Source organism: Nematostella vectensis, chromosome 7 (assembly GCF_932526225.1).
Source record: "Nematostella vectensis chromosome 7, jaNemVect1.1, whole genome shotgun sequence".
Classification (NCBI taxonomy): Eukaryota; Metazoa; Cnidaria; class Anthozoa; order Actiniaria; family Edwardsiidae; genus Nematostella; species Nematostella vectensis.
The window spans coordinates 14002144-14114136 of NC_064040.1; the positions used below are offsets into that span (position 1 = coordinate 14002144).

The window sequence follows — 111993 nt, forward strand, 5'->3', positions numbered from 1 at the left end:
ATAACGACAGGTTAGACGGCTTATACTGATCATGTGGTTCTTGGTAGGTTAAATAGATCATACAATACTTCATGTTGAACAGGATTTGTCGCGTCAGGAAAGTCAAGCAGACGAAGAAAAATGGACAGTACCTCCCGTCCCTAGGATATTTATTTTCTCCAAACAAAGTGACATTTCAATTTTACTCACCCCACCCCCCACCCCGCCCTTGGAGGCTGGGAGATGTCCACGGCAAGTTAAAGTAGTTCGAGGCTGAAAGTTGTTATGCAAAAGTATTCTAATAGAAATCTTAATAAAAAAATGGAGGCGTTTCATTTTTTAAAATGAAATTCTTATAATTGAGTCTCTATTCAAAAGAACCTGCTAATCTAGATTTTACGGGAATGAATACAAAATGACTCGTCACATATATATGCTTTCACAAAACTCAAGTATCTTTAAGATGGCAAGACTACAATTTGCCCTGCGGTCTATTTCCGACAGGTTTTTATTTTCTAAGTAACAGTAAGTTCCTTCAACTCTCCGCTCCTTCACTATGCCCACCGGGAAAAAAGGCAATTCCACTGAAAAAGTCAAAACATTCTGCCATCATGTTTTAGCGGAGATCCTAAAAATGGTAATTTTAGAAACATTCTGTCGCAATCGGATGTAATTTCTGTCGTTGATTTGAAAGCTTTGTCACTATACCCGCTTGAAAGAAATTGGATTGCAGCAAATATTGAGACAAGAATGACAAAAATACACTAGGTTGCAATCGAAACTGAATTCAACGTTTGACGAGTGTTACTCAATAAGCCAGTGAACATAACGGAATAAATAAAAAGAAATACGTCAAATTTAGAGAATCATCATTTCTTTTTTACGATACAAAAATGGACCTTAAATCGCCATTTTGACAGTTTCCATAACCGACTTTCGCTAACGACGCACTCTTCTCAGCTGTTAATTGCTCTGTAGTGTGTCTGACGCGAACCTAAGAGCACTTATGCCAACATCGTAAAAAAAATGTTCGCGACGTCTGAGTGCGCATGACCACTATGTAGTACCGCTGGCGGGTACCTGTGACGGTAGAAATACGCCAATTTTAGAAAATCATCATTTCATTTTTTACGATATGAAAATAGACCTTCAATCGCCATTTTGACAGTTTCCATCACTGACTTTCGCTAACGACGCACTCTTCTCAGCTGTTAATTGCTCTGTAGTGTGTCTGACGCGAAACCCGAGAACACTTTTGCCAATATCGTAAAAAAATGTTCGCGACGGCCGAGTGCGCATGACCACTATGTGGTACCGCTGGCGGGTACCTATGACGGCGGCGTTTATAAATAACCTTGCTTCGACTCTCCGCGTTTTAGTGTTCAGTGCATTCATTTATGGTGCGGGAGTTTAACCGGTATGCTTGGTCTTCATGGGTAGCAACGCCATCACGTCAGATAGACGCGTCATTCTCATCGTCGGCGTATTCTTTGGGGTTTTAACACTTCTAATAGTCTTTCTTCTTATTTGTTGTCTTTTCTGGCGAAAAAAATTAAGAGAAGACTACAATGATAACCGATATGGGGGATTCAGTGACAACACCAGGGACCAGTCAATGGCTGCTACAGTGACGAGTAGAGATTTTAATTCATGAGACACAAAACCGAGCGAAGTATTTACGTAGAAGCTGAATATGCCAATAGTTCGCAAAATACGTTTAATTTTAATATTTGCACAAGCCCGTACTGTTAACAACATTGGATTTGAGAGAACTGTAAATAATTAACCCCAGAGGAAATGGAAATACGATCGAGTGCCTAATGGTAAAGGGTTTGTGAAACAATGGTGAGAGACAATGGAAATTCGACGCGCCTCTTAATGTAGATGGGCGAAAAAGAGTTCCATTCACAAAATCACCGAAGGAGCAATTTCAGAAAGAATTAAAAAAAACTTCGAGTTCTGTTAATATCAAAGTGATTTTCACTAAAGAACGGAAGGAAAGAGATTTGTTTGATCGAGTCCGAGAAGATAAGAAATTGATAAACGGTGTTTTCTAGAATTTATAAACGTCAAAGGGAACCGTCACCACGGAGCTCTCATTGAAAAAAAATATATATTTCTGCCTTTTATTACATCTGGAATTGTTCTGAGTAAATCAAATCCAAACATGAAACGATTAGTGCATCTAATGAAATAAAATGGACCCGTTTCTTAATTTTGATAACTGCACCGAGAGCGATAGCTTAAAAAAAGAATTCTAAACGAGCCCACATGGAACAGAATCCTTCGACAGTAATGAAACAATGTGCTATGTTGTTGATTTCTACCAAAACATCAAGAAACCAAACTCAATTGCCAGGTTCATCGGCGAGCTTTTGAGACATCATGATATACTGTAATACAGAAACCACAAACTGTAGCCAATGAGAACCTCCAATGAGAACCTCTAAGGCTCACACGACTTTGGTAAACTCAGGGCTGGAGACCAGATTATGTTACATGGGATGTGAATGACATCGGTGGGATTGAATTGTGAATAAATATTTGATCGAAAAGGATAATTTCGGCGAATGGTATTCTTGGGTGAGTAATGTTTGAACAGCAATGTGACAAAATTGAATATCCGAGTTGGAGCGAATCTGTATGATCCGACAAAGCAGTTTACCTGGCAACTGCGCTGAAACCTCCCCACCTGAGTATGAATACACGCTAAATTGAATGTTAAACAACCGCTACACAAACTAAGTAAAAAATAATGATGCGATTCAATTTAATTCACAGGAACATATTGTTTTTCCAAAAAATAATTTACCTCCCATTCTTATAAAAATCCACCTGGAAGTGCGTTAACGTAAAGAACTTCCTACGCATAATCGAAATAACAAACACACAGCTGAAAAAAGGCAATCAAGTTAAGAAAGAGGTATTTCTTGTTTTCAGTTTTCATGAAATAGTTGTTTCAAAAATTTACATTACAAAAAATAAAGAAATCCAGAGGAATGTCTCATTACTTCATTTACAAAGCTTATGCCTGTTAATCATATTTCACAAAAAAGAATATTTCCTTTTTTACTTGATAAAATGCAATTAGCATGAGAAGGACTTCTTCTCTGGAACACTTAACGGTCCAATCAGGAGAAAAGGTAAGGCCTAAAGCAGCTTTGTCATAATATCTGGCATAGGGGAACATATTAGCTCACTAAATACACAAGCCTTTGTCAGACGTATATTGAGAAAAGCTCTTGAGCCGGGGCAAGCGCGATTCAGTCAACAAATAACACTATTAAGGAGTAGATCGCTGTACTCAAAGGGATTCCATCTTGAATAGATAACCTGGTTTTATTGCCTCCAGGGAGTCTCTTAACCCCACCATCGAATAGATAGATAGATAGATAGATAGATAGATAGATAGATAGATAGATAGATAGATAGATAGATAGATAGATAGATAGATAGATAGATAGATAGATAGATAGATAGATAGATAGATAGATAGATAGATAGATAGATAGATAGATAGATAGATAGATAGATAGATAGATAGATAGATAGATAGATAGATAGATAGATAGATAGATAGATAGATAGATAGATAGATAGATAGATAGATAGATAGATAGATAGATAGATAGATAGATAGATAGATAGATAGATAGATAGATAGATAGATAGATAGATAGATAGATAGATAGATAGATAGATAGATAGATAGATAGATAGATAGATAGATAGATAGATAGATAGATAGATAGATAGATAGATAGATAGATAGATAGATAGATAGATAGATAGATAGATAGATAGATAGGGGTTTTATTCAATTGCCATGGCAGTATTACAGACTGAATTAAGGCAAAGGGCCAGCACATATAGCGTTATACTATTACAGAAATCGATAAGTAACAAAGTCACCAAAGCGTTTAGTTGCAGAAATATGTTTGTAGGTATTCATACTGCCGGATCTTAGTGAGTATCCATGCACATTATTAATTACGCCTCCAGTAATTACAGATCGAAGGGGTTCTAGCTCTTTAGCGGAGGTCATGAGACTGATACAAAGCTCGCGCCTGCGGTCAGCAAGACTTTGGAGCCCGCTGGTTTCCAAGGCCTCCTTGTATCGTAGATGGGGTAAAACGATACGGAGGGCCCTCTTTTGGATGCCCTCAACAATGTCGACAAGGAACCCTGTTATGTTAGCCCATACTGGACCTGCGTACTCCCCAACAGATCTAATGAGTACACAATAGATGGCAATAAGATCCTGGACCGGTACTCCAGATTTCTTAAGGAGCCGGAGAGCGTAGAGCCTTTTGTTTGCCTTCTTAACTACATAGTCTACGTGCTTATTCCACGATAGATCTGAGCTAATGTGGACGCCGAGGATTTTGTAGCTTTCAACCCTTTTAATCACGGAGCCATCGAAATTTTACTAATGGAAATAGAAAAACAAAGCACCGAAAAAAACTTGTAACTATAGGGGGTATTACCCTGAAGCAAAAATATAAATAATTTGATGCAGCTAGGAGGAAAAATGGAGAGATTAACATGCAAACTATCGATGGAAGACGAGATGGATTCCAGTTTAAGTAAAAAGGATTATAGGGGATTACGCTAAACCGAGACAGACGAAGATCTCAATTTATGAGATTTTCGACATAGACGATTTATATCACACTGTACTGTCATTAAAGGACCGCAAAAATATTTTGAAATAGCCCTAACCATCATACGTATACATTTTTGTTATCTCTTTTTCGGTTCATTATTCGCGAAATATGCAGTAAATCTTGTCCTTGTGGGATATCTTATATTGATAATATTTTACTACCACAAAATGTGATATTTCAAAACTTGCGTTAAATTGTTTTATCACAATCTTGGCAATATTTAATTAATTTAACACCGACATCATTTTAACATTGTTAAGTGAGGCTATATACGAAGATGCTTAAACCGCAGATGCAGATAATAATTTCTGTAAGGACCGTACTGTGTACAAAACCTGGATAATGCACCGATAAAGGCTCGTTCTGGTCAAATGTTCTCCTTGAGTCAACATGAGTCAATATTTTTAGGGAAGATTATATAACAATATGTTTTTTATATTTTTAGTAGTTTGCATAACAACAAAAATGCCCACTTTTCAGCGAGGTATGATAGCACGACAGGGGGCGATTGTCAAATTGTTACTATTTGGCGCCGTACAAGAGCTGTAATGTCAAGCCCCGGTCATTAAACTTACTGCAGGAATATCCAAATCACATTCCCTGGCAATCAATATCGAACGAGGCTAATATTGTGTTAAATCCAAATTTTTTATATGAAAAAAAGGCAAGAAAACTGATGCAGCTTGCCAGAGTAACAATTGAAGGCAAGGGAGCACAGCAGAATGTGTTATAAACCACTTTGTTATGCAACACCTCATGTGTGTTTGTTTTGTAAGGGGGGTCATCAGTTGCGCTGTTGGGGCTGTGGGGCCCGCATTATGAAGTGGATGTTTGTCAACAGGGTTTTTGTTCGTTTCATCGGTTACAGACCGCCCGAAGATATCGGAAACGCATAGTGTCGGCACGAGTGCCGACGAAAGATGCTCGAAGTGCATCGCGAAAGGATTCGGGCATTATACGAACAAAGACCCTGTTGACAAACATAATCCACTTTATAATCCGAGCCCTACAGAGATTTATAAATAAGTGATTTGCTCTGCACTCACGTTTTCGATGCAAAATTTTAAATTTTGCGCTATCCATAATCTAACACATCTGCATAAATTATTTTCGCGCTGTGAGGAAAATGCTCGTATTTTAGAGCGCACACAGCTTGGTATAGCATTATTTTACTATAAATAGAAACATTTTAGGTGGACAAGTCTAGAAGTTACCTTTTTAAAAAATAAGATTTAGAATATAAAATTTGAATGTAGCGCTCAGAGCAATTGTCCTGACATGTTGACTCATTGACGGTTGATTGATAACTGATTGTTCTTGATGGGGATGGGAGGAGCTTTCCCTTTTATAGCGGAACCTCGTGTTTAAAATTTATTGTATTTATTTTTTTCCAGGGGGGTGGAAATTCCAGAGGGGTGGGGGGGTCATACCTCCGACCCCTCTCAATGGGGGGGGGGGAGGTATGGATATTTTCTGGAACTACACTTTCCAAAACGTCGTTTTCTTATAGAATTGATCAAAATATCTAACGACATTCGCTGTCAAAAAAATTCTTAGTAAAAACACCGAAATCTCCTAAACATCTCCAAAATGTGTACAGTATTCTATAGAAAAAAAGTAACAGGATAAAGTCATCTTTATAGGCGGAACTTGCCAAGTCGAAGAAGTAAATAATATCAAGATTCGGAACGGCAATAGCGCGACGTATGAACAGGGCCTGAGACAGATCAGCAAAAATTGCATCACAAGAAAATAAATATACTTTTATGTAATTTCTTAGACGCCTGTGTGGCGTCTGCACTTTCCTCCACCCTCACGCCACTCACTCTTTAATTGATTTTAATGGTATATTCTAACTGCATATTGAGGAAAACCGTAAACAACCCCTACCTGTCACCAGACCCCATTACACGATTACTGCATATAGCAGCTCTCGGATTGACACTTGATTCCGGACATTAAAGGATAAGCTCTGCTTGTAAACCTCATCACAAAAATGTCAAATGTAAGGATTTTCTTTTTTACGAGTCTAGAGGCACCGAAGTGGCGTCGATATTTGACACTAAATCGACAACTTTCAGGCACAATGTCAATGAATACATGCGCACTGTATACACCTATTTAAATAAACGTTGTAAGTGCAAATAGCGAATGGCAATTGGCAAATGGCAGTTCTAAGACCAATCACTGCTTATGGGTATAATTATTTGTAAGAATAAAGATTATGAGTAGTATAATCGCAGAAATTATTCACATGTTCCTACAGTCAGTAGAAATTTGACAAGCCCCATGGCATTTTTTTATAGAAAAACTGCCATTTGACAGTCGCCATTTGCCGTTTGCACTGAAAACGTTATTTGAAATAGGTGTATGCATTACACTCACTTTAGCGTAAACACAACGGTCACACCTTTTTCATACAACTTTGCCAGTGCAAATGGTGAGTGGGAAATACTGAATGCCAGTTTTAAGACTGACTGCTTCTTAGTATTGTTTTAATACTAATTTGCAAGAATAAAGTTGTTAAATAAACATTTTCAGTTTAATTGACCACCAAAAAGAATAAAAGAAATCGGAGATACAATCCTTGATAGAATAAAATTAAAATCAAATACATTTAAAAACCGAGAAAAATTGTAAAAAAGAATACCATAAATAACAAAAAGTGAAATTTGGAAATTAAAATTGAAACAAAAATTAATAAATAAAATAAAATTATGTCCTGGCCACAAAAGCCCGAGTAATTCACGTATTTTCAGCGAGTATGATTCTTACCGATGTTGCATTTAATGAAGAAAAGGCAAAAAAAGTAAGATTTCATTTTATTTGGTATTGTTTTGTTCTTATTATAATTATTATTATAAAGAAACTTTGTACAACCACATGTCAGTCCGTCAGTCCATACCTCGCGGTGAGCAAAAGAGCATGTCTTCATCAGACCACGATATCGGTGGATTTGATACCTTAATATTAATTTCTTATTCATTTGCGTTTGATTTTTTGCAAGTTCGGCGCTGAAACCTTGACCTTGCCTGGGATGTACCGGGATAACTCCACATCCTACAAATAGAAGGACAGAATATGACATTATCATAACCTTTCTCCTATTTTCGAGAATTTGGAGCTCTAACAAGATCAGAACATTAAACAATACAAAACATAACAAATAATAAAGCAAAATCAAATAAATGAGACAATAGCGAGCCCACAGGTCTGAAGTACCCCCTTATGATAGCCCCCTGATAAACCTGCTCGCGGGCGTTAGGAAAGCTTTCAATCGATCACGTACATCACGCGGTCTTTAATAACAGAGGATCTGCCTAGACCCAACCTTAAAAGATTATAGACCAGAACGGCTTCTATGTTCCCAAGTTTTGCAAGGAAATTCTTAATTCATTTGAAGAATTTTCTAGAGAAAATCTCGCATTTCTAGTGCGCGGGCATAGAAAACTGCCAAATGACCACTTAATCTTCAGAGATCCCCAGATAAATCCTCTTCCAAAGCCCGAAAGTTACAGGGCAACGCGCATGCCATGGGCCTTTGGAAAAACCTCTTTCATCTGAGGAATTTTCCAGAAAACCCCGAAGCCTACAGAAAACATTGAAGTGACCACTTGATATTAAGAGTTTCTAGAATAAATCTTCTTCCAAACCCAAAAGCCAAGTGACACGTCATTCAGGAAGAACATTACATAATGATTTTATTTATCAAAAGCATTCCGCTCACTACGCAGATATATGCATCAATCACTGATGGTAGCACGTAATGGTACGGGTAAAAAAAACCCCCTGCTTTCAGCCTACTTCTCAAGAGACCCCCAGAGATCTCCGCTCGTACGTCAGCCAAGTGTGCTGAACATGATATATAACACTCGAGGGTGGCAATGCGCATGTGCTGATATTATCTTCGTGACCGGAGCCCCACCGGGTTACTTTAAAGCCGCATTGTCACCAGTTTACTTCCGGTCGATTACGTAACAATCTCCGATGATTTTTAACGGAAAACGCGAAAAATATTTCAAAATATTGAAGGCAGTGTGTTTATTGGAAGTTTCTTTGAGGATGTGATTGATAATTTAGAGCGGATGGCCTGTTTAATATCTCGGATTCTTATAGATTCTTTTGTCTTTTAACGGTTGAGGTTTCCGTCGGCCCTCCGGAAGTAAACTGGTGACAATTCGGCTTTAATTGCATGTATCTGGCATGGCAATCAAAGTTATGTTGGTCGAACTATAAACTATGTAATCATCCATGTAAAATCTAGGAAGTCCCGTTGTCCTTTGGCAAAAAGCTTTATCGTAGCTTTCCCAAATAGGATCTTTTTTGTGCTTAAGATGTAGGCAGAACATTTAGAAAATTGTAAAATTTTGAAGAAATTGCGTTAAACATGTCCTTCCCTATATGTCTTATTACTGATTTTTTAATGGTGAAACAAACAGAAAAATAAAAATAAAAACAATAGATGTTAGTTGTCTTAGATAAGGTTCCTAACATAAACTTCACTTGAAAAGCTGTACTGTGTAAAACAATTGACCCTATAACCAAATTCTTCAAAAAGCATGAGTCATGTTGTGTCAAGTGCATGCTTAGCTAACATTTTCGTCTTGGCCAATCAAATTTCTGCAATTGACAAAGACATTTTGACATGCCAGCGTAGGTTGCCATAAGGTTGCCTAGTTCTTACACGGAGCATATCTTATACAAGAACAAGAATCATGAATCATGGATCTCTTTACTTAGTCGGATACTGTTACTTTCCTTTACGAATGTCTTCTATGCTACCATGAAAAAAAAGCTGCCTTAAAAGAAGGCATTTTAATCACACAGAAAACATATTTAAATCAAAAGGCTCTGTGGGCCATCTCGTGAATGCAAATGTATTTTCCTAGTTATTTTCTTGTGTGCATAAAAGATTTACAGGATACTGAACAAAGCATGAACACATTCAAGATGCTGAGAGTACATGAAAATGTCCTTATAGCTTTTTTCTTTTCGATGTCCTAACACACCAAGAACAGTATAATTAATTATCATTATAAAAAGTAAAATAAATAAAACAGAAAAAAAAATGCGTTCTCATTGGGAATCGAACTTGGGTCGCTGCGGTCGCAGACACGTCCGCACCGCTGGACTAACTTGGCATTACTGAGCAAACTAGACAACTAGTAACTAAAAATAATTTTAATACTATTGGTATGGTACTGATCGAAAATCATTTTCAATTACGTTTCTGTCATACAATGTGTTTTGTGCATGTTAACATTCTAGAAAGGCGCAAAATCGTTATTCGATGAATAAGCGGGGGCCATGTGTTTGTACGAGTTTCAGGGTTGGATCCAGGGTAGTTTACGTGAGTTCCGGAACACACTCAAAGTTTTTCAGACCAAGTTATTTTGAACTTAAATGGCTTTTTTAAAAATACTCCGATCTCCCTAGAAACTATTGGCTTGTCTGTGGAAATCATTCAATCTCCTGTATTTTTGCTTTTTAATTAAATTAAACACGTAAAAAGATGCCTTATCGTCGTTATTATTCTTATGCGACTTCACGGAGCGCCCTGGATCACGAGCTTTGGATTTGAGCTTCGATCACTTTTCGGGAACCTTCGGAAACCCGTCGGATAAGATCGGAAAATATTGTCACCAAATTGCAGGCAAAGGGGGTGGGTGAGGTGTTATTATAGTTAGCACTGGAACACACTCAAAACCTCGCGCGATTGGCTGGAAATTTTTTCATTGTGTTGGAACTCACTCAAAACCATTTTTGATTGGCTAACTCACTTGGAAACCACCGCGGAAACTATCGACAAAAGTATAAAAGGGTCTGTACCTCCCCTAACGGTCTCCTTTCGTTTGCTCTCACTAGAGTCTCAGTACTTGCATCGGAGTTTACGAAGGAATTAGTTAACAAATTGCACTAGTTTTTACTCTTTATGGCTCGTACTCCTGTCTGTCGGAAGGAGGATTGTTCTCCCTACGACATTGGCTTAGTCTTCGACAAGATCGCCAGATATTCGCCTCAGGAAAAGTTGAAATTCATCGAAAATGTATGGAAACCAGGTGAGCTTTTCGATTTCCCAGTGCCAATAGAGAATGGAAAATCTCGCAAGTTTGTTTTTTAAAAACTGGCTAAAGAAATATCCACGGCTATCCTACTCTAAATATTACAATGGAGTGTTTTGCTTAGCTTGTGTTTGTTTCGGAGTTCAGTGTGTTCGAAACGCTAATAAGTTAGACAAATTATTGAAGTCTCCTCTTAAAAATTGGACTTCGGCCGCTTCGCGCTTTACAAAACACGCGCAAGGAAATTGTGAAATTCACAAATTTTTTTATGATTGCTATAGAAGAATTTAAGAAAATGATGCGAACAGAAGCTGTCCCGATAAATCTGCAGTTAAATAACATCGTTCAACAGCAAATTGCTAGAAACTGTGAGATCCTTAGGTCCCTTTAAAAAAAAAAATATTTTCTGTGGGAAAAACAATATCCCACTCAGGGGCTTGAGGGATAGTGACCCCACTAATGCTGCCCTAGCTGGTAATTTCCAGGCACTGCTTGAATTCCGGGTAGATAGTGGTGACCAAATACTAGAGCAGCACCTAGAAAATGCACCAAGAAATGCCACATACATTTCAAAGACCATCCAGAATCAAATGATATCAACTGTTGGTGCTCATATTTTAAATAATTTATCTCAGGAAATGAGAGATAGTAAATATTTTTCTGTAATGGCAGATGAAGCGGCTGATATAGCAAACAAAGAAAATCTTTCTGTTGTGATTAGATTTCTCGACTCAACCAAAAACATCAGAGAAGAATTTATTGGATTTTATATTTGTAAGGACGGAACAACAGGAGAGGCCATCAAAGACCTTATAACTGCAGCTGTAGTAGACTTAGGATTGATGATGGAAGACTGTCGTGGCCAATGTTATGATGGCGCTGGCAATATGGCTGGACGACTTAATGGAGCCTCCTCGTTAATGTTTTAGAATTTTGTAACTATTACAGACAGGACATGCCAAATTATATAGGTTTACAGGCAGAGCTTTTATTATGGGGAGGATTATGGAAGGGGAGGGATAACAGAGGAGAAGTGATTCCAGACACTCTTAAGGCTACACTGGAGGATATTGACAAAGATGCATATGTCAATATTTATTTCATGTTAAAGATCCTGATCACACTTCCAATTTCATCTGCTTCTTGTGAGAGATCCATTTCATCCCTTCGAAATCTCAAAACCTATTTGAGAAGCACAATGACTGAGGACAGATTGAATGAATGGCACTAATGTATACCCACAAAGACATGGATTTAGACCTGGACAGAATAATAGATTTATTTGCTCAATTGCACCCTAGACGAATGAGAATGGCAAACATATTAACTTAAATTTTTGCACCATCTGTTTCTAGAGGGCTTGTGAGTTATGTTCCATCTGGGTCTTACCCTTAAACTGATGGAGAACAGCTACAGAAACTCAAACTGGTGCCTGTATAACTTTCTTAAAAAGTCATTTCTAGATGATTTTTTTATTTAGTGATGATTTCAATTTTTCTATTGACACTGGGATTTCATGTTAAGCTCAAATGGTTTACAAACATTTGAGCTTAACAAATGGGCTCCAGAAGCTGCAGTTTCAAAGGATAAAAAAGGGGAGTATTTTTCAAATTATATATATATTTTATAATCATTTAGTACTTCTCATTTTTATAACTTGATATTAATGTTGGATTTTTCTCAAGAGCTCCAGTTACTGCGGTCCCCAAGGATGAAAAAGGGGAGGTTTTATTCAAATTATATTGTCTATAATTTGTACATATCTTTTGTATATGACATATGATATTAATATTGGATTTTTTTATTATTATCTTGAAAACTCCTGGACCAAGGACCAACCACACGCTTGCCATCTATAAGTACCATTTATCCTTCTCCTGCTCAAAGACAGTTAGTAGGCAGCTATATTGGACATAGACCAGTGGCACCGGTTTGAATACCAGATATTTTTTTGTAGAGCAAGGTGTTCCATGTACCACCTTCAACAAAATAACACTTTTTTTGCCTTTATGATAGCATGTTTTTTTGTTCTTTTTGGGGTAATTAACTTTTCTGAAAATGCAGAAAATGGCATTTATAGAGCTTGAAATTTCAAATTTTCTTGGGGGAGCATGCCCCCAAACACCCCTATTGTTGGTGTTTCGGTGGAAACTACTCACTCAAAAACCTGGATCCACCCCTGGAGTTTTGCTTGATATTTGGTTTAGTTGATTCTATCCTCTTCTATTCTATCCTCTTCTATTTTGTCCTTCGAACAGAGAAGGAACCGTTACCTCATGTTTCTCGGACTTAAAAGTCGCAGTTTTGGCTAGTCGCTCTTTCAGCACAAATTCAAACAAACAACGCGAGAACCCGGAGACGCGAAATCGACAAGTACTAAGACAAAGATGAATGGAAATGTTTGCTAGCATTTTACTTGTTGTGTCTGCAAACTTACAGAATTGTATGAAACCGTAAAAGATCAATTGACTTCAGTGACCAATGTAAGGCACATCACCCCACATGGAAGACTCTGAAAAATCTAGCTTAAAAACACTTTACGGCTATGTTGGAAAACAGCCGTATTGGTCACAGGTCGAGTACATAACCCTTTTTTTAGTACTAAGCTTTCACCGAAGTTGAACACTGAAAGTTTACATATAATCTGAGGATTGCTGTATTGCTAAAGCACAGAAAGACCAAAAAAAGTTTACGGATGATCGATCCGACCATCCGACGGTCGAGTGACAAGAAATACAAGAAATTATTAATGATGCTTGACTCATAATGTGAGAGAATTTAGTATGTTTTTAGTGTGCCATATGCTCTCGTGCATAGTGTCCGGGTTGTGTAGGTTTCTTTTACGCCCTTTGTGTTCTCTGTTCTCACTTATATGATATATTTGTCATAGTCCCCGTTTGTACGTTACTAGTACGCCCGCCTGTGTTCTCTTATAGGAGAGATTATTCAGATTGCCCGGATTTTGCAGGTTTTACCTTGACACTCTTGAGGAGGTCTTTCTCTCGCGGCGAGGTCTCCTTTGATTGGATAAACATGTTGAGGGCCGACATGGCAGCTAAAAAAACATCCAAAAATCAATCAATCTTATCAGAACAACTGATGAGCACACTGGTTTTGAAATGGTTGTAGTATCTTTCGCTTTTGAAAAAAATAGATATATATTATAACCATATAAAAAGACAGAAAAAAAGGAAGAAATATCAAGCAAAAAAAAAACAACAGGAAAATGAAAAAAAAAAAAGAAACAGGTATAAAACAAATAAGAAATGAAGAAGAATATATTTGATTCAGTCAGGGTCAGATAGCTAGTGAGTCCGTGTTTAGCAACAATTCAGTTATTATAATAATAACTTTATAGTCGCAAAAATATGCAAAAGCGACTGTTAAACGAATTTTCTCCAAATTTTAATGGTACTAATAACTTTGGTAGTGTCTAACTCAAAACCTTAAAATGAAGTTGTCTTTACCAATCTTTTCTTATCTGTCAACAGGTATATTAAGTAAAGCTGAATTAATTCCTTAAAATAGTGCAAAAATAAAATGATTCGGATGCAGGGAGATTAACTTATCGTATGAGATCTTTTCCCCCTCTCCTGTGACGGCTCTGATAATTCAGATAAGAGAAATTGAGAAATCGTTCTGAATGATATAGATTATTAAGTCAATTGGTGACATGATTTTGTCAAGACTTCGGAAACACAGCTGGTCCTGTCGCAGATAAAGTCAATATAATCCACAAGAGTTGAATAAATGAATTTGATAATAACGTTCGCGCCTATCCCATTAAAATCATATTCAGATCTATTTATGTAATAGCCACAATAAAAACATAAGCGCAGAAAAAATGAAATAGTGCATATTTTACAGAAAATATCATACTTTGAAATTCTCACACTTTGGACCCGACATTTTTTCGTCAATATTTCTTAAACGACAACTTTTATATAAATTTGGGTTAAAAAGTTGTTTGCTAAAAGCAACGCACACAAACACAAGCACTTGTAATAGCGAAAAAAAAAATAACAAGAACATATGGAACATTCGTATTTTTTTGGGGTAAAAATATAGTTTCACCGCTTCGCTAAGAGCTTCGCGAGGAGAAAAGGGTGGGTGGGGACAGGATATGGCAGTGAAGGGGAACGGAGGAGGGGGGGGGGGGTGGGGAGAGGGATGTTAAGATGAGCTGGTAGCTCCTCAAGAACTTTATACAAACCTTTGCCCTTTTTCGTGGATCCTGGAGTCAGCTTCACTTTATACCTAATAAACGAAAAAAAAAAAAGGTATTCAACAGCCAATATTTTGTGAGCTTCTAGCTGTTTTGGCTATATTGCAGATCCTTAGTTCTGGGGACGGCGCTGTTGGTCGTTATAATCAGGCTAATATACAGTATCAGCACATAGATCGAGACTGGCTTGGTACGTGTAAAGAGGTACATACTTGTAGTTCTGCACGGCTGTGTACGGGGCGCACACGGGGATGGCAAACAACAACATATCGTCCGCCACAGGGATCCCAGTCAGCGCATCGAGAAGAGAGATGTTTTCCTGGAATAATATATATAGATATCGATTAATGATAATCAATATAATAGTTCCAAATGTTTAATGAGATGATTTTTCATTCAATCATTCTATCCAATAAACTGGGTTGATATGGAAACATTAAGGAGAATAGTCAATTTGAACTGCTGGGTAAGTGATGTGTGAGAGTGGACAACGCGGCGAAAAACCACCACAGCTCCGGAACCCTTCTTATACGAGGCAACTGGAAACACAGGACACAGAACAAAGATTTTCAACGACAAAATGATGCACGAATTTGCAATTTACCAGCTAGACGTAGCCAGACAACGCCATTTTAAAAATCACTTAGAAGAACCTGGGAACGGGGTTGACGCATGCGCATAAGGTACCTTAGAGTCCCGGTTCTCCTCGCCGTCTTCGTCATCATCTTCCTCATCATCCAGAACCTTATCCTGGTTAAGAAAAATTTAATATGAGAAGTAGGTCTTAGAAAACAGCGGCATGATGGGAGATGACACGCTGTTTCAGCCAACACGACGAAACGGTTTTAATATCATTGTACGAAAACAGTGAGCTGTTAAAATTTAATCAATAGCCAAGACTTGCTTAGTAGCTAAACAAACAATTGCTGTCTAGCACTGTCCAGACTTGCTTGGTAGCTAAACAAACAATAGCTGTCAAGCACTGTCCAGACTTGCTTGGTAGCGAAACAAACAATAGCTGTCCAGCACTGTCCATACTTGCTTGGTAGCTAAACAAACAATAGCTGTCCAGCACGGTCCAGACTTGCTTGGTAGCTAAACAAACAATAGCTGTCAAGCACTGTCCAGACTTGCTTGGTAGGGAAACAAACAATAGCTGCCCAGCACTGTCCAGACTTGCTTGGTAGCTAAACAAACAATAGCTGTCCAGCACTGTCCAGACTTGCTTGGTAGCTAAACAAACAATAGCTGTCTAGCACGGTCCAGACTTGCTTGGTAGCTAAACAAACAATAGCTGTCCAGCACTGTCCAGACTTGCTTGGTAGGGAAACAAACAATAGTTGTCTAGCACTGTCCAGACTTGCTTGGTAGCGAAACAAACAATAGCTGTCCAGCACTGTCCAAACTTGCTTGGCAGCGAAACAAACAATAGTTGTCTAGCACTGTCCAGACTTGCTTGGTAGCTAAACAAACAATAGTTGTCTAGCACTGTCCAGACTTGCTTGGTAGCGAAACAAACAATAGCTGTCCAGCACTGTCCAAACTTGCTTGGCAGCGAAACAAACAATAGTTGTCTAGCACTGTCCAGACTTGCTTGGTAGCTAAACAAACAATAGCTGTCCAGCACTTTGGAAGGGGAATTAGGCGCTTGAACCAGCGTTGTTGTGAGTGTTTTTAATATTATTGGACCAACGTTGCAAAAGGTTCGGATTTTACATAGCAAACAAATATCGATAAGAAAATAACAGATTGATTACCTTTTGTCTTGGCACTGCTGAGGATCCGTCTAAAACGTAGAAAGACAAATAGAACAAACATTGAGATAACAATAAATAATGCCTGTTTTGTTTCACGCATTTCAGTGTACACAAAATAATTTTAGAGTAAAAACAAGCCTGTTAAACATGGGAGTACAGGCAAATACGGTATATCTCCTTTACCTTTCTGGTCTGGTTGATCATTTGCTCTCTCCTCGGGTCTCCCGCAGTCCCTAGTCCAGGCCTCTCTCGATTGAGCTGTCCTCAGGGGCCCCGGCTCCTCTTGCTCGAGGCCTTCTGGCGGCGCACCTGCACCATCAATCACATCAGCGGCATTCCCAGCCTCTTTCCCATTTGTTGTTTCACCAATTGTTCTGATAGGCTCAGAGTTTGTCACGCGACCAGTGTTATTGTTTGAAGGCTCGTTCTCCTTGTCAAGCTGAGGCGGTGCTTCCTCAGACGCCGTGGCCTGCTCCCATGGTAACGGTGCCACATGTTGTTGCTTAAATGTTTGTTTGGCTTTGCCCTGTATGGCTCCTTTATTTACCTTTTTAGCTTTGCGCTTGTCTGCTTTGCTTTCCTTGGCGGGACCGGCAGACTAATGGAGAGAAAGCCATGACAGGTCACTCTTAAGCAAGAAAGCTTAAAGTCGAAATTAAAGTTAAAATCAAGTTATGTCCAAGAGACTGCCTGTAAGGTGAATGCCAAAATAGGTCGTAACTAAGCATCGACCTTTTGACCTAGACTTTCTCAAAGCCCGTTGGTTGTTTTTTTTTTAATTTGCTTTTGCTCTCGGCGCGCCCATTTTTGTTTGCTTCAAAAATACCAATTATTCTGCGCGCTCTTATTAGGGAAAATCAAAGAGGCGGCTTGAGGCAAGTCTACTTTGGACCACTGACTTCCCATCGACATTAACCACGCAAGAGAAATCGAAAAGCCACATCCCATGGATGCAGCAAGGTCGAAATAGCAGCTGTCGATATAGGGCACCCCCTGGCTTGTTGACCTGGTTGAAGCCCCCTCTGGCTTGTTGAACTGGTTCAGCCCCCCCTGGCATGTTGACCTGGAGCCGGTTCCTGAAAAGCCAATTAGCGCTAGCCCAGGTTTAAATTTGCCCTAACCCACGATTAAATTTCTTAGTTAGTTCTGTTCCCGAAACGCTGGTTAGCGCTAACTCTGGGTTACTTTGGAGGTAAACACAGTAACGCAGGCCTTCCAAATGAAGTTGGCGACAAAAAAAGCCGTTACACAAAAACGATGTAGATATCAAATGTCCTAATATTTTGCTTTGTTATGCGACCTTCCTTGCGATGCTGACTCGAAAATTGTGTTGGGACAGACAGAAAGTTACATGAAATTTATACTTGAAATTAATCTGTCTCGCTAGTGTCACGCACCAACTCTCCTGCAAATGGAGTTTTTGTCAAAGAAATGGAGGTAAATACAGGCGATTTAGAGGTGTTTTGGGGCTTCTCTGCGAAAAATAATACCACCAAAAGTAAATTTCAGTTGCTCTCTATTGATCTACTGGGTATCTTTTGTGAATTTTCCTCGTCAAACCACTTTTTCACTCGCTTACAGCCAAATTCGTTGTTGCGCGACCTCGGCGAATCCAAAATCCTTGTCTCGTTTGGGAATAGCGCGTAGTCAGACACAAGCTTTGGGGGCGGTTTGTCTGGTTTTGATAGTCGATCTTTGATCGACTACACGCTATCCCCAAACGAAAAAAGGAATTTTGGATTCTGTCAGGTCGCGCAACAACGAATTTGGCTATAATCGAGGGTTAGTAAATCAGGGAATAACTTGGCTTTCGGGAACTGTGAGTTACCCGTAGGTTAGCTTACCTACGATTGGCGAATTTTGACCAGGGATTAGGCGCTTAACGGCCTTTCAGGAACCGGCTCCTGGAGATAAATGACTACTTACCGCTAGAATTTCCATCCTGAGCCGCCTCTCTTCCTCATCCTGGTCAGCGTATTTCTCCTTCATCTTCTTTAGCTTAGCCTATCGGACATTTTGAGGTAGATGTTAAACAACAACGTTAAAGGATGACGATCAGCCACGCATTTCGTATTGTTTACATTTGAAATTATAAGGGCTTTTTGCAAGAAAAAATAAAATTAGTCATCCTCAAATGAAGCTCGATTAAAAATATCAGAGCTACTCGCTTGAAAAAGCCGATAGTAATAGATGTATTGTGTGATCTAAAGCGGGAGTGTAAAAGGGCGGCGTGATTGGCCTTCTTCAAGTATCAAACATGATATAAATAAAATCTGTCGAACACCTTTCCCGTAAGCAGGCAATCATCCAATTCTTGGTATCTGCTTATGGAAAACATAATCACCAGGGGACAATTCTACTGACAACACCTTCTATCATCCCCAACGGTGCGATGTGCTTACAAGAGAGTTGAAAACCGGTCACCTTTTTTCCTTTCTTTATCTGTTGCTGTTGTTGCTGCTGCTGCTGCTGGCTTGTTTGCAAATTCCCCTTTTTCTGAGAATGTTAAGACACACAATGTTAAACAAAAACACAAAAAGCCCTTCAGTTGGTGTGGTCCTTACCCCTTGATCGCTTCCGTGATCTTTCCTTGTTTCCCTCTTGTCCGCATCCCGATTTTTCAGCATCTCTCCCTCATCTTTCTCACTCCTGACAAGTTGAGCAAAGTGTCAGCACTCTAAAAGATATATTTGAGGTGGAACTTTATCGAGTAACTATGAGATTCGAATGATGCTGATGACGATATTAATAATTTTAAGCCATATATCGAAGACATTCGAAAAATGAGCTCGTAAACCTCCAGGGCCGGGTTCCTAGAAAGCAGGTTAATGCTAACCCAGGGATGAATTCCTTTTTTATCCAATCAAATTTCAAGATAGCCGTATTTATCCCTTGGTCAGCTCTAACCTGCTTTCTAGGAACCTGGTTTCAATTTTAAGGTTTGTGACTCGCCTTTTCTGTTTCGCCTTCCGTTGCTTCGCCAATTGCTCCGCCTACAGACCAAACAAAACGACAGATTTTGTTTTCAGAATTACACAAATGCACGATTGGGATCTTTCTCTCAGCAATAGAGCAATTGCTGTTTCTATAATAATCAGAATTGCCTTTTTCTTGAATTCTGTCCGAGCTCTTCCCAGGGCCTATGTGTTCTTTTCTTTGTATTATTCCCCTCCCCCTTTCATGCTGATTTAGACAGCACAATTTAGTCGTATGCGACCTGCCTACGACATGTCTTGCCCTGAAATACATAATACGACTTTCGTAGTCGAGCATCGTAGCGGAGTCGTAGAGGTGTCGCATACAACTAAATCGTGATGACTAAATCAGCCTTTAGCTGATGTGCCATTCACTGTAAAAGGTTTATGCTTTGTTCTGCCAGTTTATGCGACCACCTCGATAAATAGCTAGGGCTTCGCCTTTGCTTTTTTGTAGGGGAGAATATTTTGTCCCCATTATATAGGGAGGGGCGAGAGGTGCCGGCGAATGATGACCTTTTCCTTGTTCTCCCTGAGATCGACCACGTGATCACCCCCTAGGAAGATCTTGCTGTCGTCATTATCCGTATGGCTGCTCCTGCGCATGCGCCGCTGAAGCTCAACTCTGTAGAAATACAAACAGACTTTGACAAACTTCCCCTCTCTTTATAGATTATTGCAGCGTTGACGACATCAATATTTGGCAATAGGGACTTTAGGATGCGACAACGGCGACGGCTAAATTCAATTTAGTTTCTATGAATTATCTAGACGTTATACTTAGGAACGAACAGTAATTAACCGAAAAATTCATTTCTACAATAGCGAACAGGGAAAGGTGAGTTTATACCCTAGCTGCTCCCGTATTCTGTAGACCGTAAAACTTTGAGTTTCACGTCGTGGTTTTGAGGAGAATGGCTTGAGATCTATCAGACAGAACGTGCAGCTCTTGGATTCCCAAACCAATTAAATTGTTTTCTACTACGCCGTTTTCGTTGCCGTATTCGTATATTGATGTCGCTAATGGTAAGGACGCAGAGATCGAGTCTTTACCAGACTTTAGAGCTTAAAACAATCTAAAAAAAACCCTGAAACCTCATAGCTTAGACACAGATGGCCTGATTCACAGAAAAACAGTGAAACAAGGGCTTGCACTTGTCGTGGTAGAAATGTATAGGGTGCATTTTCACAATTATGTAATGGATACAATTGATTTCTTTTCTCCTCACTGTACTCATTGCCTCTGCTTTAGCCCCGTGCTAACAACGCCAACATCAACCAGCACTGCTGGCACCGCTACACTCGGTTGAGCATTAAGAATAATGGAGATTTTCGTGTTCCTCCCAACAGCGCCAGTATTTACTTGCCGCTGACCACCTCACTCGCCGCTGACCACACTTACTTGCCGCTGACCACACTTACTTGCCGCTGACCACACTCACTTGCCGCTGACCACACTCACTTGTCGCTGACCACACTTACTTGCCGCTGACCACACTCACTTGCAGCTGACCACACTTACTTGCCGCTGACCACCTTAAGGTCAATACTGGTGTCCGGAAACAGACTTCCGGCATCATCCTCCACCACTCCACCATTGACTTCATTCACTGCATCTGTGACGTCATCCTTTGAGCTACTGACGTCACTTGTCCCGTCCTCGACATCGCTACCGTCGTCAGCAAGAGCGAGATCGTCGTCAACTTCGGTATCCTGGGTACAATATGTCAGATGTTAACGCGAATTCGCAGAAGGTCTAACCGGGGGATTTCATGATATAGATGGATAGATAGCGGCAGTTTGGTGATTTATATATGTGCAGAAAAGCGATATGTGAGAGAGTCTGCTCGGTCTTTAGAGCTTTCTTCAGCTTTATTTCGTGCAAGAATTCTGGTTCCGCATCTTTTGAAGAATCCAAATCTAAGGGCAAAAGAACAAAGTAACTACTTGATTTAGCGTGTTTAGCCTGACTCTATACAACCGTATTCCAAGTCAATGGGTCAAGGCTGCTTCTGCTACATAATTTGGAAAAATTACTATCCCCTTAACATTCTATGCTTTAGATATATAACTGAGTCGTCTTTTTGTTACAGTTTTGTTACAATGTTTTTTTGATAAATTCCACAGTTATTGAAGAAGATTTTGTCTGCTCCTGAAATCTGTACTCTCGTTTCGTCTTGCCCTGTTCACTCACCGCGATAGAGTCAGCCATAGACTCCGTGTCCTTCATCCCCTGTACTCTTCTCTCGTGTAGCCCTATCTAATGTAACTCACCGCGGTAGAATCAGCCATGGACTCCGTGTCCTCCATCTCCCATACTCTCCTCTCGTCTCGCCCTATCTAATGTTCACTCACCGCTGTAGATTCAGCCACATAATCTGTGTCCTCCATCTCCCATACTCTCCCCTCGTCTTGCCCTATTTAATGTTCACTCGCCGCTGTAGATTCGGCCACATAATCTGTGTCCTCCATCTCCCATACTCTCCTCTCGTCTCGCCCTATCTAATGTTAACTCACCACAGCAGAGTCAGCCATAGACTCCGTGTCCTCCATCCCCTGTACTCTTCTCTCGTGTAGCCCTATCTAATGTAACTCACCGCGGTAGAATCAGCCATTGACCTCAGTGTCCTCCATCTCCCATACTCTCCCCTCGTCTTGCCCTATTTAATGTTCACTCACCGCGGTAGAATCAGTCATGGACTCCGTGTCCTTCATCCCCTATACTCTCCTCTCGTCTCGCCCTATCTAATATTCATTCACCGCGGTAAAATCAGCCATAGACTCCGTGTCCTTCATCCCCTATACTCTCCTCTCGTCTCGCCCTATCTAATATTCATTCACCGCGGTAAAATCAGCCATAGACTCCGTGTCCTCTATCTCCCATACTCTCCTCTCGTCTTGCCCTATCTAATGTTCACTCACCGCTTTAGATTCAGCCACATAATCTGTGTCCTCCATCTCCCATACTCTCCTCTCGTCTCGCCCTATTTAATGTTCACTCACCGCGGTAGAATCAGTCACGGACTCCGTGTCCTCCATCCCCTATACTCTCCTCTCGTCTCGCCCTATCTAATGTTCACTCACCGCGGTAGAATCAGTCATGGACTCCGTGTCCTCCATCCCCTATACTCTCCTCTCGTCTCGCCCTATCTAATGTTCACTCACCGCGGTAGAATCAGTCATGGACTCCGTGTCCTCCATTCCCTACACTCTCGTCTAGCCCTATCTAATGTTAACTCACCGCGGTAGAGTCAGCCATGGACTCCGTGTCCTCCATCCCCCGTACTCTCCTCTCGTCCCGGTGCTTTTCCACACACGAGTCGTCCACTCGGAACAGGAAGCTAAAGCCCATGATGAGATGACAAGGTGGCAAAAAATTCTTCTTCCCCCTTATCATGAAGCTCCCTGTGGTGAGGTACTCTCCCGTGGGCGCAGTTTTTGATACCTAGTGGGTGAGGAGATAAAGATTCAAATGCGATTGTAAAAAAAGCTTGAGACTGATGACTGCAATTGATAACTGTGATTGATAACTGTGATTGATAGCTGTGGTTGATAGCTGTGGTTGATAACTGTGATTGATAACTGCAGCTGTCAATAACTGCGGTTGATAGCTGTGATTGATAACTGCAGCTTCCAATAACTGCGATTGATAACTGTGATTGATAGCTGTAGCTTCAGACAACTGTGATTGATAACTAAGACTACTACTTTCAAAAATCTGTAAATCTCCCCGACAATTTCCAATACCTCAAATTTTTTTTTCTGGCTTCCGTTATAGAAAATCCTTAAATCATTTTCATAGGTCAGCACTGGAACGGTTTACAATATCGCCTCTTCCTCGCAATGCGATGACCAATCAAAAGCACCAATTGCAATTCCGTTGGTTTAATGACGTAAGTCAGAAATTGGCTGGAGGGGTGGGAAATTTTTGTCGAGTGTTTACACAATATTTAAAATCGCAGTAATTAGATACGTTTGCCTTTATGAAGCTCAATTTGTGCCAAGGGAATGAACCTTGGTGATATATCATACTTATTTTTTGACGTCCTAAAAGCGTGCCAAGTCACTCAAATATGTGACCTTGTAATCGTACCTGATTATGGTAGACCCACCACGCGGACGTGACGATCTTGCTGTCCCACGCTGCGCTGTTACACACCGCCATAGTACCTGCCTCCAGCAGGGTCTTGGGGGGAATGGGGAGACCTTCAGGCTTGTTCTTCACTATGACACTACTGGCACCATGGAGATCAGCGTGGACATAAACATCACCTACAAGAATACCACCAATAACATCAGAAACATCACCCAAAACATCCCCCACACATCACCAAAACAGAATCAACAACATTTACTTCATTACCTACAACAGCAACAACAACACTTACAATACACTTACATCAACAAAATAAAAAATATCAGGAAAACAACATCGCCGACACCACCAAAAACATCATCAACATTCACAACATCGTCTACAACCGAATCATCAACATCTACAGCCACATCAAAACATCATCAATATAAAAAAACCTACATCATCAATATCAAAACCTTTGTCAATAACAAAATCGCTTTACCTTTACCTAATAAACTCGTTACATGTTGCGCTACTTGGTTAAAAGTGATGTAACACTTTGATTTGCCCGGGTGAAAATGGCATAATAGGTTACCTGGCGTTACAAATTGCGTTACCTAGCCGAGAATAGCGTTATATGTTGTGTTATCTGGATGAGAATGAGGTAATACGTTGTTTTTCCTGGCTGAAGATAGCGTTGCATGTCGCGTTACCTGGTCGAAGATGGCGTTACATTAGCGTTACCTGGCTGAAGATGTTGTTACATTAGCGTACTTGGCTGAAGATGTTGTTACATTAGCGTTACCTGGCTGGAGATGGCGTTACATTAGCGTTGCCAGCTGAAGATGGTGTTACATGTAGCGTTACCTGGCTAAAGATGGCGTTACATTAGCGTTGCCTGGCTGAAGATGGTGTTACATGTAGCGTTACCTGGCTGAAGATGGCGTTTTACGACTAGTTCGTTCTGCTGTTGATCCCGACCACCGATCACTACGTAGTTCTCAGAGCTGATAAACCACAGGAACTTCTCGAACCTAAAGAAGCAATGACCGTCAAACCATGCAGACAAAAGCAGGGTGATCATAGCACAATGCACGACTTTATCTACAATTTCGGTGAGCGAGACGCGCGCTTCCGTGGCCACCGATACAAAAATTTTCCCATGCGACGCGCGCTACCTTGGCCTAAAATACTTAACAATTATTCGCCGAAGGCGAAGTGAATAGCGGTGGATAGTGACTGTGGATAGGGACTATCCACCGCTTTCGCTGAGCCTGAAAAGAATAATTGTTTTAGTATATACTTGGCGGGGACTCAACAAATTTTGCTGTAATTATTTCGGCGGGAAATTGTCAAAACACAGGGAGTTTGAAGCCGATTTTCCGTAAAGGACAATAAATCTAAATCAATTTTAGCAAAAATGCCGTTTTAATGTGAAGCTCGATAATTTCGCGTGCTGAAAGCAATTTTTTTTTATTGTAATTTTACAAATCGAGACATTCCGAGTTTTAGCGGTTAGTGTTGTAGTGCGACGCACGCTACCGTGACCACCAAACAAAGTGTTACAGCATGACGCGCGCTACCGTGGCCACCAATACAAAGTGTTACAGCATGACGCGCGCTACCGTGGCCACCAAACAAAGTGTTACAGCATGACGCGCGCTACCGTGGCCACCAAACAAAGTGTTACAGCATGACGCGCGCTACCGTGGCCACCAATACAAAGTGTTACAGCATGACGCGTGCTACCGTGGCCACCAATACAAAGTGTTACAGTATGACACGCGCTACCGTGGCCACCAAACAAAGTGTTACAGTATGACGCGAGCTACTGTGGCCACCAAACAAAGTGTTACAGTATGACGCGAGCTACCGTGGCCACCAAACAAAGTGTTACAGTATGACGCGAGCTACCGTGGCCACCAAACAAAGTGTTACAGTATGACGCGAGCTACCGTGGCCACCAAACAAAGTGTTACAGTATGACGCGAGCTACCGTGGCCACCAAACAAAGTGTTACAGTATGACGCGAGCTACCGTGGCCACCAAACAAAGTGTTACAGTATGACGCGAGCTACCGTGGCCACCAAACAAAGTGTTACAGTATGACGCGAGCTACCGTGGCTACCAAACAAAGTGTTACAGTATGACGCGAGCTACCGTGGCCACCAAACAAAGTGTTACAGTATGATGCGCGCTACCGTGGCCACCAAACAAAGTGTTACAGCATGACGCGCGCTACCGTGGCCACCAAACAAAGTGTTACAGTATGACGCGCGCTACCGTGGCCATTAATACAAAGTCTGAAGCAAGTTAGCCAATCATCATGCGAGAACCACAGTTTCAATCGACAATAATTTTATGACTAGGAGGATTATGTCAAACATTTCTTTGCCTCGCTGGTTGGCTATCATATAATGCGTTTCTCACATCCTTGGTTCTAATTGGTTTTCTTCACATAACAATACGCCGCACTCACAAGCGCGCGTCTTATTGTAAATATATTTAAAGTTGGGATATTGTTACAGCTCAGATAAAATTACCAACCAGTATGTCTTTCTCGCTTTGTTGATACTTGTAGTGGTCGCAACTTCTTTCAGCGTTTGCTTGGCTTTTCTTTGGGCAGACTTCAAGGCCTGAACATGACAATAACAATTAACTCATCCAATATAGCGCATGTCCACGGCGAACAGTAAGATAGTAGCTTCAGTAACAGTGGGTAGTATTTTGAATTTTTATGACCACGAAAATCTTTTTTCATTTTGATTGATGTCAAAAGATGTCAAACGCTCAAAAGAGTATTCACGTTTACGGAAGCGGAAGAAAGTAAAAGGAATCCTACCTGTTCGGAGTGGTCGATCGTTTTCTGTTCTTTTTTGGCAGAATGTTTCTTTCTCTCGTAATGACTACAACGAATTAATAAAAATATATCATTTAATCGACTCAAGCCAGTTAAAGAAGAACCACTAAAATGTAGGTATCACCTTCATTCAGATGGACCGACAGATGGATGTCAACTCTTACCTTCTAACATTCAGATGGGCCAACAGATGAATGTCAAATCTTACCTTCTAGCATTCAGATGGACCGACAGATGGATGTCAACTCTTACCTTCTAGCATTTAGGTAGACCGACAGATGGATGTCAACTCTTACCTTCTAGCATTCAGATGGACCGACAGATGGATGTCAACTCTTACCATCTACCATTCAAATTGGCCGAAAGATGGGTGTCAACTCTTACCTTCTAGCAATCAGATGGGCCAACAGATCGATGTCAACTCTTACCTTCTAGCATTCAGATGGGCTGACAGATGAATGTCAACTCTTACCTTTTAACATTCAGATGGGCCAACAGATGAATGTGAACTCTTACTTTCTAGCATTCAGGTGGGCCAACAGATCGATCTCAACTCTTACCTTCTAGCATTCAGATGGGCCAGCAGATGAATGTCAACTCTTACCTTCTAGCATTCAGATGGGCCGACAGATGGATTTCATCTCTTACATTATAGCATTCAGATGGGCCGAAGGATGGATGTCAACTCTTACCTTCTAGCAATCGGATGGACCAACAGATGGGTGTCAACTCTTACCTTCTAGCAATCGGATAGGCCAACAGATGGATGTCAACTCTTACCTTCTAGCAATCGGATAGGCCAACAAATGGATGTCAACTCTTACCTTCTAGCATTCAAATGGACCGACAGATGGGTGTCAACTCTTACCTTCTAGCATTCAGATGGGCCGACAGATTGGTGTCAACTCTTACCTTCTAGCATTCAGATGGGCCAACAGATGAATGTCAACTCTTACCTTCTAGCATTCAGATGGGCCGAAAGATGGACTCCATCTCTTACCTTATAGCATTCAGACGGGCCGAAGGATGGGTGTCAACTCTTACCTTCTAGCAATCGGATAGGCCAAAGATGGGTGTCAACTCTTACCTTCTAGCATTCAGGTGGGCCAACAGATCGATGTCAACTCTTACCTTCTAGCATTCAGATGGGCTGACAGATGAATTTCAACTATTACCTTCTAGTATTCAGATGGGACGACAGATTGGTGTCAACTCTTACCTTCTAGCAATCGGATGGGCCAACAGATCGATGTCAACTCTTACCTTCTAGCATTCAGATGGGCTGACAGATGAATGTCAACTCTTACCTTTTAAAATTCAGATGGGCCAACAGATGAATGTGAACTCTTACCTTCTAGCATTCAGGTGGGCCAACAGATCGATCTCAACTCTTACCTTCTAGCATTCAGATGGGCCAACAGATGAATGTCAACTCTTACCTTCTAGCATTCAGATGGGCCGAAAGATGGACTCCATCTCTTACCTTATAGCATTCAGACGGGCCGAAGGATGGGTGTCAACTCTTACCTTCTAGCAATCGGATAGGCCAAAGATGGGTGTCAACTCTTACCTTCTAGCATTCAGGTGGGCCAACAGATCGATGTCAACTCTTACCTTCTAGCATTCAGATGGGCTGACAGATGAATTTCAACTATTACCTTCTAGTATTCAGATGGGACGACAGATTGGTGTCAACTCTTACCTTCTAGCATTCAGATGGGCCAACAGATCGATGTCAACTCTTACCTTCTAGTATTCAGATGGGACGACAGATTGGTGTCAACTCTTACCTTCTAGCAATCGGATGGGCCAACAGATCGATGTCAACTCTTACCTTCTAGCATTCAGATGGGCTGACAGATGAATGTCAACTCTTACCTTTTAAAATTCAGATGGGCCAACAGATGAATGTGAACTCTTACCTTCTAGCATTCAGGTGGGCCAACAGATCGATCTCAACTCTTACCTTCTAGCATTCAGATGGGCCGACAGATGGATTTCATCTCTTACATTATAGCATTCAGATGGGCCAAAGGATGGATGTCAACTTTTACCTTCTAGCAATCGGATGGACTAACAGATGGATATCAACTCTTACCTTCTAGCATTCAAATGGAACGACAGATGGGTGTCAACTCTTACCTTCTAGCAATCGGATAGGCCAACAGATGGATGTCAACTCTTACCTTCTAGCAATCGGATAGGCCAACAGATGGATGTCAACTCTTACCTTCTAGCATTCAAATGGACCGACAGATGGGTATCAACTCTTACCTTCTAGCATTCAGATGGGCCGACAGATTGGTGTCAACTCTTACCTTCTAGCATTCAGATGGGCCGACAGATTGGTGTCAACTCTTACCTTCTAGCATTCAGATGGGCCGAAAGATGGACTTCATCTCTTACCTTATAGCATTCAGATGGGCCGAAGGATCGGTGTCAACTCTTACCTTCTAGCATTCAGATGGACCGACAGATGAATGTCAACTCTTACCTTCTAGCATTCAGATGGGCCGACAGATTGGTGTCAACACTTACCTTCTAGCATTCAGATGGGCCGAAAGATGGACTTCATCTCTTACCTTATAGCATTCAGATTGGCCGAAGGATGGGTGTCAACTCTTACCTTCTAGCAATCGGATAGGCCAAAGATGGGTGTCAACTCTTACCTTCTAGCATTCAGGTGGGCCAACAGATCGATGTCAACTCTTACCTTCTAGCATTCAGATGGGCTGACAGATGAATTTCAACTATTACCTTCTAGCATTCAGATGGGCCGACAGATTGGTGTCAACTCTTACCTTCTAGCATTCAGATTAGCCGAAAAATGGATGTCAACTCTTACTATCTAGCATTCAGATGGGCCGAAGGATGGATGTCAACTCTTACCTTCTAGTATTCAGATGGACCGACAGATGGGTGTCAACTCTTACCTTCTAGTATTCAGATGGACCGACAGATGGGTGTCAACTCTTACCTTCTAGCATTCAGATGGACCGACAGATGGGTGTCAACTCTTACCTTCTAGCATTCGCATACGCCGACAAGGACAGATCGATGTCAACTCTAACACCCTTTGGACCCTGCAAGTATTGGGAAGTAATTTTCAGCCCTTGAAACAAGACTCTCTGACTACTACTTTAGATAATAATCAGAGGCTATGATAATACTTTTAGATGTCATCTTAAGTATTATAAATTGATAGTTAGAGCAAAAAATACAAAATACAGCAACTCAAGTACCTTTTTCTTTTTTTTCCTCTTGTTGAGATGGTTATCATCTTCATTATCATCTTCATCATCGCTATCATCCGAATCATCAAACGGGTCACTGAAATGGCAAACACAAAATGGCATGCGCATTTCTTTCTTAGCAATGCGATTAACCTATAGGTAAGGGGGGCAAAGTTATACCACAGGCTACCCATAAATCCAGATCACCTGATCTAACTAAGAAGCATGGCCATGTAATTTCTCTCTAGCTCAAGCTTGGGCTGCTACAGACTACCCACACACCAGGGGCTCGTTTCTCGAAACACCTAAAACTTCTCGTGCCCGAAAACGTTATATTCCTTAAATTTGAAAAGCTGGCTAATTCCTATAAAACTTATGGTATCTGAATGTGTTGAAATATCGTCAAACATCACATTTTACAAAAACAAACATCCCATTCGTGTGAAGGATGATCCTCTCTCTATATAGATTATAGACTTTGATCTTTCTAGAACTTCTCGGGCCCGAAATTCACATGGCTTTTAAAAATATTAAGAAAGTTCTCGGGACCTCGCAGTCCCCCGAGACTTTTCGGGTAACTTTTTGGCTTCAGTAAAATAATTTCAGCGTAATAATTTGCAATACGAACCAAAAGGAAGTTCAAACTGTTCTAAAACATGAAAGCGGTTCTCGAAAAGAAAACATGCCGGCCAGTGAATTCTCGGGTGTTACGAGAAACGGGCGCCTGGCCCTAGCTAAGCTGCCTTAGAAGAGTTCCACAGGTCTCCCGTTTATGCTGGCCAAGCTAACGTACCTTAATAGCATGGTGATGTGATTGGTCTGTAGCTTGAGCTCTCTGATAGCACTTGCCACAGGATCGCCTTGTATCTGGGCCTCTTTTACCAGGTTTAGTATTTCAGACCAGTCGATCTGATTGGCGATTGCGCTATTCACCACCAAAATAGCTCGGTCTACCTGGAAACACCATACAAAGTTGGTGTTACCCTATCCCCAAGTACCCCACATCAAGGGGCTTATAACTGAAATGTTTGGAACATGCGCTTGTAATGTTGTAATGTGATACGTATTCATGAAAGACACCTCGAGAATGGCTCACCAGGTCTAGATTTATCTCTATGAGTTGGGCCTTTCTCACGTCTGCCTCCTATAGAAAAAAAGAACAGTAAAACTACAGAAACAGCTGTCTCAAGAAGCCTGGAAAATGAATGTTGCTTCGATATACATTCTTACAGCGTAACCTGTTAAACCATGAACATCAAAAATATGTGGAGCGTTTACTGTCTTCTGACGAATCAAAAGCACGAATCCAGCCACTGAGACTTGTCGAAACACTGCAAATGTAGCAGTTGATTGGTCAAAACAAACATACCATACATATTTCTACTGAGTACAGTTTTACTGGACACGCTGAAATACATCTTTAAACGTACAATGCATGTGGGCCATGTAATACTCTTAATGTTCAGTGTATGAAATGTCTCACATTATGCCTATAGGTAAATGGATGTGTCACGTGAACCAGTCGCACCTGTGCGCTTTGTAGCTGCTGGATCCGTTTCTCGTGGTCCTTCTTAACATTCTCGAGTTTCTTGAGAGCGGATTTTTCCTGGTTCAGTGCTTTTACGTCTAGTTTCTGGCTTCCGATACTCGAGAAAAAATCGTCGACAGTCTACACGTAACATTGAAAGCGTTAGACCTTTAGAACGTGTACATATTACAAAGGTGAACTCAATTTCAAAAGTTGTTTTCTTTTGGAAAAGAAGTCTTAGCTCTAAAAAGTGATTAATTTGAATGTGAATACGTTTGTTTAGTGAGCAGAATGGGCGTGCAGGCGTTTTTGGTGAGGTACGCGAAAAAAAATAGCTTTTTGTGTGTATTGTGTTATTCGCTGTAGAGACCCTTTAGAAAATGTTTGGTGTTTTTAACTGAGAAACTGTTTAACCGTTAAGCGACTGGGAGAGCTAAGAACCAAAATAGCCACACAAAGGTGAATGTTCACCTACCTTATCAAAGGATGGAAATTCTAGGTAGGGATGGTCTTTGTATTGCGTCATCAGAAAAGGGTAAAACTCTTGGTAGCTATAACAACAAACCAACATGCTTTTTTCAACGATAATAAAATGTCTATTCAGCTGTTTATTGCCAATGACTTAAATTGAATTTTCTTCCCAATCTATTGTATCCGTCCACCCTCTTAATTATCTACCCCTCTACCCTTCCTATTCTACCCTCCCTCGCACCTTCTACTCTACCATTCCACCCACCACCCATCACACTTCCTTATCTACCTCTCAGCCCTTCAGTTTCTATCCCTCCACCCTTTCTATTCTACACCTCCACCCTTCCTACTCTTCCACGACTCCCACCACCCTTCCTCTTCTACCTATCCACCCTTCAGTTTTTACCCCTCCACCCTTTCTACTGTACACCTCCACCCTTCCTACTCTACCACGTCACCCACCACCCTTCCTCTTCTATCTCTCCACCCTTCAGTTTCTACCCCTCCACCCTTTCTATTCTACACCTCCGCCCTTCCTACTCTCCAATGCCACCGACCACCCACCACCCTTCCTCTTCTACCTCACCACCCTTCCTCTTCTACCACTCCAGTTTCTACCCCTCCACCCTTTCTATTCTACACCTCCACCCTTCCTACTCTTCCACGCCACCCACCACCCTTCCTCTTCTACATCTCCACCCTTCAGTTTTTACCTCTCCACCCTTTCTATTCGTCACCTCCACCCTTCCTACTCTTCCACGCCACCCACCACCCTTCCTCTTCTACCTCTCCACCCTTCAGTTTCTACCCCTCCACCCTTTCTACTGTACACCTCCACCCTTCCTACTCTACCACGTCACCCACCACCCTTCCTCTTCTATCTCTCCACCCTTCAGTTTCTACCCCTCCACCCTTTCTATTCTACACCTCCGCCCTTCCTACTCTCCAATGCCACCGACCACCCACCACCCTTCCTCTTCTACCACTCCAGTTTCTACCCCTCCACCCTTTCTATTCTACACCTCCACCCTTCCTACTCTTCCACGCCACCCACCACCCTTCCTCTTCTACATCTCCACCCTTCAGTTTCTACCCCTCCACCCTTTCTATTGTACACCTCCACCCTTCCTACTCTTCCACGCCACCCACCACCCTTCCTCTTCTACCTCTCCACCCTTCAGTTTCTACCCCTCCACCCTTTCTACTGTACACCTCCACCCTTCCTACTCTACCACGTCACCCACCACCCTTCCTCTTCTATCTCTCCACCCTTCAGTTTCTACCCCTCCACCCTTTCTATTCTACACCTCCACCCTTATTTCTCTTCCATGCCACCCTTCCTCTTCTACCTCTCCACCCTTCAGTTTCATCCCTCCACCTTTTCTATTCTACACCCTCACCCTTCCTACTCTTAAACGCCACCCACCACTCTTCCTCTTCTACCTCTCCACCCTTCTTCTTCCACCCCTCCACCCTCCCTCCCCTCCACCCTTCCTATTTTACCTCTTCAACCTACCACTTCCTATTCTACCCTCCACCTTTCCCCCTCCTATTTTAGCCCTCGACCCTTCGTATTCTACCCCCACCCTTCCAATTCTAACCCTATCCTACCACTCTCTGATACTCACGTTAAGAGCTCATCACTACCCACGCCAGACAAGTCAACTGACGGCTTCTTCTCCCGCTTTTGTATAATATAGCCCTGTTGGTTGAGATTTATGAAAACTTTCTTATATGATTATTCTATTTCGAGTAAAAAAGTGTTTTAGAAGACAACACTCATAGGAGAACAAGTCCATTAATATGTCGCACTCGTACCGTGCAAAATTTCATAATTCGGATTCGACAGTGCAACGGCTGAATTAATTAGTTAGGCACGGCACCGAGTACAAATTCGCAAACCGCGCTGCACGAAAAATCAACCGTCGAGCTTTCGGTGTGCCGGACCAAATGCAATACTTTTATTCATGCAACAGGAGCACATCAAATCAACTTCGATCGCTCGCAACTCATTGAGTGTGACTTATTTAGTGTGAAGTCTGAATCAGCGTCACATTTAATGTACTTGGCTTTACACAAATAGACAATTAGGTTTGGCATGGCAAGCTTTGCGACGTATGATGGAGCCTTAACTTAAAAGCACGCAATTCTCTATAGTAGAACAACTGGAGCGGCAATGTCGAACAATCTTCCCAGACAACTTTGCAGGTTTTCGATAGGTTCGATTTATCAGAATTCTTTGTTTTACATGTTCCCCGTGCTGACCTTGCAGGGCTTCGAGGACGTTCGACTTATCAGCTCAGTCCAGCTCTCTTGTATTGCCCCCCCTCTCTCCCTCGCGTGCTCACCTTGCAGGATTTCAAGGATGTTGGAGTTATTAGAGTCTAGCTGTATTGTATTCCCCCTCCCCCCCTCCCCCGCGCGCTCACTTTTCAGGGTTTCAAGGACGTTCATGTAATCAGAGTTCAGCTGTGTTGTATTGCTCCTTCCCCCCCCCCCCCCCCTCCCTCGCGTGTTCACCATTTAGGGTTTCAGGGATGTTGGAGTTATCAGAGTGCTCACTATTCAGGATTCAAGGATGTTGGAGTTATCAGAGTGCTCACTTTGCAGGGTTTCAAGGATGTTGGAGTTATCAGAGTGCTCACCTTGCAGGGCTTCAAGGATGTTGGAGTTATCAGAGTGCTCACCTTGCAGGGCTTCAAGGATGTTGGAGTTATCAGAGTGCTCACCTTGCAGGCCTTCAGGGATGTTGGAGTTATCAGAGTGCTCACCTTGCAGGGTTTCAAGGATGTTGGAGCTATCAGAGTGCTCACCTTGCAGGGTTTTAAGGATGTTGGAGATATCAGAGTGCTCACCTTGCAGGGTTTCAGGGATGTTGGAGTTATCAGAGTGCTCACCTTGCAGGGTCTTAAGGATGTTGGAGTTATCAGAGTGCTCACCTTGCAGGGTTTCAAGGATGTTGGAGTTATCAGAGTGGTCACCTTGCAGGCCTTCAGGGATGTTGGAGTTATCAGAGTGCTCACCTTGCAGGGTTTCAAGGATGTTGGAGTTATCAGACTTCTCACCTTGCAGGGTTTTAAGGATGTCGGAGTTATCAGAGTGCTTATCATTCAGGGTTTTAAGGATGTTGGAGTTATCAGAGTGATCACCTTGCAGGGTTTCAGGGATGTTGGAGTTATCAGAGTGATCACCTTGCAGGGTTTCAAGGATGTTGGAGTTATCAGAGTGATCACCTTGCAGGGTTTTAAGGATGTTGGAGTTATCAGAGTGCTCACCTTGCAGGGCTTCAAGGATGTTGGAGTTATCAGAGTGCTCACCTTGCAGGGCTTCAAGGATGTTGGAGTTATCAGAGTGCTTACCTTGCAGGGCTTCAAGGATGTTGGAGTTATCAGAGTGCTCGCCTTGCAGGGTTTAAAGGATGTTGGAGTTATCAGAGTGATCACCTTGCAGGGTTTTAAGGATGTTGGAGTTATCAGAGTGCTCGCCTTGCAGGGCTTCAAGGATGTTGGAGTTATCAGAGTGATCACCTTGCAGGGTTTCAAGGATGTTGGAGTTATCAGAGTGATCACCTTGCAGGGTTTCAAGGATGTTGGAGTTATCAGAGTGCTCACCTTACAGGGTTTTAAGGATGTTGGAGTTATCAGAGTGCTCACCTTGCAGGGTTTCAAGGATGTTGGAGTTATCAGAGTGCTCACCTTGCAGGGTTTCAAGGATGTTGGAGTTATCAGAGTGCTCACCTTACAGGGTTTTAAGGAAGTTGGAGTTATCAGAGTGCTCACCTTGAAGGGTTTCAGGGATGTTGGAGTTATCAGAGTGCTCACCTTGCAGGGTCTTAAGGATGTTGGAGTTATCAGAGTGCTCACCTTGCAGGGCTTCAAGGATGTTGGAGTTATCAGAGTGCTCACCATTCAGGGTTCAAGGATGTTGGAGTTATCAGAGTGCTTACCTTACAGGGTTTTAAGGATGTTGGAGTTATCAGAGTGCTCACCTTACAGGGTTTCAAGGATGTTGGAGTTATCAGAGTGCTCACCATTCAGGGTTCAAGGATGTTGGAGTTATCAGAGTGCTCACCTTGTAGGGCTTCAAGGATGTTGGAGTTATTAGAGTCTAGCTGTATTGTATTCCCCCTCCCCCCCTCCCCCGCGCGCTCACTTTTCAGGGTTTCAAGGACGTTCATGTAATCAGAGTTCAGCTGTGTTGTATTGCTCCTTCCCCCCCCCCCCCCCTCCCTCGCGTGTTCACCATTTAGGGTTTCAGGGATGTTGGAGTTATCAGAGTGCTCACTATTCAGGATTCAAGGATGTTGGAGTTATCAGAGTGCTCACTTTGCAGGGTTTCAAGGATGTTGGAGTTATCAGAGTGCTCACCTTGCAGGGCTTCAAGGATGTTGGAGTTATCAGAGTGCTCACCTTGCAGGGCTTCAAGGATGTTGGAGTTATCAGACTTCTCACCTTGCAGGGTTTTAAGGATGTCGGAGTTATCAGAGTGCTTATCATTCAGGGTTTTAAGGATGTTGGAGTTATCAGAGTGATCACCTTGCAGGGTTTCAGGGATGTTGGAGTTATCAGAGTGCTCACCTTGCAGGGTTTCAAGGATGTTGGAGTTATCAGAGTGCTCACCTTGCAGGGTTTCAAGGATGTTGGAGTTATCAGAGTGCTCACCATTCAGGGTTCAAGGATGTTGGAGTTATCAGCGTGCTCACCTTGCAGGGTTTCAAGGATGTTGGAGTTATCAGAGTGCTTACCTTGCAGGGCTTCAAGGATGTTGGAGTTATCAGAGTGCTCGCCTTGCAGGGTTTAAAGGATGTTGGAGTTATCAGAGTGCTCACCTTGCAGGGTTTCAGGGATGTTGGAGTTATCAGAGTGCTCACCTTGCAGGCCTTCAGGGATGTTGGAGTTATCAGAGTGCTCACCTTGCAGGGTTTCAAGGATGTTGGAGTTATCAGAGTGCTCACCATTCAGGGTTTTAAGGATGTTGGAGTTATCAGAGTGCTCACCTTGCAGGGTTTCAAGGATGTTGGAGTTATCAGAGTGCTCACCTTGCAGGGTTTAAAGGATGTTGGAGTTATCAGAGTGCTCACCTTGCAGGGTTCAAGGATGTTGGAGTTATCAGAGTGCTCACCTTGCAGGGTTTCAAGGATGTTGGAGTTATCAGAGTGCTCACCTTGCAGGGCTTCAGGGATGTTGGAGTTATCAGAGTGCTCACCATTCAGGGTTTCAGGGATGTTGGAGTTATCAGAGTGCTCACCTTACAGGGTTTCGTCATTACGTCGTCCAAGTACTTGTCAGCTTTTAAGAGGGCATCCATTATCCGTGGGAGGTCTGGAAACAATTTGTCAATGTACATAGGAGATTAAATGATGCATTTTCAGAATATCGCTTTGTAGAGTATGTTCCTCTCACCACTGGCCTCCAGGTTCGATTCAACTTGGTAGGTAAAAAGTTGAAAGCAAGGGGAAAAAAGATCACAAATCACTGGGGGGGGGGGGGGGGGGCGTAAGGACAAAAAACAAAAAAAGCCAAAACCGCATTAGAGTTTTACGAAACAACTAAACTTTGTTTAGGAACAACCGCAAAACGCACCGAAAAAAATTCCTAACAAAACCGAAAAACCGCATCACCGCTCTTACAAATACTTGTTTAAAACAAATACTTAAGAGATGTTTCCTGTTTAAATCTGTCCCACTAAGCAAAAACAAATTCTGGCCAGTTCATTGTTATGATTATATTAAAAAGGGCAGATGTCTTCGAACACAATATTTAATGCACCAGCGGCAAACTTATTTACTACAGGACTTCACGCTCATATAAAGATTAATACATTTATTAGTACACCGAGATGTGGAATTCTATATCATTTATGAAAGCTTTTTTTTCGTCTGCAAAAGGACCCGTTTTCAAACAGCAATACTCTAGAGATTACATTTCTTCTTTACGCTCATAAAGATTAATACATTTATTAGTACACCGAGATGTGGAATTCTATATCATTTATGAAAGCTTTTTTTTCGTCTGCAAAAGGACCCGTTTTCAAACAGCAATACTCTAGAGAATTCATTTCTTCTTTACGCTCATAAAGATTAATACATTTATTAGTACACCGAGATGTGGAATTCTTTATCATTTATGAAAGCTTTTTTTCTTCTGCAAAAGGACCCGTTTTCAAACAGCGATACTCTTGATTACATTTTTTCTTTTGCGATTGATCTCGAGCCAAAACAAACAAAGTTATAATAACATCTCTTTTTGAAAAAAAAAACTTGGTGGTTGGATTTGTTTTGATAAGCTCGGATCCATCATTACTGTCCCCAGTAACTTGTCAAGTCAGGGGTAAGAAAAAAAGCAGAAAAGAACAATGAAAGCGTGTATATTAGTTTAGTTTAGTTTATTGGCTTTGTCACACAAAAAAAAATACTACGGTTTACAATAGGAAATAAACAAGATAAAGAAAATAAGAAACAATGTGACGGGAGAAGAAAACAGGGCGTAAGCCCCAATTGAAATTCTTTCCCAACAAATTACGAACAATAAGAATTCTAAAACGAAAATAAAAATTGAATTACATAAATTTAAGATCTATGAAATTATGGAGGTTGGTAAAAGGCAAGTTTCTCTAAATAGTGAGTTGTCAGCTGATACCTGAAAGACGAAAGCGTAGTGCAAGATTTCATAAGTGAAGGAAGACTATTCCAAAGTTTGACAGTTCTAGGGAAATACGAATTCCTGTAATAATTTTGGTTGTGAGTGGAAAAAAGGCGGTAATTGTTAGGATGGTAATTTCGAGTATTGTATCCGGACGTGGCTGGAGAGAGGAGGCTAGCTAAACTAATGCTCACGTCACCATTTTTTATTTTAAATAACAGAACTAGATCGGTTATGTCTCTTCGATATTCTAATGGGAGGAGCTTAAGAGTTTTCAGCCTTTCTGTGTATGAAACATCGGCGGGATAGTTCAAAATAAACTTGGATGCTCGACGCTGGACGTTCTCAATCAGAGCTTTGTGCTTGCCTGTCGAAGGCGACCAAATGCAAGAAGCATACTCCAGGTGGGGCCTAACAAGGGTGCAGTACAGCAGCTGTCTTGTAGTTGGGTCGAGGATGTCAGAACAGACCCGCTTCACTAGTCCAAGCACCCTGTTTGCTTTTGCGCACATAGGCTCGATGTGAGGACCCCAAGACAGATCGTTAGTAATTGTAACGCCGAGGTCAGTCACCTGCGCTACTGGATCCAGGGTGCGACCGCATAGTTGGTAAGGGTACGGAGGACGCTTGGTAGAACGCTTCTTTGACATGTGCACCACTTTGCACTTAGATGCACTAAACTCCATGCTGTGCTCTAGACTCCAGCTGTACAGGGAGTCAAGGTCAGCCTGCAACGAGGTGTCTATAGAGCGGTAGAGCTTAGAATCATCAGCATAAAGAGCGATGTTTGAGCCTTGCTGCACGTAGTTAGGCATATCGTTGGCATATACTAGGAACAACAGGGGCCCAAGGATAGATCCTTGTGGGACCCCTGAGGTCACTGGCAGCCAAGAGGAGGACGCACCATCGAGGACAACACGCTGCCTCCTTCCCGTTAGGTAGGACACAAACCATTTCAGCAGAGAACCCGTGACTCCATACTGCTGCAGCTTGGAAATAAGCAGATGATGAGAGACCTTGTCAAAGGCCTTGGAAAGGTCTAGGTGAATGACATCAATGTCCTGCCCCCCTGCTAGTCTTTCTACGATGTCATGATAGACTTCAACAAGTTGCGTCACGGTGGATTTTCCCTTAAGGAATCCGTGTTGAAGCTGGTAAATATGGGGGGAAATGAAGTTGAAGCAGCGCTTGAAGACGCAGCGTTCAAGGACTTTTGACAGGATACACAGAAGAGAGATAGGCCTGTAGTTTTCTGCCAGGGTGGGGTCATCCTTCTTGAACACAGGTGTGACATTTGCGTCCTTCCAAAGCGCGGGAACGGATCCAAGAGACAGCGACAGATTAAACAACCGACATAACGATGGTGCGATTTGATGAGCGGTGTTTTTCAGCAGAATACCAGGGATTTGATCCGTTCCACAGGCTTTATGGGAGTCAAGATTTCTTAAGACATCCAGTACTTCAGGGACAGTGAGTTGGATAGAGCCCAGACCCAACACGGGCTCACGGTTGGTAGGCTGGGCCCTAACAAATTCCTCGCTGGCGGATGGACTGAATATGTGGTGAAAATGTCTGTTTAACAGGTTAGCCATGTTCTTGGTATCTGTAACGAAGGCGTGGCCATCGCGAAAAAAATTCGGCGAAGGCTTGTTAGAAGTGCATGATTTTACGTATGTCCAGAAACGCTTTGGGTTGTCGGATATAACAGATTTTAGTTTTTCGGCGTGCTCTTTTTTCTTTTTGGAAAGCATTTGTTTCGCAGCGCGTCGAAGCTCATTGTATTTTCTTTCGGCAGCCAGTGATCCGGTTTTGTTAGCTTTTTTACGCTGCGCATCCTTCTTTTTGAGCAAAGAACGCAGTTCGTGATCTATCCACGGGTAATCGCTCACATTCCTTGGTTTGGATTTTGGAATATGCTCGTTAACAGCGGCGAGAAATAGATCAGTCCAATTAGCGAGTGATGAATCGATGTTATCGCTTTGAGAGAAACACAGGTCCCACGGGATGTTCTTCAGCGACTCATTAAGTCCCGTCCAGTCTGCACGCTTGAAGTTGTACACAACGCGTTTGGTCTTTGTTTTTTTTAGAGATATTCAAGTCTAGTTCGAAACTGATCAACTTGTGGTCGGTAGAAATAATGTCATCGAATCCATGTATGTGATGAAATTTGGATGGGATACTCGTCAAAATTAAATCGAGAATGTTCCTTCCCCTTGTTGGAAAATCAATAAGCTGCCATAAATAGTTATCCTTTATAATTTTGCAGAGATAGTTGGTGAGGCAATCGCCGGTTTTAGCGGCTCCTGTCGTCCAGTCGATCTCAGAGAGATTGAAGTCGCCAATCACTATTAACTGATCGTATTTCGCTTTAGAAGCTAGGCGCAGAGTTTTCTTGAGTTGTTTTAGATACTCTAGGTCAGTGTCCTGCGGTCGGTAATAAATGATAGCCAGAATCTTGCGTCGTGAGTTAGGACGGAGCTCGCATGCTAAAAGTTCAGCGTCGGTTTCTAAATCACATCGACGGAGGCTCACGATACTGTTTTTGACCGCCAGGAACACTCCTCCTCCTCTACGGGACTGTCTGTCCCGTCTGTGGATGGTGTAGTCCGCGGAACTAGGGAATAATTCGCAGTCCAGATAATTTGGATTCCACACAGAATATTAAGTCCTTGCCAATGGAAAGTGCTTGGAGTTCGCTCCGTTTTTTAGCGACGCTCCTAGAATTCATATACAAGCATTTCACGGTGGTACAGCAATTACTTTTCCCTCTAGAGAACGCCCGTGGGCCAGGATGGGATGCAACATCTCCGCAGAGAAGCAGAAGCCCAACGAGGTAGCAGAAGCCCAACGAGGTAGCAGTTTGGTCTGGTGAAGTCTCGTCTTGGACGAAACAGGGAATGATGTTGATTCCCGAAATCAGGCCTATTAGAGAAACCCACTTTGCAAAATCTCCATATATAGAATGACGTCTCTTTGCCATTGCGATTTGCAATAGGTGGCTGAGCAAAAAGTAGCAAGAATCGTATAGCTAACAAAATGATGACAGAGCTCAGGGAGACGTGACTGGCCGCCATGATGGTCAGCGGCCGCCATATATTTTGAAAAGCTTATTTTTTTCCTGTTATTTTATAATGGGGAAGGGTAAAAACGCGCCGTTGTGGGTCGAGTTTACCAGGAGGTGGTCGTTTGAAAAATTCATAAGCGCGTACGGACAGAGCTTGGTGGAGAAACAAAATCAAGGCAAATAAATCCAGTTGGAGTGTTCTTTTTTATTGTCCATTGTCCACGTGCTACAATTCGTGTCCTTGTCTATCTCCAGCAACAGTCGTCTTGCAAAAAAGGTTTCGAAGAGCCACACGAAAATCACGAAGAAATACGAAAATAATGAATGGGCTAAATGCCGGACACATGAATGCCACAAAAAAGCTGATGGTTAGTCCAATAAGGCCTACAGAGTCCAAAGCGCTTCGGTTGATCATATAATAAAATAGCCTTGTTAGCTCTAAGATGTACATTGGTGTGACGCAAAGAACACATAGCAGCAGGGAAGATAGCACCATGCGGACAGCAGAACGGAACACTTGACGCCTTCTCTGTTGTTGGGCAAGTGGGAGATTTACAGCAGCTTGGGAGGCGATAAGTCGTCGTATTATGATGATACTTGTGACTGCGATTGCCAAGATAATGCCAAAATACAAGACCAAAATTGTAAAATTATAAGCTAGAAATGCAAGATTGACTGCAGGTGGCAAGTCGCAAGTATAGGTGCCATTTGGATCAGGTATTACTTGTACTTTTACTGCTATACCTGTCACCAGTGTAGGACACAAGACCCAGGTGCCGGCGATCAGCAAGAAGATGCAGCGAGACGAGAGCGAGGATAGCTGCACCATTGATGACACCGCTCTCAAGCGCTCCACGGATATCATAAGCAATGTCAGAAGAGAAACAAGTGGGAGAAAATACGCGAATAAAACGAAAAGTTTGCATAGAATCTCACTCCAGGCACTGTTCCCAATACTCCATTTCTCTTGGGGCGAGGGAGCAATAAAGTGAATCGGTATAATGAGGAGCATTAGAAGATCAGCTACCGCCATGTTGGCGACGAGAATGTGCATGCTCTTTCGTGGAACTTTCTTTGTGAGTACCAACAGGATGACAGTCAGGTTGAGAACTACTCCGAAAACTACGATAACGAGAAATAGAATAGGAACAACTGTTTCTGTGAAAATCATCGCTTTACAATCGCTTCGATTGATTCGGCGTCGTTGACTAAATGCACTAGGAATGTGCTCACTTAATAAAAGATAAGAAAGTAATTATTAAAAGTAAGGTTTTATGGCATGAGTAAACATTTTGCTTGTGTGACAACACAGCCCAATTTCACAATTTAATATACTTTTCTGTCCCAATCAAATCAAAACTACATATATATAACAGCTGCCAAACAAGGGTGGTTCAAATCCTCAATAAAAATATTAAACTCAACCTCAAATTTCGAAAATTCGAAATTATTCAAGGAACATTGGATAGTCGTTGACTAAATGCACTAGGAATGTGCTCACTTAATAAAAGATAAGAAAGTAATTATTAAAAGTAAGGTTTTATGACATGAGTAAACATTTTGTTTGTGTGACAACACAGCCCAATTTCACAATTTAATATACTTTTCTGTCCCAATCAAATCAAAACTACATATATATAACAGCTGCCAAACAAGGGTGGTTCAAATCCTCAATAAAAATATTAAACTCAACCTCAAATTTCGAAAATTCGAAATTATCCAAGGAACATTCAACACCTGACTTTGATGGTTTATCATTATATAAAAATATACATGCACAAATTGCTCGATTCCGATTGGCTGAGAGCAGTGCAATTTTCATGTAACACCAGTGCATAATATTGTAATACCAGTGCAATTATATTAAAAGTTAAAATCCACGAAAATTAGTATTTTCTTACAAGATAAATACTGTATAATACTCTACACAATTTTCAATCAAAACCTTTTTTGATAAAAACAACCCAAACATTAGAAAGAAAAAGCGAGAAATGAAAATTGTTAGGTTTTCGATGCGAAAGTTGTCAATTTTCACAACTCGCCGAAGACGGCTCATGCAATTAGATACTTTTTAAAAAAACTCACTCGTGCAAATTTTTCCCGAATTTAACTCGAAATTTTATGATAACCTATACTAATAAAAATCTTATAACACATTTATGGGCATTAGCTTATGATTTTTTGCAGCATTGCTACAAAAAAGTTCGAAAGCGATGTTGCGCGTTTTGCTACCGGCGAACCAACTAGGGAACCCCCAACCAATTGCAACAAAATTAATTTCTCTGTTAAACAATCAAATACAGAATTGTACACAAGATTTTAAATGATCTTTTAAATCCAATAGGCGAAGCATAAGGTCACATTAAAAAATGTCTTTCTATTTAATTTACTTTTTCTTTATAAAACCTCTAGAATCATGTGAATTTTGAGTTTTGCGCTCTTTGATAACAAGTAATGGCTTAAGATATACATCCTCTCACACCATATATCGAAAGTTTTGTTCGAGAAGTTCTTCACTGCACTAGAAAAATCGCAAAAATGATTAGATGAATCATTTTTCTCCAAGCTTTATTTTGAGATTATTATGAAAAAAGCAAAATTTAGAAAAACACCCGGCCACATGCTTCAAGGAAAACCAGAAACGAAGAATTCATAGGAGCTCTAAAGATAAAAAATTACAATTAGTTGGAGGCCAAATAGGGGATTGACGGGACTAAATTGATAACAATAACGCAGGGCTTTGAAGCGGAAATCAACAAATCAATCAGAAGAAGACGTTATCGTATTGTGTACCTAAGAATCTTGTGGAGAGGACAAGAGAGACTAAAAAGAAACCTAAAAATGGCGAAACATCTTTTTACAGCAAAAATCGACCGATACAAATTCATTATTTATATGGAAGCGTGTTGCACGATGGATAATTTTTTTGTTGTTTTGTATATTCTATATTATTCCACCATGCAACAGAAACATGATCTTTGGCTATGAAATCATGCTTTATTTACACCTGGTAAACGATATAACAGGTCTCCAACGCAGTCCTTCTAACCTCAGTTATGCGATTGCCCAAGAAGCCCGCAGATAACCCACACGTATTCATAAAACATCCTGAGACCCAAGGCATCACGGCCAAGTCGAGCCCGAACATACCGGAGGCCTGGATAACTTGGAATGTAAGCGAGCAATAGGTGTGATTTGCCAAAGCACAAATGAGCCACATACCTCTGTCTATGTCCAAGTCTTTGCCGACAGCCAGGCCAGGGGGGAGACCGCTCTCAATGAAACAGTGCTCCAGGAGAACATGGCCATAAACTAGAGACATGAATGACACCTATCAATCATCATCATGGCTAACAGTTACGTTTTTTTAAGTAACAGCATTACCACCTGAGATTTGTTTTTTGAGGAAAGCTTACTTAATGCATTAGTAGGCTAAACCTACCTAGCATAAACCAAATTTGTATTTCTTAAAATCCCTAATAATATTAGGATGATATTAACATCATCCTCATACCCTATTAGTAACATCTCTTCCACCATAGTTTTGAAGCTCTAGGATGGGATAAGAATGTGTGGTTTATAAGGAACTTACTTAAATGGGGGTTGAGCGCTTTCTTGAGTGGTTCTCCAGGTTTGCATCCTGCTATAATTTCTTTGAGTCTGAAAACAGATTTCAAAGCCTAACAAAACCAAAGCCTGTACAAGAGGATCCTAAGAATGATTTTGCTTGTTATGATGTATGGATATGTTGATAATCATTAGCTACAATATTGTTCTTACATATCCCCCTTGTGCCTACTGGCACAGCGGCCCATACTAGTTTATCGTTACGGCACAGAAAACAGGTCATTTTAAAAACTTAGAGCAGTACAATGTTTAATTGTATAATTTATTTACTACTTGAAATTCACAAACTAAGCCTAAAAAGGCAAGGATATCTGATTTTTTTTTTAATAAAAACTTTCTATTTTTGCCTGAGCCTATATCTTGTTGACACCTTTGTTATGAGGAGAGAATACAAAAAATAAGAGAACATTAAAGCAAATGGGGGAGGGTGTGTCCAGTGATATTTCCAGAATGATTCCAGAATGTCCTGTGGGTTATGACACATGGATTCTCCAAGTGTAACCCATTTGAAAAAGGTGGTATATTTTCGCTTTATGACTTTTTTTTGGAGGGGGGGGGGCTGTTATGCCAAAGCCCCTCAACGACATGCAGCATGACTGTACCTGTCAGGCGTCATCAGTGGCTCTCTCTGTTTTGCAAGGGCTATAGGATAAATTTGCCCCACTGAGAATTTCACATCTTCATTCGCTTGCCCTTTATCACCTTTGCCTTTGCCTTTTTCTGTTTTAGGTTCAGGAGTTTCGCTTGTTTCATTGGCATTTTCTTGTGCATTTTTTAATTCATTGACTTTTTCTGACCGTCTTCTCAGCAGATTCAGAATCAGGTATTCATGGTCTGTGAGAACAATGTTTCCCTGAAGACAATAAGAGATATAAGTCGCTTTTGTTCACTGAAAACATCCAATCTTTATCAATAACAAGAATTGTTCTTGCATGTCACCGGCCCCCTGACCAGACTTTAAAATGTGGGAGAAGATGACTGGACTAGCTGTGCAGAGCAAGATATTCCTAGTTATCATTATAGGTGACTTATTTATTTATGGGAAGGCCCCAACATGTGAGAAACTAACAAAGTAGTTTCAATACTGAATATTAGCTGGAATCCATTCCCTATCACTATTTGGTCAAAAGTGGGAGGGGGAGAGGGGGATGTAAAAATAACATGGCAGAGAAAAAAGGGAATTTTAGCTCTTAGGATGGTAGGGGAGGTAAATCAGATACCTCCCTGGACCCCCAACCCCCCATCCCTTGGATCTATCACCTCTCCCACTAAACTATCAATGTCTACACTTAAGTTGAACTCAAAATTGACAAGAAGCTTGAATACAGCAGCCTTCTCAAAACTGGCCGGCTGCTGGCTCAACAAGCTGCCCCCTGGATGTTTAACCGTCCTCATCCAGATGGAAAATGTATAATTTTTGCTTTGTTGGTGGTCGTCTTAGTCAACCAAACCGCCTCAAAACTCACAATAACCTGCTCCTAAAATATTTTTGAGGCGGCTGATACAGGGGTATGTGTCCTGTCGACCAATCAACACCTACCCTGTCATAAAATTCTATGATCAGGTGATATGCAGCCTCGTTAGAGCCAAACTGTAAGTCCACAATTCGGTCAACTCCAAGCTGTGTGACTGCTACTAAACGTCTTTGCTTCAAATGCTTACGGAGCTGGAATAAAAAGTGTCATATCAGCTTGGACAAACCTTGATTATCATTTAATAACCAGTGATACATACTTGAAATGCCATAAATCTTATATTAAATGTTCATTTTCAAAGCTCAACAGACATATTTTATTTACATTGGGATGTATATCAAAAGAAGAACCTTTGAAAAATGGGTTGCAAGAGATTTGCTACAGTATACTAATGCTAGCAATGGTAGTCAAATTATCACATAGAATACACCTTCTGTCAAAATTATGATTTGCAAATAGCAGTTCTACTGTAAAAGACCTATGGATCTCAATATATTTTGATCTTACTGATCAATTATTTTGATCTTACTGAATTTCGTGTCTCTGAAATATCATTTAAGGTTGAATTGATGCCATGTCAGTTCATATTTCGGGAGATTTTAGCCAAAGAATTTAAAGATATTCAATATTTTAACGACTTACCAAAAAGGGATGTTGATGTATCTTATTTAAATAGTTATTTAAACTGGGATCCGATCTTTAAAGGTCATCAATATATGGTTCTGGGATTGCTGGAGTTTATTTATCACCTTTATTTAAAATTCTTACAAATGACTATTATCCATAAGCACCTTTCAATCATATTATTGACATTTTGATGTTTAACATTTCCTGTATACACTAACAATGTTTTTTGTTAATGTACAATGAAGCAAAACAAGGCCTTGTACCCACTTTTTCATTTTAAATTTTTTTAATACTGTTCAAATGCTTATCACAATACCTCTCCCTCCCAACCCCAAAATCTCATTACCTTAATTGCAAACCCAGAAGGGAAATTACTCTTTGGCCATTCAAACTCTGTGGTGTGCATTCTGTTACCAGATTCAATCAGCAGCATAGCTTTGCCCTCAGGCCTACAACACAGAAATTACTTCACTTCAATTTACTTTAATAAATTGCGCAACCTATTGTACAATATGTCAGTGCGCAGTGCAGTGCCGAGTCTAAAGCCCAGCGTGGAAGGCACACCATGACAAACCATGCAAGGTGGTTAAATGGTCATAATCATTTGGGATGGTCGATATATGGCTTGTGTGCATCTGAATAGTTAGGAATGTATGTTGTCACAAGTTTCAAATCATTTTCATATATTTCTGACTGCATAAATCATGGAGAAATGATCCAAAGTTTTGAGTAGAAGTAATTATAAGATGTGGGCCCTGATGCAAAAAAATGATGCAATAATAAAATGATCATCTGCCTGTGTATATGTGACTATTCACATGAAAACATGCTTCCCGTTCATTATCATACATTTACATTTGTTTTGCATCTTTAAATTTTCAAGTGCAAGCTGTCAGTGACACCAACCCAAACTTCCTGTTTAGCAAATATGAGCTCTCCGTCACACAAATTTTCGGTTATGCAAGCATGAGTGTTTTTCTAGGGAAAAATGGCAAACTTGTTGGGGTATGTCTTCCTGTGAGCCATCACATATTGGCAGTATTGGTAGGAGATGCTGGAAGGGTTAAGCCTGTTTAACATCTGTTTTGACCTGATATCCCTGATAATCATCACCTTTGTAACTTGATCAGATATGTCTTGTTGTCGATATCATACACATTTACCACTCTCATTCCCAGAAGCCTACAATCAGATAATCATTGATAAATTATCAAACTTGAAAAATATTTTGTGTATTTTTTAAATTTACTTAGCTGCCACTAGCGAGCTTATCTTGGCAATACCATAGCTGTTAACTCTCCCGCATTAGGCAGGAGTCTCAAGATTTTGAACCTTTTCTCAAGCCTAACTTTCTTGAAAATATCCATACATTTACTGTATTCTCCCGCATTAGCTATTTTGGTACTTTTGATACATTTCCTGCAATTTCTCAAGATTTTTCTTAAGCGGTTGACAGCTATACAATACGCTAAGATAGACGAGAGCTTGCGGGGAGATAGTATTAATGGTCTCAATTTTACGATCAGTACAGTGCTCTTTGATGTAAGTTATTAGAAGCTCGATATCTTTGGATTTCTATTCATTTGCGCAGATGCTTACTTGTAACAACAAATATTGTTTCCTCACCTTTCTTTTAGCTCCGTTATTGAAGCACAAAGATCAATGGTAGTGAATCTCCCCTTCATTATTAAAACGTGCGATAAATGATAGTGGATGGGTACCTTTTTCACAGAAAATACATAATAATAAAAAAAGCTACGATGACGAAACCTTCAGTCCGTCCGCCATCTTGAAAATGTTCTATACCGTCATGCTTTGTGCGCTTAGTAAATATGCCACAGGTAGACCTACCCGGTGAAATTACATTTTACCCAAGGAGATCTTCAAATTCTTGCGAAAAAGTTTCGTGTGTTCGAGGGGGGGGGGGGGGGGGGGGGGGGGGGGGGGGAGTTGGAGTTTGCGGTATTGACTTTTTTCAACGATATTGCGGAGCAATAAACATGCGGCGATTCGGTATTTCAAATTTGCCTTTTCAAAAACGCCGCCCGTGGTACGGGATGATCTAGCGGGAAACCTGGAAAATGTTGGGGTGTCGCGCATGCTCTTCAAAACATTGTCCTTCTGTGCGGTATGCGGTACTTTTTTTATGTGGTATTGCGGTATTTTCGAAAATTTTGTGTGGTATTGCGGTAATTAGACCCCCCAACGTCCTCCTTGTTCGGGGATAATAGTGGGAGGTAGGAACTTTCAACGGAGATTCTTTCTGACCTACATGCCAAAATATATCACTTGGCCAAAATGCGGTGTATGTTTGTGTGGTATCTCAGACATCAAAGGCTTTCGCCCAGTCTTCCCTAAAGGGAGGTTATATTCAGTAAGCCTTAGCACAGAATACCAGTAACGTAGCCCCTATATCCTAATAACATAATTACTAGACTTTAATAAAGAGTATTTTGCGTCTCCCATTGGGACCTCAACAACGTAACTCGCGAAATGTCCAGGTCCATACTGTCAGGCACGAATATCATAAAGTTTCAACAGCTTTATTCTAAAGTATAACGGCTAATAAATCTCCATATCTTTGTTACAATATAAGATTCCCAAATGCAAGTAGCCTGCTAGCCGGCTCTCCCGGGGGTTAGGTTAAAAAGGTATGTTAAACGCCTCTTTGAAACAGAGTAGTTGCGCTGTCGTTTCGAGCGTTAGCCCTTCGTCACTCCGAAACGAACGCTCGAAACGCCGGCGCAACTAATCTGTTTCACAGAGGCGTTTAACATACCTTTTTAACCTTTGTGTTAATTTATGCCTTGTCTACACCACGCCTACGCAGACCATCTAGTTTTTCTACAGCTAGCCTGTAGTCTTTCTAGTTATACCACACATCTCCAGGGTTACGGAACAGTTTCATGTGGACGGAAATACCGAAAAAACGATTTTTACATTAACTGAGTCCCTACATTAAATACTACCATATTCTGAAATAATATTTACGGTAGCGATTTTATTTTAGATAATATTAGCGAAAAACTTTTTTAGAAGAATTATAAGCATGACACATTTCGCGTTATAATCTTTTAATCCTGTTATCATTAGACTCGAATTTGCCCGTTACCGAGGAACGCGCCACGAGTGTTGTGATTTTTTCATTGGCGCTCACACTTCAGCTACTCTGTTCTACAATTTTCGATCATTTTCAGTATTTTTAGTATATATAACAAAGAAAAAACATGCCTCGCAAAATTCCTGTACGGGTGGGGGGGGGGTTCCTGTGGCGACCAAAAATGCCTCTTTTGAAGTTTTGCACCACGGGGATCCCCCAAACCCAGTGTGATTAATGAGTTCACCTAGCAATTTAACCTGCGAGCCGGCTCTCCTGTATGTTTTTGTTGTTCGAACAACAAAAACATACAGGAGAGCCGGCTCGCAGGTTGAATTGCTAGGTGAACTCATAATCACACTGGGTTTGGGGGACCTGTGGTGCAGGAAGGTGGGAGGAGTAGGATTCATCCCTGCGCTTTGATTGGCTAAAGGGTTAACAAATGATGGTATAACGCTACCACTTTCCACCTGATACGACCGAGTCGCTATCGCTTTGCGAACCGCTCTTGCATAATCCAGGCCAGATCGAGTCCAGCATTTCGTCACGCTTGCGTAATACTAAAGTTTGCAGCATGTAATAATTGTAAACTCGGCTGTTTGAATAATGCAACTTGAAAGGATGAACAAAAGTGATGTTCGTGTTGTAATACTTCCAAAAAGTCCCTTTCTTAAGAAAGTCTGGGACGCCATAGAGATACAACCCGTTTAGATTAACAGTGTTCTTGGACAAATCTAGCATTCGGATCATTGACGTCACTGCCATTTCCAAGAAAACACGATTCTTGTAGAAATAACTACAGAGGGTGCTAAACATTTTTGCGAAGCGTTTGGGAATGTAAAATAAATCCGACCAGCCTCGGTAACAGAATGGCTTCCCGTCACCATTTTCCAAGAAAATTCTTATAGCTTTGCTCATTAGTTTAGATTTTTTGCTTCTCGTGATTTCAGCTATTTCATTGTACGCATCCGCGCACGCAGATATTCCCATTTCCGTCTTCCACCACTGCCATTCGTCTAATTCCGGCTGTTTAAGCTGTTCCGCCCTGTCCTCTTCTCTTGGGAGTATTTCCAGCCCTTTGACAATCTCCTGTCCCTGCCAAATCAAAGTCTTATCCAAGCGAACGAGGTTCCACCAGTTGACTATCATGTCATCGTTGATGTAAAGATAGCCGTTGTACCCAGGGTTCTCGCGAATCGCTCGTCCCATGCACTCGTAAGAAAAGAATCCTCTTATGCCTATATCAGTTATCTGGATTTTGTAAATATTGCTGGGTTCTGGTCCACAGACGAGGATGTTCGGAAACACATCCTGATAGAGGGCTTTCAGCGTCGGAAGGGAGTCGTACACAGGCACGCTGTAGACTATCACAAGAAGAAGATCGATCCCGAACACTCGTAGACCTGGGGATTGTTTACAGGCTAGTTTTTCGCTGATGCTGAACGAGTTCTGGAGCTCTGTGAAAAAAAAAAACGGGTAGCAAATGGTCTTGGTGTCGTTAATGGCAGCGAGCATTTCGGGGGAAAAACGTGCAGAAGAAGATCTTATGTCTAAATTGTGGGTAAAGCATTGCGAGAGATTTGTGTTGTGTCGCGAGACGGATCAAATGCATGCAAATTTCAGACATACAGTAGAAGAAAAAGTGAGACAAATTAAAAGAAAAGAGTATTTGTCTTTTTTTAGAAAACGAGCATTCGAACATTCTGCGAGTATTGAAAAAAAATCTGAAGACCCTTTCGCTACCTCTGATAGATAAAACCCAGATCCTATTTCAAGGGTGTGTCTAAAAACACAGGGTGGGGTCCAAAGCATTTATTCACTGGCCGCGGATCAAAGTTCTAATCGGCATCCGTCTAGGAACATTTTCTACCAAAATGCACTCATAAAACTATCTTCTTAACTACCAACGAAGGCGTCAACCGGAGTCGACTTCACATCCTCACTTGAGCAGGGTGGGGCTCGGACTCCCCCCCCCCCCCCCCTCCCTGCAGACACCCGCCTGCAATTGCAACCTTTCGCACATCATTCCCGCGCAATATTCCTCCCCCTTCCCCTGCGGAGCGCATTATCCAAGATGGCGGCCGGGTTATGCGAACTCCGTGTTTTCGGGGTTTTCGTGCCGGAAAAACTATCAAAGCCTACAGATAGGCTAAATATAGTATTATACTACTTACCAGGGTTATGCAAAAAACCTGTTGCAAGAAACAGCAAAACAACCGTACCAGCAGTCAAAAACACAGTAACGGCCTTTCCTTTCATTGCATTGAGCAGCAGTCAAAAATCACTGAGCAACTTTTCAACGAGATGCAACACTTGTACGAGGTGGATTGAATGACAACTCGAACACCGCTACAATTGTCAGCTAAGCCACCAGAGCAGTAAACAACGCTCTTCCACGAGACGGTATAACGATGGTTATTGGCAGCTAAAAGAGGTGTAAGTAGATTTTGGTTAATAGATGTGTAGATGCAGCATTCGACTTCCCTTCGACGCTTTGCACTTGAAAATACTTCCTCTAAACATACTTCATTTAATGCAGTATAAGGGGAAGAACTTTCAATTAGATTAAAAGCTATCAGAAGCTAAACTAGTAATATTTGATGGGGCAAGGCTGCCATCGGAAATGGACACCTCTTCACTGGATCTGTGATTAATTTTCTTTTTCGGTTTATTCATTTTTATTTCACAGCATGTGCCGCTTTTAGCCGTCTAGTGGAGTGCAAAATTATACATATTCGTGATAGGCGCTTATGTGGGATTCATATACATAAAATTCACAGGATAGTAAGATATTTTCCTAAATTTTCTCTTTTTGTGATTGATTTAAAAAAGTATAATAAAAAGCTTTATTTTCAGCTTTAGGGCAACGGCGACGCGCGCTAAGCGTGGCCGTCTTGAAAGATTTGTGGAAAAAGCCCGTGAGATGCAAGAATGGGCATGCTAATGGTAAATTTGCTGTAAACTTGTGTGGCGCGCGTTGCATTCTAACCAACAAGCTCTTTGGAATCATTTTAACGATTATTTTTTTTAACATTTTATTGTAAAACAGTCCTTATACTGAACAAAATATCGGTAAAAGCTTCTCTGATTACCATTATTAGTCTGAGGGTAAATTAAATTGCCTAGTTTAACGAACATGCTATTAACCTCTTTTCTTCCTCTCTTTGCATTCTCCTCTATCCATTCACCTATCAGAAGCTCCCCCACCCCACCCCCCCTTGCATTGTGGGGCCTGGGCCGTAGAATGGGAGCACATTTTCAAAAATTACAAGGACATGACCAGTATGGGCGTGGCTGTGCCCCCAATACTTTTTTGATGATTTGTATCGTGTCCCCCCAATATTTTGAGGTCTGCTACAGCTCTGACAGTTATGTGAGAAATATAAAAATCCGTACGTAAACTAAATGCGCATGATATGTTGATATGATATGATTCCATGATATGATGCTCCATTGTGATAAGAACGTTAGGGGCTATTACCAGATGCGCGGAGTCTTGTTTTCAATGTGTCACACTAATAGCTGACAGCTAAAACATTTTAAGTGGATGAAAAAGAACTCGTTTCTTTTCTTGTTGAATGTTTCGTGCGCCCCCCGTCTTGTGTTGTTGAATAAGCCTTGGCCAATGGAAGACCCCGTAGCTTTGCTACTCGCTTATAAAGATGACCAAAAACGCCCCCATTAGAAGCGCAAACGAAGACAAGATGTGCCAGATATCATGTGCTCCGAAAAATCCAAACAGAGTACATTCCTTATTCAGATTCCGAGATTTTGCAGGGCTCAGAGTCTTATCCGAGGTCGGAACCCCAAGGAACATATATAGTGCGGTTGCCATGGTAGCAAGGAACACCACAATATACAGCGCTTGGAAAACGCGCAGTACTCGCCTTGGTGACGTCATGAAGTGGATATAGCTATAGCCGAACTTTATGATGATCTTTCCCACAACGCTAAACATGGACGCCGCGATAGCGCCAAACAAGAACATATTGGAAATATCAGGTAGGAACAGAATAGGACAAAGGACGCAGGAAACGATGACGGCGAGGCAGAATATAACCACTTTAACAATATTTTCGTTTGTGGCGAAGATTGTCCCGTTTCGGAATGAGGTGTAGAACAGTTTGAGCAACGCCCATATAAACATAAATATGCACCACGTGATCAGAACAAGGATGAACAAGACTTTGACCCAGTCCGGAAGCCTCCGATCTTCGGGTGTGGTGCCAGTTTGCCTGTCCTGTTTGTAGACGGATCCCAAGTAATTGAGCGCGAAGAGCGGGACAATGGCTACGAGAAAGAACACCGTGGCTTCTATCGGATTGGATATGCCTTCCTCCACGGGACAACGCTTCGCGAAGAATCCATTGTACAGCGACAGCATAATGAGCCCTGCGATAACAAGCATAAAGGCACTGTCGAACTGAAATGTAACCTTCGTAGGACACAAGTGATACGTTAGAGAAAAGAACCCTTCGAATAGGAGCGCCCAAGCGAAGGCGTACCCTATGGTAAAGCAATACTTTCTCTTATAGGCTCGTGCGTAGAGTCGCGAAGCAAGCTGACGGCTACTGAGCTCATAACGGGGTACTGTTAGCTGGGGAAGATGGGCCTCGGGGCACGGGCAGACAAGTGTGTGGTGAGGTAGTGCTTCCCTTCCCGGGGGAGCCTCACGAGAAGCACCCCCTGCAGTTTCTACCTCCGCTGTTTTCTCTGCTTGGACGTAAAGCTCTGCCTCCATCACCAAGACTGAGAGCGCAAGAATCAACCCGTGGATCATGTAGGCCAGATTACTGATCATCAAGTTAAAAGGGATGTTAGTAAGAGTGCTGACGCGGTAGCAGAACTCATTATAGAAGCACTTGTCTCGGTTGCCTTCAACCGACATTAGAAACCAGTTCTCGTAGACAAACTGGAAAGCACCGATGAGCAAAACACTCCCGACAATGCAGGTGATGTAGGAGAATGTCTTGGGTCCGAATCCAAGCCAATGGTATTTGAGAACCTTTAGCATGGCAGACAAAACCCCGTGACCAGTAGAACGAGGGGTCCGGATCAATGGTTCCAGCTCGCCTGAGTTCTCAGTATTACCACACAAGGCCCCCTTCCACCGCGCCCTGCTGGAGATTTCAAGTGTACTCGTGCTTAGCATCGCAGCGTCGTCGATTAGAGTAAGAGGCTCTCTGAAGCACAACAGCGCCCAGACGGCTACGAAAATTCCCCCGAAGAGGGACACGAAGAACAGAGAGCACATCGGGGTCGTGTAGTCGTAACTGAACGTTTTGTGCAGAACAATTTTCACTGATTTCGTCTCGTTGTTTTTAGTAGTCATGTACACTCCGATATAAATAGTGTTATTCTGTTGTACCCTAGGCCTTGAGACTTTAGACAGGACTATTCGCCCTTGTTTTTGAAAGGTAAGGAACATCAAAGGTTCGGTTTTACTTATCACGTTATGTTCCTCTCGGGTCACCCGATGACAAAAGCTTGATACCGCCAGGAAAGCATCCTCGGAAGCACTCGGCTCGTCCTCGGAGTACGTCGTAATTGCGAGCTGGTGATCGTCAAAGTCGGGCGTATATTGAAAGATGACCTCACTATAACGGCTTATGGTAAAGTTCACTGTTTTGCCAAGCTGTAAGGTGTTCTTCGCGGTATCTATGTCAGCGGTGAATTCCAGTCCAGGGGTTCCAGAGAAAGTTACGTAGCGCTGAGTATGTGTCCCAAGGGAGGGAGGTGTTGGGAGACAGATGTACTTTTGGCTGGGGTAAAGGAATCCCGTGTGGGGTGTAGTGAGGTGACCGGTATTTTCCCAGTGGGGAGGAGCGTAGATATTCACATGTAATGAGCCTGAAAATAATCAGAAAATAGCAACGTGAATAACAGCTTTTTCAGTAGTTAATATAAATCTAGTAGTGGTGTGGAGGGGACTTTACGCCAACTTTTTACTACTATTCACTGAACCGGAGTATAATAATTGCTTTAGTACACTTTATTTTTCTTTAATTTTAAGGAAGGGACTTAGACAAATAAAGGTACGATTGCCTGCGAGTTTTCGATTTTTATATATTTAGAAATTTGTGGATTCAACAATCTTTTTAAGGAGCAGGAAATAAGGCAAAAACTTTATTTAGTAATGTTATCACATAGCGTGACGTGATGCGTATGTTATCAGCGTGACGTGATGCAAATGTTATCACATAGCGAGACGTGAATGCGTGACCTGTCAGCAAAAGGACGGAAGTCGAAACCAAAACTGATTTTGCAAACATTTTTCCGGGTAGTGACTAAGCAATAATCTCAAACAAACCTCATGAGCATTTCCTCCGTGTTATGTAAGACAATTTTAGCAATAAATCACTACAAAATAACAGTATACAAAAAGCTAAACATATATCTAAGTTAAAAATTCCCCGTTGACACGAAGACGTATTGACGTTTTGGTTGTGTTTACCTGGTAACAATGCTCGCTTCTTTACCCTCACACGGAGCAACGTATCCGCAGAACCCGCGGTTACTAGACATGTGTAAAGGTACCCTGGTATATCGGGCAACCTGGAGCTGATAGCCAGAGATGACGAGGATAGATCCGCGCTCTCCGTAGACCAGAGACCTTTAGACGTGCAGGCAAAAGGTAGATCGCCGGCTCCCACAAGACCAAACATAAAGACTGCGAAGATCGGTAAATATCGCAGCATTCTCACATAGAATATTTTCCCCAAAAGAGGTGAAAAGGCTTAGAGCAGTAAGCGGCGTTGTTCGCAGTCGAAACTTGCTCTGAATGCACAATACAGCCTTTGTCAGATCCTTGCGTTACACTCATTGACAGCATGTCACATGATCCCTTTCCTAGTAAAGAGCTTGGGATAAAAATAACCATCGAACTAATACCACGAAACGGCTTGGCGGGGGCTCTATGAATGCAAAAGGGGTGGTTGTCCTATCTTTTTTTAGGTTTTAAAATTCTACCGACAGATCACATCATCTGTTTTTATTGGACTGCTCCCCACCTCAAAGGTAATTTCCCTAGGGGCACAGGAACAAGTGATAACCAACAGGGATAAAATAGGTAAAAAAGAAAGCTTGATAATTTTTTTTTTTGAATTTACTGGTTATTAAAATTGACGTCTGGTAGTCTAAAATCTCGTCCGATTTCATTCATGTTTTCGGAATATAATATTTAGTCATATGTATTTGATGATCTACTGTTTTATTTGATTTATCGATAACCGATTTAAATTTATTTAGACTATCGTATGGACCTGTATTTTATGAACTTTCCAATATAATTTCCAAAATAACTGATGCCTTTTTTTTAATCTCGAAAAACATGCTCTTGTGACGTCAAAACCCATAGTTTTAGTTTTTACTCTCAACTGAATACGCAGTATACTAAGGCATGATGGGGATCATAGTGGCAAGTCTAAACTGATCAGGCAAATGTTTTTTTTGGCCGCATACTTTATTTTGTACCATTGCTTCGGACAACATTGCGTTATTCTTCAATTTGTTTTCGAGTAAGCATATACACATTTGTTGTCTTCAGCTCATGAAAGCCCGGCCTGCCAAGGCCGTAGCCACGGGGTGGGGCACGGGGGGGGGGGGGGGGGGGCACAGGGGGGGGGGGGGGTGGGGGCAAGTGGCCCCAATAATTAAATCAATTAAAAGGAAATGACCAGAAAAGGCAATCCGTGCTTCCTCCTTTTGGAGGAGCTTGGGGAGCCTACAATACAGTCACTTACTAAGTTCTGTCCCTGTACCGTAATACAATATCGAGCATGAAGTGGTTTCGACCCGTTTTCTATCCCGAGCCAAAAAAACTTGCATGCTTAATGGAGACTCTCTAATTATTCATGTTGTGGACCTGGGAGATATTTATATATGCAGAGATATTTCGTAAGGGAGTTACAGGTCGCTCTGTTGTTATACAGAAAACTCTTTTCAAATATCAGAAATATCTCTGCACGTCTGACGTCTGCAGACTACTAGACGTCAATTTGATAACGCCTAAATTCAAAAAATGTTATAAAGAATTCCTAACGAGCTGCCTTAATAAAATGACCATTACCTACATTAAATTTTAACATGTGATACTGGAGGGCGGGCGGGGGGGGGGGGGGGGGTTAAAAGTTTGCATGATACATATTGCCTGTCTCTATATTGAGTTGCAAAATACTATTATCATGGCTATGTTAAGGTTGGTTCTCACTACAATGGTTCACACTATGCGAGTGCAACACATTATTGAATTTTTGACCGATTCTTACTGAAACAAAAGTGCAAGGGCAAAAGAATGCAACTTCTAAATTTTCTGCTGCTTGTGTTAGTGTAGAACAATTCTCACCTGTATTGGGCTTGTTTTTGTACTTGTATCTCAGTGAGAACCAGTCTTTATCCTAGTGAGAACCAGTCTTTATCCTAGTGAGAACCAGTCTTTATCCTAGTGAGAACCAGTCTTTATCCTAGTGAGAACCAGTCTTTATCCTAGTGAGAACCAGTCTTTATCCTAGTGAGAACCAGTCTTTATCCTAGTGAGAACCAGTCTTTATCCTAGTGAGAACCAGTCTTTATCCTAGTGAGAACCAGTTTGTTGATTACCTGTTGCCAGTCAGGTCAACAATGTTCGTTACAATGGGTACCATTTTCAACATGTCTGAATAAATATTTTTGCAGTAGATAAGCACATCCTGTTCCCATCTTATAGCTTGTGTCACACACTGAAATAATTTTCCTTTGCAGGGATTGCAAGTGTAGTGGCCAACAAGTGTTATACATACTTCTCGTTTGAGATTATTTTTAACATTTTTTGGCCACAAATAAAAACAATGGAAAGGCTGACATGTTCCCATTATTCTATTTTTTAATAAAGGAGAAGGTTAGTATGTATATGATTGTGATTAAACATAAAAAACACATTGATGGTTAAGCTATTTTAAAGATTAACAAAATGTTTATATCTTGAAATGAAGCATTAGGCCTAGTTCAAATGTCGCATTATCCATGAGCCGTATTCAATCCAAATGCTTGCAAATGAACCAAGGCAATTCTTTCATCTCCATTTGCATGCATTTGCATGGAATACAGCTCATGCATAATATGTTTTAACTTAGCCTTAAATATTCAATATATTCTCAATATATTTACAAAACTTAACAGACACTCAAGAAATAAGATATTATACACTTATTTCGAGAATACAGCACCCTCACCTAAATGCACACAAAATACAGATTTTTAAATGTAAATGAAAGTTGGAAAACAATTCCTATTTAAAAAATCCTTTAGCAAATGGGTAGGGTGTGGGCTTCCTCTACAGTTGTTTGACAAAAGGTTGTTGTCAACTGGCTTTGCCTCTACACAACAAAGCCAGCATTGCCTAGCTGCATATATTAGCCACTGATACAGCATCTAAGCCTGAAGTTGTGGTGGCTTATATGTGCAGCTAGGCACTTCGGTTGTTTTACCCATGCTTACATGCGGGCTTGTTGCATAGTTGCACAGCCAGATGACGACAACCTCTTGACAAACAACTGTATACTGCTCTAACACATTAAGCCAGTTGCTAGTGGAAAGCAACAAATTAAATGTAAAAACAAATGTCACCATATAAGCAGTCTCTGGTTTCCTCTGCTTTCTAAGGTTGGTCACTGAATCACTAGGTCAAACATCTCAACTTCTTCAAATTCAGTGGCAATGTGATGCATCTCATTCTGTATATAAAATGAAAGATGAATTGTCTTGTGTCAGACTGCCTATATCAATAGTATATGGAGCTCAATGCAAAATAAGATATCTATTTTAGTGGTGATGCAAATACTGTATATGAAATATTTACATCACCCTTTGAAATGCTGACTCCAGAATTAATCTTTGCTTTTTAAACAATATTTTGAAAACTACCCTATGAAATTGTTATATTTCTACTGTAAAGTTCCAAGAAATTACTAGTTGGTAGTTCCTGGAGGGTAAATAACAATATTTCTGATGCCTACTGTCATTTTGTAAAGTTCTGCACAGTTTAAAATAAAATATTGTGGAAATCATTTGGGTTATCAAATGTAAGTAATACTGACCTCATTTTTCACAGGTTTTGGCTTCTTCTTCTTCTGTTTCTTTGCAGGTTTCTCAAGGGGAACATCAAAGAGTCGTAACTGCAGCTTTCTCTTTCCAGGAGAAGTAGAAGACAGAGATGTCACAGAAAGTGTGCTCCCCGTTGGAGAAGCTATTGAGGATGCTACCACAGGGTTGGACGATGTCACGATAGGGGAGAATGTTAGTGGAGACTCCATAGCTGTGCCAAATCCAAAGAGTGAATCATTTGATTTGCCATTTGAGTTATCTGAGTTGCTTGGGGTAGAATGTTCTTGTGTGAAGACGGCAGGGGAGAGTACCCTTTTAAGCATCTGCTGTGGACGGATAGCTGACAGCGGTATATTTATGTTCAATAAGTTATGAGTGTCAGTTACCATGGGTGACATTGGAACCCTAGCTTGGATGGTTTCTTGCATGTTTGGATCTGATTCAACCTCCGAATCAGCATCGTACGGGTCTGCAGGGCCTTTTATTGGGGTAGTTTTGTGTGATGAATTCTGTTTCACCGCATTTTCCTTGCCCTAAAAAGAAAAATCCAATGCATTAAAAAAAATGATAAATGCCAAACCCATGTGGTACTATGTAGTTAATAAAACCCTGGAAAGCAAAAAAAAATAAATTGCTTTGGCCACAGGTAGCCCAGGCAATAGTTTGGAAGCTTGCTTGTAGCTTGGAATCAGCTGTTCCGAGAGGTAAAACAAGTGGATTTAAGTAGCAAGTATATTTTGTTAAGAAAACCAACCCTTATCCTGTATTAGACATAAATTTGACAACAACAAGATGTGTTCTAAGTTTAAAGGTAATTTTATTGACAAGATTTAAAAAAAAATGCTACAAAATGCTACTTAAATGCATTTGTTTTAACTCTCAGAACAGCCGATTCCAAGCTATGAACACGCTTCAAAACCAATGCCAGCTACCTGTGCTCTGGCATGATGTGGTGGAACTTTATGTTAAGGGTGTACTGACATCTGTTGCTAAGGAAAATATGGAATATAGCATAAAAGCCTTGTAGAAAGTCATAAGGGTCTGATATTTGCAAAGTTGACCACCACAAGTGTGCTGACTTTTATGATGACGTTACCCCGTAACGTCATAATGTGACGTCATAGATACAGATAAAAGCAAATATTTCAAGTAAAATTGCTCGAAAACAGATATTGAATAGGTTTTATATATCTTGAGGGATGGCCACATTAAGCCAAGCATGTGTTTTAGAAATGATTGAGTAATTGTTTTTTTATGATTTTTCACAGGTCCTGAAATCCACATTGTTTTATATAATTTGGGTTTCTGTTAGATTAACGCTAAATCCATGCTTGGCTGTATGAAGGAGAATTTAGTAAAAAGGAATACAGAAAAAATTTTGCGTTTTGAAATAACTGAGCGACAAAAAGCTTTTTGTTAGAAAACGCAGAACCGGAAGTGAAACAAAGCCCGCGCATGCTCATTCGGTCTACTCAGACTCAGAAATATCACATTATGAAATTGAAATGAAGTTTAAAAACAAATTCCAATAGTGTTTCGTGGTATTTACACTTCAAAGGAACGTCATGTCATGATAAAAATTGAAAACGTTTTTTAAAATTCTGATACAGCGCGCGCTACTTTGAAATAAAATTTTCAGTGCGTGCGCGAGCGTTCGGTGTTTGCAGCGCGCGCAGGTAGTGAAAATTGAAAACTTTGGCTTAAAAAAGGTTGGCTTGACTAAATCTTTGCTGAATCTTCGTTTTTACAAAATATTGGAAATATCATCACCCGAAAAGGCTGAGATCAACTTAAAGTCAATTTTTGGGGACTTGAAACGCATATTTTTATTTCTTTTACTTCAGGAAAGCTTGGAATGACGAATTCCGTGTTATGTATATGCGCGCGCTCAACGTCGTAGCAACGTCTTTACTGAGCAATACTAATGTCAGTACACCCTTAACGGTTATGTTAAATAGTAAAGTTATGATTTTGTTTTGCTCTGTCTACAGGAATGGAACAACACATCTAGCACAATTACACTATTTAAACATAGGTATATATTATAAAATAGTAAATTTGTTTCTTCATTTTGCTATGTTTAGAAATAGAGAAAACAATTCTAACCCAAAGTAACACAATTACATATTACAGATACCACAAAGCGTTTGACGACGCAGGAAAACTAATTCTACTTACCAAGCGAGTTCGTGATAATCTTCTAGCGACTTCTTGGGTTTCCGACAATTTCCCCGAGTCTGATTCGGTATCTGTGACTGGTCAAAACAATAAAAAAACAAAGTCAAATCTATGCAAAACATTAATAAAAATCTATATCGAATATTTGTTCAATTAATCCACAAGGGGTCATTTTCCTCAGGTTTTTCTGGTTATCATTTTTGGCTAGAAACAAGAAATGTTTCGTTTTTTTCCCTCTTGAAAGTTTTGCTTTCAGGAGCAAGTTCGAAAACTTCCCATTGCCTCATAAATACCAACAGATATCAACCAAAATAAACCAGAGAATAAGCTTTCTTAGAGTCTATGACATTTTTTCAACGGGATAGGTTAAAAGTTGCAAATTTTCTGATGAATCAGCAACGAACAAAAGATCGACCGAAAATATGCTTCGATTCTTGAGACGGAAAACCTACATATTATCACCACTATAATCCACAAAAACTCTACCTTGGTCTTTTAAATCTTTCTTTCTTGAGTTTCTGGTTCTCCTCGTTGTTTTTGGCATACCTGTAAGCGATAATTACAGACAAACTTTAAATAAACACTAACCAAAACCTTCAGTCGCCATGTTTTTTGTTCGAATCAACCGCGTTTTGTTAGTGCGCACGTCAGCTGCGCAGGTGGTGTCCAGTACCGCGCGGCAAAAAGGTTTTCCTTCTTCAAGTTTGCGCTCCACGGGGTACGGAAAAACCTGGAAAATGCGCAATTCGAGATAGATAAAGAAGACACGATTTCTTACAATGGCCATCAGTTCTTTGTATTCCGGAATGTTTTCAAAACACAAATAACGTGAGGTCGAAATGCACATACCAAGATTTTGGTTTTTTAAGATATTTTTACCTTGATCATCCTATTTATGGGCTCAGGGAAGATAAGCTCAAGTTTCAATGACACTTTAGGGCCATAGCAGGGGGTGAGGCACTGGGGGCACGTGCCCCTCCCCCCATTTTCAAAAATTATAAGGAAATAACCAGTATGGGTGTGGCTGTGCCCCCGAAGATTTTCTTATGTTTCTGTTTTGTGCCCCCCCCCCCCCCCCAATCTTTTGAGGCCTGCTACGGCTCTGCACTTTTATAAAAAGTCGCATTTGATACTTTGTTTGCTATAACCCACTAAGCACTTATAGATAACTTTTCCCGCCTTATTAGATGTAAAATGGGCTTATTTGAAGCGTTATGTCATGTTTTTTTCGGTCAATACAATACAATACTTTATTCACATTTCCATTTGGTACAAGATATAATTTCGACAAAGGAAATGCCTAGCATCTAAATAAACCAATTGGTTTTCTAGTTAGATACTAGTCCTGTTTTATATAAATTTGTATGTAGGACATCTACTTTACTTTAATATACACATACTCACAAAAACAAAATAAAGCTTACCTAAAGTGCGACTGATTTCTGACAGTACATTTGATTCGATAATAAATATTGTTTTACTTTTTGGGAAATCACAATGTCTATCTTTGATTTCTTTTTCTAGTTGTTTCCAAGAACCAACAGCCAGAGCTGAGGTAGTTTTTTTTTGCCGATATTGTCCTGAAGCGTGCTTTGTAAAAGTTGTCTTTTGCGGCATATCTGGTGTTATATGTGTGGACATCGCTGGCATAAAGAAAGTGGTTGTCAAATATTTTTGGGAGCAATTTTTTATGCCAGTTACGAGAAAACTTAAGTAATTGTTAGGTGAAAATATTATTAAGTAAAGGAGGAGCACTGTCTGTATGTTTGCCGGTCATGTCGCCTCGGGGTACTAGCGGGATTAAACAGCGTAACTTGGCCGGGTTTTCTTATCGAACACGAAGAGCACGTGTCAAACAAGGCGCATTTCAGCCAAATCAGAGGGAAATTCGTGTTTTTTTTTTACCAGACTTTAGCCTTTCTGCCGCCTCTGCTTGGCAAGCGCTTGCGTGATCTCGAAAGCGCGACAAATTGTTCGAGCTCCCTAGGCTACTTTCCGGCGTTTTTGTTTTATATTTGCTTTTTGTTTACCGCCAAATATAAGAAAAAAGCGCTGGATCATAAAATTTCTAATATGACACGGGGAAATCACTTATTTTTAGAGGCATCAAGTAACGCGGAATCCCTCAACTGCTCAAACGTTAGTAATAATCTGAATAAATACACATCACAAAGCAATGAGAGTTTATTGTGACCTTTATTCTAGGATATAAACAATTATAGGACAATTACAGGAGGTGATCAATCGTGAAAATATTCGAGCTAGTTACTGGGATTACTGGAGACTGACTTAGAGGTTGGTAAGCCTGTGGGGAAAAAATAAGATCCCCATCCCCCTCCTAGGTTCTTTTCAGGACCTTGCCGTCATCAGAGTTGTTTTCAATACCAAACCCCCAAAGGCTGAAAAAGAGGTTATAAAGTCAGGCAAAGATTTGCCATTGACCTTGGCTTAATGATCTTGTTGTCAGAGGAACAGCAGACGCGGGTTGAAGAATTCTCGAACTGTGAGTGGAGCGTGATCGACCTCGAAATGTGTTGACATCCCAGGACTCTGATACACTTTGACTCATTGCCCCTATTTTATCTCAATAACGAGGTATAATAGCGTCTCATCTTTTGTATAAGTCAATAACCCCTTCCATAACCTTGATATAATTATCATCCTTGGGTTTAACACTTATGATGATGTGAGATGGCATACGGGGTTTTTTATAATGATTGGCTTATTACGGAAGCCCATGAGGGCCACTCAAGGTTTTCGTTAACAACATCTCACCTTTCGGACACGACTTTGAACTATTTGCGTCACGACAACTGACTTTGAGTGTCACGACAAAGCACTATTTGATTATCGCTTAAAACATTGCAGGTTTAGTTCACCATATCGCACTTTGTGTCTCAAAACATCGCACTTTGTGTCTTAAAAAACTCATCATTTTGCCTTTGCTTAAAACATTTCAGTATATCGTTCACGACATTCAACTTTGTGCTTATAACATAGCACTATTTGTTTATTGCATAAAATATTTGACTTTGTGCTTTATAACATGGGACTTTGTGTCTTAAAAAATCTCGCGGTTTGCCGAATGCGCAAATCATTTCAGGTTTTGTCTATAGCATAAAATATTCAACTTTTTGTCTTAAAAATCTCGCGATTTTCCGAATGCGCTAATCATTCCAGTTTTTGTCTGTGCATTAAATACACATTAATAAATACACACGATTGGATGTTTGGGCTTGCGTCATGGCACATTATGCAAATCGCCAACAACATCTGACTCTTGGCGTCACGACATAAGACAATTTCAAAACATCGCACTTTAAATCTCATAATATGGCACTTTTTCGCTTATAACATCGCACTTTTTGCGTGTATGACTTAGAATATCGCTTTTAACATCGCACTTTTTGCGTGTATGACTTAGAATATCGCTTTTAACATCGCACTATTTGCGTGTATGACTTATCGCGCTTTGTGCTTATAACACCGCACCTTTACGTATTTTATACAGTTTAAGCTGATGAAACACGAGACCAACTTGACACGCCACCAAAACCTCATACTCGAAGACCCATCGGTCTGAGCGGTAAGGGTCTCGTTACCTTCGTGAATTTTTCTCCGTCTAGGAAAGGAAAGGAAGCACTGGATTCTCGAGTATGACAATAGCCTTGTGGTAGTTTGTTAAAATAAAGCTTCCAGATGGGTTGTAGGAATTGAAAACTATCTATTTTCCATATGGTACTAAACGCATGTCGCTTGTTTCTTGACATACCCACACCCACAACTCCATACCCACCCCCACGACTCCATACCCACACCCACGACTCCATACCCACACCCACGACTCCATACCCACACCCACGACTATGTATGATGTTTTAAGTGGCGTAGTGTTTCCTCAGCTAAAACTGTATAAAATAAGTAAAGGTGCGGTGTTATAAGCACAAAGCGCGATATTCTAAGTCATACACGCAAATACTGCGATGTTAAAAGCGATATTTTAAGTCATACACGCAAAAAGTGCGATGTTATAAGCGAAAAAGTGCCATATTATGAGATATAATGTGCGATGTTTTGAAGCAAATTGTCTTATGTCGTGACGCCAAGAGTCAGATGTTGTTGTCCAATCGTGTGTGATAGTCACATGTCATTGTGCAAAAAGTCCAATGTCGTAACGCAAAAAGTGCGATCTCGTGAAGCACAGCACAAAGTGCGTTTGCAAAAAGTGAGTTTTTTCTACATAGACCAGCACGCTTTGCGAATAGACTAGAAACGTAATTGCGAAATCCTGAGCTTAAATTGATATATATAAGTAAATATAAATATTAAATCAAGATTATAAGCCATAAAGCTCAATGAAATAAATAGCATTGTTGATAAGACAAAGTAAAAGGTTCAGCATTGCGACCCATTGTGAGTCGTTGCCATAGATATTATGGAATGCTGTAAATGATTGTCAAAAAAGTTAGATATTATTAGCATTAAATCGATGAGCCGCCCCGTGATTTATCGTTTGGAGGAGAGGCTTCCGATGTAGAGTTATCATTGGGGCCGTAGTCCCGCAAGGCGAGCTAGAGGTACCTGCATCTGTAGAACACTGAATAAAGCTCGAGCGAGCACTCAACCAGTTCAGCCTTTGATCCCGTATCGCTAAGGCTTCTTTTCCTCGGCCTATCCTGAAGTTCTGCTTAATTTTTAGTCCTTGTAGGTAGCTCACAGGTCATTCGTATAGAATCCAGTTATTTGAAAATTCTCTTCAAATTTGTGAAATGAAGTTCTAAATCACAAAGTTAAATATTTTATGCATAGACCAAACAAAACTGAAATTATTTGGCTATTCGGCAAATCGCGATATGTTATAAAAACACAAAGTTAATTATTTTATGCAATAAACAAAAACTGAAATGATTTGCGCATTCGGCAAATCGCGATATTTTTAAGACATTTTTTAAGACACAAAGTACCATGTTATGAAGCACAAAGTTAAATATTTAATGCACAGACAAAAACTGGAATGATTTGCGCATTCGGAAAATCGCGAGATTTTTAAGACACAAAGTTGAATATTTTATGCAATAGACAAAACCTGAAATGATTTGCGCATTCGGCAAATCGCGAGATTTTTTAAGACACAAAGTCCCATGTTATAAAGCACAAAGTCAAATATTTTATGCAATAGACAAATAGTGCTATGTTATAAGCACAAAGTTGAATGTCGTGAACGATATACTGAAATGTTTTAAGCAAAGGCAAAATGATGAGTTTTTAAGACACAAAGTGCGATGTTTTGAGACACAAAGTGCGATATGGTGAACTAAACCTGCAATGTTTTAAGCGATAATCAAATAGTGCTTTGTCGTGACACTCAAAGTCAGTTGTCGTGACGCAAATAGTTCAAAGTCGTGACAGAAAGGTGAGATGTTGTTAACGAAAATCTTGAGTGGCCCTCATGGGCTTCCGTAGCTTATGTTGACGTGATATTATGATGTGATAGGATAGTTTTACCAACTGTACAGGATGTGACGTGTAACCCCTGGTCATGTGAAAACAGCAGGTCGCATCCGGCATCTGTCAGCAATCGGACTTCTCTTGATCCACTGAAGAAAATTATCCAGTAGCCTTGCAATCGGCTCCGTAAACAACGGAGTCTCAACTGCTCTTGAACTATTCTTTTGCTCAGCTGATGAAGTAATAGGCTAGGTAGTGTCAACAGAACAACAAGTACGGCATGGGCGATAACGGTTTGTGGAGAGTGCTACCATTATTGTGCGTTGTTTGTCTTGCTTCTGTGGACTGCCGTTCGAGAGCTCCACGCGTTTCCTTTGTAGATCCCAAATCGTCATTTGCGCAACATCAGCAGTGGCGGGCTTCGTCTAATGGAACTCTAACATTCTCGTTTAAGACTTTTCTAAAAGACGCGTTGTTGATTTATCAAGATGATGGCGTTATGGACTATTTTAATCTCGAACTTAAAGTAGGTCGACTTTTATTGAATATTCGGACCGGTAGGAAAACATCGCAAGTCACTTTAGGTAACCAACTAAACGACCTCTCATGGCACCAAGTTTCTATTCACGTAGAACATGTCAAGATAGGCCTTACACTGGACGATCATACCAGAGTGGTAAAGATCCCAAGAAAAAATCTGGCATTAAAGAACAATCCATCCCGTTATTTGTACTTTGGAGGCCTCCCGCGATCGCTTAGCATATCAACGTTATCATTTCCTGCGGTGGTGTTTGCGAAAAGGTTCACTGGTTGTATTAAAGATGTAGAGATACAGATTGGAAATGGTGTCCAGGAGGAACTGAGGCTGGTTGAATCTAAGGGTCGTGTTAGAGGCTGTAGGAACGCGTGTAGAAGTAATCCCTGTCAAAACGGGGGACGGTGCATCAATAAGATCTGGAGCTCGGCGTGTGACTGCTCTGGAACTGGTTTTTATGGAAATCAGTGCACGGAAGGTGAGAGTAAGGCTAGCTAGAGGGGGAGGGTGGTATATCAAAATACATGTCGGAAAAAGCGACAATACGCGCGGATCATCAGTATTGTAATACTACTACTGCTATTGTAATATTGCTACTCGGAACTCGAATTTGTACCCGGGGGAACTTTTGGTACTCTGGTACATGTGTACATATATGGAGAAGTCTTGCGGATCACCAAGAATAATCAAAACGCAAAAAAAATAATGAAAACATGATGATTTTTTAAGCTGGTAAAACTAAATAACTTATTCTGCCTGTCGAGCAAGGGAAGTGGGAGGCTGCGTTATCCCTTAAAGGGACGGTCCAACCGTAAACATCATCCATCAAACCAATAGTATAGCCACAAGGCACGAATAAGCCAAGGTAGAACTTTTGATATCTAATACTCCTTAAAGAAATATTTATCCCGCACTGCCTGTGGTAACATTAGCTTTTTTTTTTGTTTTTTTTTAAGTGTCTGGAGGGCTTCATCTATTTGCGTTGGTTTTCCGGTCTGCGATTCAATCCGATTTGCGGCAAAATTATCCATCTGTCAGATGGTGCAATGTGTTGGATGTGTGAACACGGTTTGGGGGTTGAGCGTGCTCGTAATTTTACTTCAGTTTTCAATTTTCATTTTTATGTTTTATGTCATAATGAACTCATGAAGTTAAATTTCAAATTTACCGGCGCTTATTATTTGGCGACCTCGGCGTTCGGGCCTTTCAGTTGCAGACCAAACCCTTTTGATGGAAAAGGTTGACTTTAATTCTGGCGCGAAATAGCCGCTCTAGGAGAGACTTTCATTAAGTTGGGTAGATAGAAAAAACATAGATATCAAGTAAAAAACATTGCCTTATTTGGAAGATGCGCGTAACTCAACTCCAGGAAAAGCCTTTTTTTATCTATTTATGGGTACGGGACATTGCATTTATGGTTGTCCATCATTTTTCTCCTGCGCAGAGCTTTCTTGTGTCTCTCGTTTCCTTTACTCCACATTGATGTGTGGAGAAAAAGAAACGAGCGACACCGAAAGCTCTTCGTAGGAGGGTAGTTCATCATAGGCGATGTGTTATACATTTATTCGCGATTGCTATTACGTCTATGGTCGGTAAATTACATTTCATGAATGATGTCCTTGGTCCCCGAGTATGTCAGCTTGAGCGCGGTGTTAATTCAATCAGAGCCCTGAAGGGGAAAAGAGGGAACCGGGATTCGCCATTTTTTAAGACCAGGCGTCATTCACACTTTGTTTAATCGGTGCAGGCCCATGGCTAGAATTTTATGAGTTTGACCAAAAATATCTTCTCCTAGCAGTGGTTCCAAATTCTCATTCATTTGAGGGGACCCTCCTCGAGGGGAGGGGGGGGGGGTATTTCGAACTCCTGGTGCAGCCTGGCGATGGGCCTGGTGGACCCCGCGTTTATTTTGTCTTCAGGGACTAGTGGTATTTAGCTCAGGGAATTTGTGGTCTAGGCAACTGCGTAAGAAACGCAGTTGCTTCTGTTTACCGTAATTGCTCTTAAGTAAAGCACCTCAAATAAGCGCCTTACCTAAAAGTGTTGCACTTTATAAACTCCGATGACAAAAGGGGACTGTACGTTCGAAGGAAAGTAACGAAAACTGACAGCAACTAGCCACAAAAAGTTGTAATCGAAAGCTTGTTTTGCCATGTATTAGTAATTTGAAAACTTTTATCCTTGCTCGTTACAAAAAAGCGCTTTTTATTAGATATCTCAAAGTGTGACTGACTCCCTTTGTTTCGCCTCAGAACCCCCGCGCCTGTCCATGACCGCGTCTGATTACGTCATTCACGATATGTCCCAAGAGGCCACAGCGACTTTCTACGATCACGTGGTCATCGACTTCAGGGCCACAAGCTCTGATGGCATCATCCTACAGACGAGCTTCGCGAGCGATTTCCTGCTGGTGGAGCTTCACCGTGGAGTCCTAGTTATGCAACTGGACATCGGAGCAGGAATGCTGAAGCTGAGCATTGGCGAGAAATTGTCTGACGCGCGCTGGCATCGGGCGGAGATCAAACGCGCTAGGCGTAATGTTAAACTCACTCTGGATGAGCGTTTGAAAGTTGATGGAACTTGCCCACCGAGTTTAACAGCATTTAACATGCAGGGAGGGGAGGGAAGGGTTTATATTGGTGGCGTCTCAGACCCAACCAGGAGTAAGAACTCTGTAAGTAGGAAGAATTTCGAAGGATGCATAAGGAAATTGGTTTTCAACTTCAACGAATATGTTGGAAAAGTGAAAGCAAGGCACGCTTCTTTAAAAAATGTCGGAAAAGTTTCGTTGTCGTGTCCAACACCAACAACGACGTCATCACTTGAGACCACAATGACCACATCATTTTCTACTGAGGAACCATTGAAACCTTCCGAAGCTCCTACGCCTATTGAAACACAGGTAATGACGTCGGTGAAACAAGAAAGCACCACAGGTAGCCCAGTAACGGAAGAGGTCGAAGTTACAATTCCTCTGAGAAAATGCCCTTGGAGTAGTAACAAGGACTGCGACCGTGAAAGGAATAGCGTCAAGGAAATTTCGACAACTCGCCGCCCTCGTAAGTCCACTCACAGACCGAAAAAACCCACCCGACGTCCCCGAAAAAATAGCCCTCGGACACGGAAACCTACCCGCCGCCCAAGAAAGAATACCCATAAGTCCCGCAGAACCAGAAAAACAACACCTCAACCGACCACTCAATACTACTCAACGTCACATGATCCGATGACGTCACAATCAAAGAAGACAGCATGCGGTGACAATGGGTGTACTACAGAGGAGACAATGGATACGATGGGATTTATCATCCCTCCCACCCCTACTGGGGGACATAACGTCACATCGGATAAGCCTGTGATGGCAGCGTCGGGGGGGCCTGGGGACAAAAGTAACATTGGGACTGTGATCGGGCTCGTGGTGGCTTTTCTTTGCCTCGTGGGAGCATGTGCGTTTGTCTCGAGGCATTTCAACAAGAAACGACACAGCCAGAGACAGGAACTTCTTGAAGACATCAATGATAACCTTACGATGCCTGATGGCAAGAGTGGGAAAGACGAGTTTCTTGTCTGAGGACTTGTAACAATTGTTATGGGTTTTGTTAGGGAAGGGTATGAAAAAGGGGAGTATATCGGTGAAAACAGGTAACGATGGAACGAGGAACTTTAAAACATTAGTCGCAAAAGGATTATATTCCCGCAAGCTTTTTGTGCAAAAGGTCTCATCCTCATTTGCTTTCCAGTTTCACCTTAATTCTTTTCCTCGACGTTTGGTTCTATTTTAAGTGTAAAAATGACAAGGGGTATTTAATGCTTTCTTTTTTTGATTCTATTAAGCTACCTGGCCCACGGAAATGGTAACTTCGGGCTGTAGCAGTTTGACATCTGCATTCACTGAAGAATGTTTACAGAATACTCAAAATCATGGTAATGATAGATCCTTTCTTTACCCCGTCTACCCTCACTGGCGGCCAAAAAAATTGGCCATTTCTTATTAAGTAATGTTCAAATGTGCACAACCCCCGTCAACCAATCCCGGGTACGTGTCTGCATTGTTCATTCATTCTGTTGTCTGTTACGTCTTGATGGAAATATGGGAATCATGCATTTTATTAAGGGATAAATATCACTGGGGTTACTACAATCAATTGTATGGGTACACTAAGTGTCATGATTACTTTTGGGAATAAATATTTAAAAACAAAATATGATGATGGCCATTTAAGTGCAAATATTTATTATTACAGGGATAACTATTAATCAGCTAATTCCTTTACAAATCTGTTACACGCTCATAGCAGTGTGGGGACAGCCCTTCCTCTCAATAGAAAGAAATAGGCAACTTACAAGAAATCACATGATTTTTCCCTTTTTTTGGCAAAATAACAGATACAAAAAGCAACTTATTCAGCACATAACAATCAACCAGAAAGCTTGTTGAGAAAAATCAATGTCAGAAACAGCCGCAACCATTTCTTTGTTTATTTGGCATGAATTTGCCACTCAAAAAATCATGTGATTTCTTAGTGCCTTTTAGTACCACTGTGAGCTGGGGCAAGATACCTAATAGAAAATGGTCCGCTGAATGGGAGAGTACCTAACCTCAAAACCCTGGGTACAGGTCTTCTATATTCATTGAGAGCACATCCTTTTAGAAGTTAATGTATGGGACATTCAAAATGTGATCTGAAGGACCCCTTTGGATTATCTCATTTTAGAAATCCTAGCTAATATGCCCCTGGTATTTATTACCCTAACTATGGGATATAGGAGACTTTCTGACTGTTTGTTTTTTCGATATTTCCATAAAGGCCGGATTTGTCCTTAAATTAATATATGATTATTCATTAATGGGTGACAATCTCACACACAACACCAAGCTTATATAAATATCAGGGATATGCATTGTTCAGAATTGTAGGGGTAAGAATAAGAATAGAGCATTGCTTCATTGCCAGATTTTTTGCCTTGGAAATTAATGTTCTAAGCCTCTGGGTTTGGAACTGAGCTTCCTTTCCCCCCATGCCAGCCACCGGTCCCCCTCCTTTATACCAGCCATACTACATACCCCTGTCATAAATAATAACTATAAAAATAGAACAATAGTGCTTGGAGGTTGTTATGATATTTTTAAAGAGTTTTAACTCTTTGATTATTAACATTAAATAACACCTAAATATAAGCTATAGTTACATGCAGTCAAATTAAAACAGAATAAAAACTGGTGCATGCCCTGAGGAAGGGTACAAGGGGTCAAGACCCCACCCTGCTCATGTGACGAGGTTAGTTTAACTCCAGTTGACCCTTTCGTTTTTTGCTAAGTAAACGGTCAATTTTGTGTGTATTTGGAAAGAAAATTTCTAGATGGATCTAGTGATAACCTATTACCAGAGCTAAATGATGCTTTGAACTTAGTTTCTGTTAACAGTGAATTACTACTCTGGACCCCACCGAGCATTTGTCTCTAGACACGCCCCTAAAAAACATTTGGTCAACACACTTTGGTACCCTATATATTGTAAACAAGCCAAGACCACCTCCCATACCAGCAGCGTAGCCAGGGCCTTTTCGGGGGCCGAAAAGGCCCTTTCAAGAATTTTTTTCATGTACTGCAGATAATGTCTCATACATTTACTGTATTTTTTGGTGCTAGAAGAAGGGGGGGGGGCCTGGGCCACCCCTGTTGCTACGCCCCTGCATGTGTGATCATTGAGGTATACAAATTCATTATTAGCTAGAAAAGCTAGGTAATACGTTGCCTTCCCTTTATGATCTGGGCTGATACTTCAATTTTATTTAATTTGAATAAGACACTGGGTGAGCTTGCAGCTCCTTGAAAAACTTAGGATAGACAAACATAGACAGACTATAGTAGACTGATGCATAATTTCGTGAAGTAGTGTATATAGGCCTTGCACCAACAGGGTGGTCAGAGGAAGTTTGAGGGAACATGACTTGGACATTGATATTTTTCATTGCTTTTGCATTCATGAAACATGAAAGAAAATGCTTGGTTTGTGAGATAGGCTTTCTATTCTCTGTTAAACTAAATCCCCCCTTTCCTTTCCCTCTGTATATTGGGTCATAGGAGTGGTGACCTCCAATTAGAAATGATCTCTGGACATCTCCCTACCATTAGAAAGTCTTGACATCTCCCTTCCATTCAGCAGTCCATTCACTTGTGTCTCCTTTCTACATTTGAATATCTGAATTCTGTTGTTTCCCCAGTCACTCACAATAACTCTCTCTCCCCCAACCACTGAAATGCTTAGTGGAAATGCAAACTGCCCTATCCCCTTCCCATTAGTGCCAAAAGAGCTCAGTACTGTACCATCAAACTTGAAAAACTGTAACCTATGATTCTCAAAATCACAAACTATGATATTCTGGTATTTATCAATGGCAAGACCCCGTGGCCCATGCAGCTCTCCTCTCTTGGAGCCTGGCTTGCCGATGACATGAGAAAATTTACCATTCTTGTCAAAGACCTTTATAACATTATTGCCAGTGTCAGAGACAATGAAGGCTTCCTTGTCGTCATGGTACAGGGCACATCTTGGTTGGATGATTCTCTCTTCACCGGTGTCTCCAAGCTTCATCAGGAATTTGCCTTCACTGGAGAACACTTGTACTCTGTTGTTGTTCCAGTCAGTCACTATGACTCTACCTTTGCCATCGACAGACACTCCACATGGTCCATTAAACTGGCCGGGGCCCTCACCAACACAACCAAACTTCCGTATGAACCTGAAGTGATAATAAAAGTTAGTGAGGGGGGGTACTGTCTATCCTTAAGGTTCTCTACTGGGGGGGGGGGGAACTCTCCAGAAAAATAGATGGGGTTGATAGCCACATCTTTTAGAGTATGAAATTTTGACCAAATACAATCCCTTAGGGGGTGTTGAAGGATTTTTCCGATGTTTCCATTTCTTAGGATATAAAATTCAACCAACTGCTATTCTTAAGGGGATGTTTAACATTTTTTTCAGATTCTGCAATATCTTAGGGTTAAAAATTATTTTAACCACACCCAATTTGCTATCTTTTAGGGGTAGGAATTTCTGTTGACCACGCCCAAAGTGCCCTCTCTTAGGGTAAAAAATAATTTTGCTGACCATCGTTTCTGTCTGTTTTTATTGGAGTCCCCCATGGGGTATTCTAATACAACTTTTTCAAATAAGATTGACAATAGGAAAATGGGAACTGGCATATTAGTATGTTGGCTGACAGAGTTGTTTTTTTTTTTCATAAATGTGTCCATTCACTACATGGTTCTCACTGGAGGCTTAATGGATGTACTGACTGTTAAAAATACACAAAAATGTTGGATTCTGCATAGCCACTAGTTTCAGGCATTTGCAGTTTTCCATTATGTTTTTTTTTAGTGATTCTTCCAGTTTTTTTTTTATAGTATTCTTCCAATATCATAAAGAAGTTGTTTGTGGAGTATTTGTTGAGTTTCTTGGAAGACCAGGTGCATACACAGGGGGGTGCATGCAGGCTGCAAAAAATTCCTTATTAAGGAATTCCTTATTAAGGAATCTTCAAATACTATGCTTTTTCCATACGATACCTATATGCCTATATGCATCCCCCTCAGACAATCCCGGGGACGCACCTGAAGAGGGTCAGAAAATAGGGGAACATACCTTCCATTCTTGACATCAACAACTTGAATCCTGTTATTGTCACTATCAGCAACATACAGACACTTTTCAGACTTGTCAAATGCTATAGCCATAGGATGCATAAACTTCCCATCGTCTGAGCCTTCTCCTCCAAAGTCAAACATGAGATTTCCATCTGGAGTGAAGACTTGCAAGTGGTGCTTTAAGCTGTCAGATACCACGATCTGGCCGATGGTACTGACTGCGACACCATGAGGCTGAAGGAATTTCCCTTTTGTCATACCATGAGAACCAAATGACTTGACAGGGGTAAGCACGGGCTGCTTGACCTCGACATTGAAAGGACTATCCTTAATATGTTGACCACCAATTTCTACCTGTATCTTATATATTCCAGGAACTCTTGCAATATACTTCACTTCATAGTGACCATTGTGAAGGCTTTTCACAGATGCTTCCACATCGCCCCACATCATCGAGTCTACACCCACAACCACATGATCAATCTCGCTGTAGTAGACATCACCCTGTGCATTCCTAGTCGTGACAGTAAAATACACCTCCTCACCGGCTGACACATCAGAAAGCCCCTCCCCTTCAGCTGTTGACTCAATGGGCTCAGTCAGACTTGTGCTAATGTGCCCAAGACAAACAGATAGGATACCATTATAGGCTTCAGAATTAGCGACATACCCCACTCTCTCATTTTCAGCAGGTGTGACCCCTACATTAGTGTCCAGGATCTCATTGACTCGTTCAAACATGTGATTTTTGATTGACAGGATTTCCTCGCTCATGTTTCTCTGCAGTAGGTCCTCAGTGAATACGACTGCGCCCATCGTCTGTCTGTGCATCGTCTCATACATCTGAAGTTGAAATGATAAATTCTCTTGCTTGTCTTTACGGATTTTTTCAAGTTCGTTTATCATCTCCTCTTCATGTTTCTTCAATGTGCGAACCAAGCTCTCAATTCTAGACTTGATATCACTCTTGACATAATCAATCTGCTCATTAACTTCCATTTTCTTAAATTCCACATTACTTATCCCCGTTTCCACGGTTTTAAGCTTGCTTTTTAACTTGATGTTTCCGTCAATAATCTTCATCTTATGGTCGTTTGCCGCGTCGTGGATGTCGATGATTTTATGCTTGTGCTGTATGGCGACATTGCAAATGTGACAAACACACGCATCACAATCATAGCAAAAATACTCCACAACTCCACGGTCATTAAACTTGTGCGCACAAAACACGGCTCGTCTTAATAAATCATCATATTCCTTCTGCTTGAATCTTCCCAATTGAATGCTTCTGTGGCCACTACTGCGTGTAATGACATTGTGTGCCGTTAAGCACTCCTCACACATGAAAGTATCACACGCAAAACAAAACGAATTGAGAAGCACTTTACGGTGGCAATTACCACAGTTGGAATCGCTATAGGATCTTCGCTTTGCTACATAGATGTCATGCAGTCGATTGAGAAAGAAATTAGGAGGTAGCGTATTAAACAATCCACCCTCTGGCTTCCTAATCTCATACTTGCACGTTGGACAAGCAATGTAGGCTTGATATGGCCGGCTTCGAGCGATCTCGTTCAGGCATTCCGCACAAAAAGAATGCAAACAAGGCGTGATTCGCGGGTTCTTGAATACATTCGAGCATTGTCGACATGTTAAAAGCTCCTCTAAGTTCTCTAAGATGCTCTGTATGTCCATTTTGCAAGCGATACGTGGCACTAGCCAAAATTTTCAATAGAATATGCAACGACGCGCGAATCTATGACCCCGTCGGCAGGCTACTGGAGTATTAATGAGTGCCTCTTGCTGGGTTTTGTTTCAAATATTTACACGTGGGTTGTGTTTTGTAAGCCGGTATTATCTTGGTCCCTTTGTCTTTTTGTCAAAGGAATGATCATTAAGACTAACATTCCAATAAAACTCGATAAATACAGAATTTTATCGGTATTTTGTTGTTTGTTTGTTATCAACACTTTGTGCTTTTGTTTGGCAACAACTTGAACCTTGTTTCTCTGTCCAAGAAACTTCACTTCAGACTCAAGAACGCAACAGAAAAGTGTCAGTTAGGTTATTTTTTTTTTAATTTTAATACTACCTCTTAGACTGAAAATGCTTCTTTGATAAAAAAGAATCTTCCTTAGTTTTCTTATCAAGAAAGATAAGGTTTTACACATTAAAAGAATTTATAAACATCGCGTGACTCCTTATCGTTGTGTGACAGGTCACACCACCTATACCGCCAGTGCCCCCCTACGAGCGAATAGTCATCATCATATGCAAATCAAATCTTGTTGTGTTGACTCACAAGAGGAAATGGATCGCGGCGCGAGTTTTTAACATTTACGCATGATCTGTTTAAAACAAGACACGTCATTCAAATCCTTTATCAACTATAATTCCTGACATACTCTTGATACGTAATCTCACACCTAATTGGCTCACAAGTCTCACCTGGAAGCACACATCGGTCGCGAATCATAATATTTCATTTTCGGAGTCTAGCATGGAGCCGATCAGTGAGATTTTGAAGGATGTAAGCTGGTCCCGTGTAACTTGTGCGCTCTGTAAGGAGATCTACACGGATCCGAGGGTAACTCCCTGTCTTCACACGTTTTGTCGTGGCTGTCTTGAAGTCCTGGCAAGTCGTAATCCATACTCGAGTCAGATTCAATGCCCGATTTGCGAGGCAGAAGTTAATAAACCAGACGGTTTGGACCATTTTGAGGCATATCCCCCGAATATATACGTTGGGAGACTTCTAGAGATTTACTCCGCCAAATTTGGCGTCACTCGGAAAGACAAATGCGGGAAATGTGACAAGATCAATGAGTTGAACTCGTATTGCGTAGAATGCAGTGTCTTCATGTGCGAAGATTGCTTAGTAAGTATTCACAATTCACCCACAATTAATCACAAGGTTATCAAAGTTGGCGGATTTACGGACAAACAATTGCAAGATTTATGGAGAAGACCCGTTGCCTGTTTGCATGATTTGGGCGACGGGAGTCCTGTGGAACTTTTGTGCCGTCATTGCGATCGCTGTATCTGCCGAATCTGTAGCGTGACACCCAAAAAAGGTCACGCATCGGTCACGGTATTGCGTGACGAAGCAGAGGAGGCCTCGCAGCTGATCAATAAGGCGATTGATCGCGTGACGAAGCAAATAGACGACATTCGAGTCGGCAAGTTGCAAATTCTTCAGCGACTTGAGGACCTCGACAAACAAGTCGAGACCGTCAAACGAGAGGTTCATTTCGGCATCGATAAAATCATCAAGCTACTCAAGCAACACGAGCAAGAGATGTTTGCTCATTTAGACGGCGTCCGGGATGTGAAAAAAGAGAACTTGAACTACCAAAGTAAAGCCTTCGAGGCGTCCCTGGTCCAGGCCCAGAGTGCGTCCGACTTTGTCCGACCTCTACTTCAGCGGAACATACCCGCGGAGGTTGTCACCCTGCGCGCTCATATCATAGGTAGGCTGCAACAGCTGTCCGAAATGACCATGGACGCACGTCCGATCGAGACCGCATGCGTAGGCTATCTACCAAATAAGGATGTATTACGTCATTTACACTCAAGCCCTCTCGGCTACATCTCGTCGAGTAATACCGATCTGTTGGCGTCCAGCGCGAATGGGGACGGTCTGTACGAGGTTGCTGTGGGCGAAGAGGCTGTGTTTACTGTAACGACGAGAGATATGAAGGGAAACGTCTGTTACAGCAGTATTGACATCTTAGATGTACAGATTACAGGCGAAGACGGCACCAATGTAGAATGCGTCGTCCATAACAAGGAAGATGGTCTCTATGACGTACTTTACGCGCCAAAAACACCCGGGAAGTACACGGTAGTGGTTCTAGTCGGCGGGAAGGACATCAAGGGCAGCCCGTTCAGCGTGCCAGTCACACCCCCTGTACTTGTTCCAGTCAAGTCGTTCGGTTCCCAGACAGGGCGGAAGGGGAACTTTACTCACCCACATGGTGTGGCGGTTAGTGAGACGGGAGAGATTGCGGTATCCGACACCCAGAAGAACTGTGTTCATGTCTTTGACGCCGAAGGGCGGAAGGTGATGGATATTGGTGGGTATGGGACGGATGATGGGCAGTTGAACTACCCTGCAGGGGTCGCATTTGACAAAGGCAACAAAAATCTTATCGTGGCCGACCGAGACAACCACCGTGTTCAACTCTTCAACCGTAAGAATGGCAAATTAGTTAAGAAATTCGGTGTCAATGGAAAAACTAATGGTCAATTTAATCGGCCTAATGGGATATTCGTGGATCAAAATGGTAGGATGATCATAACAGATTGGCATAATCACAGGGTGCAGGTCTTTAATTCCGAAGGGCGGTTCCAGTTTGCGTTTGGGTCATCACCGCAAGACCAACTAAAGCACCCTCGGGACGCCATCTACCACGAACCAGCCGAGAAGTTCTTCGTCTCAGATACAGGCCACAATGTGCTGAAAGTTTACGACAAGAAAGGGAAGTTTCTCCGCACCATCGGTAAACCAGGAAATAAGAAAGGGGAGTTGTTTAGCCCAAGAGGGCTTGCTATCGACAAGAAAGGGAGATTAATCGTGTGCGACTTTGACAACCACAGGCTGCAGTTCTTCAGTGTTAAGGACGGAACGGTGTTGAATTCCTTTGGGAGCAAAGGGATGCATTTGGGGCAATTTATGAACCCCATGGGTGTGGCCCTACTCGGGGAAGACCAACTGATTGTCACTGACTGGCGCAATGACAGGATACAAGTGTTTTCGTTTGAATCGCAGCATGTAAACGGAACGCAGACGACCGTATGAGTAACAGAGAAGTGTTACACAGAAAAAAAGACTTGGGGAGAGTCATGGGGAGGATGACAACAGGGGTTTCAGTTGAGTGCAAAAATATGTTGAGAATATTTCTAGTGTCGACAGTTTTAAAAGGCGCTGTGCAACAGTGTCATTATTCCATTCGAGATAAAAATATCAACAAAAATGTCAATCTTTCAATTCCAAAAATTTTCGTGTCAAAATAAATAAACGATTCATTAGATAAATATCATATGCTGCTTACTGTGAACACAGAACACAGAAAAAGAATGGCTTACTGTATGTATTTGTATACATGCTGACCATGTTTAGGCGCCATTGTGTTCGCAGTATTAGACACGTTGATGTGAAAATGGTTTAGCTTTAGTGTTTTAAGGAAATGCATTACATTTTTATGAACAGCACTATTTATATCTTTATATATTTTACAAAATATTAAAATTTTGATGTTTAGCTATAATTTACATGCTATAATACAATAAAATACACACTCTGGTTAGTTTCAACCTATTTTAAACTGTTTACCTAGATACCCAGTGGTTGCCAGGCGACCTGTCAATTATGGCTGGTTACTACGGACTGTTTTCCATGGTAACCAGCTTATCGTGTTGTTATCTCTTGTTCGCCTGGACAAGATGCGGGAACCTGGACACTATGTGCTCCTATGGACAAACATGTTGACAAAGTCATGTTAGAATAAAATCAGTGAAAGAAATAAGAAAAAAAAACAGAAATAGCATTAGCACAAGTGAAATAAATATAGATTGGAACATAGCTATTTATAGCTAGATGTTTTTTGGACGCTTGGAAAATAGCTCATTAGATGTTTTTTTTACGCCCGAAGGGTGTATAATTATATGAATATATATATATATAATTATATGAATATATATAATATAATCACATAGCTGCTATGACTTGTGAAAGCCGTATTAAAGCTCGAAGCAAACTGCGCCAACAGGTGGCAGGATTGCAGGCACCGTTTCGCTCGACGGTTGAGGGGAGGACAGAGAAAATGTTGGCACGCCACTTCAAACATCCTCGGGGACCTCAGGACGACGCGGAGACCGGAAGCGGAAGCGCGAAGACGAAGGAAATAGGGGAGCTTTCGTCTTCGCGCGTACTCCCGCTTCCGGTGTCCGCGTCGTCCTGGGTCCCCGAGGACGCACTTCAAAGCACCTCAGACTAGTTCCAGTACCGCGCGGTTAAACCAGCCTTTTTGTTTTGAAATGGCGGCATTTTACCGGCGAACTGTTACATTTTGGCGAATGCTAAGAAAACTAGACCAAACTTAAGGCTATAATTTTCTTTATGACTCCCTCATTATCAAACAAATCTGTCATCTTTTGTACAGTATGGTTTTAATGCTGTACACTAAGTCAAAACAACGACTGAAGTCAGCCTTTCGTACCTTTGCTGGAACGATTCAACACCACGATTGTGTTTGTTTTTGAAGAACACGCGCTTGCGCATATGTTATTCAGCACTGGCCCTCCCAACACTGTGTGCAAACAATTCCGGCAGGCACTGTTTGCAGGGGGCTCAAGGCAGCAAACTAGCGCTGATCTACTGTGTTCTTACCTTTGTGGGTGGGCTTGATCTATACGTGTAGTTTGTCTTGCCTTGTGCCTGGTTAGTAAAAGACGCGGTTTTATTTGTAGTCATAAAATAACCACGTCTCTATTGGAGACGCCTTTGTGAGCAGACATAGTTTAATGTGTCCTTGTTGTTGCTAGGTATTTGTCCCACTGTACCTTGGTTAAAGGGGTAGGCAATAAAAGAGGGTAGTGGGTGGGGTCTTCCTCAGACGTAACTTTGCCCCCCGCTCTGAGGGTTCGTCAGACGTGCCTTATCCTGGGCCCAACTCTGAGGGTTCGTCAGACGTACCTTATCCTGGGCCCTGCTCTGAGGGTTCGCCAGACGTACCTTAACCTTTGCCCCGCAGTGAGGGTTCGTCAGACGTACCTTATCCTGTGCCCCACTCTGAGGGTTCGTGAGACGTACCTTAACCTGTGCCCCGCTCTGAGGGTTTGTCAGACGTACCTTAGCCTGTGCCCCACTCTGAGGGTTCGTGAGACGTACCTTAACCTGTGCCCCGCTCTGAGGGTTCGTGAGACGTACCTTAGCCTGTGCCCCGCTCTGAGGGTTCGTCAGACGTACCTTAGCCTGTGCCCCGCTCTGAGGGTTCGTCAGACGTACCTTAGCCTGTGCCCCACTCTGAGGGTTCGTCAGACGTACCTTAGCCTGTGCCCCGCTCTGAGGGTTCGTCAGACGTACCTTAGCCTGTGCCCCGCTCTAAGGGTTCGTGAGACGTACCTTAGCCTGTGCCCCGCTCTGAGGGTTCGTCAGACGTACATTATCATGTGCCCCACTCTGAGGGTTCGTCAGACGTACATTATCATGTGCCCCGCTCTGAGGGTTCGTGAGACGTACCTTAACCTGTGCCCCGCTCTGATGGTTTGTAAGCCACGAAGATTGGTGTGCAACAGCAGGTGTAGTCAGACGCTCAGGAGAATCAACCTGAATATCATCTAAAAATGTCAGATAATGTCCAATACCTTAGAAAGATTCATAAGCCAAGCCCTTGTCGATCCGGCCATGTAATGACCTACAGGCGCGTAGCTAATTGAAGAATCGCCAAGTCATAGACCTTCCTACTTAATATGTCTGAGCACCCCCTCAGCTTGCTACAGGACTGACCTATTATAGGCTATAACTTATTCATCCCTAAGTATTCTACCCATCCTTATCATCAATCCACATAATACTGTGTCTGTGTTTTTGTGATTAAAAACTTGGCTAAGGGATTAGTTCTCGAAATCGTGATTATGCGAAACGCGCGACAGTCACAGATAACGCGCTTATGGCTTCTAAGGAAGCTATTCGTAACAAAAGGAGTGTTTCAAATGGAATTCTGATTGTTCGTGTTGTTTGTTGTCGCACTCACCCTGTAGACAGGCAATGCTCGGAACACCGCACCTGTCTCCGGAGAACCCGTCCGTGAGCTCTGAAGATGACTGTTATAATGCTGTAAAGAATCAGATGAAGTATGTTGGCAATCTCGCAAATAACGCACCCACGAAACACCTTCTCCCCGGTCTTTTTTGTATGTAATCTTTATTACCCTGGAATCTAAACGAACGAGGTTTGGGCATTTTTCTCGCTATAATACTGTCAACTCAAGCTCCCCTTTCACATGACACGAAAACAAACTGTTTTGACAGCGCAAGTCTATGCCACCAACCTGAGAATTGTTTAATACTATATTATTTGCAATGCTAACGGTGGCTTCAAGTATGTAATTCCTAAATTTTTGAAGATGGTGCTCTATTCATATTTGCGCAACAAAACAAAACAAAAAAAGGAGGTTTTAGTAATGTTTTACTGTCAACAAAAAGAAGCTTCAAGGGGACTACAGAACATGTTTAAGAGACAAACTATTGAAAGGGTAGCTTCACACGCCGGCACTGTCCAGCAAAATAGAAACGAGTGGATTTGTGGTAATATCACATTCGGTTGGTCAGGCACACTAGCGCGAAACCTGCTAACTATTTTATAATCCTCACAATTAGGAAATATTTATTGCGAAACCCTTTATGGAAATTTTGATGCTCCGGATGAGCATTTTTATATTTGCAGTGGCTGTTATTTACTGCGATTTTCAAGATTTCATTAAGATTTTTATACCGCTTTCTGGCTACCGTCATTCAAACTATCGGATTCGCATCTGGTGCCTTTTGATCTGCACCTTGCGATGAGGTGGCGAGATTGGAAGCAATTGCAGTGCTGACCAATGAAAACGCTTCAAACATTTTGAATGACAGAAACCAAAAGACGATTTAGGTGTTGGAAATCGTCAGCGAGAGTTCGCAGAACATTAAAAACCACAGTAAGTGTTAACTTTGAGAATTCGAGTTACCTTGGGCTTGGAGAGTGAATCGAAGAATTTCATGTTCCCCGGTTTGGGCTTCGTCTCTTGTTGGGCAGAGTGTCGAAATGGATGCCATCTGATAAAAACGAAACATAGTGATTTGTGCTTGTCGGCCAACACCTTATCTATAAGGCTACAAACCTTTTCGCTAATACATAGATATCTCATTTACATTGCGTTTCAAAGCCCAGAAAACGCAAGCCGGATCAACGGACTTCAAGCCGCATTGTCACCAGTTTACTTCCGGTCGATTACGTAAGAATCTCCGATGAACGGAAACGGAAAACACGAAAAATATTTCAAAATATAAAAAGCAGTGTGTCTATTGGAAGTTTCGTTGAGGATGCGACTGCTAATTTAGAGCGGATGGCCTGTTAAATATTTCGGATTCGAATAGATTCTTTTGTCTTCTAACGGTTGAGGTTTCCGTCGGACCTCCGGAAGTAAACTGGTGGCAATGTGGCTTTAAGCACCGGCTCACATTGGCTCACCTGTTATCGTCAAACATCAGAGGGCAGTCCACAGTGCTCTCCGGCTTGTGCTTGGATTTACTGGCGAGGTTCTTCAAGGCTTTGATAGGCGACTCGGTGATGTCATAAGGTCGGACTGGGGTCGAGGGCACGGACTTGGCGCTCGGCAGGTGCCACAGGCGGGGCTGACCGAAAAACCCGATGAAGTGGCCCGTGTCTCGGTACCACACCCTGGGACACACGCAAAAATGAATTATAGAAAGTTAGGAAGGGTAACCATGCCTAGAGAACTATTTGAAAGCTATTTTGAGGGGAGGCATATACATAAGGCATTCAATTTTACAGTTTTGACAGGGAAAGGTAACGCATTAGAAAAGGTTAAATTATATACAGTCGATTGTATTTGAAGCCTTAGCTGGTAATACTTATAAACGCACGAATTCGGGAAGACAATGCGCTGAAGGTGTTTTGTATGTTCTCTCACTTTACAGAAAAATCAGTGGAAGCAGTGATTACGGCATCCGCGCTATTTACGTGCTGCACGCATATCACGCGCGTGAGATGCGCGCGCCAACACGTGACCTTACCTTACAGACAGATCAGTGGAGGAAGTGACCACGGCATCCGCGCTATCAACGTGCTCCACGCCTACCACGCGGGTGAGATGCGCGCGCCAACACACGACTTGTTTGATCACATTCTACAAAAACAAGGAGATATAACTGATTGAACTGTGTTTTATCACTGTATTTATTCCCTGGTTCTTTCTTCTTGCTACCTCATACCTGAGTTTTATAACTGTATTTATACCTTAGGTTCTTTCTTCTTGCCCTAGGATACCTGTGTTTTATAATTGTATTTATACCTTGGGTTCTTCGTTCTTGCCCTAGGATACCTGAGTTCTATAACTGTATTTATACCTTGGGTTCTTTCTTCTTGCCCTAGGACACCTGGGTTTTATCACTGTATTTATACCTTGGGTTCTTCTTTCTTGCCCTAGGATACCTGAGTTCTATAACTGTATTTATACCTTGGGTTCTTTCTTCTTGCCCTAGGACACCTGGGTTTTATCACTGTATTTATACCTTGGGTTCTTCCTTCTTGCCCTAGAATACCTGAGTTTTATAACTGTATTTATACCTTGGGTTCCTTCTTCTTGCCCTAGGATACCTGAGTTTTATCACTGTATCTATACCTTGGGTTCCTTCTTCTTGCCCTAGGATACCCGAGTTTTATCACTGTATCTATACCTTGGGTTCCTTCTTCTTGCCCTAGGATACCTGAGTTTTATCACTGTATCTATACCTTGGGTTCTTTCTTTTTCTCGGTCATCTCATCGTCAGGTGGGGGCTTGTCTTTGGGAGGGTCCAAGAGAAAGCTTCCTACGTCCCAAACCGTCACGTAACCCTCTGAAAGAACAAAATACATCATCTTTTGGAACTGTTAAAGAATGTCAATCACCCACTCCTTTGTTATTGTTTATCATTGAAATACATCGGCTTATTCTCAAGGAAACTTCAAAATAATAACTTACGAATAAAGTCTGACATGTTATTGACGATATTTGATTGAAAATAAATTGGTTACTTGCTTGAATTAGCCGATGGAAATGGATGCTTTGTGTGTCTCGACATTGAGTAGGAGCATAAAATGGCGGCGTGATAACCCTTCTTTAATGGGTCAAGTGGCGGGAAAAGTGGATAATGGTGGTGACTAGTGCAAAAAATAAGCAAAAAAGGCAAATGGGTAACAGCCCAAAACTCCCTCCTTAAAAGTAAAATAGGGGCAAGAGTTTGAATTAGTGTGGTATTCCAGGTAATTAACAAAATTCGCAAGGGTGTTTTGTCATGTCACGAGACACTCACTTGCATCACCACTGATCACGTGACGGCAGTCGGCATCCGTGCAGAGTGACGTCACAGCCGAGGCCTGTCGGCGTGTGACCGCGCGTATCTCGGTCAGCAGTCGTCCCTATGAGGTAACAGGACACTGGTACGTAAAAGTCGTTTGCAAAAAACTGTAATATTGTATATCTATCTTGTAATAACATGATAACAAATATATTAAACAAGGACCCGCACTATAGAAGGGCTTAGCTTCGCCCCCTTTCGTCTGAATAAAATTCAAACTTCAAGGTGACAACACGCCGTAACATTGTGTCGGTAGTGAAACTTTTTAGTTCTGTTATCGTTAATGATTTGAACTAATTTTTACTGCACATACCTGCTCTTTTGGTGGGTTATTCAATGCTAGTAGCAAAGAGAAAATAAACCGAGCAAACGAGAAAAATAGCGCTTCAAAAGTTGAGTTTGGGTTTCGCTCCTCGTGGACAAACAAGACACGCTTGACTAAACTCCGGAGCTCGGAGCCTTTCGTGGACCTGACCCAAGCCCTTTTATAGTGCGGGTCCTTGTTTAAAAAGAATTCCAGAATAACACTTCCGACAATTACATCTGTTTGTGGCAAAGAAATAAGAAAGATAATTCTTTCAAAACTAAACATATCCCAAAAACAAAAATCAAATGATGATCATATGGAATTCCTTAACGTGTCACTTGATCGACTGATGGCTATTGGAGACCAATTGCATGCCACTTGATTTCTACTTGATTGACATATAACTTTCCTACTTGATTGACGTTGTCACGAGATAGCCCTTGCGTGATTCATGACATCTTCCTGTTTTTTATCTAAAAAAAACCCCGAATAAATCAACATGTAATAATTGTAGGAGGTTGTACATTATTGAAGTTGATTTATTTTCGGGTTTTATCATGACCGGCGAGAGGCACGCTCTGTGTTGTGTGTACGACTCACGTGTACCGGCTTATATTACAGGGTTATAAAGACTCACAATATCTATTACATAATCAAGTACAATCACGAATCACGCAAGGGCTATCTCGTGACCGACATAAAACCCATTCTACTTGATTGACATGTCACGTATTCTACTTGATTGACATGTTACCTATTCTACTTGATTGACATGTCACCTATTCTTCTGATTGACATGTCACCTATTCTACTTGATTGACATGTTACCTATTCTACTTGATTGACATGTCACCTATTCTTCTGATTGACATGTCACCTATTCTACTTGATTGACATACCACCTATTCAACTTGAATAACATGTCACCTATTCTATTTGAACGACATGTCACCTATTTTTCTTATTGACATGTCACCTATTCTACTTGATTGACATACCACCTATTCTACTTGATTGACATGTCACCTATTCTATTTGATTGACATGTCACGTATTCTACTTGATTGAAAGGCTTTTCGACTGATAAGCTAGTCAGTTTAGTATACTAGCTACTTGTTATACTAGTTGACAGTCTACCTACCGATAATGTCCAAAACCGCAAATATCCATCATGATGGGCAGACACCAGAGCAGGGTCACTGATCCTAATAAAGGGGGAGTCCTCATCCTCAGGCTGTCCCCCTTCCTCCATGCCACTCCCATCTTCATCCCCCTCCTTCTCCCCTTCCACCCCTTTCTCAAACCCTTCCTCCTTCATCTCCACGTCTTTGTTAGTGTCACTAGAGTCGCTTTCGTCCCTGTTCTCATCATCGCCGTTATTTTTGTCAGCCTTATCGCCGTTCTCTTTCAACTCATCTGATGCGGACACCTCTATGGCAGCGTCATTCTCCTCTGTCTCATCTGCTTCTGATTCCTCTAGAAGTGTGTGGATGGCATGCTTGCTACAAAATAGTAATACACACCACGAGCTCCTTTCAGTACCATGTCAAACCCTAATAAAAATAATAAGATTCTTCGAAGATTTTCTGGCACTCGAGTAGCAATAGTAGCAAACTCATCGAGCTGATCTTGGTAAAAGTGCAAGATATAAGAAGAAAAACTTCAATTAGATTACGTATAAAATGAGTTACTCTATATCCAACCACCAAAAAAACTTGTACTAACAAATAGCAGCATAGGGTTAGCCTTCAATTTTCGCTGTTTTCTGTTCTGTAAAGTTCCTTAAACCCTGGGCAAAATACCAATTAATTATTTATAAATTATTGAAATTTAAATTCTAAACATTATTGTTGCATATGTTCTTCATGGGTGCGTGTAGACGTGCATTATGATGTTGTTTGGATTTGTAGTAAGTAACCAGAATTGGCGACTTGTAGTAAGAAATCAAGTGACTTTTTGCGTGGCAAAGACAAGACAAAATAAACTCAGAAATGGTTGCGGTCTTTAAGCCAGAGAGCGACCAAAAAATACCTCAATAAAAGGGCACGTCACTTCTTTATGTCGCCTATTATAAGTAAGATGAACACATCTAATAACTGATAAAGCTCAGCCCTTACGTTTCGCCGTAGATGATCGGTCTTCTGACTCTATGTACCATCACTCGGCAAGCGTGGACAAGGCGTTCATCCTGACGCTGTCTTTTGGAGCGCCCGCTACGAGAGCTTCTGCTGAGCGGGGGCAAATCAAACCTGTGGTCGAAAACGGTCGATGTGATCACAAGCGTTATAACAATTATAGCAAATAATAATTGGATAGTACTATGGTACTTTAATATACTATTGTACTATGCTGGTTCGAATGATGCCAATGATGATGATGACCATGATGTCGATGAAGATCACGATTATAAAAAAATAATGATGTCAGGATCTTTATTATTCTAATAATAATAATAATAATAATAATAATAATAATAATAATAATAATAATAATAATAATAATAATAATAATAATAATAATAATAATAATAATAATAATAATAATGACAGATGATGGTCATGAAGTTATAACTATGAAAAAACATCATGCTCTTGATTATTTTGGTGATTACAAAATAGTCACGGTGAAGAAGAAGATAAAAGATAAAATGATCATGATGGTAACAACTAGAAAGGTGGCGATGATGGTAGTGAGGTCTTTATTTTGAAGGCAATGTTGACAATAAAAGGTCTATCGCGATCAAGATAAGCTATTGTATCTGTTTTCTTGCTATTGTGATAAAGATAAGCTATGGTATCTGCTTATTTGTCATCGCGTTTAAGTAATACTTGCTAGTGTGATTAACATACGCTATTGTAACTCTTTACTTGCTAGTGTGTTTTCACGGGCGAACGGATCTGAACGGATGTTTCTTCATATATGAACGTTTTTTTAAACCAATGGGTTTCAAGCGGTTCATATGCAACCAACAACAAATTTGTTGAACAGTTTAAAATTCCGTGCATAAAAACCTAGGTTATCCCCCGCGTTTTTATAAATAGCGCTAAAGAATTTGAAACAACCACCCAACTTTCCTCCCCTGAAACCACCAACCACCCCTCCCCCCGAAACCACTTCCCACCCCTCCCCCCAACTTTCGCCCCCCCCCCCCCCGACTTATGGGACCACTCCGCCGTCCCAGGTTTAAGATAAGCTATATCATCTCCTTCCTTGCTATCGCGTTTAAGGTAAGCTATTATTATATCTGATTTCAGTTGTATATATTGTATCTATGTACCTGTGCTATTGCGCAGATTTCATAATATTGTTGTTCTTGGTTGATATTGAGCACAATGTTGATAATGAAATGATAGCGAATACATTTACTATGATGATAACGATAATGATGATATTCAGTATATAAACAAATGCTGTTTACGGCGTTAATACCTGGTTATAATCTTCTCTGTCTGCAAGTTCCACATGATAATGTTGCCATCGCTCGTCCCAGCAAACAGCGCAGAATCACCAAACTCCTCCATGCACGTGACCTCGCACGTGGACAGCGCGTGAGTCTAGGGAAACATTCCAACAAGCACGTGATCATTTGGAAAAATCTGATTTCAGTGATCACACAAATAAAAGCAACACGCGATTCCAGTAACCACAATGGTAAGAATGGTAACAATGGTAAAAAACACGTTGATAGCACGTGATTCCAGTAACCACAATGATAAAAATGGTAACAATGGTAAAAAACACGTTGGCAGCACGTGATTCCAGTGATCGCCAGGCCTGTAGCCCGGGGTAGGGGGGGGGGGGGGTTCGGGGGGATTCAGAGGACCCCCCCCCCCACAAGTACCACTGCAAGCTAACACGAGCTACCTAAAAGAAATGGTCCGTTAAATGGGTGAACGAACCCCCCGCTAAGAATCCTGGATGCGGACCTGATCACACAGGTAAAAGCACAAGCTGTACAACTTACATACTTGAACAGCAACACATAAATACAAAAAGCCCGAATTATCGTGATCGTGAACCAGACGAATATATACAATAGTCTGCCCTGAAGAAGTCTTATCAAAGACGAAAATTTGAGTCGAATACCAGTTTTTGGTGTATTGAACAGCAACATAGATATAGTTAGCTTATGTAAATCGTCAAACAGAGCCCTGCTTTTGTCACTAATTTTAGTATGGGACACGGGTTTAGTAACCGAGAGTCGTGGATGGGTATAGCATGTGTGCAGTAGGTTTAAACAGCAGTGCAACTAGCAGTCTCACACCAAGTTACTTCTTACCGCCACAGGCGTACTGGATTTCTGGTTAATGTCTGGTAAAGTTACTCGAGAGATAAAAGGTGTTGCACCTTCTGAAACAGAGAAAAAGAGAGATTTTTAACTACCATTTGATTACATTTCCAGTTTTTATACGCTTCTTACACACAGGTGTTTTGCCAAGATCAGTAAGTTATCCGAAGGTTAGCTAACCTACGATTAGCGAATTTAACCCCGGGATTAGGCGCTGATCTAGGGTTAAGTTAATCGGCCTTTCAGGATAACTCACCGATCCCGAAAGCCAAGTAATTCCCCGATTTACTAACTCTGGATTAAGCTAGTGTAAAACTGGTTTGAAGATTAAAATTCACACAGGATACCCATAAGATCAATAGAAAGCAACTTAAATTTACCTTTGTGGGGTTTATTTTCGCAGAGAAGCCCCAAAACACCTCTACTTCGCCTGTAATTACCCCATTTCATTGCCAAAATGTCATTTGCAGGTTTCGAGTTGGCAATGACACAAGCGAGACAGATTCATTTCAAGTATAAATTTCATGTAACTTTCTGTCTGTCCCAGCACAATATTCAAGTCAGCATCGCTGCATCGCATTTCGCTTTGTTCGATTCGAACAAAGCGAAATGAATTTGATCCCTACATTGTTTTTGTCTTTTTTGTCGGCAACTTCATTTCATGAAACTTAAGTTCTACTACAAAGTTTGGGAGGCCTGTGTGACGCCAACTAAACCCTAGGTTAGCGAGTTAACCTACCTTGCGAGCAGGGTTAGATTTTACTTACAAACTAACCCAGAGTTAGCGCTTACCAGCGTTTCGGGGTTTTCGGGAACAGAACTAATCCGGGGGTAAAAATTCAATCGTGGGCTAGGGCAAATTTAAACCTGGGTTAGAGCTTATCAGCTTTCCAGGAACTGGCCCCTGGTTCGCTAGCTGGAGATTGGGTTATATAACTAAGATTTACCTATTTTGCAAGATGAGGTTGAGGTAAATAAGCTAAGGTTTACCTTTTTCGCAAGCTGAGATTGAGGTTAATAAGCTAAGGTTTACCTGGTTCGCTAGCTGGAGATTGGGGTATATACAAGTCGCTGAAAACCCGCAGTTCACTGAACATCGGAAGGTCATAACAGTCCTGTGGACATGTGATCAAAGGTGTGAGCTCTAAGGAATAAAAAACACATCCTTAGATTCTTTTACACATACCTTATATTCTTAAGTAAGTAAGTAAATTAAAAAAACAAGTATATAAATGAATGAAACACCTTTGCTTTTTTGGGTTGCGCTGCAAAAGCGTGGAGCAGTTCGCAATGTATTGTACTGCACCACAGGGTTCCAGCTTTTTTACCTGTTCCGATAAAAGAGTTTTGGCTCTCGCCTTTTGTTCCGAGGGTTTGTATTTCATTTTAGGGCCAAGCAATGCGTGCTCTCAACTAAGCTGGAAATTATTGACCTTAGCTGTATCAAGTAAGCTTTACTGCACTCTCTAGCTCAGCATTGCAGTTTCAAGGTGGGCTCTCCTGAATATAAAAGATCTTACCTCTAAAAGTGTGATCCCTTGGCCCCAAGAAGAGACCAGCACGCATCGCTTGTTGTCCACCGTATGATACACTAGACCCGTGATGGTGTTCTCCTGTCTTTTCTTCGCAGGCTCGTCTGGGTACTTCTTGTAAAGCTGCCCACTCCCAAAATCCCAGGCTTTGATGGAACCTGCAGCCAAAGTGTAAGAGGTGCAAAATTGAGAGGGGTATACTTAAACCTCATGTAAAGTACAACAAGCTTGCTCGAGCTCGGATAACTGGAATCAGCAAAAACCATGAAATTATATCGGCGGAAAAATCGCCTGCGAGTCGGCTAGGTGGCACGCTCTGGCTTTTGGCGGCAGAATAATAACAACAAAAAAGCAACTTATTCAGCGCTCACGAATCTTCCGGAGAGTTTTTATTTCATAAAAGGAATACTTCTTTGAAGAATTTATTTGTTCTTCTTTTGACGCGAGTTCGCTACTCAAAGGTCATGTGATTTCTTAGTGCTATAGTCGACCTTGGATATGGAATTCTCTCGGGACTTTCTACTCTTTACATAGACTCCAATGTTACCCCGACAACTTATTCTGAGGAATTTTAGAAATAAGCAGCCGGATAGATTCTTATTCCAGCTGTATGTTAGTAAAATAATTGCCTGAAAAATAGAACAGAAAAGTAGCCCCCACGTACCATCATAAGTTATCAGTCTATTGCCGTCACGTACCATCATAAGCCCCTGTTATCAGTCTATTACCATCACATACCATCATAAGCTCCTGTTATCAGTCTATATCCTGTGTTATCCACATTCATGGCAGTGACCTCATTGGATGTGCCGTGCGCATCAGTAACTTGGTAGACCATCTGGCCTGTCTCCATCTCCCACACCTTCATCACCCCCTCTGTGCACACGCTGATCACCTGGTTCATTTGGGGGTTGTACAGCAACTAACCGAATGTAATACAAAGGACATCAGGCAGAAACAGGAAGTGAGATTTCTTCTGTGTCCACTCCCCCGTAAATGCAACACAAGTAATTTTCGATTTGCATTGGAACGCTAGGTTCAGTGGTAAGAAGCGGGATACTCTATAGTCCGTGGGCCACTATTTCTTGTCGGAGCAACAGATCGATAAGACTGGGTTGCGTTTGAGTTATACCTGTTGGCCCGGCAACATCAATCCAACCAAGCCCTTCATCTTTTTTTCACATTTCTGAGCGAAACAATTATATGCATGCTAGCCTGAAACACATTTGACACTGGGTCTGGTTTATAAAGTAAAGTATTGGAGGGGCTTACCTGAGATATAGGTCTATCATGGGTATGCGGAACTTGAAGTGAATCTTGTATTGCCCTGGTTAATGGCCATGTGTCAATCACACTGCACCCTGCAACACATGACAATACAAGGTTACAAGGGAATGGACATGTGTAAGACAAATGTACCCTTGCAAAGCACGAAAATGCAAATCAATCAATACACGTCAATCAAATGCACACTGCAATGGAACAGTCCTTGGGTCTGCAGTGGAAACGAAGGTGGGCCTAGTATGAAGTATATCTTAGGGCTGTCCGCCAACCAATACCACTTAATCTACTTTAAACGGCTTGTATCCACTCGGAAGTATTAGTTTTTCTTTTCTTAAATGGACATCGCCTGAACCCAAAATGTTTTTCAGCCAGACTGTTTCTATGTCAGAAAGGGCCTACTTCCATTGGACGATTTTATTTTCCATCGCTTATTATGTGACGGCTGTGGACATTTTCGTGATTATCTGGCGTGTGAGTTTGCCATTCAAAAAGTCCTTACTGCAAGTTGCCTATCGTTAATTAACGTTTTAACGAGGCAAAACCCAGCTAAAGTTGGCGGATGATCGTGTCTTTTAGTGATTCAGCGCTCACCTGTAATAAGCCTATCGTGTTTGGCGTCAAACAACATAGCCGATATACGCTTTTCTCCGGGTCTTTCCTCATTATCTGTAAACACCTATGAAACCAATCTCATACTGTCAAATACCTTGCACAACAAATGAGGAAACTCACGAAAAAAATAAAGTATGCAATACTGGGAAGGGGAGTTTATAATCTCTTTTTCATTTTTCTGATTCTTCTTAAAAAATGCAAACAATATCTTGTCAACTTCCGAAATCTATCTCTTCTCAATGATCTCTTGATCAACACTTCTTGATCAGTTTTCTGATCATTTTGTTTAACCAATTTCTCTTGGGCTTCCTGGTCACAACACTTTCTTTAAATGTTGATTCTTTATACTTATTTGAGTAACTTCTGTTCAAATAACACTATTTTCAACAGATGGGCAAAGGGGAGGATTTGTTGCCAAGACACTGGAAGATGACCAGCCAACAGTAAAAAAAAAACATTTTAGGATATCCAAATACTCGGCAGACCACACTCACCTGCAGACAAGTCAGAGTCTGTAGATCCCAGACGCGAAAAACCTAATGCAGAAAAAGCTTTAGCAGTCCATTTAACCTTTACAATGCAACACTAGCTGGGCCGCCTTGACAATTTCAAAAGTAAGCCAAGTAATCCGATAAGAATTCAACAAACGTACATAGGCTTAGCCTTAAGGTAGAGGTTAGAGGAATTGATAGAAGGTCACCACCAGAAGTGGAGCCTGCGGCTTAATTTGACACTTTGTGAGGTTGTTAAACTATAGCTTTTCTAATAGTTTTCTTTAATCAATGAAGCAAAGGTGAACCACGAGGTAAACAACATAGCTTAACTATATTATGACCTTTAGCTAGTTGTTGTCTCTTTAAAGAAAAAAGAATTAAAAACGTTTTTATGTGTACTTTAAACACAGACTGAGTTAGGGATAGGGAGAATGCCATAATGATATTGATGTGTATATGGTAGCTTTACCCTGGCCGTTGACAAGCTGATTAATTGCTGATCCTTTTCATTCACGGCAATCTCCACGATGGTGAAGAGGTGGCCTAGTAGCTTGCCTGTAGGTCTAGTGAATATCAGGGGGTGCCAGATACGAACGATCTTATCTGCGCCTGTCACATATTCAAATATATTAGAAAAAGCAAGAAGTATGGTTGATGTCGTTCTTACAAGGGTTTCCTCAATAATTGTTTGGAAGAGAAAAGATTACATTTATTTTATGTGTGACTGTCAAATTTATAAAGAAAGAAAGAAAGAAAGAAAGAAAGGAAGGAAGGAAGAAAGAAAGGAAGAGAGAGAGAAAGAAAGAGAAAAGAAAAGGGAAAAGGATTCGCAGTCTTCAATCACACCACCATTTTATGCTCCCGCTCAATGGCAAGTCACCGAAGCATCCATTCCCATTGGCTAATCCAAGCAAGTAACAAGATATTTTCAAAACATAAATAACATATCATACTTCATTTTTAGACTGTTATTTTGAAGTTTCCTTGCAAATAAATCGCTGCATTTTTAATTATATCTAATAACAAAGGCATGGGTGATTAACAGACTTCAATGATGGGAGCCAGGATTTATACCTTTAAAAGCTTATCTCATCCCTTAACTGGACCAAGGTCCTCTAGCTTTAGAAACGAAGTCCATACAGAGCTGATCTGACTATGGAACAGAGGCGGATCTAGGGCTTAGCTGAGCTGAGTTGACAGATATTTGGCTTAAAAGTAACAAGAAATATCAGGAAATCCACGGAAGAACAATGAATCCCTGCACCTCTTTCTTGAAACTCTTGCTTCGCCCCCCCCCCCCCCCCCTTTCTGGAACTTCTGGATCCACTCCTATGGGCCCTGGATTATGTTGAAATTAAGTTGAAACGTGTCCCTCAGCATGTCTATACAGATTATCTAGTCCAATCAAGAGAGCTAATGTCTACATACCTGCAGTAACAATGACGTTTGCTCTAGTACAGTAATCAAAGCAGTTGACACCTTTGGGTACACCAAGTTCTCGTACGGGCCTAAAACACACCAAGTAAGAAATGAAAATAATGCCTAAAACATCATATATTATTTCCATACACATTATTAAGTATTTTATATTATTTACCAATTGTTGAGTATCTTATATTACTTCCATACACATTATTGAGTATTTTATATTATTTACCCATTTTTGGGTATCTTATATTGCTTCCATACACATTATTGAGTATTTTATGTCATTTCCCATTTTTGGGTATCTTATATTACTTCCATGCACATTATTGAGTATTTAATATTATGTACTAATTGTTGAGTATCTTATATTACTTCCATACCCATTATTGAGTATTTCATATTATTTACCCATTGTTGGGTATCTTATATTACTTCCATACCCATTATTGAGTATTTCACATTATTTAACCATTGTTGAGTATCTTATATTACTTTCATACACATTATTGAGTATTTTATATTATTTAACCATTGTTGAGTATCTTATATTACTTTCATACACATTATTGAGTAATTTTTATTATTTACCCATTGTTGAGTACCCTATCCACACCACCAAGTATAAATGAACAGGAACTACCAGGGGAGCAACATCCGAACATCTCTAATTGAGGGAAGTACTTGATCTGCAAGGTAATTATTCCATCAAATGAACATATAAGTCTATTTCCTTATTAATACAACCTTCATCTTGGCGAACAGAGGATGTCTATTGTTGGTAGTTCCACAACTGAAAACTAAAGCACCTTATATTGTTCTTATAAATATAACAGCAGAAATAAGAATAGAAGTATATTCAAACGAAATACACCCAAGATAATCGGCTAATATGTCTAAAGAAGTTCAAATTCTATTCCTGTTTGTCATTAATCAGAAGACAACAAACATTCCAAATACATAGTTTGATGTTCACAGTTTTACAGGTCACCATGAGTTAGCAAGACGATTATTAAGAGTTCAAAATATCTGGAAATACTTTCTTTAATGATACTAAAATATGAATTGGGACTTACCTTTAGCACCCAGTCATCAAAGAACTTTCTTCTCTTTATTTCACTGCAAGGAAATAATAAAGTTTGACAAATCAATAATAAAGTTTTGACAATTTTTCAGGTACTGTAAATGGAAACTAAACAAGACCTTGTTATCATTTAAAATACAACAATGGAATTCCTCCTAGATATGTAGGTATAGGTATATGTCTTGTGTGCATAACAAAGCTAAACTCATCACTTTAGTTAAAAGTCAACACCATACTCACCTACTAAGCTTATTTGGCTCAATAGTGACAACAGCAGAATCCCCTTTTGCAGATGAGTTTTTCATGTGTAAGTCCTTTGAGGAAATGGTCAGTATATTCACATAACCTGGAGAAGTAAAAAAAAGCAATGATGCCGGAAATACCCTGGGTACCAGAGGCTCCAAGCTTAGTGGCGAAAACGTTTTTGTTTGTTCGCTTCGCTCAAATCTGGTGCCCAGGGTATAGTGCTGATGGTATAACAAAGTTTGAGGAAAATGAGCACAAGGGAAATGAAAAGTACTCGTTAGATTTAAACCTTAGATTTTCAATGAATTGAGCATTGACTTGTGAGAAAAATCACCAATCGAGCTAATCTAAGCAAACACTGGGAAATGCTAACAAGAACAAGAAGGCTTTTTATAAAGGCAGAATGACAGATTAACAAAATAAAGAGGAATAGAAACAAGGAAACAGGGGAGCAAAAATGAGAGTGAGATCACCTTGATCATCTCCAAATAGAATGGTGTCTTCATTCATGGAGTTTGCCTTCCATGGAATGTATGTCATACACTGAGGAGAGTTCTCCATGGGTTTAATTTGATAAATTGTCTGTGAATAGACACACACAGTTAGAGTAAATAGGTGTTAGACAGCTAAAGCTGCCAGGGGACAACTTATTGAATATATGGTATTACCTTTCGATATGTTCTGTTACATTTCATTACTCTGCCCTAAATTATTTTTTAACAAAAAAATAATATGGCACTGGAAGGTGTTCTACATAGGAGGGTGTCCCACAGAATGAAGATACAAAATCATAAGGGATGCTATTATAGATAAAAATACAGGGGCACTAAAATATGGATGCTTGTATTTGTTAACCAGCAAGACCTAACCAAATCATAAGGGGGGGTGGGGAGGGGAGGAAAACCCTTCAGCCTCCTAGCACAGCCATCCACGTTAACAAGCAAGGCACAGTAATTTTTAGGTAACTAAATTGAGAGGGCAAGTCTTGTGTGCTGCCTGTCAGCAATTCAACTACTATTTACTGTAGTAAACAATCACATTTGGAATTTGATACATACTGATTGTTTTCGCTTGGCCCTATAGTCCCATAAGGCAATCGCTCTTTCAGATGTTGCCTTGAAATAACATTGAATATCTCAATTCAATTCAGTTAATTCAAAACTTTCATATCCTTTTTACATTCTGAACTGTGCACACTTACTACTATCCTACGAAGACTTGGAAGAAATCCACACCCAGTCACCCATGAAGACTCCTTAAAGTGTTTCAAAGTCTGTGTTAATTAATATTATATTAAAATTAAAAACTTTTTTCTCTAATTTTGGGAAGAAAACGGCGACTTGAACTAAGAAATCACATGACTTTTTTTGGAAAACTAGTTACAGCTTTTGGCAGCAAAATAATATCAATTGTCTCATCGCTTACGAATCAGCCAGAAAGCTTCAATGTCAGAAAAGATTTCAACTTTTAGTCACTCTCTTGCATGACAGCGGCAGTGGTACATTAATACCATATTAGATTCCATCCATTAACATGCTGAATCACTCACAAATGACCGATATCCAAACACAAGATCAAGATTGAAGTTGATGGTTTCTATTAAATTGCTGCAATAACCATGGAGAAAATTAAGAATAAACCAACAAAACTGATAGCTGGCTGCTGGTATCAACCCAGAGGCACAAGCAATACAGAAAGATGTTTTGGCAAATGATGAACAACCCAGGCACAGATTATACAATATAACACTGAATACAATACATACCATAATATCGGTACAGGCTTGCAGTCGAAACTGAAATTAAAAGGAAGGGCCACAATAAAGAATATATCTCTGAAAAAAAGGCAGAAATGGTTGAAAAACAAACCTTATTAGACCATTGGCAAATAATTCCTTTCTGGGATGCTGTGATGTAGAAGTCATACTTTGGGACATGCAAAATTGACTGCACAATATCACGTCTTTTCTTATCTCCTAAAATAAAGGAGATTAAATCCTAAAAAGAGTCTGTATAATTATGACAAATTTCCAAAGATTGCTTTAAACCACCCTCTTCCTGGTCAACCAACCTTTTCCCTGGACAACCACTAAACCACCCCCCTGGTCAACCACTAAACCACCTCCCTGGTCAACCACTAAACCACCTCCCTGGTCAACCACTAGACCATACTCTCCCTGGTCAACCACTAGACCATACTCTCCCTGGTCACCACTAGACCATACTCTCCCTGGTCACCACTAGACCATACTCTCCCTGGTCAACCAATTGACCATCCTCTCCCTGGTCAACCACTAGACCATACTCTCCCTGGTCAACCACTAGACCATACTCTCCCTGGTCAACCACTAGACCATACTCTCCCTGGTACACCAATTGACCATCCTCTCCCTGGTCACCACTAGACCATACTCTCCCTGATCAACCACTAGACCATACTCTCCCTGGTCAACCACTAGACCATACTCTCCCTGGTCAACCACTAGACCATACTCTCCCCGGTCAACCACTAGACCATACTCTCCCTGGTCACCACTAGACCATACTCTCCCTGGTCACCACTAGACCATACTCTCCCTGGTCACCACTAGACCATACTCTCCCTGGTCAACCAATTGACCATCCTCTCCCTGGTCAACCACTAGACCATACTCTCCCTGGTCAACCACTAGACCATACTCTCCCTGGTCAACCACTAGACCATACTCTCCCTGGTACACCAATTGACCATCCTCTCCCTGGTCACCACTAGACCATACTCTCCCTGATCAACCACTAGACCATACTCTCCCTGGTCAACCACTAGACCATACTCTCCCTGGTCAACCACTAGACCATACTCTCCCCGGTCAACCACTAGACCATACTCTCCCTGGTCAACCACTAGACCATACTCTCCCTGGTCAACCACTAGACCATACTCTCCCTGGTTACCACTAGACCATACTCTCCCTGGTCAACCACTAGACCATAGTCTCCCTGGTCACCACTAGACCATACTCTCCCTGGTCACCACTAGACCATACTCTCCCTGGTCAACCAATTGACCATCCTCTCCCTGGTCAACCACTAGACCATACTCTCCCTGGTCAACCACTAGACCATACTCTCCCTGGTCAACCACTAGACCATACTCTCCCTGGTACACCAATTGACCATCCTCTCCCTGGTCACCACTAGACCATACTCTCCCTGATCAACCACTAGACCATACTCTCCCTGGTCAACCACTAGACCATACTCTCCCTGGTCAACCACTAGACCATACTCTCCCCGGTCAACCACTAGACCATACTCTCCCTGGTCACCACTAGACCATACTCTCCCTGGTCAACCACTAGACAGCCCTCTCCCTGGTCAACCACTAGACCATACTCTCCCCGGTCACCACTAGACCATACTCTCCCTGGTCAACCACTAGACCATACTCTCCCTGGTCAACCACTAGACCATACTCTCCCTGGTCACCACTAGACCATACTCTCCCTGATCAACCACTAGACCATACTCTCCCTCGTCAACCACTAGACCATACTCTCCCTGGTCAACCACTAGACCATACTCTCCCTGGTCAACCACTAGACCATACTCTCCCTGGTCAACCACTAGACCATACTCTCCCTGGTCAACCACTAGACCATACTCTCCCTGGTCAACCACTAGACCATACTCTCCCTGGTCAACCACTAGACCATACTCTCCCTGGTCAACCACTAGACCATACTCTCCCTGGTCACCACTAGACCATACTCTCCCTGGTCAACCACTAGACCATACTCTCCCTGATCAACCACTAGACCATACTCTCCCTGGTACACCAATTGACCATCCTCTCCCTGGTCAACCACTAGACAGCCCTCTCCCTGGTCAACCACTGTTTTCTCTCAAATAGGCCTCAACGTGTAAGAGTAGGCAATGCATTGTCATCTGTAGTTGTTTCCAATGGGGGTATTCCCCAGGGCACGAAATCTGCTCCGCTTTTGTTTGCAATCTTAGTCAACCGTATGCTTGCAAGGTGGCCTAATAGAGTTAAATATGTTGACGATACCACCGTATTTGAAATTGTTCCAAGATGCGCTCCCAGTTACATACAATTTATTGTTAATGATATCAAGGAATATGCGTCATCAAGGGGCATGCGTCTGAACCCCAAGAAATGCAAAGAGCTTCAGATCAATTTCTTAAAGTACCAACCTTCTGTCCCCCAAAGATTAATCCTTGGGAGCGCAGTTGTTGAGAAAGTTGAATATTACAAGCTATTAGGTGTACACATATCAGCAGATCTGTCATGGAATGTTCACGTTGACCACATTGTTAAGAAGGCTAGCAAGCGCCTCTATGCCCTCAGAGTACTCAGGAAGGCAGGTGTCCAGCAGTCAGATATGGTCCTTATCTATTGCTCGTTAATTCGGTCAGTCCTTGAGTACGCTGCTCCTGTCTGGGCCTCCCTTCCTGAGTACCTTGCAGAGCTTATCGAAACAGTGCAACGAAAAGCTATTCGAATAATCTACCCTTGCCTTAGCTATGAATCAGGGCTCAAAGTAGCAAAAATGGACTCACTTACAGTCCGCAGAGCAGAACTGTGCCGTCGATTCATGGCCAAAGCAAGATGCACTGAGCCTATAAAATATATAATACAATCTGGGACTGAGGTCGCCCATGGTTATTCGCTAAGGGGGGGTTGCAGCCGTTTGGATAAATCAGTTGGTGTAACTGAAAGGTATAATAACTTTATCACAGTTCGTTTCCAGTAGTTATACTAGTATATATTTATACATTGTTAAGTGTAGTGTGCATCGGCCGACATACTGTAATTTAGCTTATGCTACAAAGTATGAATAAACGATTATGATGATATGATGATGATGAACCACTAGACCATACTCTCCCTGGTCAACCACTAGACCATACTCTCTCTGGTCAACCACTAGACCATACTCTCCCTGGTCAACCACTAGACCATACTCTCCCTGGTCACCACTAGACCATACTCTCCCTGGTCAACCACTAGACCATACTCTCCCTGGTCAACCACTAGACCATACTCTCCCCGGTCACCACTAGACCATACTCTCCCTGGTCAACCACTAGACCATACTCTCGCTGGTCAACCACTAGACCATACTCTCCCCGGTCAACCACTAGACCATACTCTCCCTGGTCACCACTAGACCATACTCTCCCTGGTCAACCACTAGACCATACTCTCCCTGGTCAACCAATTGACCATCCTCTCCCTGGTCAACCACTAGACCATACTCTCCCTGATCAACCACTAGACCATACTCTCCCTGGTCAACCACTAGACCATACTCTCCCTGGTCAACCACTAGACCATACTCTCGCTGGTCAACCACTAGACCATACTCTCCCCGGTCAACCACTAGACCATACTCTCCCTGGTCACCACTAGACCATACTCTCCCTGGTCAACCACTAGACCATACTCTCCCTGGTCAACCACTAGACCATCCTCTCCCTGACCAACCACTATACATTAGATAGACACACTCTCTCCTGCCTTGTCTACAAACTGTTGCTATGAATTGTGTGTGAAAGGTACCTCCTGCCTCTGCCACAGTCTTGCGCTTGCTGGTGGTGAGGACAGAAGAAGTGTCCTCATTAAGCAGCAGGTCTGGTACCTCATCAGTAGGACCACCAATCCCAAAAAGCTGGAATATTAATTGGAATGAGTGGTAAGATTTAGGGTATGGCATCTGCCTTAAAGGGAACAAAAAATTGGGCATAGCCAGGTTCCTATGGGGGGAGGAGGGAGATTATTTATAAATCCATAAGACCTTTCAGTTGAGTGTGGGTGTGTGCGGTGACCTTGTCCACCCAAAGCCTCAAGAGTTGATGGGGTGAGGCTATCCACTACAAATTTCATTGAATTTCTCATATATTGTCACACAAAATCACACCTTTTCATGCATATTTTCCAGGTAAGTGGCCTGGATTTGCAGAGGGGGGTGTGCAGTTATAGGTATCAAAAGAAAAAAGGATAGTAACATACAATCTTTTTTAAAGAAATGACCCTGTTTTTGGTGGCCAGGGGGAAATGCCATTTTGGGTGGACATGTCTTTTGACCCATATCCGACCCTCAAATTCAGAAGTACACATGATTCGCTTATCTGGGGTTGCGCTGCATTGTGGCCAGATTTCCAATGGGTTTATGGGAACAAACTGTGTCTGTGTTTCAAGGATTTGACTAGGAGTTAGCATTCCCTCCCACCAAACTTCATCACAAATCGTGTATCAAGCAAGCTCACACGATGCTAAATAACAGTATGCTCATATAGTTGATAATACAAGGTTTGAGAAATGCTCTAGAACAATGTGAAGAAAATTTCCTGTCTGAACAAGTTACGATCAGTAAAAATCAGAAAGCAAGAAGATTACCCTATTTAACAGTGAATCATTGCTGAAGCTAATATTTCTAACAAAATGTCTTGATGCTTGTCTAAAGGAAAACTCTGTTGCTTCCATGCTTGAGTAAGTAAACGAGCATTCCTGAGCCCCTTGGGGATCATCCCTTTTTATAAAAAATTAAAGAAAATGACCAGTAGGGGTATCTGTATCGTACCCCACTCCCTACGAAGAGAGCTAATCAAGTCTCTGGGATATAAAGAACGTTAATAGCCGCACCGCCAGAAAGATATTTAACCATTATAACAAAAAAATAATTGTCTCCGTAAAGCTGTTTGAAACCAGCAATTTAGGCGTTTCACCCAGGTAAAGTAATTTATTATATGAGTGACTAATGACCAGAAAATTATCGCTGTTAGTTATCAATAATTAAAACAAAACGAATTACAGAATCTTTATAGATTCTAATCCTTGGCTAATCGCTATATTACCCAAAAAATTTCAGCGAAAACCAAATAAAAGTGAATTACTAACCTCGCTCCAATCAACTTTAGCGTCAGGATTTAGTGCGATTTTCCTAAATAAAGCCTTCAAATCTTGTGTACTAACGTCGTTTCCGAATAAATTCCGTATAGCTTCGCAAAATGGTTCATATCCTGCAAGAATCAAACAAAATAAACATTCGAGGTCCTTCAAAATCTCAGATAATAATTGCTGCTAGATCGCTTAGTAAATCAAAGATAAAGACTGCCGCTTTTATTCACCGTTAGTTAGACGATCCTGGAGTATTTGCCTTCGTTCTTCGGGATTCAATTCCTCGTCAACGTACGTAAACTCTTTGATAAATTTGTCAAAGAGTTCGAGCTTCGTTCGAAAGCTTCCACTAGTATATGGGCGCGAGCTGTTTTGCCTCGAGAGCATAATTCCCTCACCAATTCCAACCGATTTTATCAATCATTTTAAAGTGACTTTCCTTAAATGAGGTATTGATTGGCCATCACACGGGGTCCAAAAAGTTACACTTCGATTGTTCTTCTACTTTTCCAAACACAGCAACATGGCGATTATGATCAAGGGCCTTTTGGAGTCCTATTACCACAGCAACGTGATAATGACCGCCTTTGTTAACGCTCGACCAATCGCAGAGGATGGTTTGTCTGGATCGCCACCAATTCACCGGAACCGGAACCGCCTGTGGTCAGTAAAGAGAGTTTTGGCGGGAATAGATAACGTAAAATTGTGGCCACAAGAAGCTTTTTATATTTTGCAGGGCCGTAGCAGGGGGTGGGGCACTAGGGCCACATGCCTCCCCATATTTAAGGAAATGACCAGTAGGGGAGTGGACGTGCCCCCCTTATATTTTCTTAACCCTATTCAGACTGGGCTAGATAGATAGATATAGTACATGGCTGTCACGCTAACAAACATTAATATATATAAAAAACAAGTAATACAAGAGTCCAGCTACTTTTAGACTAACCCCCCCCAGTCGGAATAGGGTTAATGTGCCCCCCCCCCCCCCCCCCCCCCCCCCCCCCCAATATTCCGAGGTCTGCGGCACTGTTTTGGCGTTTTGGGGGCCTGTGTTAAACCATTTATAATTACTCAATTTTATTTATTAGACAGAAAGAAGAAAATTCCAACTCTGCTTTGAACCATTTCGAGAAAAAGAACATTTTCAGATTCCCCAATGAAACACTTTGGGCTTTTTGGTCCTTAATTGTGTATAGGCAAATAGAATTTTTCAACAACTGTTTCCCGGACATTGGGCGGTTTAGTCGGACTAAGCTAAGCGGTGTTGATGTTTATCCTCATGCCGAAGGAGATACGTATAATGTAAGAGGGGGGGGGGGGGGGGGGGGGGGGCTCTTCGTAAGCTCATTTTACGGACCCCACCCCCATCTGATAATTATTGTTTGTAAATCGATGACAACATCGTTGGAATGGGAGAATGTCAATGCGAGCTGAATAAAATGAACATTTACATCATTCAAGTGGTGCTTTTGTTGGGATGCTGGTGCGCTTATTGAGGAGGGGGCGCTTATTCCAAATTTCGAGGTCGTCGGGGGACGCTTATTGGGGAAGGGTTGGGCCGAGCCCTATTTTCAGATACTTCGTTTAGGAAAAACAAGAAATTCAAGAAAATCCAGAACAATGAATCCGGCCCTTTCTTTAAACCCTTGTTTCGCCCTCTCTTTCTTGCACTCCTGGTTCGCCTGCTGTTGATCAAACGGTATGTTATGTACTGTTGTTATGTACTGTTATGTGGTGTTGTGTACAGTTATGTACTATGCACGAGAATTTAAAAACTGGTAAACTTTACCATGATTTACAGTATAAAGATGAGGATTGAATACATTGTACATTGACTTTTCTACTCTGAGTATTGACAATATTCGATATGTATTTGTAACTCGATCATACAAGGGCTCATAAGAAGGGGCAATCATCTGTATTATATAAGATAATAATAATAATAATAACTTTATTCCAATAAATACCAATACAGGTATATTAGGATAATTTACAAAGTAGGTTGGCTTATATGCCTATCCTCTATTCATAATATTTAATTACATTATCACAAAATTTCAGGACTAGGCTCGTAATGGAGTTATCTGTTAAGCTCATAATATACAAACCAAGTTTGAAAGAGTTATTGATTGCAAATAGATCTAAAAAATACTCGACGTATATCATTGACATGTCGCATTCCATTAAGGTATGGTACTCATCCCCAACCTTATCTTTTTGACATTTTTCACAAATCCTTAATTCATAAGGTAAATTTTTATAGCGGCCTGTTCCAATTGCTAGTTTGTGTGTCGAGACACGCAATCTAGTCATAGATTGTTGGCGTCTAACATTAGCTTCTGATAGATATTTTTCTAGTTTAAAATTTGTCTTGATCTTGCAATAAGTGCGTAGCTTTCCACTATTTTGATTTAACTGTGCCTGGGTTCTCCAAAATGTTGCATAACTGTTATATAATACTTACTTAATATATTTTCCTAGGGTATGAATTTGTTGGCCTTCAATATCTATTTCCTGTAGTGTCTTTAAATCACACCAAGCAAATAGGGAATTGATAAACCTTACAGGGACATTAGATGTTGAAGAAAGGCTGATCTTCGCCGTTTCCCCCACTAAGGTGTTTTCATATATCCTACTTCTTATTCGGCACCAATATTTTGCCACCAGGGAAGAAATTTGTACTATTAGTGGGGCTTTTCCCAGTTCTCCATTTATAGTTAAATTTGTAGGTTTTGAGTGGACTCCTAGTATACGTTTGAAAAACTTCAGTTGTAGTTTTTCCGAAATCATTGGATACTTTGAAAAATTTAGTCTCAAAAATTTCATACGATGAAGCCCTTCCTAAAAGGCATGTACCCCAAATTTCACAATCGTACAGTAATACTGGTACAACGAGTGACGAAAACAATTTCAACAGTAATTGTATTGACACATTTTCAACATTGACAGACGGTTTAAAATACAGTGGTATACACGTGTTGCTTTGTTGTATAGACTTTTTAGGGCACTTTTAAAATTTCCCGAGAAATGAATCTTCAGACCTAGATATGTGTATTCGTCTACCCATTCTAATGGCTCTCCACCGTAGTCCCATTTACCTGTTGTAAATTGCCGCCGGTATTGTTGCGGACCAAAAACTTATACTTTAGATTTTTTTAAATTAACTGTGAGCTTCCATTTATCTGCGTACATTTTTAGTTTCTGGAGGCAGTTTTCTAGACTGGTGGCTGAGTCGGATAGTATAACCAAATCATCAGCATAGAGGAGACAGTTAAGTTTTGATGTATTATCAAGTTTTATTGGGTCGCACGATGAAAAGAATATTTCTGGAATATCATTGATGAAGAGCTTGAAAAGGGTTGGGCTTAGGTTGCATCCCTGTTTCACCCCAACGTGAGAAGAAAAGGAAGGCGTTATACCCTGGTCTAGCTTAACTGATGATCTAACATCTGAATACATACTTTGTAAAAGGGTGATAAATCTTCCGCTACACCCTATTTTTATTAGTTTGTAAAGCAAACCCTCTCTCCAAACACTGTCGTATGCTTTTTTAAAGTCGATGAAACACACAAAAGCGGTTTGTGGCTTGATTTATGAGTCAACTAGGGTTTTTGGTACTAATAAATGGTCGGTCGTGCGAAAGCCCTTTCTAAAACCGATCTGATATCTATTTAAGATTTTATATTTTTTCAGAAATTTTGTAAGGCGGCCGTTTATGATCAGTGTGAAAAACTTCCCAAGGCAGCTACTTATAGCGATCCCTCTATAGTTTCCCGGATCACATTTATCGCCTGATTTGTGTAATGGTACAATATAACCCTTTGACCAGCTCTTAGGAAATACCCTCTGTGTTAGCACAGTATTGAATAGTTTTACAAAGTTTCGGCCTTGGGATTCGACAGATACCATTATAATTTCATTATTTAATGAGTCACCAGCGCTGGCTTTTTTGTTTTTAAGTAATTTTGCTGTTGACTGCACTTCTTCTAGGGTGATAGGCGAATCTAGGATTTCATCCCGGTTTCTAGCCCAAACATGATAGTTTTTTACAATATGTGCTTCTATCCCCGAGTCGTCTGAAAAGCAATTCTGTGGCGTATTTAATTCTTTGAAGTAGTTATACCATGCATCCGGAGAAACACTGTGTAAACCTCTAGCCGAGCAGTCGGATCTGATTGTCTTAACTAGATTCCAGAATTCTTTCGGATTGCTGTCCGCTAATTTAATTTTCTCTAATAGGTCTATGTGAAACCGCATTTTAAGCTTCTTCGTTAATTGCTTGTATGCTTTCTTGTTTGAAAAGAATCTATGCCTTATGTATGGCTCGTCCGGGTATCTCGAAAGAAGTTTGCCAAGACTTCGCAATTCTTTTCTTAGTTCATTACAATCCTTATTAAACCATTTTTGGTGCTGTCTTGAACTTCTCTTTGAACTTTTTTGCTTCTTCACGAGAATCACCTGTTTTGATGCTTGACGTATTAAGTTTGTAAAACTGTCAACTGCTAGATCAACATTAATCTTTTCTTCTGATTTAAAAATTTCATTCAGGTCTCTGCTCACATTTTCTGATGCTATTGACTCGCGCAGCAAAGTTTCAGATTCCTTCTCCCATTGAAATACTTCTGGGTGCTGGTCGAGATCCATCAAATTATTTATATCTTTAATCTTTTGTGTTTTAAATGCAAACGAAAGAAAGCAATGGTTAGAAAAATTCGATGGTGTTGAAACGGTGAAATGGTGAACTTGTGGGTAGATTGTTTGCGAAACGAGAGTGTAATCTACTACACTCGCTCCATTATATGTAAAACAAGTGTATTGGCCCAGATGATCACCCCTTGTCCTATCATTCAGTACTATTAAATAATTACTGTTACTAAACTCTGCTAAAGATTTTCCGTATGCGTTGACATTCTGATCTCTCGAGTTCCTGACCGTTGGAAACGGATAACTACATGCAGAGTCAGATAAATCGGTAAAGTCTTCCAAGTTACCCTTCATTGCATTAAAAGTCTCCGCATACAATGATTTCGCCTTTTTGCGAAAATTTATACATGCTATTTATGAGCTGCTCAAAATGATCTACATTTAGTTGTTGCTCCCTTGGGGAAACAGTGCACACAGAATGTGGGGACGTTGATTGCCCCTACTTACGAGCCCCTGGTCATATAAAAAATATATAGCTAAATTGTAGGACCAATAAAAACTTTACATCCCCCCCTCTTGCATTGTCTTGCTATCCCATCTCCTAGGCAAGCTTAGCACTGCGTGCTTGACACTGAGAAGACAACCTAGTCGTTCCCAGAGCTTTAGAGCAATCCCTTTCCCGTTATTAGGGTCGGTGGGAGGGCTCAACGAGGTTAGTTGGAATAAGGCTCCTTTTTCAATTAGATAGAATTACTAGAGTCAGGCCAGAGTGGCCAATCCGCTTGGTCCACAGGAAGCCCAAGTTATAAATGTAAATACTAGTGTTTATAGGCTTCATCAAATATTAACTAGCTAAATTGCTTGAAAAATTTTCGCCGAGTTCATGAAAATAGTCTTGCCTTTAACTTGTCCTGTTGCTATTAGGTTTTTTCTTTCCGAGGGATCGAGGAGACCCTCTAACAAGATGAGTTTCATGAAATTAAAAACCTTCAAAAGTAAAAGTCGACAACAACGCAGAGTTGGTTGTCGACTTTTCTTTTAAAGTTTTTTCTCATAATCAACTGTTGACGCAGACCACAAGGTCCGACGCACACCAGCAGATAGAGGCTGTCTCGTAGATTTCTTTTTCTGCGTTTTTAATTGAATAACGTTGCCGCCCATGAAGACGTCCTCGGAGAATCCCCGTGTCGTATCCCCCGTGCTTCATGGGCACCGGAAGTATGTAATGAGAATTGAACGTTTTTCTTTTTACTTAGTCTTACTTTTGTTGTTGGGTGTGAGAGCGCCGATTTGCAGGGGTAAAATCCCCGTGTCTTCGTATTCACAGTATTACGGCAAATTTCTTATGGAGAAGATTCCGAAGGGAGGGGTGAGTTGCAAGGCCGTATTGGCCTACCTGTGTGAGTTAGAGTTTTTTATTCGGTGAGGAAACTCGGAGTTCGCCACATTGACCACTTTTTTGAACGCTCCGGATCCTTATTTTCCACAAATCGCGGCGACCAAATGAGTAACGCTTTTGCCGAAATTAAGTTTAAAACGCCCACAGGAAGGCGATGCCTATATATAAACTTTTATTGGAGTAACAGCTGTTACGGGACAACAAAAAAGGTTCGTTGATTTATATGTGTGTTGGTGTCCATTGATTTAAAAGTGTGTGTTTTGTGAAGATAGTATTTGTTTATTTTATCGGGAGCGCTTTATGGATAAGGAGGTGTTTGTTTGATTTGACGTTTTTCTTTTTACTTAGTCTTACTTTTGTTGTTGGGTGTGAGAGCGCCGATTTGCAGGGGTAAAATCCCCG

At 41.2% G+C, this 111993-nt stretch overlaps 7 protein-coding genes and 2 long non-coding RNA genes across 10 annotated transcripts; 4 read left to right on the top strand and 5 right to left on the bottom strand.

Annotated features, from left to right (window-relative positions):
• Window positions 1-7451: 7451 nt before the first annotated feature.
• On the bottom strand, window positions 7452-49075 carry LOC5507856 (ribosome quality control complex subunit NEMF). Its single transcript, XM_032376606.2, has 33 exons — window positions 48896-49075; window positions 48383-48451; window positions 47616-47718; window positions 46708-46833; window positions 45770-46020; window positions 45133-45200; window positions 44763-44852; window positions 37083-37156; window positions 33464-33537; window positions 31840-31915; window positions 31365-31505; window positions 30933-30980; window positions 30630-30790; window positions 29846-29933; window positions 29625-29686; window positions 26586-26649; window positions 26291-26379; window positions 24674-24777; window positions 23759-23937; window positions 22907-23110; window positions 21188-21378; window positions 20182-20290; window positions 19643-19683; window positions 19255-19339; window positions 19115-19186; window positions 18617-18694; window positions 16874-17288; window positions 16691-16719; window positions 15621-15683; window positions 15146-15252; window positions 14922-14965; window positions 13684-13763; window positions 7452-7706 (listed from the first exon to the last, which is right to left on the bottom strand). The coding sequence occupies exons 1-33, from the start codon at window positions 48952-48954 to the stop codon at window positions 7629-7631; spliced, it is 3522 nt and encodes a 1173-aa protein (XP_032232497.2). The 5' UTR covers window positions 48955-49075; the 3' UTR covers window positions 7452-7628.
• Window positions 49076-53529: 4454 nt separating this feature from the next.
• LOC5507878 lies at window positions 53530-57153 on the bottom strand. Its single transcript, XM_032376627.2, has 2 exons — window positions 56821-57153; window positions 53530-56216 (listed from the first exon to the last, which is right to left on the bottom strand). Exons 1-2 carry the CDS (start codon window positions 57062-57064, stop codon window positions 54013-54015), a joined length of 2448 nt encoding a protein of 815 aa, XP_032232518.2. The 5' UTR covers window positions 57065-57153; the 3' UTR covers window positions 53530-54012.
• LOC125568337 lies at window positions 57153-59591 on the top strand. The gene is made up of 2 exons (XR_007312251.1): window positions 57153-57383; window positions 59106-59591. It is a non-coding gene; the product is annotated as an uncharacterized LOC125568337 (long non-coding RNA).
• LOC5501176 lies at window positions 59209-63269 on the bottom strand. The gene is made up of 4 exons (XM_001622443.3): window positions 63111-63269; window positions 62625-62701; window positions 60440-60979; window positions 59209-60076 (listed from the first exon to the last, which is right to left on the bottom strand). Exons 1-4 carry the CDS (start codon window positions 63166-63168, stop codon window positions 60011-60013), a joined length of 741 nt encoding a protein of 246 aa, XP_001622493.2. The 5' UTR covers window positions 63169-63269; the 3' UTR covers window positions 59209-60010.
• Window positions 60508-62766, top strand: LOC125568336. Its single transcript, XR_007312250.1, has 3 exons — window positions 60508-60638; window positions 62438-62481; window positions 62580-62766. It is a non-coding gene; the product is annotated as an uncharacterized LOC125568336 (long non-coding RNA).
• A 4890-nt stretch (window positions 63270-68159) lies between the features above and the next one.
• On the top strand, window positions 68160-72810 carry LOC5507862 (neurexin-3). The gene is made up of 2 exons (XM_001628432.3): window positions 68160-69085; window positions 70860-72810. The coding sequence occupies exons 1-2, from the start codon at window positions 68353-68355 to the stop codon at window positions 72176-72178; spliced, it is 2052 nt and encodes a 683-aa protein (XP_001628482.3). The 5' UTR covers window positions 68160-68352; the 3' UTR covers window positions 72179-72810.
• Window positions 72811-72824: 14 nt separating this feature from the next.
• LOC5507863 (E3 ubiquitin-protein ligase TRIM71) lies at window positions 72825-78473 on the bottom strand. Its single transcript, XM_032376599.2, has 2 exons — window positions 76254-78473; window positions 72825-75351 (listed from the first exon to the last, which is right to left on the bottom strand). The coding sequence occupies exons 1-2, from the start codon at window positions 77948-77950 to the stop codon at window positions 74709-74711; spliced, it is 2340 nt and encodes a 779-aa protein (XP_032232490.2). The 5' UTR covers window positions 77951-78473; the 3' UTR covers window positions 72825-74708.
• Window positions 78474-78555: 82 nt separating this feature from the next.
• On the top strand, window positions 78556-81839 carry LOC5507864 (E3 ubiquitin-protein ligase TRIM71). The gene has a single exon (XM_032376600.2). It carries the CDS (start codon window positions 78756-78758, stop codon window positions 81054-81056), a length of 2301 nt encoding a protein of 766 aa, XP_032232491.1. The 5' UTR covers window positions 78556-78755; the 3' UTR covers window positions 81057-81839.
• Window positions 81455-106091, bottom strand: LOC5507881 (WD repeat-containing protein 64-like). 2 transcript variants are annotated; one of them, XM_048730277.1, is made up of 32 exons: window positions 105779-106091; window positions 105549-105670; window positions 104211-104319; window positions 100517-100620; window positions 100414-100443; window positions 99850-99903; window positions 99707-99763; window positions 99122-99230; window positions 98643-98748; window positions 98395-98437; window positions 97910-98007; window positions 97322-97401; window positions 96363-96502; window positions 95894-95935; window positions 95379-95463; window positions 94776-94864; window positions 94242-94425; window positions 93492-93661; window positions 93005-93086; window positions 91963-92033; window positions 91113-91237; window positions 89801-89932; window positions 88825-89185; window positions 87332-87437; window positions 86772-86875; window positions 86054-86166; window positions 85488-85697; window positions 84985-85072; window positions 84013-84093; window positions 83499-83585; window positions 82647-82694; window positions 81455-81727 (listed from the first exon to the last, which is right to left on the bottom strand). In XM_048730277.1, the coding sequence occupies exons 1-32, from the start codon at window positions 105933-105935 to the stop codon at window positions 81677-81679; spliced, it is 3438 nt and encodes a 1145-aa protein (XP_048586234.1). In that variant the 5' UTR covers window positions 105936-106091; the 3' UTR covers window positions 81455-81676. The 2 variants fall into 2 exon arrangements, with proteins under 2 accessions (XP_048586234.1, XP_048586233.1); XM_048730276.1 differs by having other exon boundaries at window positions 100517-100623.
• Window positions 106092-111993: the final 5902 nt, after the last annotated feature.

What these genes read in the sequence shown, in the direction of transcription:
- LOC5507856 (XM_032376606.2), bottom strand. Translation starts at nt 48,954, where the DNA reads ATGAAGGGGAGATTCACTACCATTGATCTTTGTGCTTCAATAACGGAG. An exon ending in TCAGGATGGAAATTCTAGCG is followed by an intron (nt 17,289 to 18,616) that starts GTAAGTAGTCAT and finishes TCTCTCCATTAG; the next exon opens with TCTGCCGGTCCCGCCAAGGA. An exon ending in AGGAGAACCGGGACTCTAAG is followed by an intron (nt 15,253 to 15,620) that starts GTACCTTATGCG and finishes ATATTATTCCAG; the next exon opens with GAAAACATCTCTCTTCTCGA.
- LOC5507878 (XM_032376627.2), bottom strand. Translation starts at nt 57,064, where the DNA reads ATGCTGCGATATTTACCGATCTTCGCAGTCTTTATGTTTGGTCTTGTG. An exon ending in GAAGCGAGCATTGTTACCAG is followed by an intron (nt 56,217 to 56,820) that starts GTAAACACAACC and finishes GATTATTTTCAG; the next exon opens with GCTCATTACATGTGAATATC.
- LOC5501176 (XM_001622443.3), bottom strand. Translation starts at nt 63,168, where the DNA reads ATGCCAAAAACAACGAGGAGAACCAGAAACTCAAGAAAGAAAGATTTA. An exon ending in GAAAGATTTAAAAGACCAAG is followed by an intron (nt 62,702 to 63,110) that starts GTAGAGTTTTTG and finishes TGTTTTGACCAG; the next exon opens with TCACAGATACCGAATCAGAC. An exon ending in GATTATCACGAACTCGCTTG is followed by an intron (nt 60,980 to 62,624) that starts GTAAGTAGAATT and finishes TTTTCTTTTTAG; the next exon opens with GGCAAGGAAAATGCGGTGAA.
- LOC5507862 (XM_001628432.3), top strand. Translation starts at nt 68,353, where the DNA reads ATGGGCGATAACGGTTTGTGGAGAGTGCTACCATTATTGTGCGTTGTT. An exon ending in TGGAAATCAGTGCACGGAAG is followed by an intron (nt 69,086 to 70,859) that starts GTGAGAGTAAGG and finishes GTTTCGCCTCAG; the next exon opens with AACCCCCGCGCCTGTCCATG.
- LOC5507863 (XM_032376599.2), bottom strand. Translation starts at nt 77,950, where the DNA reads ATGGACATACAGAGCATCTTAGAGAACTTAGAGGAGCTTTTAACATGT. An exon ending in GTTGATGTCAAGAATGGAAG is followed by an intron (nt 75,352 to 76,253) that starts GTATGTTCCCCT and finishes TTATCACTTCAG; the next exon opens with GTTCATACGGAAGTTTGGTT.
- LOC5507864 (XM_032376600.2), top strand. Translation starts at nt 78,756, where the DNA reads ATGGAGCCGATCAGTGAGATTTTGAAGGATGTAAGCTGGTCCCGTGTA.
- LOC5507881 (XM_048730276.1), bottom strand. Translation starts at nt 105,935, where the DNA reads ATGCTCTCGAGGCAAAACAGCTCGCGCCCATATACTAGTGGAAGCTTT. An exon ending in AGAAAAAGAAAGAACCCAAG is followed by an intron (nt 86,167 to 86,771) that starts GTATAGATACAG and finishes TTGTTTTTGTAG; the next exon opens with AATGTGATCAAACAAGTCGT. An exon ending in TCCACTGATCTGTCTGTAAG is followed by an intron (nt 85,698 to 86,053) that starts GTAAGGTCACGT and finishes CGTGTGTCCCAG; the next exon opens with GGTGTGGTACCGAGACACGG.